This window comes from Pristis pectinata, chromosome 10 (genome assembly GCF_009764475.1).
Source record: "Pristis pectinata isolate sPriPec2 chromosome 10, sPriPec2.1.pri, whole genome shotgun sequence".
In the NCBI taxonomy this organism is placed as follows: Eukaryota; Metazoa; Chordata; class Chondrichthyes; order Rhinopristiformes; family Pristidae; genus Pristis; species Pristis pectinata.
In genome coordinates this window covers 63,466,298-63,593,014 of record NC_067414.1, presented here as the reverse complement: position 1 = coordinate 63,593,014, position 126,717 = coordinate 63,466,298, and the positions used below count along the sequence as shown (strand labels likewise).

At 39.8% G+C, this 126,717-nt stretch overlaps 2 protein-coding genes and 1 non-coding gene across 4 annotated transcripts; 2 read left to right on the top strand and 1 right to left on the bottom strand.

Annotated features, from left to right (window-relative positions):
* Positions 1-19,155: 19,155 nt before the first annotated feature.
* On the bottom strand, positions 19,156-42,395 carry LOC127575492 (growth/differentiation factor 6-A-like). The gene is made up of 3 exons (XM_052025425.1): positions 42,239-42,395; positions 32,485-32,730; positions 19,156-20,057 (listed from the first exon to the last, which is right to left on the bottom strand). The coding sequence occupies exons 1-3, from the start codon at positions 42,393-42,395 to the stop codon at positions 19,156-19,158; spliced, it is 1,305 nt and encodes a 434-aa protein (XP_051881385.1).
* A 10,114-nt stretch (positions 42,396-52,509) lies between these two features.
* On the top strand, positions 52,510-121,711 carry hs1bp3 (HCLS1 binding protein 3). 2 transcript variants are annotated; one of them, XM_052024311.1, is made up of 7 exons: positions 52,510-53,477; positions 55,372-55,537; positions 72,689-72,896; positions 75,392-75,590; positions 112,425-112,570; positions 118,228-118,366; positions 119,778-120,148. In XM_052024311.1, exons 1-7 carry the CDS (start codon positions 53,452-53,454, stop codon positions 120,052-120,054), a joined length of 1,161 nt encoding a protein of 386 aa, XP_051880271.1. In that variant the 5' UTR covers positions 52,510-53,451; the 3' UTR covers positions 120,055-120,148. The 2 variants fall into 2 exon arrangements, with proteins under 2 accessions (XP_051880271.1, XP_051880272.1); XM_052024312.1 differs by lacking the exon at positions 52,510-53,477 and adding an exon at positions 54,372-54,502 and having other exon boundaries at positions 119,778-121,711.
* On the top strand, positions 53,045-53,126 carry trnas-aga (transfer RNA serine (anticodon AGA)). The gene has a single exon. It is a non-coding gene; the product is annotated as a tRNA-Ser (tRNA).
* Positions 121,712-126,717: the final 5,006 nt, after the last annotated feature.

Sequence of the window (126,717 nt, the reverse complement as noted above, 5' to 3'; positions counted from 1 at the left end):
ACTATTCTTTCAGGGATCTTCAGGTGAAGGGCACTAGTCCTACCGAATGCAATGATGATGTAGAAAGGAAGATCCTGCCCACTGAGTTTTTATCTCTCAGGATTTTAAACATTTGGCTGACATTTGAGGCAGATAGGCAATGCTTCTTTAATATTCAGATGCTCTTTGAAATCCATATCCCTGGCCAAGTTTTTAATCATCTCATGAGTATTGTTTTCTCTGGCTAAACATTCATTTCAAATTACTTGCATTTCTGTGAAGGGTTTCTTCTGTGACAATATTGGTATAACAATGAAGATTATTGTTGCATACTTCAACAAAGTTTCTACCTTAAAAAAAGGTTTCATTCTTAATCAATGTTGAGTTAATTGATCTGACTTGATATGGAAGTTAGGGTTCTACCACTGCTCTCTGTAACCCTAGGCTGGGTGTAGATTGGCCAGGGTCTTACTCCCGATTGCTTTCCAGTGACTCCCACCATGAAATTCAGGCACTCGAATGTTAGTTGAGAACAGGATGGGTTCAGCCATGATGGTTCTGATAAAATGGCTCGACCAAAGTAAATGTGAATACTGGTCCATTGGATTGGAGTACCAGATGATGGACATTCAGCTCATCAGTGACAGAAGACAAGGAAAAGAGAAAATAAAGGATATGAAATCTCAGAGGTCAAGAATATATGCTATAGTCTATAAAGCTGCAGTTGATTAGTTCATAGGCATCCAGTTTTTCAGATTGTGCACATTTGTGGCCTATTAAAAGGTTGTGAACATTATTCAGGATGTGTATGAAGTGCAGATGTGCAAACTTCCTAATGTTTGCTTCAAATTGTGGTTTGCCAAACCCACAAAATAATTGCAAACTTTTGGGAAAAGCTAGGGCATGGCAGAAATTTAATGTCATTACTTGTGGTACACATACAGTCACTTTTTTGGCATGGGTGTATTATGGATGATGAAACTTGATCTTGCCTTCTACTACAACTGTACTCCATTGCCCACTGAATACCTCCAGACTCTTACAGTTTTTGTCTTCAATATCTGGCTACCATATAATTTGGAATTAAATGGTTTAGTTCAACATTTACTGAGGTTCTTTTTTCCTGCTCTCAGTTTTGTGCCAAGTTACTTAGCCAAGAAAAATATCCTGCCTTGTTGTGCCTTTGTATTCAACAGGTAATAAGAGTCAGGAATAAATCTTAAAATGAACTAATTCCCTGTGGTGAAGTCACTTTTTATATTATGTTCCCCACTCCTCTTTTCATGTAACACAAATGTTTATTATTTCTCTGGTCAGAGTGTTCTGAAATTACTTAGTTGTACCATCAAAAATACAGCAGCAGATTTTTCTCCAAAGAATTATCTGTGAAGGGTACACTTAAGATCATGTGAATGATTTCCAAAGCCCACCTCTTTCATTCCTCCTTAACTGAGAATGATACCACTGAATTGATTGTCCTTTTGTACCAGGAGATTTACACCTTTAAATCGAACAAGTCGTTGGTATAGCAATGATATACAATTGACCTGTTCTAATCCCCAGAGTAAAAACAGAGTGAAGGTAGGGTCATCCAGCTGGATATTTCGTCTGTCAGAATTAGGCAAATTAATGTAACTGAAGTAATGAACCATGTTTTGTTCTTGGCCAGGATCAGGCCTGGATTGGCCACCTTACATTCTGGTAGATGCCAAAGGGTCCAATGTGCACAAGGGCTGGTGAGCTGGTCTCAGTGAAAAAATAAATGAAACAGCAACTGTAGTCAATGTTAAAGTAACAAACGCTCTGTCCGCTGCTTGTTTTCATTTATTTGTATTTGCTTTGGTTTGTATCCATTATTTATGACATAACTGTTTTGCTAAATCATGAGAAGCCTCATTTTTTGACAACTTCAACTTGGGCTGGAGTTCTTTAAATGCCAGGGTCAAGTTTCAGTCCCAGTCCATCACAGGCTATAGTGCCTTCAATGGAATTCAGTTTTGAGGCAGCTGCAAAATAGGAACACAAGAAAAAGGAGCAGAAGTCAACAATACAACCCCTTGTGCCTGCTCTACCATTCAATAATCATGATTGAGCTGCCTCTTGGTTGCCAGGTCCCCAGAATCCTCAATATCCTAATGGTCCAAAAATCCATCCAGCTCATCTTTGAATATATTTAATGACTATTCATCAGGGGGGATGCAGAGTGATGGCACCTGCAATCCCTGATTCTTAAATTAATGGTGATTCCTTCTACAGAGGCAAACAGGAATTGGAAAAGTGAAATATACATGCTGGTGCAAAATAAAGGAATCCGAATATAGACAATGTGTGAAGTGAGAAAATGTTCCACTCTCCAGAATTGGAATGCCTTCCTTGTTCATCACAAATACTTATAAGACATACAACTATAAAATGTTCATGCCACCCTTATCTGTTATTAAGTGATAATTGCCCAGAACTTGCTGAGTATGTCCCACTGCCCAGACCTGCAGCTGAGCTGTACAAGTGTCTCACAGTCACCTTATCCACCTCTGCCTTCTCTATCTCTCTGAGGAAGAGTTTGTTGATAGCAAGTCCCTACATTTTGTTCAACAGAATCCTGGCAGGGCTTTGTGCAATGTGTTGCAACCACAGAGGTGGGTCAAAAATAGCCACACCCCCAAAACAACTGAGGAAAGAGAACCGCGCGAGAAAATGGCACAAGTGGAAGATCAGCCATGATCTTGAGGAATGAAAAGCAGATTCAAGGGGCCAGGTGTCCTACTCCTGCTCCTAATTCTTATGTTCTTATATGTTTTGAAGCTGCTGAGTATTCCTGAAGTTTAAAAATCGAACAATTAAAAAGATTAAAAATTATTGAAAGCTTTAAAAAAATCCCTTCAATACCCTTAAAGCACTTATAATTTTACAAAAGTTAAAGCAAAACTAAATATATGGAACAAGTGTGACCTATGTTATTCATGCCCTTCTTCCTTGCTGCCATAATATCTCCATTCAAATGAAATGACTAGCAAATATCGGGGCAGGTCTAACCCAATCCAATAGCCATAAGCAACAGGTTCATACTGCTTCAGTGGATTCTGCAAGCAGCATTATGCAGACATAAAGTTCTTGGTGGAGCTCAGTCGATATATTCACAGACTTTCACTGGCCATGCAGAACCCCTGGCACATCTCTGCAAATTCCACACCAGTTATTTTTAAGCAGTCTCAAAAATCAGTGTTTGTATGGATCTTTATTCATTATAAATACATCTGACTACCAAGATATTCTTGTACGTTCTGCCAAACTGACTGATCTTTAAGCAAAGATTTTGATGACCTTACTAAAATTGTCATAACTTACTGCTGTGCAAACTTTCCTTTAAAAATCCAAATATGTCACTCATCCCAACTAGTATATATAATAGGTCAGTCTTGTTTTTGACCTCGCTGTCAATCAATGTGGAAAAGTTTGGAATGGGACTTTCATTTAATCAAAAAATGTTTTGAAACACTATTCAGATACTTTCCTTGATCCAGATGTTATAGTTAAATCTTGACAAATGTGCAATTACTTTGCCAAAATATTGATTATTAATTATATTGAGCAGCAGTCAGCAAGATTAAAGTCTATGCTATAATTGCAGCATTTTTCCATTCAGCTATATTGCATGGTGGGGTTATAATTATTTAACATGATAGTCAAATACTTTAACACATTTATGCCAAATTATTCTATTTTTGTACAGTGATGATAAATAATTATACTTTTTTTTAATTGGTAAGTAATCAGACAAGCTAATTTATACCACATTAATCAGACGAGTTGAGAAAATTCATGAAAGAGAGGTACGTCATAAAACCCTGAGAGCAAAATAGATAAGGGGCTTCTTAAGTCCCCAGAGGACATAGTGGAACTAATTCTTTATACATAAAGAATAAGTGAGTAGTTGCAACTTTATTGAAATCTTTGTCCACTGTACTTAATTTAACTTTATTTTAAGGAAAGTCTTTCAGAAGCACAGATTTTTTGGAGAACTGAACTCCAAAGCTTGTCTTCAGGCTGTCATGACTTCACAATTGGTTGCCAGCCAAAATATATTGGAAAAGGAAAATCAATGGTGCCACCACACCTACTCCCCTATCCCTCCAGTACTGTGTTACAAACATGCTCTGTGCATGTCACAGAACACTCAGCAGCATTCTGGGTTCAAAAATTCATGTGATGAATTCAACCTGATTTAAAAGATGTAGCTTCTGTTCCTGGTGCCACCAAAGTGCATGGAATTAAAGGGAGATCCGGTATTATTAATAATAATGGAAAGGTTCCCATGTCTCTGGTCATGTGTTTCTTCCACCAAAAGGAGGGGTGCAGAATCCAACAAAGGGTTCCAGAGTCAGAGGAGAAGAGCTACCCATCCAATATAGCCCTGGAAATATACATGTCCATCAGTTGCAATAAACTCCTGACAAAAACTATCAGCATCAGCTGACGCCAGACATCTCAAGCCATTGCCTGTCTGTCAAACTCACAACAGACTTAGATTGCAAGTGCATCAGAAGCACTAGGATTTTTTTTAAATTTTGGCCCTGATCCATTTGTGGATGAAGAATAGTATGAATCATCTTGTAGACAAAACTCAAGCATCCTTATCAAACTGCTATTTCTGCCTCTGCCCTGACAATGGATCTGACCTGTGCTGTGAGATATAATGATTAAATTACATATATTGCAATACAGTACATAATTTTGATTTGAATAATTTCAACTATTGTACATTCCATGTAAACAAGCTCCTGGGTATACACATGAAAACTTACAGTATATCCACTTAAGTAGTTAGGATAATGTTGAATTTATTTGGTCCAAATGTTTTGCCTCAGTAACTAAGCTTCTAATAAATCGTTTAATACTAACTTTATCTCAAAGAGGGATTTTTGCATGATATATGTTTACTTAGAGCCAAGTAGTGCTATATTTTTCTTTCATTAAATGCTCAGTACTTACTGTGTCAGATGGATTCTGTTACAAAATTTGTTTGTCTTAATTTGTATTTTCACAAATTTATTCACAAGTTTTAAGCTAACAGCTACAAAATGTTTTGAAGAATCTGGCTGTGTTTAAATTCCAGGTCCCTGATGCTTACCAAAGCAATAATATTGCTAGTGAGTAAATCATCTGATGTGCTCTTGGTTGTATAGACACAGAGGTCAGAACAATTTGAGAAAACAGCATTTTTTTTACCATTCCATGTCTGTAGAAGAAATGTCCATGGCAACAAATTGTGTCTTTATGAACTTATCCTCAAACTTTAATATTGCAAGTCCTTTGATTTGCTACTTTCATGGAAAAATGGAACCCAAAGTGAAGCTAACATTGCAAAATGTATTTAATAAAAACAAATTTCCACCTCTGTAAATTAGTATTTCTACCCATGACCCATTCAGTTCACATTGGTGTGGCTAACTTTTCCTTGCACTGATGCCAAACATGTAACATAGTGATGATGACTTAATAGAAATCAGGTTTTCCACCAACAGCAAAGCTACCTGAAAAAAACTAACTCTAGCATTGACAGTGGCAACATACAATTTGACCTAAATCTGCTTCTGAAACTTCACTAAGGAACTCTGGCATTCTACCATGTTGCCATTCAAGTTTCTAATGATTGGAAAGTATTGCCTATTTTAACAACACTTTTTCTCAGTGATTTCTTGGGCATTTTTTTTGAATAATAGTCACAGATGCTTCGCGAATACTTGAGTGTTGGAAATCCACACACACTTACCACTGCTTGTATGAACCAGTTGTATCTAAAATTGTCAATTTCACATTGGGATCTGTACAAGTCAAAGTATATTGTATCTATGAATGAAGTGGTTTCTAAGCCCATTTATACAGTCCATGCATGCTCCAGGCAAGGCTCTGATCTGGGATCGTTGAACTGGAAATGTAACTGTTGTTGCAGTCCTGGCAGTGTGGGAAGAGAATGCATCTAAAAAAGTTAATACATTGTGTTTTTTTTACTTTGAAACTTCTCACGGGACCCCCCTTTGTTCTTTTTGGCTCTCGAATTGTTCCGGCATAAAAACTGTTACCATGTGTCTTCTTATCCTTCTTCCCAAAGGCTGATGAAGAAAGCTGCAAACTCTCCCTCCCACATAATTAACATTCTTTTCTTTGGATATCTGCCTATTGCAGATGAAAATCCAACGTCAGAAAATGCTGGAAACATTCAGCAGGCCAGGCAGCATCTGTACAAGTTAAAAAAAAGTGATGCTTCTCTTTCCACAGATGCTACTTGACCTGTTGTGTGTTTCCAGCGTTTTCTGTTATTGTTTCAGATGCCCAACATCTGCAGTTTTGTTTTGATTTGTAAGTCCAATATCATCCATCTGGGAAGGCATCATAAATGTTGATATAATGCAGAGGAAGATCTTCACTAAACCATTTTTAATCCTCCTTTTCTAAATTAATTGATTTAGATAAAATTACCTTGGGTCTCCTGACTAAATTTGGGTTACCTGGGTGATCAGATAAGATAAGATTTCTTTATTAGTCACATGTACATCGAAACACGCAGTGAAATGCATCTTTTGTGTAGAGTGTTCTGGGGGCAGCCCACAAGTGTCGCCACACTTCTGGCGCCAACATAGCATGCCCGCAACCTCCTAACCTGTACACCTTTGGAATGTGGGAGGAAACCTGAGCACCTGGAGGAAACCCGCACAGACATGGGGAGAATGTACAAGCTCCTTACAGACAGCGGCTGGAATTGGAACTGGGTCATTAGCGCTGTAATAGTGTCATGCTAACTGCTACACTACCGTGCCTGCATGGTATCTAATGTGGATTAGATCTTCCACATTTAGACATCTCTAACTAGGTATACTTTTTTCCAGGGAATGATTTGTTGTTATACTGTATTACCTTCAGGTTGTTGTTACCTCTGTAATTCACTTTAAGTATCTGTACAATCTAAACAGGATACCTGTGTACAGAAATCCAACACAAATGGCTGCCTTAACAAAATGCCTTAAGATGATATTAGACCTCTTGCATTTGGAATCCAAGTCTACATTGTAAAGGCAGCTCTCATCTGCTCTCAACAAGCCATTTTCCAAATAAACAATTGGACACAGTAACTGCTATTTTCAGTTGTCAGCTGTGTTAGTGAAATATTCAACAACTTAAAAAATTACAGGACATCATTACAAGTATTGTAATATTTCAGACATTGTTTTAATAGTAATTTAAACAACTGCAATTTTTTATTTGTAAAATATTTTATTTGTGTCCCAAACAGCTTAACTGAATATCATTTGAATGCATTGTACACAGCGATTAGTTTGGACTGATGCTATGGAATAATATTTCAAGCTAATATTAAAATAATATTGCTGAACAGAATCACACAGCACAAAAGGACACCATTCTGCCCATTGTGTCTTGAGTGAGTCTTTGAAAGACATTTCTAATTAGTCCATTAGTCCTACTTACCCAATCACACTTTACTCTCAAAGCTCTATAAATTTTCCTTTTTTATCCAATTCTTTTTCAAAGTTGTTACTTTATCTGCATCTACCAGCTATTAAGGCAGTGCATTTGAGATTATGGCAGTTCCCAGTGTAACAAAACTCATCTTGCATCTGACTCAATTGACAGTCTCTTGCATTCCAGATGCTTTGACAGACTTCGAGACATGCACAGCCTCTTGCCCCTGTGTGCACTTCATGCAATTTGTTGCTCTGTCCTAACCTGCATTAAGTTGAAGTGTTTCAATTTATGGATAAATATCTAGGTTTTGTAATGATCATTTTATCAAGAAGTCCACTTATTCGGACTGGACTGCAATATTTTTCTTCATTTTTTCCTTTGCCTGTCAAAATCAAATGAATCTGGAAACGGCAAACTCTATCATGTTCTATAATCTACAACTGAGATTTTTATTGTAACCTCAGGGTGTGCAGCAACAAATGTTTCTAGTTATGTTCTTATGTTCTAAGTCAGGGGTATAATGGAATAATTTTCACTTGCGTAGATGAGAATAATTCCAAAAGAGCTCAAGATCCAGCACATAGCAGCTAACTTGATCACTGGCCCATCCACCATGATGAGCATTCACTCCCTCCACTGCCAATACTCCATAGCTGCACTGTGAATCATCGGCAAAATGAGCTAAAGAAACTCTCCAAAACTTCTCTAATAGCATCTTGCATCTTCCCCCCCCCCCCTACCCCAACCCCCACTTCTTTCGTCTACCACCTGGAAGGAAAAGGAAGAAAATGTACATGACAACATGGAAAATTTCAAAGATCCCTCCAAGAAGTATACCTGGTTCAAATGTCATGGAGTCATACAGCACAGAAACAGGCTCTTTGGCCCACCATATCCATGCCAACCATCAAGTACCTATCTATACTAGCACTTCACCTGTAGCCTACTATGCAATGGTGATTTAAGTGCTCATCCAGATGTTTCTTCAATGTTGTGAGAGAACCTTCCTGCACCACCTTCTCAGGTAGTTCACTCCAGATTGCAAACCATTCTGGGTGAGTTTTTTTCCTCAGATCCCTGCTACCTTTCTTACTCCTCACCTTTAAACTATGTCCTCTGCTCTTAAATACTTCTAACATGGGAAAAAGTTTCTTACTATCTGCCTATCTATTGCCTCTGATAATTTGGCATACCTCTCTCAGGTTCCTCTGTCTGCTCAAAGGAAAACAAATGCAATTTCTCCAGTCTCTCCTAATAACCAACATGCTCCTTCCCAGGCAACATCCTGGTGAATCTCCTCTGCACCCTCTCCAGTGCAATCACATCCTTCCTGTAATGTGGTGACCAGAACTGCACACAGTATTACAGCTATGACTGAATCAATGCTTCATAAAGTCCTACCAAGACTTCCTGCTCTCATACTCTATGTCTTGGCTAATGAAGACAAATATCCCATGTACACAAATTTATGTTGATGAAAGAGCCCACTTACAGGAGTAATTTTTTAAAAAAACTGCAGATGCTGGAAATCTGAAATAAAAGCAGAAAAAGCTGAAAACGCTCAGTCTTCAACCTCAACCATTAACTTTGTTTCCCTTTCCATAAATGTGGCCTGACCTGCTAAGTGTTTCCAGCGTTTTCTGTTTTTAATATAGCCGAGGGAGTAAAACCATTAACGAAAAATTCTTGAAACATTTCTTGTTCTCCACTTGGGAGATGTTTAAAAAAAGTTTGCCGTAAATTTTCAAATTCGTCAAATAAATTTTGTATCTTTCTGGCAGTACAAGGTATTGAAGGCTACTGTGCAAGTGCTGGTGAGTGGGATTAGTATAGCTGGGTACTTGATGGTCGGCAGGAGGTAGCGGGCCGAAGGATCTGTCTGTTGTATGACGCTAGGACAATAATCAGCAGAGAAAGGACATTGTCGTTCTCGTCCAGTAGAATAGGGCTGGGTGCCTAACAACAGAACACTGGCAAACAAGGAAGAATAAATACAAAGGATGAAAGTTTTTCCGGTTGACCTTGTATTTTCATACGACCGACCAACAAGAAGAATATCTTTCAACATGAGTATCTTTTGCAACCTATTCTCGCAGCTTGAATGATTACGTGGGCTACAGTTTTACTCCAGTTATTGAAGTCAGGTATTGTCAAGAGTATAGAATTGTGCTGCCTGTCGTGAATCTTGTAGGACAGAGATCACCATTAGGTGGTACATTTTAAACATGCAAGGAAATGTTTTGATAGCCTCCCCACTGCCAGATTATTCAACTAAAGTGATCTCCAGTATCTAAAGTAGTGACCAAACCGATTGGAATCTCTTTAAATTAATGCAAAACTGGCAACAAATCCCTTTTTTCAGTTTGGGCTAACGGGAAAAGAGAGTTCGTAATTACAAGAAGAATCACTTAATAGCAGCATAGAAGAAATGATTCTTCTCTGAAGTTGTCGACCGGTGGTTTAGTATTCAGTTCGCCACAGATCCTTCTAACTTAAATGTACTTGGAGATCTGCGACCTGCAGTGCTCCGGACAAAGCACTGGAAGGTGGCGTTGGGATGAGTTGCTCTTTTTCTACCCATGGTCCAAATATCCTCGTTCGGTGCCGTAAATTTTGCATGGTTCTATTCTTTCGTACTATTAAAGTGCAACGTCTGATTGCTTTATCACTTTCTCCCTTATCCGCCTTCTTATACTAACCAATCTCCCCTTTTCTCCTGAAACCTCCTGTCTCCCCAGATGAAATAAAGAATCCATCGTTCTACAGGAGAAAAGAAACGGATGAAAATGCTCAAGTGGTTAGTGAGTCACTTCACCAGTGTTGAGGGCCATGAAAAATCTCTGCTTCCCACGGAGGAACTCTTCACCCGCCTTTACTTGAGGAGTGAACAGAATGCAAATTAAAAGAAAACAGTGAACAAGGTGGGAAACAGAATCAGGAAAAACTGAGACAAGTTGGAACAATGTGGCTGGGTAATTCTTGGCAGTTCTGTAAAAGTGTTCCGCCTAGCAGATTTCGCACCACTATCAGCAACAAAACGCACACACTCCAATTCTTCAATTCACTGTTGTTCTTGGTAAGCAAAACGTTTCATTTTTCAGAAGCAAATCGCCAAACCAAAAATACAATAGCTGAAGCTGCAATTGAACTGTAATACCGTGGTTTAATTGCAGAACTGAAAACAGAAAATGAAAGTGGGAAAAAAAAGCAAAATCAAAGTGAAATAAATCTGTGTTTAGAAGTGGAGGAGATAAATTGGCAAATATGAAGAAAAGTGGTTCATACTTGTTCAAGATCGAGGCATAACTTGCGAGAGGTGCTCGTGTTGATCTCTCCTCTGCTGTTCCGTAGCAGCAGATGTAAAATTGTTTTTGTGAAGTACTAATGGGTAAGAGTCTGAGGTTCTCACGTTGGTCTTATCAGCCTCCTCAGAACCTGCAGACCTGGAGTGGAAGTAAGTCAGTCATCCTCGATGCCGAGAGACTGCCAAGAAGAAGACGTGGGTATCCTACAAGTCGGACCTTCAGTTCCTTTGCTCTTTGTTTTCTGAACAATCTTTATCTGCTTATTTGATTCTTTGACTTCAACTTGCTAAACTTTATTAATAATGTTGGCATTTATATGTTGAACACTAATGGGCAAATAATCGATGGTAGCGAATATTGGTGGCGTAATCGCTCAGGGGAAATGGCTCAGGTCGTGGGTTTATCACTAAAGTCACTGCAAGCCCACTGATCTTCTAAGAGGGGCCATTGTCGAAGGTGCAATTTTTTGGTGATAAATTCCAACATTAAATGGTCATGACGTTATTTCAAGGTCAATTTGGCCTTAAGAGTCCAGAGTACTGTCAGAATACTCTTAGAAGTGTATCCAAGTAACGTGTGCGGGTCCCCTAAATGTCAGGTAATGAATAGAAAAGATTTTCCATAAACCACCAGTACGCGAAACAATCGTTACATTGAATAGTGGTTGCTTTATGGTGTAGTTTGTCAGGTAAAAGCACTTTCCGTGTGTTTCCCGGCTTAGTGTGACAGCATGTCCGTAATGTTATATTGAAATTGTATGCAGTATTGATATGTTGGGCAATATTTGCAAACCTGTTCAACAACAGGACAATGAAGCACATAAAGTTGGGAAGGTCAGAAGATGCTGAGGTGATTTCGCTGAATCCTTCAGCTGCCTTCTTCCCGTTTAAGTGTTGCTTTCTTTCTGTGAGACCAGTTGACAGCTTGCATTGCATCAAAGCACTAACCTGCTCCTACAGGATTGACAGCTTGTTCCAGAAGGCGGAAATGTGACTAATCAGTTTACCTGCCGGGACAGGCATTTCACTGAAATTCAGCTGATACCAGAAGGAAGGCTCATTTAAAGGTGCAGCTGATTGATAGAGCTCCGCGGATAAATACGATGCCTGGTTTGGTATTGAATCGCTCGAACCAGAGGCCGGAAGTTTGATCGTTGATCTTGTCATCTTACCAGGGCTGATTTCAGCATCTGTATTGTAAGGGAGGAGTAGCTTCCAAATCACTGCCCGGGTACTGCTCTGGAAAATGCAGGTTTATTATCATTAAGAGAGGCGGGATTGGATGAGGATGCTGCTTGTTCTTAAATAAACCACCAGCATTCATTGAGGTGGTTCTGCGGTCGGGCTCTAGCAGATAATGACAGCATTTGAATTATAACTCTCAGAGTATGCACTTTTCATTCGACCGCGGATTGGACCAGCTATCAGCGCGCAGGATAGGAATAGCCAGCTGGATGGGTTACAGGAACGCCCAGGAATATCTCGGAACATTTCCTTCAGACGGAAGGAAATCAAACAGCTGTGGATCTAACGAGAAGTATTTTACATCCTCCTCAATATGTTTGCATCGTGCGCTTTCAATTGAGCAGGAGCTAACATCAGTCAATTACTACATACGAGATTGCAAACCATTATCACAGTGCTAAGCCAATCTCACAATCAAGATTTCATACCAGGAATTTGTTCTAAGGCACTACTTTTTATATATTTGCATTAATTTATACCTCACTTGTCTTTAAACTAAGATATGTGCCCGTGGTTGAAAATGCTGAGATCTGGCGCAGTCGCCAGAACGCGCCATAGATCATACCACACACATAATCCAGATGCTAAACTGTGCAAGCGTCGATTCATTAAGATAATAAAGAATCTACGCGTTATTTGAAGGTGCTCTCTTTAATTATTAATAAAAAATATTTAATAAAACTTATAGTCTGTACAAAACAATTTTAAGGAGTATTAGAGGAGGTACAGAGTGCTTACTTTCATATACACTACCATATAGTATTTCCAGGAAAATAGATTGCCGTTTACATTTAATTTACAGTTCAATATATACAGTCAATATAAAGCATAGAATACATATAAACAGTGCATTAATATCTGCTGCAGAGTTGTGATATCAGTCTATGCAGGGATCACCAGCTGTCTCAGCTATGGTGATTTGCAATTCCTTTCTCAACTCGAGAAGTGAGTTATCTCAGGCGTAAGTCACGCTGAAGGCTCAAGGGTGGATTGCCAGCAGTGTGGATTATTGGCAGTATAAATAATATCTTCATCATATCTATGCAACCCAGCATGGGGAGTGGGGTGGGAAGAGGGAGATATGAGGTGTGAGAGGTGCGGAGTATCCTGTTGCCGACAGCACCAAGCCTCACGTAACCGTAGAACATACTGTGCACTTTCCACGTAAAGCTATTTATGTTACAATAGCCTGCAACTGACTGATATTTACGAAATTGGGTGTTATTTTATTCATAAGGAACATTTAAAACATCCAAACATGTGTACATACTGTTTCCAAAAGCCTCCCCTCTCCCCCTCCACAACGTCAGATGATTTTAGACAGAATGAGGATGAAAATTCCGCCTAATTTATGTTGAAATGACATCGTGCTTTAGCATGCGGCATAAAGTCGGGTGAAGGCAAAGAACGCTATCTGGAATTATTCAAAACTGTCCAATCATTTTGCCAAGGTTAAAAGGTATAGATGTTATCATGCAGTTGAATTCTGATGGAGGTGTCGTATTGCAATCAGTCAGACCCCCCACGCAAGAAATTCGGTAAGGATGTCAAAGCCCAAGGCATAAGCAGTATTGTGACAGGAAAGAGAGATCGTCCCAACTTGAGAAAACGTATCAATGCGACTTGTGTAAATTCTTATTAGAGTCAATGACAGTTATATAATATGCATCTACCGGAACACGAATATGCTCAACTTTACTTTAAAAAATTCAACCGAAGGTTCTTAATTTGCTACTGTCGGGGCATTTGGACGATTATGAGATTTAAAGTATGTGTAATGGAACGCAGATGGTGCCTTGAAGATGGTGATTTGGATAAATGTAAAGGTCGAAATACCGAGGGGTTTAAAATTTGAACTTAAGCAAAGATGTCAATCGTTCTCATTGACATCCCTGAGGATACGTATCTGTGAAAAGAAGTCATGAGGAAGAAAATTACACATGAATGCATCACGTGCTTTTACCAGATTCACACACTTCGCCCATACAGAAGGAGAAGTGAAGACGTAAAGAAAAAGTTACCCGTCCTGTGTGAGTGGATGACTACACCAAACAGAGCTAGTTTAGGACATCTGCTAGGAACCTTCCGCTCTCCGGTTTTTCCATTTTCCTAAATTTCCAGTGGCACAAAGATCTAGATCCTTCCGATATCTGCCCAGGGGCAGGTCCTAGTTTTGCGCCGAGATATTCACTGCTATTCCGCTTGTGTAGACGGTCCATTGTAAGTTCAACCAGGAACCGTGTGCAGATGCGAATTGTGGATAACATGCGAACTGTTCGTAGGAATGGTATATTGTGCCCTAAACATTTTAAAAACGGAACATTTTACCTAATCGTATTCTTCATACACAATAAGGAAGGGGGCGCCTTTACAGCTGAACACAGCGGTATACATATTTCCTAGTTTGTGAGTTGCTTTTATGAAGGGCTCGTTTTAGGGGAATTTTTTTATTCCCTTGCTTTTCCCAGAATTCTTTCCTTAAGTTAATGTATTGCACATTCAAAATCTCAGTGCCAATAATCCTGGATAATTACAGGCAACCAATAAAACGCCGGTGACCGTTACTGCGTTCAGAAAATTATAAGTAGCCAACAGATATTGGAAACAGGTCTTTATAAAACATAATTCATTAAAAATCGACTGTCATGGTCGTTTTGCGTCTGCAAAGGACGTAAAATCTATTTTATGTCCTGGTATGCGACTGTCACATTTTTAACAACGCTTCCCCAATAAATGTGCGCAGCCGGCGTTTTATTGTACACAACCAGCAACAGTGGAAATTGAAAAATCAGCGAATTCTCTTTAAGGAAGGTGAGCCATGGCTTAAAAATGCCGTAAGCTTTACAACCTTACTTAAGTACCTTTTCCTGTTTTATGGTCCAGCCATCTGTTGCCATTTTAGGCCAAGTTTCAGCGTTGCTTTGAATACACGTTATGTATTTGGGCCAAATGGGAAAGTCTACTGGCCAATAAGCTGGCGAAAGAGTCTAATGGGCACGTTGAAGTTGGTGAGGTCAGTGGGTCGATGGAGTCCTTAGAACCACATGGACAGTGATGTTCAACGGTAAACACAAATTTATAGTGCAATTAGTCTCTTATCGGTTTGCGGCGTATAAATTAGGCACATAAAGTGCCATCATTTTATGGTATCGTTTTTGTTTGAGGCTAAATGATCCAGGTTGAAACGAAATATCCCTCGCTTGAAGTATCTGGATCTGGATCATGAGCCTCCTTAAATTCATCGGATTACAATTCCAGCGTTGCACTGATGCTGAATCGACTGTTCATTATGGCAGCTGAATGTCCGATTCTGCAAACACTCACTGAATTCACACTGGCGCAGGGGGGTGGGGAGGGGTGGGGGGTGTTCCCGCGACGTGTTCTTCCACGTTCAGATGCGCACATGTTGTCAGTTGTCATGGTTTTACATTTCCTTCTTATGATAGTTTAACTGACAGATCGGCTTTACACGATAAAGGGAAGACTGGCCCAAGAAGAGGACGAAATTCTTGTACCGAATACAGAGAATTACCAGGATTTCTCGGGAGCTGTTGATGAAAGATGTCCATTGCTCTTTCTAATTGGCATTATGATCTTTTTCCACATATATCGGAAATCGCTTTATTTGATATATCACTCAAAAGGCAGGGAGCCATGAATGAAGCAATCGTGAGCTGTACTGTTCTCCAAGGAGAACACTCGATCTTCTAAATGGAGCTGACCAACCACATGTGCGTGAATCTGCGAGGTTTGCCTTATGCTAGGAACAGATTGACTAAATAAAGGTTCAAACCTTAAAATTACTGCACGCCAAGGATTTTGCTTTAGAGTTTGAATTGGATTGTGGGTTCCACTGACGCTGTTAGCATGAGTGACATATAGAGCGAGATCTCCAAACATCATTATTATCAAGTTTCGCCCTGTAACCCTCCACTGAAGCAGACATGGCTGGTTTCACCCTGGTGTTCCTCATTGATGAGTTGCCAGTTTTTACTGTTGTGACGATGTAACGTAGCGGACGCGATCTCTCTAGCAGCTGTTACAGCGGCTTGGGAGTAAACATGCAGCACTCTTCCAGCTACACGGGTGTGTTGCCAATGCATGGATGCCGCAGTGTTGGGAGCAAAGAGCGAGAAGGACTTGGCGAGCGTACGAAGAATAGTGCCCGCAGAGGGCATTCGGTGCAAGGGGCCCAGGAAGACGCCTCCAGGGCTACAGCCAGGAGCTACTGACGGGAGGTCTCTGTGGAGACGTGAGTGCAGTCGGTGAACGCCTGTACTTTGCTGTAGCCTTCCATGTAGGCAAGTCCCCGTACCTGCTCTCCTTGCTCCTAATGGCTGAAAAAAAAGTAGATGGAATCTCCTGTCCCTGAGCCTGGAGTTTGAGTGACTTCCCTGATGCACCAATAAGCAGCAAACTATATATAAAAAAGCAAGGATCAGCAGCAGCAGCCTCCAGTGTTCCTGGGGTTAGGAAGAGTGACGTTCACTCTGATCTCCACGGGCAAAGCAATCAAAACACATGAGGTTGTAGTTATGTTGGTAGGCTGTCACTGTACGTACAGTGAATACAGTTCGAATGCGGGTTTCAAGGCAAACAAGGTGAGTAATAGCTGGCCCGAAATGTCTCTGCAGTCAGGGTTTGCATGTTGCACTATTGATGTCATTTGGAGGAATGTTACAGCAACATAAAGTGCGAGGGACAATAAAAAAAATCTTTCTTGAACAAAAAAACGAGGTGGATTTCCCAACGCATGTGAACGTATCCAGAAATATGAGGAAAAAATATGTTTTACTCCGAGAGGGCGATTTTCAGCTGCTCGCCACTGTTATGGAATTAACTGAATGTGTTTTCGGCCCTGACTTTCCTGTTTACTTTCATTCCATTCTACTAACAATTAAATTATTACGTTTGGTTAATTCAGACTGTGTGCCAAATCTTCTGCTATCTGACCTTAAGTTTTATTTTGTAATACCAAATAAACAATGAGGATGTATAATGAAATTGGAAGAAATAAATCAGTTCCTGCCCAAATCAAGTATGCTACAGGTTTACGCAAAGGGTTGGATTATTCATGATCGAAAACTAAATGGATTCTGATAATTCTAAGGAAACTTTGCCATAATTGAACTGCACTTCTCTGGTCTAAAAAATACGCCGCTCTAAAGTCATTTCAAAGCTGTATGTTTCTGGGTACCAGCCAATGTTCCTCCTTCAGGCTCGCCGCCTTGAAAAGATTGCTGGTCATTTGTGTCATTGCATGCTGTGAATTGGATCGGGAAGTGATTCATTGAATGACTTGGAACACGAAGGGAGACTAATAGGCGCGAGGAAAATCAAAATTCTGCAACACTTTGCTTGCACTTATAATGGTGACTAAAATCAAATAGACCACTTGGCACCTTTTGATAAAAAGGTGCTTTTTTATTAATGCTTTTTTGGGGTTTTAAAATTCGCACATCAACCTTCACTTTATAAATACGTGGATAGAGTATAAAATATAAGGTAGTTGTGGTAAATCTTTATAGACCATTGAATAACCTGCAGTTCTGGTGTTGAGTTCAATTGTATGCCCCGCACTGAAGGCTAGCCTTGGCCTTGGAGAGGGTGGAAGGAAACTTAGGAACAGAGATGGCTAGCCATCTGTGGAGAAACAATAGAAACGGTGACTAGTCTTCTTGGAGTAGAGAAAGTTAAGAGGAAATGTTAAAATAATGTTTTATTTTGTAGGGAAAATCCGTTTCCGCCGATGGGAGCTTCGCTAACCAAAGGAAACATATTGAACATATTGACAGAAAAACGAAAGCGATTGTTGAGATCTGGAATGTACTTGATATAAAGGTGGGGAAGCAGATGAAAACTTGCACCAATCCAAAGATGCTACAGATGTGAAACCATAACTGCTGCGTTCGAACAAAACTGTTGTTATGATCAATGGCACACAGTACCCCCTGTACAGAAATGGTTTCTGCGGCCCTGCTCTAACCTGTTTAAAGCGTCGTCATCCCTTTTAAGTTTCCAAGAGGTTTAGGTCCACTTCGTATGCCCTACACAATAACTCGGAATATTCTGTAATTACACGAGTAAAGTAAGATATTCGTATCTTTTGTTAAGAGGGAAATATAAACGTGGAAACGAGATTGACGTTTACAGTCTTTGTTTTGATATTTCTGTCCAAGTCTGAATTGGAAATATGATCATTGAAACATACGGAAGAGGTCATAAATACTTACTTCAAATGGAAGTATTTGGACCAGTAGTTTGCCCTTAACAATGCAAATCTACACTGCTGCCAATTAACGGTGAAATTGATATTGAATGTCCTAATTAGACATTATATGTAAACTGATTTAGAATTGTAGTGGAGTACTTTTCTTTTTAAAGACAACGGATTCGTGTCATTTAAATTGACTCGTACTATTCTATGAACTTTGATGCTATTTTAACAGTCTAATTTTTTCACATTCGTGGAGAGGCGGGTGGAGATGGGGTGAGTGGGGGAGGCGTAATCATCTCTGCTTTTCTCTGTCCTCTGAAGGGTTAATCTGCGATAGGCAGATATGTGATCTTGGCAAGGATAGAGCTGGGTTTTCCTTTCAACGATTACCGTCTAGGCCTTTCGCTTGCAGCTGGCTCACGTTTGTTAGCACATGTTAATAATGATCAAAACCAGATCGGCCGCTCCTTCGTTACAGCAAGGATGCCCCCGCCAGGGCAGTTCGGTGATCAGATTGCAAATAATGAGTGAATGTGCGCGCTAAGTCACGCTACAGAAATAGCAGATGGAACGGATTTTACGTTTAAGTGAACTTCCCAACCTGTCAGCACCCATCGCTGGAGGTTTTGATTTTAAAAAATTGTTAGGCTTCGATCGATGCATTAGGGTCAGTCCTCCGTCTTAATCACAAATTAAGAACATGGGTGTATTTAGTACAGCTCATAATCCAATTCATAAAACGTTGAAGCCTTAGATTGTTGGATCTTTCGCCGATTTGATGGCCTAGGAAGTCGCCATTCCCTGTGGCCAGGGGTGATCCTCCCCACGGCAGCACCTCGCTGAGATGCACTTGAGAATAATGGGGCATTGCTCAACCCGCTGCAGTATTTAGCTTCACATAAGATCAGACTGGAGGGCCGGTGTCAAGGCGCTACCTGCACCCGCACGATTCCACCACCATGTCTTCGTACTGTTTATAAACCACATTGTTGCCGGAGTCGATATACAATATGCTGATGGGGCTGAGTCTGGATGGGACACAGCAGCTGGGCGGCGTGGACTCGGGGTCCATGGAGTTCATCAGCGTTTGTATAATGGCGTGGTTGGTGGGTTCAAGGTGGGATCTGAGCGGGAAGTCGCAGATCCCTTCACAATGGTATGCCTCGTAATCTAAAGGCGCGATGATCCAATCGTCCCAGCCCAACTCCTTGAAATTGACATGAAGAGGTTTCCTGCTGCATCTCGACCTGGCTTTCTTCCCGCTTCCTCTGCTGGACCTGCTGGAGAACGCAGTCCTCCTTTTTCTGCGGCGCTTGACACTGGGTTCGCGGCTAACTTGCAGTGATTCCGACCCACCCAGAGATCTGATCTTCTCTCTGATCTCTCGAAAGAGGTTTTCCCTTTTCTTCGTGTTGCTGAACGCCACCAACAAGGCTTTTTCCTGAGGCTGGAGATCAGAGCGATTGAATCCCAAAAGTCGAGGATCTAAAGCCTTCTGGGAGTAATCGGAAATGATTTCCACATCTAAACACAGTAGGTTAGCAGTGATGTGGCTTTTCATTAATTCCCACACGTCGAACACTTGCCATCTTGACGAATCGACGTCCAATATGTCAACTGTCCTCGAATCGAGTGGTTTCGGTGGGGAATCCCCCCGCTCGGGACAGGAATAAAGTAAAATCCGATACATGCTGCCTCCCAGGGAGAGCGCCGCATGGAGATCTCCGGGCAACTTTCGAAAGATCCTCAGCTCGGCTCCCACAAGCTCCTCCGTGTTTGGCAATTTGGAAATATCAAACAGGTATCTCTGTTTCTTCTCAAGGGGAGCTCCGTCTGAAAAAGAAGACGCGAGAAATTGAAGTTAGAAGCTAGGGAAGAAGGCTAGAGCAAGGGGCAAAGAAAACGCGCTCTGATACAAAACAAAGGATAAATTGAATCGTGAAAGTGACATTGACTCAAAAGTTAAAGGTAGCTGCGCACACTTATACTGCTCCTGCACACATTGTGGTTGTGCACACTTTACTATATGGAGGCACAAGGGACTGCAGATGCTGGAATCTGGAGCAAACAAGAAACAAACTGCTGAAGGAACTCAGTGATTAAAATATGTTGGTGAATCTTCGATAGGAGATGGAAACGGACGGTACGGGGCTGGGGAACTGGAGTCCAGGTGAAGGGTCTCCACCTAAAACGTCGACTATCCATTTCCCTCCACGGGTGCTGCCTGACCCGCTGAGTTCCTTCAGCAGTTTGTTTCTCACTAACTTTACAATTTCTCGTAATTCGTTATTCGGGGATTGCATCTCACTGGCGCACATCCAGTTATTTGCTTTTTCTTTCATTTTGTATGTACTTAGGATAATCTCTGTAATGCTAACGAGCTTAATTTTCTTGTTTCCATTTGTTGATATTTTACTGATTACTTAAAACAGAGACGCCACCCAACTCCCTTTCATTGAGACAGTGGACTGGTTACACTGCAATTTCTACTCTTCCCACTTAACATAGAACATAGAACATTACAGCACAGTACAGGCCCTTCGGCCCACCATGTTGTGCCGACATTTTATCCTACTCTAATATCTACCTAACCCTTCCCTCCCACATAGCCCTCCATTTTTCTATCATCCATATGCCTATCTAAGAGTATCTTAAATGCCCCGAATGTATCTGCGCCCACAACCTCTGTCGGCAGTGCGTTCCACGGACCCATCACATTCTGTGTAAAAGGGTTCCTTATACTTTCCTTCAATCAACTTAAAATTATGCCCCCTCATGTTAGCCATTGTCGCCCTGGGAAAAAGTCTCTGACTGTCCGCTCGATCTATGCCTCTTATCATCTTGTACACCTCTATCAAGTCACCTCTCATTTTTCTTCTCTCCAAAGAGAAAAGCCCTAGTTCACTCAACCTATCTTCAATAAGACATGCTCTCCAATCCAGGCAGCATCCTGGTAAATCTCCTCGGCACCCTCTCTAAAGCTTCCACATCCTTCCTGTAATGAGGCCACCAGAACTGAACACAATATTCCTCGTGTGGTCTAACCAGAGAACTCTATAGAACCACTTCCTAAATGATTCAACATCTTTGTGAGAATTCACCTCAAGATCCTTCCTCGCTATATTCAAATTGCTTCAAAACAATACAAAAATAAAACGCGATTGTACATCTTCACGCTCTTCATACAAGCTGTATTCTGGCTAGACCCTGCCGTGGAGACGTCAAGCCTACCCATGATGATATGTTATACCCATTATACATGTTCATAATGTACAGGGTCTGCAATTAGTACATGTAAAGTTTTTTTTGATTGGACAAGAAAGTTGGAGCTTCGGATAGGCAGAATGAAGCACATAAGTAAAATGCCTGGACATTGAAAATACCTGCTTTGCCCATCACAGCAGCATTCGGCTGAGCCTGGAACTAAGGAGATGTGGCAAAACGAGATCAAACAGAAACCAGTCGATGACTGAAGCCATATTTAACAAAAAGGAACGTGAGTATGGTTGTCAGGGGGTATTCTTTGCAGCCCTAGGATATTGCTGCAGGAATCCTGCAATGAAGTATCCTTCCCCAAACACCTTCAGCGTTTTATCAATGACCTTTCCTTAACCCAAGGTTAAAGCCGGGGTTGTTCACCGGTGATTCCGCAGCACTTGTCTCCATTGTGAATGCGTCCATTAATGAAGCAGCTTCGACAGGAATTGGCTTGCATTCACGCCTGGGTTGACAGTGACAAGTCACATTTGTACTAAGTGGGTTCCTGGTAATGATTATCTCGAACAAGAGAAAGCCCGGCCACATTGACCTTATCTAATTGCTTAGACCCTACCATAAATATCTTTGGAATCCACATTACCAAAACCTTGACGCGGCCTGCCACATCAACAGCCGCGGAGACGAGATTCTTTGAATCGAATTACTTCTGACCTCTCAACATGTCTCCATAATTTCCAAAGCATTAGTCAAGAGCTTTAAGGCATATCCGTCTCTTATCTGATGCCACTTTCGAAAAGCTTGAAACTATCCGGGACACAGCAATTGGTTTGATTGACCCTAGTGTTCACCTCCTCCTTCACATGTGCCCTGTTGGTTTCATTGTGCAGGGTTGACGAGGTACCGCAGTAACTCGTCAGATCATGTTGCCAGTGCTTTCCTTGCTTGTCTTGAAAAGAACTCAAGCAGTAACAGAATGTTATCGATTTCATTGCCATCCACGTCACAGTCCACCGCGACGTGGGCATTTTCTTGCTGTTCCTTCGCAGGCCAGTTTCGGGAACTCGCTGCCTGATAACGTCTGGGAGCCCCTCCAGCAGAAGAATTATTAGAGGTTCATAGACTAGAGGCGAGGCGACTATCTTATCGAAACAGCTAAGCGCGACGAATGGAGTCAAGTTTGTCAATGTTGCATACATTCCTGGAAGAAATATCTTTTAAAAAAAGGATACTTGCCTTTCAAGACCAATGAGTACCAACGTACATCATGTACCCTTAATTATAAACCTGTACACTCTCCTTGAAACGTTTCATTATTATGGTCATCATGCATTGCAATAAATCAATAAAGCTCGGTAAGAGTAAATCAATTAGAAATTCCTATGTGTACAACATATACTTGTTATTATTGTTCTCACTCGTTGTCCCTATTTCCTCTGTTGTTCTGAACGCATTTACTACTTCCTGGTGACAGGTGACAGGTCTCTTCTCCCGAACTCATGCGAGTGATTACTATTCTTGTATGCGCCCTGATCGTGAGTTTGACAGGTATTGGAGAGGTAAGAGGGGTCGGTGAAATCCCACGACTCTCGTCTCCTGCCTTTGTTCCATGTTTCGTGCACACAACTCACACCATTTCCAACATGGAAAACTGGAGAGTAAAGAGTATTTCCCCCCATCCTAAACAAAAATGACCGAAGCAAACGGTGTGGTTATTATTCCGTCGTGGGTCAGCAAGCTTTACACTACCTGCGGAAATGGCCGATATCGTTTTGCCTTCTAGGCTAGTCACCGAGCCACTCCAAATAAGATTTTCTAAATGTTTATGAGATGCGCACAGCTAAAGGGACGCACACATGGATAAATAATCCAAACTTCCTACGGGAACAAATAACTGTTTTTCATAAAAGGAAGGAGTTGTATCATTAATATCGCTGTCTCATAGATTTGCTTTGTTCTGTATGAAGAAGTATCAAATAAATAAAAGTAACGAAATTCAAATATCTCAGCATGAGTTATTGTGGCTAAAATTATTACTTACTTATTCCATTAATAATTAAATTTCGCACCTTATCATTACTGCAACGACTTTGTGATCAATTTACTTTTCAGTATTTTATTCTTCCAGTTGTGGAGAGTCTCGTAGCCAGGATAGTTGTAATTTTAACGCCAAGTTTTAAGAGAGAGAAAAACACAAAGCCCAGTATACCTGGAAATACGGTGTCGGCGTTGAAATGCAATGCTTAGACCTTCGAGAAACAGAGACACTGCATTGGAACAGCCATGATATTCTTGGTCCCTGACAGCATCCAGTTAGCATTGTTATTTATCTAGGTTACTACTATATATTCCAATGACAAATTTAGAGATTTGTGAATAGAAAGGCAGTTGCGGAAGGTAAGTGCAGAAGCGCCAATCAACGATTTAAGACACTTTTCTCAATCATCAGTTGTGCCGAAGGGCCTATCATCTGAAAGCTTGGCCTTGCTTCTTTTCCCGCAGATGCGGCCTAACCTGCTGAGTATTTCCAGCATTTTCTGTCTCTGTTTTAGATTTTCAGCATCTGTAGATTATTTTTAATTTTTTCCATACATTTTATTCCCCGTTGTCATGCAATTTCCAAAACGCAGAAGGCCTCGTTTAACTTGCTTCACTACGAGTAGCTGTCAATCTGTTCCCTGTTATGATCTTACAAGCTGCAAACAGATGAGTTTATACGTTGTTATACTGCTCTGCTGTGGAGTTCTTATGCACTCAGCAACAGCTGTTTCTAAAGCTATAACCGAATTTTTCTTTAAATCTCTCCTCACGAAGTCTCAGCAGAGGAATCGTATTATTATACTGTAACAAACTTCTATTGTGCAGTTATATCATCGACAGTGTCTCATGTTGGTTCCACTCAGAACAAAGCAGAGCACACTTTAACTGCAGTGGGTGAATTTACCGACAGAGACTGCAAGATAATATGGAGATCAGAAAATAATTTCCTTTTGAATTGTCAGTAACTTGAGAAGATATTGGTAAAAGATTGGAGCAGTGCTGGGGATTTTCATTTCCACATGGAACGGTGGGGGTTCTGAACTCACTGCCTGAAAGAATGGTGATGAGAGGAGCCCTCATGAAGTATCAATCGTTCCCGGCCGAGCATTGGAAGATCCGTAACCTGTACGGGACAGCCAGAAAATAGGATTTAATCCCTACAAAAATTCTTTTCTGGGCCGATATGATCACGACGGGCTGAAAAGCCTCCTTCTGTGCCGTGACTTTCTGTGATTCTGTTTGTTCGTGGAATCGCAGCAGAATTGTTTCTTTTTTTTTTGTCCGGGGCGGATACTGTGGCCCCAAACACTCGTTTTCTCCCAAGATTAGAAAATACAATCAGATTACAGAGAGCAGGGAGAAATGTACAGTTTCCACCTTAATGCTGATCTTCCACACCCCTCCTCCTTGAAAGGACGCTGGAAGGAGCAACCCCTTCCAGCAAAGACTGTGGAAAGTACTGTCCGCCTTCATGGTACCTCCGCCATCACAGACAAAGAGATCTGTGTCTGCTATTCTCATGAGTTCTAGGCAATTATCTCAATAGTTTTAAAGTCTGAATTTGTACCAGAACAGGAATTAAATTGCAATAAAACAATGAGTACTGGCAAAAACACAAGATCAGTTAGCGTCTGCCGAAATGTGTGTTTCGAGCGCTGGAGACTGTTTCATCACTTCATTATACCCCGCCGAGACTGAATGGTCGGCTGCAACTTTACCTACTGACTTTGTATTTGATTTTCAGCGCTTAGAACTTTCTCTGGTCATTTTATTGCAGTTATACTGCACCTAGTGCCAAGTCAAACGAGGGTAAGTTAGCAGCTTTGGAGCGTGTGTATACTGGATGCCGATTATGCCTTTATTTCCGAGATTAGTTCCTAGATTTTGTTTATTTCAAAAGCATTGTTCATGATATTTTCGAAAGCCAAATTAACTGCGCGACCTCAACATGCCACAAAGGGCGAGGAACTAAAAATGATTGGGTATTAATGGAGCGTTCATCAGAAGGTAACTAGTAACCAGCTAATACAAATCTCTTCCGGTCACTAACTTGCATTTTTCTAGTTTTCTTTGGGGTGGGGGAGGTGCGCAGTAATATCATTCAGTGAACCACTTAATTTATCAACACACAGATTAATCCGTTTGAATTTGAGATTAAATCCGGTAATTCCTATCACACTCCCTCACTTGGATGCGTGGCAGTTTTAGGGGGACCCTTAAGTATGACGTGGATTCATTCCCGGAGCGCATTGGATATAATATTCACTATGCAAAAGAACCTTGCGATCTAACCAGTTTTAATCAACGCAACATTTTCTCACCAAATTTAACGCTGACATACTAATTGCATGTTAACCTCTTGCCTTCTGGTGAACAAGCATTTGGACCTAGCTCTCTCTGATGATTCAGTTAGATACAAAGGAGATGATCAATTGTGTCCGCTGAATGTAGGAGGTATGATTAGTAAGTTTGCGGATGACACGAAAATGGGTGGTGTGGATAGTCAGGAAAGTTGTCTAAGGTTACAGTAGGATGCAGATCAGATAGAAAGTTGTATGGAGTGTAGGCAGATTAAGTTTAATCTGGATAAACGCGGGCTCATGCATTTTGGGGAGTCAAATAGGGATAGGACATATATAATAAAATGATAGGGTACCAAGGAATATTGATGGACAGAGAGATCTTGGGGTCCAAGTACATAGTTCAGTGGAAGTGGCAATACAGGCGGATAGGGTGTTGAAGAAGACATATGGCGTGTTAGCCTTCCTAGGTCGTGGCATAGAACATAATGTTATGTTCCAACTTTACAAAAGGCTGGTTAGGCCACACTTGGAGTACTGTGTGCAGTTCTGGTCACCACACGACAGGAAGCCTGTGATTGCCCTGGAGAGAGTGCAGAGGAGATTCACCAGGATGTTGTCTAGATTTGAGGACTTTAGTTGTGGGGAGAGATTGGATAGGCTGGACCTGTTTCCCTTGGAGTGAAGAAGGCTGAGGGGTGACCTGATGGGTCGTAAGATTATGAGAGGCATAGATGGGCTAGGTAGTCAAAATATTTTTTCTCATAGTTGGGGTATTAACAACAAAAGGGCATAGGTGAAGAGGAAAGAGTTTTAAAGGGGATATGTGGGGAAAGTATTTTTGTACAGTGGTTGATATCTGTAAAAGGCTTCCAGGGGAGGTTGTAGAAATCAGGTGCAATTTTAACGTTTAAGAGGTATTTAGACAGGCACTTAAATAGGCAAGAAATAGAAGAAAATGGTTGTAGTGCAGGCAAGTGGGATTGGTGTAGAAGGGTAAATTAATCAGCACGGGTGTGATGGGCCGACAGGCCTGTTCCAGTGCTCGTGACTCTATGACTACTCGACTTTTGTGTGAATTAGAATCATAAGCTATGCAGAAAGAGAAAACAAAGTGTTTGAACAAAATCAAACCCCCATTAATATCGATTTATTCACACCATGGGCTGTTCTTTAATTACAATCCCGTCCCTGCCAGGGTCACGTCGGGATTTTCCTCTCGTAAATTCATCTCAGTGATTCATGGCTAGGAGAGTAAAATCAAGTATATTTGCTTTATTTCGCCAATCCGTATAATGCAGGAGCATGCTGCTGGGAAGTGGGGTTTACTAGATCTAAAGTTAAGGTTTACTTTATTTTAAAAACGCATGGCTTAAAATTGCATATTTTTGTAGCCATTTAACAGCTGACGCGTACAAATCTTTGTTAGCCTAATCTGGATCAGAACGATAACTGCTTTGTTAAAACAATCCTGTATTCTGCAGGTATCAGAACCTTTGTAGCAGTATCTGGAAAATAACTCCAGCATGACGATTAGTCCCATTAACTTAGCCTTATTCCTCCTTCTCTCTGCGGTTTTAAAATTACACAGAACATCAAAACCATAATATGATGTCACCAGTAATTTGATATGAAAATAAAACATAGTAATTATTTGTACATTTTTCAAAAGTCTGCCTCCTACAGGTTATTGCCGACTGCCAGCATATGATTGAAATATGAATGCACCAATTGTTCTTTATGTGGGTTTTATTCACCGCCGTTCAACAAACATTAATCACGATCAGTTTTGGGGGAAAGGGGCTGTCAGTTTCGTGTGAATGAATATAACCACTTAAAATAATGCTTCCTTGCACACCACCTTTAAAGACAGCACGCCAGCATCACAGAGTCCTGGAAAAAATACGACACAGAATGGGATTGTTCGGCCCATCATGTCTGTGTCGGTCGAAGTCCCAGTCTAATGGGCCTTCTAGCAAAAGGCCTGTGGTCCCGAGGGTCACGGCTCTTTGACTGCACAGCCAACTGCTGTCTCAGTGTGATGAAGGTTCCTGCTTCTATTACCTTTCGGGCAGTGAGTTCCAGATTCCTAGCACCCTCTGAAATGAAAACATTTTCCCTCATCTTCCAGCTAATCCTGCCGCCAATTATTTAAAACTTAATCCCTTGGTTTTTCACGCTTTGCTCAGGACCTTCCTATTTACTCTGTCTAGGCCCCATATAAGTTTATAAAGTTATACAAGTTATGATAAACTTTATAACTTTATACCCCTTCCCTCCACCTTCTCATGCTGGCTATCTCCCCTCTTTCAGTCCAGGTGAAGGATCTCGACCCGAAACGTCGACAGCGCTTTGTGTGTTGCTCCAGGTTCCAGTATCTGCAGTCTTTTATGTCTCTATTACTTTATAGACCTCAGGTACGTCTTCCCGATCCCCCATTTTCCCAAAGAAAACAACCCTGTTTTATCGAATCATGTCACATGGCTACACGTTTCTGTCAACATCTTCGTAAATCTTTGCATCCTTTCCAATGCAAGCACATCTTCCCTGTTATGTGACCAGAACTACAGCAATCCCCAAGCAGTGGTCTTACTAGTATTGTATGAAGTTCTAGCATAACTTCTTTCTCTTAAAGTCCATGCCTTGACTAATAAAGACAAGAATGCATTGTGCTAAAGGGTTTCCCCTAAAATTGCGAAGCAGTACAGTGATTTTAATGTCAGGTTCAAATAGGTCAATCTCTCTTTTGTTGGTTAATAAGTAAAAGAATTTACTGAAAATTAGTTGTCCCGATCGCTTTGCCGGAGCACAAAGTACGTTTTTGCTGGTGATATGTAAAATAGATGGCTTGTGGGTTGAAGGCACCTGTCCTGGGCTCTGTGTATCCTTATCAGCCGATCCCATTCCTGTTCTGTTTTGGCGCTGAAAAAGCCGGCTTTGTGTCACATACTGCGTTGCAACAGGTTATTTATTGGAAGTCACAATGCCCGATAACCTCTCGTCTGGAATTACATCATCCAGAAGCAGTGTCTGGATTTATTAAATTCCAAGTATTCAGTCTATTTAGAAAATACTTCGGTGGATTACATATATGAACGCTGACCTCCTTCGTCTAGAGAATTTGCTCCCACTTCTTCCAGCATGGCCCGAAATTTCTTAATTTCTTGTAGCGCCATGATCGTATCACTGCGCTGAAGCAGGTCTTCTTGCCCAGAACATTTCAGTCAGTCCTTACCGTTTATCGTTGTTACCTTTTCAAATACATTGCTCGGGTCATAATCATTATAGATTGATTCCCACATCACAACAGATCCTTCCTATTTACTCTGTCTGGGCCCCATATACGTTTATAAAGTTATACAAGTTATGATAAACTTTATAACTTTATACCCCTTCCCTCCATCTTCTCATACTGGCTATCTCTCTTTCTTTCAGTCCAGGTGAAGGATCTCGACCCGAAACGTCGACAGCGCTTTGGGTGTTGCTCCAGATTCCAGCATCTGCAGTCTTTTGTGTCTCTATTACTTAAAAGTCTTCAGGTCTGTCACACTCGGTATGCAGTCGCTTTTAAAAGGTGGTGAATTGACTGGAGTGCACGTTGAGATGCCCCGTGGTCGCCAAAAGGTGCTTTATAAGTAGATGACTTTTTGGTATTTTCAGTACAATCGTATTAAGGTAAATGATGGGTAAGGATGAATTTTAGCATCTGAGCTAATTTGCAGAGAAGTAGTTCAAGTCTACGAATTAAAGCACGTGATTCTGATAGAACAGCGGGCTGCACTTGATGGAATAGGAAGGGCAAACAACATGAATAACCATATGGGAACAACTCTGGAGCGTAGAGATATATGTTCGACGATTTAGTGACTTCGGGCAGGCAAGACTGTAATATTTGTTATTGGGATAACTCCAGTAAGTGTTTGAAAATCCACAATCCATCTTGATGTTAGATCGCAGCTTCCTATCTAAGCGCTTTACAAAGTGTATATGATATGTACCCAGACATACAAAAACCGCAGATTTGATTTACAGCCGAGCTTCTGAATGGTAGCAGATTCTCTGCTTGCATCCGCATCGGAAATGTCAGACGTTCTGGTTGTGCTTTGGCCTCCTGACTACCGAGATCTCCATTCAACTTCAGGCTCAACTTTTCGCCAACATGCAGTACCTCACTTTGATGGAACGAATGATGTTTTGATTTTACACGGTTTAAACGAGTTAGAAGTGACTGAACATTCTTATTGGTGTCATGTTTGACTAACGGATTTTCTGTCTAAGTCCCATCAATGTTTAGATTTGGGAATATCGCCCGCTGTTGTCTATGGCTGGCCCAGTTTAGTGCGCCTTGTGACACCGTTGCTGTTAAAGAGAATGCCATTAGCCAATAATCTGACACGCAAATTAACATTTAGATGAGAGCTTCCTGGCAGAACAAACTAAGTGTGGATTTATACTCGTTTAAGGTTTTGTTTCCATTTTTTAAAAAATTCTTGGACTGACAAGCTGTTTCAACAGCCTCGCTGCTATAATTAAGACGAACAGCACTAAAGCTGCGGTAACAAGCCATTTATCAGGTGGTATATTTTATGCGTTCAGCCTTAAAACTAACCGGGATTATTCCTATTTATTCCCAATCACTAATTTAACCGTATTACCCTAGTGCACGTATTATGACATTTCTATGCATTACTGCATTGAATTATTAGAGTACCTCACCAGGATCATTTCAGTTTTGTGTGGGTTACTTCGTCAAAAAATTGCGTGCAAGGCAACTGTTGTGGTTGTATCTTCTCCTGTCAGGCTCAATGTCATAGATGGTTTTGACAACCTTCGTCCCTGGCATTCGGATGCAGCAATCAATCAAGTCTTTCTTATGACCGTCCAACTCCATCACCCCAAGCAAACCTTTCAACACAACGTTATCCCGGGCTTCCAAACTACTGTGTAATTCTGGTTAAAAATACATACTTAGGCCTTTCAATGTGGATCGAAAGCACCACTTACCTTCCTTTGCTAAAAGCGTGTTGGTAAATTATTTACTCTTTCGAGGAGTTTGTTATCAAAATCCTCAAAGTGTATTGGTCGAGTCCTACTTCAGTGTATTGGAGATATTATTGAGTAGATTACCCCGAACAAGATTTCAGATGGTACTCCAGTGGAGGACATGATTTTGACCGCCACTTCGACGCTAATATTGCTTCAATGTTCTTATGGATCGATTATTTAGCCGTTAAGAAGTTGGAAACCGCGTGTCCACAGAGGGATACAATAAAACAGTATTTCCGTCTGAAATTAGTCAATTTCATTGCTGCATGTTCTAATGGTTCCCCAGCAGAGATTAATAAAACCCAGATGGTACCCAGTTAAACTTCACTTAAATCGGCAATGCACTAGCAGTATTCCTGGCAACAGTAACCAGCCAGCCAAAAGACACAGAACAAAGATAGTGAGGAAAACAAGTGCCTGAGAGCCTCAACACATCAGCAACATCTGTACGCATGTGACTCGAAACGTTAAGTGCCTTTCCTTCCAAATCTCGGGCAGCCATGAAGTTTATTTCCAGCATTTTCAGATTTTATTTAGGTCAATGGAAGTAGCCGCATTTTCATGGGATATATTGGGGGGGGGGGCTCCTTTACATAACCTGACAAAATGATCTCAACATTATCGCGCATCTTGCCCGTTGTTTATTGGTCTTATTACTGAAACAATCATTTTCTTTTCAAAATCATCACTCGTAAGAACGTGTTTTTTACTTGAACCGGGGCCATACCTGATTCGAGCTGCTGCGTGGGGTTTGTGTGATTACGAATATTAAAAGGGAAACGTGTCCTGTTTTCCTTAACATCTACATATGTCCCAAAGGGTCCACTTTTCAGGGGACATCGTAATTTAAACCGGGTTTCAGTTTCTCATCAGGGACTCGCTCGCACACCTATTCAGCAGATAAACACATTGACCGCATCCCGCAACATCTAATATCTTATCTTGCTTAACAGGAGATCAGACACACTACTGGCGCTAAATATTGTGCGGCCCTCATACACGTTCAAATGTATACGTTTGAACGCACGCCCTGTTCAGAGTAGCTATGAGTGAATTCCTTCACCTTTGTCCATACTTTGTTGCCATTTCCAGTCTCTTTATTTGTCCGAGAACATTAATGGAGGCCGGCGGGTCTAACAAACAGAAAACAAACCCCAAGGGACAGGCACTGCGAGATATCTACGGTTCTCCTGCAATTCACATTGCAAATCGCAGCAGACAGCAAGATTCAACAAATTCATTTCTTCAAACGATCGGTTCAGTCGCCAGCTCTGTGGGTTTAATTGCTGAAATACTGCTGCTGTATACATTCTAAGAATTCTTATAGTAATATTGGATCAACTTTTCTTCCTCAAGACATATCACAGCTGTGGCCCGAACACGCAGTCTGCCTGAGATCAGGTTAATCAGTTGATGCATCTCTCTGTCCGGAGTTATAAACTGCATCTAAATACACAGATATGTCGGTAACCCGTGTCTCTGCTTATTTATTTAAGAGAATTAATTAGCACTGGAATGGGAGGCATAATGTTGGCAGAAGAAAGCAATCAGTACTTGTATTTCGCGCCGCACAGCCAGATGCAAGCTACTGTAAAAGCGCATTCCCAGCCAAAGCGGCCAGCTTTCTACAATTAAATGGAATCCCATTTATTACCCACCATTTCCTTGTCCACGAGCTGGTAACAGTGTTGGCACGGGGTCGGCTCGGGCCAGACTGCTGTTCAACCCTTTCCTTTCACACTCGGATAAGGTCCTGTAAAGTGACATCATGTACTCATGCGGCACCACAGTGCCGGTGCGAATGTGCTGGCGCTTGAAGGTCTGATCGTGCTTGCTGTCCAAAGGTGATGAGGAACCAGGACCATCCTGAGAAGTGGGGTCCTGCAGAGATCCCAGTGTAGCAGCTTCAAGGACAAAAAGGAAATCCCAACAGCAGCAAAGGGCACACCACACAAGCGCCGCAGCCTTCGGTATATCCATTCTTGAAGAGCTTTGTGTCCAAGATCGGAAGAGTTTAAGCCAGTGGCTGAACGCACGTTCAGATGGCTTTGCTCACTCACCTTCCCCCCGGATGGCTGACTTGGTTACATTACAGAGAACGCCGCTCAGACTCTCGCACTGCAGCCATCCGCGGAGCAGGGCGCCCCCACTGCGCTTCTGATTGGCTCAAACTTTATCCCAGCAAAACTTTTTAAAAAAAAATATAACTTTTTAACAATTAGGGTCCAGAAAGCATGAGATGTTACATCACGGGGTCAGCGTTATTCCGCAAATGAATTCCGAGTAGTGATGCAATGTCATTCAACATTCTCGCATTGCAATAAATGATCTCCCTTTTGCTTCTTTGTCCCTTATGCTCCGCAGTTTTGGAGACAGGCGAGAGGTTTGGCTGCTGATACGCGACGCACACTGCCGTGTCACGGTCACAGCAAACAGAAGGCAGGTGCTCCGGTGGGTCCCAAAGAATGCAGCAAGACTCGGATGATGCCACGGTTAGACGGCGTTGGATCGCTGCACCAAGATGTGATCTCCAAAATCACCGTTTTATTAGTGCCTTAACGCTCACTTCTTCTTCACAGAGCTTTCCCGCAGAAGTTAGGACTTCGACTTGCCGGGGGGGGGGGGGGTGGGGGGTGGGGTGGGGGTTTGGAGATGAGTATTCTCTCCCACCTCTCTAGTACTTTGTTTTAAACGCCAGGTTTACAAAGCCCTACAGTAAGCTGACGGTGAGGGTGATAAGGGAAATTATCCATGACTGCTGTCCTCAACACACTTGGTGTCTCCTTCAACCATCACATGATTGGGTTAATGTTCCGCATTAATAGCATACGGTCAAGGCAATCCGCGGACGGCAGTGCAAAGCAATCCCGCTACCCGTGAATGTTCCTTCATTTTCTCCCGTAAACTTGCCCAACGGTGTTGTTAGACCGGGGCTAACCTGTGTGTGTCGTGCGGAAAGGGGTTTGCATGCCGCTTTTCCAAATGTGCTTTTGGATTACCCTACAACCTCAAAGATGTGTTTAACTTTTTTTTGTGTGAAATTTGAGAGCTCGTGACTTCACCAGTGTGCGGCTGACATTCGGAAGTCGCGGTTCCCACATTCAATGCGCTTCATCCAGCATTATTCCCAAAATAATGAAGATAAGGTTCGGGTATTTGTAGTACCTTTAACATCAAGTTCCCCATTCCTCCACCACCCCCAACACGCTTGTATTTTTACTTCTGTCATACTACTTACCAACATGTCGTGGACCTTTTTTTTAAGAGGGAGGGTTTCCCATAGGAAGATTAGCGATAGCGAGGAGCCGATCCTTATCATTGTACTGAGATGCAAGAGGAACGGCAGCACATTTTAACATCAGTGCAGAATATAGCCAACGTTTATAAAGCGGTCTTCGCTCCTCTAATAAATATTCAGATCAATTCTAATCAGGTAAGGAATGGTTTTGGATTACGGCTGGGTAAACCTTAACTCATTCGTAGTATTATTCGCTCTATGTTACGTTAAAATAGAGGAGGCGTTTGGGAATAATGTCTATCGTCTGTGAAAACTACTTTTATTTGAGGCTGAACACATTTTTTGGGGGGTTATTCAGCCATTCCTGGGAACATTGTATTGTAAAATTTCCAACCAGCAAGAGACAAATGGATATTGGGGAATGTTACTCTTTGCAGGGAGAAGCGATGAACCACAAAACCATTGAGGTTAAGGGCTTCATTCCACTGAAACAAACAACCTCTTGAGCACAAAGGAAGCGAAGAGAAGGTGAGGTATTTGGGGCTGGTGCAGTTGGCGGTCGGCAGTCTGAAGTCCAAATGCGCGGGGCATTGGAATGCAAGGTGGAAAGTGAAAGGAAACGGGCAAATAAAAGCGCTCATTTTCCCGAATGAAATCCTCTCGCCCACAGCCGCACACCTGTCAGTTCACGCCTTTGCTCCTGTTCCCTTTCGCGTTTAAATCGGGGTTCCTGCTGCTGTGCTCATCCAGTCCGACGCTTTCCAAACAGCAAGAGACAAATGGGTATTACAGTAATATATTGGGCCATAATACTGTCATCGATCCGCACATTTAGCCAATTTACGGCTTGGGGTGCCATGTTATTAACACGCATCGGAGTCAGAGGTTTGAATCTGTTCACGTGGTGCAGGTCTATGAAGGAACCACCAGATACTGTACATAATTTCTGGTTATCTGGGCAGTACCATGAGAACACTGGGACAGTTGAGGTAATCGGCCCGGACAGTTGGTGAGATCAAGAGCATTGACCAACCCAACACCTTTACTCCATAACGATTTAAATAGACTTCAATATCAACTGATTTTCTTTAAGATGTATTAGATATCCAAAACAAAAATACCAGACTAAATCTCCCGGTGTAGGAGCACTAGACGCTTTGTGAATTGTTTGAGAATGGAATACATGTGGCAGCCTAAATAAAAGTATCTTCAAGTGTAGAATTTATAGAAAACATAGGAAATAAGAACAAGAGTGAGCCATTCGGCCCTTCGTGCCGGCTCTGCCATTCAATATAATCCCGCCTGATCACCCTAATTTGGTACCCAGTCCAGTTTTCTCCTAATAACTTTAACCTTTCATCCAGTCGGATGCTGTTCCTTCAGGAGGAAGTGAACACCACGATTAACAGTTTTTCTTAAAAAGATGACGAACACTATTGCGTTATAATTTACAAATCAAACAACGGAGATTCAAAGCAAATGCTAAAATTGCGACCTAATTTTAACCAATCACTTTGATCTCGGCCTTTATTCCTGAAGCTCTATTCGTGCCATAGTGTCCCTGAAACAATGAAATCCAGGGCAGTTAGATCAAGCACATTAGTTATAAAGAATGCATTAATATTATCGATTAGTATTGAAACTTTAACATGTAAATAATTAAGACGGTGGGTCTGAATGTGAAATTGAACAACTGGGCTTCATTGTCTCATTTCAGTTTCATTCCTTCCCAGCATTCAACTCTATGTGAAGAGCGACATCTTCTGTTCCATATTAATAGTACACATAAAACTTTGGACACTTCACGTCCAATGCGTGGAAATTGTCAGGAATATTTCCCCTCGGTTTGGATTGACCAGGAGCTAAAGGTCAGTGAGTAATTACTTAATGTACCGTGCATCCAACCAGGACCTATATTCCTCACTGATTCACTCCTATCTTGCTTCTGCTCAGATTCAGAATACAGATTGAAGCATTGAGGTTCGTCAAAATGTGTTTGTGAAAATCTTCCACTTTGTGCTTTAAATTATATCCATTAATCGGGAGAGTGGAAGATGGATTATAGCTGCCATCAAAATAACGGCAATATCTATGTTCTTGCACAGTTCTCTTCAGTAGCTCATGTTTATATATTGCACTTAATTTCTATCACGTTCTCTCATTCCCTGAATCATAAAAACAAGGACAAAAAAAATGACTTGAATACTTAAAGGAGAACAGGATGGTATCATAAATTGCTACAATGCTACTTAATTCAATTCTTCTAGGTGTTTTTTTTCTGCACGAGTCACAGTCAAATCCATTCTCTAAACGATTCACGATAATCTGCAGAGAGTTGTGGACACCGCTCAGCACATCACAAAAAACAGCCTTCCCTCCATGGACTCCTTTTGCATTTTTTCTACATTTCTTGCTGCCTCAGAAAAGCAGTTAAGATAATCAAAGCCACCTCCCACCCCAGACATTCTCTCTTCTCCCCTCTCCCATAAGGCAGAAGATACAAAGCCTAAATGCACATACCACCAGGCTCAAGGACAGCTTCTATCCCACTATGTCTATTGAACTGACCTCTTGTATGATAGGATGGACTCTTGACCTCACAATCTACCTCGTCATGGCTTTACACTTTATTGTCTACCTGCATTGCACTTTCTCTGTAACTGTAACACTACATTCTGCATTCTGTTATTGATCTTCCCTTATACTACCTCAATGTACCGATGTGGTGAAATGATCCGTATGGATGGCATGCAAAACAAAGTTTTTCACTGTCCCTTGGTATATGTGACTATAATAAACCAATTAATCTTTAATATTCCTCCCTTCCCAGAAACTCTCTCTTCCGCTATAAAATAATTTATAGACTGCATTTCATTATGGTTTGAAGCAGAGAATTCCTCAGTCTATGCCCCCCATGAAAAGATTTATTGTTCTAAACCTCCCTTATAATTGTTTTAGTGACTAGTTTAAATCTATGTTGTCCTGTTAAAGTCACATTGACCAGTGAAAATATTTTATGACTACTACTCTATAATAAGCTTCCCTGATCTTGGAAAAGCCAATCAGTTAACTTGCTCAGCTCCAGTGAATGAGAACAGTAACTTCTTAGTTTTCTCTTAATAATGATCCATTATTTATGACAGCACCTTATTGAACGTATAGTGTACCTTTTACCAGTAGCTACATATCCTTCCAACAGTAGAGTGTCCAAAACTGCAAGCAATACTCAAACTGATACGAGTTGAAGATAACCACCTTCCTATTGTCTTCCATACCATAGAAGATGTGACTATTTGGTGTATACTCAAGGAACACAACAGTGGCAATGGTGTCTGGCCTAATAATCAATTATTAATTTTTGAGCTGTATGCAACTTTTAGGATATTATTTTAGTCTCTGGGTATCAGCAATTCATTAAATATTGAAGCTATGTTATTGTGAAGAAAGAAGTCTAGGATACAATAGCAGAAGAAACAGCCATTGTGATATTCCACCCCCCCACCTCCCCCCAAGTTCACTTGGTATTAACCCATTCTTAACTGGACAAAGTTTCTGCAGAAACTTATTTATATAAAAAGGCAAATGGAAAAGAGGTTCAGAGATTTTTTTTCCTGTTCCTATAGTAACCATGTGTCATTGATGAACAAAACTGAACAATTATATGCCATTGCCAAAGACAGAACTAAATGTTACATTTTGGTGATTTAAAAAAGAATTCTCAAAAGATAGGCCTTCACAATAGAAGAAGATTATAACTAGGGAAGAAAATGAGGTTGAGAAAAAGATGAGACAAGGGGTTATTTGGTCTATTTTTGCTCCTATTTCTTATGTTATTAGATGCTTTTAATTTCGTGTATATGCAGTGAATCTTGCATTCAATGTGTTGCTCTGAGACCGTTTTCCCATGGAATGATAAAAAGGTAATCAAAATAGATCCCTGAAATGCCTGAGACAGCTATTGGGGCTTTTGTTCACCTATTGCTTCAGATCTGCCATCACTTTGTCCTGAATCTTGACATTTTTGTTTCAGGTTTGGATTTCCTTACCAAATGTTGAAATGCTAATGAATTGAGTATTAAGTTTGGTTGACAGTAAGCAATAATGTATTGTCAGGTGCTGTGCTTTGGATGAACCATTATGGCTCTGTGTGTCTGTTTTTGTGGTTAAACTAGATTTTTAAAATCTCATAGCACTATTTCAAGTGGGTTCTATGACCCCCAATTTTTAGACACTTAAGTAACTTCCTTCAGGCTGACAGCATGAAAAGCATGCAGATTATTTCAACAATCAGTGCTCAACGATGATTTGATACCAGCAGCTGTGTGCTGCGAACATTGAGTGCTGAATGTAGCACCAGTAGCAGCCTGGAAGAAAACAGTTGCATAAGATCCAAGGGTGGGAACCTTAACAACCACAGGCAATGTTTTGAGGTCATAGTTGCAGATGCAGTGGACGGTAGATATCAGTCTCAGCTCTTCTGCTGAAAGAAGGTAAATTTAATTTCCTGCACATGCTCTGGTCCTCAACCAGACTCAGTGAACTTCTTCAGAAGCTTCTCCAGTTTTTCCTGCATCCACATTTGGTTCCTCTCATTTTCAGGTATTTATTATTTTCCTCTCTCTCCAATTCCACCATTATTGTTTGTCCCTTTAATCATTATGCCCCATGTTTTTGGAGTTCCACCAATTATACTTCATCTCGTTCCACTGTCCCCCTTTCCCCCCAGCCCCTTCTTTAAAAGGCACTCTATGTCTTTTTGTCCATGTATTGGTCCTGCAGTCTGTACTTACCCTTTTTTTTCTGCAGTGTCCATTCTCCTTCCACTGCCTCTGAAGAGCTTCAATGTAGCTCTGTATTTTTAACATATATTTACCTATTTACTTTAAATGCACTAATGTTTTTAAGCAGACAATTTTCAAGACATTTAATGGAGGAAATTTCCTCATCAGTTCTAACTTTTTGTGTAGCAAAGGATCAGTGTTAACCTCAGCAAAGCTTTTTTTTGTCTCTTCTATGTTTCTTTGCAATTATTGGTTAAACTTTGAGTTTCATTGCAAGATGCTACTAATCAGGCAAAGATGTTAATAATACATCACAACCCATTTATATATTCATAAAATAAAATTATTTAAATTAAACATAACCTAATGCTTTAAAAATGGTTGAAAGATTACATAAAAGCATTTTATCACTCCCAAGGTATCAGGAAAAAGTATCTGAAATATAAAACTCTTGGCAGATGTGGTTATTGCTTGGCAGTCATAAAGAAACAGCTATATTTTCCTTCCCTAAAGGACTATTTAAGCAGGAGGCCGACTGAGTGAGAAACTAACAGAGTAAATTTGTGCAGGCCAGGAGTAAGAGAAGGAGCAGGGAAGAGGTGGTTGGAAGATGGGGTGTGGGATTGTGATCAGTCACTGGATGGTTGTGTTGGGGTTGCAACAAGCTGATGGGAGTTTGGTATCACAGCTGGGCCAGGTTCTTGGTCTCGATTAATACCAGCCGAAAGGAGGCTAGCCCAGCTTTTCTTTTATTTCCAAATATCCTTTACTGAAATATTAAAATTATGTAATACAGAATATTCAAGTCAATGTTTTTACAGCATTATTCCTGTTATTTACCATTTGCACATCAGCAGTTGTCATCCATTTACACCCCTAAATTAAAAGTATGTGGGATCCTGTTATGGATCCCAGCCACTTAGTGTGTTTGACAGAAGGACCTAAACTGCAGCTCTTCCCCATTGAGCCCTGGCAGTGTCTGCACCTGCCTTCAGTGTGTCCTTTAGAGCATAGTCCTGGACTGTGCTAGTTTGCAGCACTTGGTCATGGACATCAGCTTGCACTGGAACACCAGTGAGTTTTGGGCAGGCCACAGGACATCCTTCACTGTGTTGATAGCTTCCTAGAAGCAGATGATATTTGTCTCAGCCTGCATCACAGGGAACAGACTGAGACAATATAACTGTTCTACAACTGTTGAACAAATACTTCCTCAATCACAGACCTTCCTGGAAAAGATGCATTTTCTCAGGAGATGGGAATGGACTCCTAACCAGTGCAGCCATCACATGAGCAATGTGAACTATAGCCGATATTCCAACCGTGAAGTGTGAAGACACAACTGAATTTTTTGTAAGTGGTGTCCAAATGTGAATTATATGCTGTTGAACATCATTGTACATGCCCAGGCACATCCTTGCAGAAGCATGTCATAAACACAAAACCATGCAGCGGGTACCTGACTACTATCTGTGATCAGTTTTCTGGTGACACTCTATTGTGTGATGTAGATAGAAGCTGGTGTAAGTGATAGAATTTCTAGGTCATTGTTTTAGAAACCTGCTCTGAATACATTCTAGAAACGCATTACCTTTAATAACTGAACTCTTCTGGCTTCTCAATCTGTTTGAAAATTAAAATAATCCATTTTATACACTTTGTTTTCACTACATGTTTTTCTGATCTCCATGTTAATGCTTCCCTGGTACATCACTACTGTTCAGGGATCTGCAGACAACTGCCAATGAAGTTTTGCATCCCCTGCTGTTCTATTATTTCACCTGGAGTGTTTCTACCAGTGAGTTTCAACCATGTTGAAAGCCATCCTTCAACTGTTGTGGTTGTCTCTATCAATATTGCTCGATGTCATCTAGATGCCGGCAGTTTCTATAGTCTGGAATATTCAGCTCCCATTCATAAGTTTAACTAGATCTTTGTGATGGTGCCCACATTTTAAAACTGTATTTTCCAACTCATCTATTTTATTACAAACTAGAGGTAATAGAGGTCAGAACTATTATTTGGTTAAGTGTTCCCATCTTGTTTTGTCACTTTTGTTGTTTTCTATGCTAGCTCCATTACTGTACTGGCAATTTAATATGCAAATTTTGATATGGAAAATATGGAAATACTGGAAAATAGTTCACAATGGCACTAGTTATCAGCAAAGCACAGCACCAATATCTGTCCTCGTAAACTCTTCTGGGATACTGCTTTCGTTCATACTTTCTGTGTTCTCTTGACTGTTGTTTGAATTCTGAGATGTGTTTGAAGATGTCCTAATTCCACACAGTTTAATTATCCCTCCATTCTCAATTTACAGCCCTGATGTGCCAATTCACATGACAACTCACAATTATTTTGCTCTGTAATCACCAATGGCAGTTCAGTTATTTTGTTTTTGCCAATCCTATATTCACACCCTGCCTGCACCACATTCTTCCTGCAGATATCTAATCTCACGAAGAGTTGCCCTTGCCCCGCACCTCCCCCCTTCATCTTCTCATTGTTGTGACTATAGAGATTTCATGTGGCTTATCTCTGTTCGCAATTTTTCTGAACTGCAGACAGGCAAAAGGCTGCAGCAGATGCAGTCTGGAGCAAATGATGCAGGGTCACAGCCCGAAACATCTACTATCACTTTGCCTCCGTAGATGCTGCTCGGCCCACTGTATTCCTCCCGCAGCATGTGTTTTGCTGCAAACTGATTGCATTAACAGTTACAGCACAATGGTTAAAGCCACATTATGAAAAAAGTATTTATACTTTGTCTCAGTTCTGTACCTCTCCTCACCCCCAACAATCTTCACTGTACTTAACGAAAGCACCTGCACATGGAGGCTTACATAATTCTTTCAACCTTACCTTCCTTACCAAACATCTAATCATACTTGCAATTACAATGCGACAACTGTCCATGAATAAAAATAAATCAAGAGGGGTTTTTGCTCAATGGCAGTTTCGGTGTTGCATTCGCTAATGATGTGTTGCAAGATCTGAAGCTGCTCTTAAAGGAAAATACCATAAAGCAAATAATATTCTCCCTGTTACTGAGGGTATTGCCTATGAATGGATGGATATTGAAATGATGGGAGCAGTATGGGTAGGTGCTCTCTAGGCACAGGAGACCCAGACCAGTTGGTGAAGAATAGGGGCTATAGGGGTCATGTTATTTGTGCATAGTGGCAATGGAAAACCTCCAGTGCTGTAGCCAGGCACTTCTCATCTGGAGGTGTCCAGGAAGGTCTCTGTGAAATCATGAAAACTGTCCTTGAACATTTGAATTCAGGGGAAGTCTGCAATCCAGGAAAATGCCCATTCTGTTTGTTCCGGTGGGCTGAAGGAAAAGTAGATGAAGCCTTTCTCCTTGAGTCTGTAGTGTTGATGACATACCTTTGCAGCAGATGGCAATGTGGCAGACATCAGCAGCAGGAGTCTGGAATGATCGTACAGCTAGGAGACTGAGAGTGACCATGATCTTGATCTCCACAGGCAGTTTAGTTGAGACACACAAATGAGGTTTCACTTGAGGATGCCGGAGATCAGACATCTGAGTGAGGGTAAAGAACACAAATTGAGCTTTGACCTTTTAAATAGCAACATTTCAGGAGAAACAGGGTTAATGAAACCTGGTTGTTCTGTGAGTAAATAGGAACTGTCAATTTCTAATCAGTGAGGTTGAAAATCTCACTTCAGATGAATTTTGTGTGGCGTTTTTTAGGACACACTTACACTGAACAAAAAGGGTGCTTAGGCAAACAAAAGTCCTGCCAAAAGTCAGGGATTGAATATCCTGATGAGCACCAAGATATGTAGAAATGTGCACAAATTTTCAAATTCAACTGTGCTGAGGTCGAGAGGGTTGAGAGCTTGAAGTTCCTGGGAGTGAACATGACCAACAGGCTGCTCTCGTCAAATCACGTAGATACCACGGCCAAGAAAGCTCACCAGCATCTCTAATTCCTCAGGAGGCTAAAGAAATTTGGCATGTCCTCTTTGACACTCACCAACTTTTATTGATGTACCATAGAAAGCATCCTATTTGGATGCATTACAACTTGGTATGGCAACTGCTCTGCCCAAGACCGCAAGAAACTGCAGAGAGTTGTGAACACAGCCCAGCGCAACATGGAAACCAGCCTCCCCTCCATGGACTCTGTCTTTACCTCTCACTGCCTTGGCGAAGCAGCCAGCATAATCAAAGACTTCACCCACCCGGGTCATTCTCTCTTCTCTCCTCTCCCATCAGGCTGAAGATACGGGAGCCTGAAGGCACATACAATCAAGCTCAAGGACAGCTTCTATTCCCACTGTGATAAGACTATTGAACGGTTCCCTTATACGATGAGATGGACTCTGACCTCACGATCTTCCTTGTGACCTTGCACCTTATTGCACTTTCTCTGTAGCTACGACACTTTACTCTGCACTATTATTGTTTTTGCCTGTACTACATCAATGCACTCTGTACTACCTCAATGCACTCTGTACTAACCCAATGTACTGTGTAATGAATTGATCTGTATGATCGGTATGCAAGACAAGTTTTTCACTGTACAAGTGACAATAATAAACCAATACCAATATTTGAATGATTTTAGATGTTTTAGTTTCTTATATTTTTCAGTATTTTTTGTTTTTTTTTCTGATCAGTTTGTTTATTTTTGTTTTGTAGTTTTGGAATGTTTTTACATGTGTCTGAATGTCCAAAAGGCTAGCAGGGAAAATCGTAACTGTGTCACAGTCAAAAAACATCTGTGGGACAAAAGCTGTTTCGATGGGAGAGGCTTGGAACTAATATTCTTAAAGGGACATTGTCAGAATTGGGAGATGACTTAAGTTAATAAACAAAAAGGAGAGGTAAACAAAACAGGTAAAAAGGGATGGATGTTAAATGGCTTTATATCTGCACAAGGAACACCTGGAATAAAATACAGGATATAGAATGATGTACATTAGTGAGGTATTGATGTTACAGATTTCTTATTATGGGTTCACAGCATGTGGCAAGGGAGTAAATGAACAACAAAAAAATGCTTCACAAGGTTAAACCTACAGAAAGTGGAGAAATTGCACAATTGACAAAGAAAGATACGGACTGTGGAAAGGCTGGATTTGGCAGCAGCAGGAGATTAGTTTCAAACAACAAACAGAACTGAGTAAATAATTTATTAGTCAGCATGCTCTTAAAAAAACAGCAACCAAAGTGAGCAGGCAGAGAGAAGCAGTTTGGGTTGATAAGGATGGTTGGGATCATTGCAATCAAGGGGGATTTCAACATCTCAGAATGCTAAATGGCTGAATAAACACAATTAGTAGCAAAGGATTGAAAATACAAATTCTACTACATCAGAAGTTATGTCAGCAATGCATTTGAGTTTAAATTATTAACCTGGGATACTTGGACCATAACAATTATGATACAGAATAACATAATGTTTACAGCACAGAAATGGTCCATTCAATCCAGCAAATCAATGCTAGTGAATGAAATTCAAAAAAACTGCAGAGAAAGATGAAATGAAAGCAGGAAGTGCTGGAAACACTCAACATTTCAGGCAGCATCTGTGGAAAGAGAAACAGAATTAACATTTCAGGCTGAAGATACTTTATCAATCAAATTAATTTTTGTGAAGTGAAGTAAGCTGTTACTTCTGTCCATTGTATACCTAACTAGCCTTTCCCTAAATTTATATAAATTATTTGCCTCAACCTTGCCATCTCATTACTCTCTGAGTGAACTGCTGAGCACCTTCCTGGATTTATAAGTGGCTCTCTTTATACACTCCTTGTTTTGACATCGCCTTCATATAGTCTTGATTTTGATATCTTTGAAAAAGCCACACCAAAAGTAGATTTATTCAGGCTGATTTTAATCTGCCCACCCATTGGGAACCTCACAGTAACTCAGTTCACTTACTCAACAGAAAGTCACTGAATCCTGTGGCTACAATTTTAATCAAACTTCTGGATAGGAAGTAAAGTTGTTTACCTGGATATGCTACCAGGGTTCAGTGAAGGCAATTTTGCCACATGCGGAATGAATGTATAATTTCTGTTTAAAAATGGATAGAATGGCAAAGCACAAAGCAGAGTTTTAATAAGATAGAAGGAAAATTCTAAAAGAATATGATACATGGAGGCAAAAAAAGAGGGCATAATATGAGTCAGATTAAAGATGACAGAAAAGAGCTAAAAATATATTTCAGGAAAAAAGTGTAATAGAGGATCAAATTACAGAGAGGAACAAATTGGTTCCCTAAAAATTAACTAAAGTTACAGAAGGATGGTCAAAAGACAGCTGGGTCATTGACGGATGAATCTATTAAGAGCTATAATGGGAGCATATGGGGCATATTTTCTTTTAAACATTTTAGTAATTTGCTTTCAAAGAAATTGGGAAAGAAGGATCACAGGCCAGGAACGAGTCTCGCTCGTGTTTGAAAAATGAGTCTCCTTCCGTAGTAAATGTGTCATTCTTGATTCTGTGGTTTGGTGAAGAGGTCTGGGCTCTGATCTCATCCTGTCCTCCAGGCTTCAAAACTTTCCTTGTGTTGGATCGTTCTTCTACTCATAAACACAAATCTGTCTAGTATTTCAATCTAACTCTACCATACCATTGCTCTCAAACTCATGACACATATTGATTTAATGCTTTTTATGTTGATTTCTCTGGATCTAACTGCAATTTTTTTTTGCAATCTTGCTCCTGGTTTTAATTTTTCTTTAAGTCTGCTGTTTCTGATTTTTCTGCTGCCATTCCTCACCTTGTGTTTTTATTTGTGACTCCATGGGTTCCTTGTATCTTTAGCCTTGTTCCTGAAATTAATATTTTACTTTAACTCTGTTCTTATTATTTGTCCTTTTACTGCTGTACCTCCTGCTGTTTGCATTTTTAACTCTTTTTCATGATGCATGAGCTTTTATTAGTTTGGCTGCTGCTGCAACATATTTACAGTTAAAATAAGTAAAACTGTTGCTCTATGTTTTTCTTTTTAATTGTAAATGTGATTTCTTATTAAGTCCTTGTTCCTCTCTTTATCTTTTTTCAAAATATGGATCTCTCTGTTTCTTTTCTATCATACTCTTGCTTGTCACCCTAACAATTTTAAGCCTACTGTTTAAGGCATTGCTTCTTTTTCTGTTTCGTACTTATATTCCTCACATAGACTGTTTCCTAGTCTCTACTGTTGTCTGTAAAATATGACTCTGATTATATATTTTCATTCTAGCTTTAATGTACTACTCTTCTCTAGGTATTTTAACATTTCCACTCCACTAATACATTTTATTTATTGTTTTTCTTATTAACCCTCATTTACTTTGTACTTTCCATACTTCGTTGCAGAAGTCCACATATTGTAAAACCTCCACAGACTTTCCTCCCTTTTACTTATATTGGCTTTGGATTTCCTGGATTGGGTCGGGCATGAGTCATATTTTATTCATTTGCAGGCTTATGACTTTGCTTTTAGGGTTTTGAGAGGGTGCTGGAGATTAAAGGCACTCTGCTCATTGCCATAATACTTTTACATCTGTTTCCTAGTTTGATTCCTCTAGTGGGAAAAGATCTAGGATTCATGTGAGCAGGATGCTCTTCTAGGCAGCTGATTTGTGCATCCCTTTTGATTACAATGCTGAGTGGTGAGGTGACTGAAGAATAATTAGAAACATTACATAACAAATGCTCACAAATTTACCAAAGGCATATTGACTTCAATTCTACCAGGTCAGTTGAATCCTATGATTGTCAGTTCTTCTGCTTCATGGTGAGTTATAGCATGGATTTATGGACATTCAGCTCATGTAGCTTGCTTTACCCCGCTTTTGTCACCTGCTGGAGGAATGCTTAGTGTTAACAGACCTCTTCAGTCTCCAAGTCATCTAATTACAATCTGTCAGGATTCATAGAATGGATGGTAGTAGGGGTAGATTTAAGGGAGCAAGGACTTTGATTCAGAGACCTCTAGTGCAGTATGCATTACAGGATGTGAGATATTTTACATGAGTGCTGCCAAGTTTCATTGCTTCTGTAGCAAGGGAAAAGATGCCATGTATTATTACACAAACTAAGGCTGTAATTACTGGAATTTAAAAGTTAAGGTTGATTTCATTGAAATTTTAAAGATAGTAATGGGAACTGATAGGGAAAGAAACTGTTCCTTCCAGTTGGAAAATCTAAGAGCGAGGGTCCTGAACCAAGAACTAGAGTCTCAGGATTGAAGTTATGAAATATTTCTCCATGCAAGGGTGGTAGAGGTTTGTAACTCCCTTCTTTGAATAGCAGTTAACCTTGGGACAACAGTTAATTTTAAATTGTAGTTTAACAGGTTTTTGTTAACCAAAGGCATTAATGGATATGGGGCAAGGCCAAATATATGATGTCGGTTAGCAGATCAGCCATGATCTCAGTAAATGGCAAAATATCCCTGGGGGACCAAATGATCTATCCTGTCCCTATCTTCATATGTTTCTATGCCAAGGATTATTACTTGCATATTGGGACAAGGAGTATCCTTTTTTTAGCTTAATTAACTGATAACAGATAACAACTTGTGTTTGCTGATCATATCAAGTCATTAAACTTCTTGTCATACTTGGGAAAATGTCATTAGGGTTACTAACATTCTACACACATTAACTCCATAAGAGGGGAACAATCTCCTTCTCCCCTTCCATAAGAGCCATCCTGTTTCATTTGATAGTTTCAGCTCATCTATTCCAATATTCTTTCCCTTCTTTCTCTCAAAGTTTCTTCCCTTAAACACCACCAAGGACATTCCTAGGCTCCTGCTGGTGGAACTGCTGCCTATGTTATGGATGTCACCTGAGTATGAGTTTTCCAACAAGTCAACATCTTCAGATTTCAGCAAATATAAGATAAGATATCTTTATTAGTCACATGTATATCGAAACACACAGTGAAATGCATCTTTTGCATAGAGTTTTCTGCGGGCAGCCCACAAGTGTCGCCACACTTATGGTGCCAACATAGCACAACTCCTAACCTGTAGGTCTTCGGAATGTGGGACGAAACCAGAGCACCCAGAGGAAACCCACGCAGACACAGGGGGAACATACAAACTCCTTACAGACAGCAGCCAGAATTGAGCCTGGGTCACTAGCGCTGTAATAGCATTGTGCTAACCGGCACACTACCATGCCATGTCCTGCTCTGGCACAGTCATATTTCAGCTGGTCCTTGCAATTATCTTCAATGTATTTACCCAGATTTGCTATTTTGTACTTTTATCCAAACCTAGTCACAAAATTTGATTTCACCGTGGCACTATCAAATCCTTTTGATTTAGTAATTTTCCCTTTTAAAATTTGTGGGAACTTTTTGTACTGAACCACCATTAACTTCTCTGCAAATGCTTTCTTGTCCTTCTTCTCTGATATCAGATCTTTAACTGAACCTTTACATTTCACTGATCGAAAGCACTGGTAGACAAATCTAAAATTATTGAAATCTACTCATACATGTGATTTATAGGCACTACCATATGCACATGATTTTTGATTACTTATACAGACATGCATACACTATAGATGCAAATAGCAATTGACATTGATAGCAATTGAGAATAGGCAGCAATACCTTCAGCACGATTATTCTCAACACTGGTGCCCCACAACACCCCAGCCCTCTACTCTGCTCTAACTCCATCTACAAGTTTGCAGATGATACTACCGTAGTGGGCTGTATCTCAAATAACAATGAGTCGGAGTACAGGAAGGAGATAGAGGGCTTAGTGACATGGTGTCATGACAACAACCTTTCCCTCAATGTCAGCAGAACAAAAGAACTAGTCATTGACTTCAGGAAAGGGGACAGTGTACATGCACCTGTCTATATCAACAGTGCTGAGGTTGAGAGGGTTGAGAGCAAGTTCCTAGAAGTGAACATCACCAATAGCCTGTCCTGATCCAACTACGTAGACGCTACGGCCAAGAAAGCTCACCGGCGCCTCTAATTCCTCAGGAGGCTAAAGAAATTTGGCATGTCCCCTTTGACACTCACCAACTTTTATCGACGCACCATAGAAAGCATCTTATCTGGATGCATCTCAACTTGGTATGGCAACTGCTCTGCCCAGGACTGCAAGAAACTACAGAGAGTTGTGGACACAGCCCAGCGCATCATGGAAACCAGCCTCCCCTCCATGGACTCTGTCTATACCTCTCGCTGCCTTGGTGAAGCAACCAGCATAATCAAAGACCCCACTCACCCGAGTCATTCTCTCTTCTCTCCTCTCCCATCAGGCTGAAGATACAGGAGCCTGAAGGCACATACAATCAAGCTCAAGGACAGCTTCTATTCCCACTGTGATAAGACTATTGAACGGTTCCCTTATACGATGAGATGGACCCTTGGCCTCACAATCTACCTTGTTGTGACCTTGCACCTTATTGCCTACCTGCAATGCACTTCCCTGTAGCTGTGACACTTTACTCTGTATTCTGTTATTGTTTTTACCCTGTGCTACCTCAATGCACTCTGTACTAACTCAATGTATCTGCACTGTGTAATGAATTGATCTGTACGAACAATATGCAAGACAAGTTTTTCACTGTACCTTGGTACAAGTGACAATAATAAACCAATACCAATACCATACGTTCGGGTAATAGTTAATTATAAATTGACAGGTTTTTTTGTAAAGACAACATGATTGTCTGAAGACCATCAGTAAACCTATTTCCTAGACCTCTATGTAAAATCAATCTAAACTTTATGTCAGTTTTCCAGAGCTTACATCATTATTGTTACCATTTTTACTTCCATATTTTGTCATTTATTTCTCCTAAGCTGTTCAAACATTTCACTTTCTGATATCTCATGAGGATGATGTCACGCCAGTGACTCAGATCTCCACTTTGGATAAATTCTTATGCTACAATCATTTCTATTTCAGTATTTCCAAAATTGCTATAAGTTTTGCTATTTAAATAAAATTAATAATGTGAAATAAAATATTGCAAACAGGTAGAGTGAGAATGGTTTTAAAACTTTGAGTTTCATTTATTCTGGTGCATGTATTCTCTGCCTGCTATCCTCACTTCTTGAAACTGCGACCCTGACCATTCCCTTTTCTCTCTACGACCTTCTAGAAGATAGCGGAGCTTGAAAGCCCGAACGATCAGACTCAAGAACAGCTTCTTCCCCTCTGCTATCAGACTTCTGAACCAATCACCTCTTTCACATCCCCTTCCCAGCGGTGCTGCCACGTTCTCAAACCCTTAATTCTACCTTTTCCATTATTGTCACTTTAGCATTTCTTTTTGCACTACTATACTTTGCACAATTCCATTGTTTTGCAATTGTCGCTGTATTTATTGTTGTAGCTGTTATTAACATATATACTCTTTACTCTGTGAGCTTCATGCAAGCAAGGAACTTCATTGCACTCTGGCATATTTGACAATAAATTAATCTGAATCTGAACTATATTGGCTTTGATTTTGAGTGTATAATCATATGGGAGGAACAGTCAATATCTGTTGTCAGTTAACTGGCTGCTGTGAATTACTCTTAGTGTAGGTAATCAGCAAAAAAACAATCAAAGAGGAATAGCTGGGCATGTGAGAGAGAATATGTTGCAGGGCAACAGGGAAGTAAAGATCGGGGGAAGAGGGCTATTAAGCTGGTATGTACTGAGAGGTTCAATGGCCTCCTTCTGTGTCACATTTCATGAATATTAAAGTCAAAATGTTAAATTTAAGAATTACATTCAACATACAGCACAGAAGCATCCCACCTAACTAAGAATGTAAGAAGCAGGTACAGTAACAGGCAAGTGGCCTCTTGAACATGCTGCACCATTCAATGAGGTCATGGCTGATCTGATCTTGGCCTCAGCACTTTCCTGCCTGTTCCCTATAATCCTGGAGTCTCCTATTGACTAAATGATTTGTCTTCCTTGGTCTTGAATATATATTCAATGATTCAGCCTCCATACCACTCAAGGGTAGAGGATTCCAAAGATCCACAGCTAGTTTGTGCTGGTATTTATATTCCTCTGAAATTTCCTTCCAGTCCTTTTACCTCATCCCATTCTTTCAGGATACCCTTCTATTCTCTTTCCTCTCACGTACTTGCTTAGGTTCCCATTGAAAATTCCGAATTTGCCTGAACCATTCTCCTTGACTGAGTTTCAAATTCTGACCACACTTTTGAGTGAATTTTCTTCTTAATTCCCAATGGATTTATTTTGAATATATGGCCCACCATTTTGGATTTTCATCTGTATAGCAGTATTCTCTCTGCATCTATCCTTTTTAACCCATTCATCGATTTAAAGACCTCTGTCAGGCCATATATTCTAAATCATTCTCACTCAATGAAACCAATAATTTTAGTTCGGGCACAAACCTTGCAAATCTTTTTTGTTCTTCCTCCAGTGCTTCTATCTTGTTATTTTATGGAGAGCAGAATCTCTAATTGTTAATTAACTGGAGTCCTCTATATTTAACATAACTTCAGTACCTTTGAAATCTGTGCCTTTAGAAATAAAGCCCAGTGCTTCCCTAGTCATCACTATGAGGAGTGAGGATGGGGTGGGATAGGATAATGTAGAGATGCAGAACAAACCTTTCCCTTAAAACAGCTGAAATAAATTTTGACTGCAGGTTAAACCATGCCTTGGCTCAGCTGGTTGTGAAATCTATCAAAAACTATGAATGTTCATGAATGTCACTGACACTCAAATATATCCAAAAACTATTTATCAAACAATAAAATATTTCAAAGCTGATTGCATTTTTATAAAAAAAATCAAACAAATGTGAAGATAATTACTTTATTAAAAGAAAAGCAAAGATAAAATGCTTAAAATCACTTAAGAACAATTACTTCATACATTTTCATAATTAGTAAATGAATTCTCTGTTCAAATGAATGGAGATGTTCCTACTGCAAATTAACACTCTGCTACTGGAATTCAGTCAGAAAACTGTTGGAAAATACTAATAACTTCGGGACTTACACGATTCTGCACAGAGCTGCTGGTATTTCTCTATATAAATTGGAACATTGAATTCTAGCTCAGTTTTAAGGATTATTAATATCTCCATAAATAAAAGACCAACAACCATAATGATTATGGTTCTGTTCTGGATATAAACTGTTAATGCACAGTAGATAAATGTGAATGCACTAATGTGTCTAGTGTGTGTAACGAGAGTGTGATGTTTTTTCCACATGCAGAATAATGAAACTGCCTCTCTCCAATGTAGATACAAAGGTGTCCATTAATAGATGCCATCCTAGTTTATTAAATATTCAGCCATAAGTATCACCCAATTGTATTTGTTGATCTTCAACAGAAGATTCTGCATCATGTTAATACATATGAAACTTATTCCAAATTCTAAGGGTAACAATTTTCTAACATTGTGCATTCCAGTGTAAGTTTGGTCCATTGGGAGCAAATATTAGAAATATGAATCCTACAGTGCGTAAATGGATGGCAATTATGAGATACAAACGATCCTGAATTTTAAATGTATGCTCAGGCAAATTGCTGGAATTCCAAAGTTTGAGTTATCAAGCAACGTTAACTCTGTTTTACCTTTCCAATGATGCCGCCTGACCTGCTAAGTGTTTCCAGCATTTTCAGTTTTTGTTTGAGTTACCATATATTTGATTATTCATTACAAGGATAACTAAGCATGTGTAACACTTACAGGAAAATGACAGGATTAAAAGTTGATATTAAATCACATGTAACCTGATAAATGCATTTATTTTGCTTGTACATGCTTTATAAATTTGGGGTTTAATTAATATACTACTTAAATGCAATTTCTTCTTCCAAAAAACATATTTTGGGAAACGATAACAGTTTTATTCAATTGTAGGGATAATGTTATCTAAAATGATAAGAAATCACTGAAAACACATTTCATAATGTATTAGTACTGTATTGAGCAGGGGTTCTAAAACGTACTGAAATCTTGATAAGAGCGAACATTATAACAAGGGGGAAGTCTCAAAGTTAATCGAAAGAACAATTGAGATAAAATCGAGCAGAGTTGAAGTTATGATTAGGAGCAGTCCTTGCAGCGTCCTAATCCACAAACATGCTAAAGGAGCGGTGAGAAACAGATGCTATTATTTCTAAACACAAATGAAAAAAATGTTGTCCGGCACGCAGAACCAGCGGAAGAACTGTCAGTGGCAAGTATTTTCTTCAAGTAGTCGTGGCCGAGTGGTTAAGGCGATGGACTAGAAATCCATTGGGGTCTCCCCGCGCAGGTTCGAATCCTGCCGACTACGGTTACGTTTTGTTAATTACTGATATATCGCTGAGAATTGACTGCAAATGCATTCCATTAAATGCTGCGTCTTGCCTGTGCCGCGGCCATTAATTAGTGATGTATTTATTTTTGTAATGGATTTCGTGGTTTGCAGCGGCTGGCTGCGGGGTGTTCCGATTTTCCACCCTAGACTGGGTTGGGCTTCGCTGGCCGCTTCCCGTGTCCCGTGACTTGCACAGGCGGCGGAGCAACAGCGTAATTTGTTCCAGGGCCGTTCGGCACCGGCCGTGGGATTCCCCCTCCTCCCTCGGTCTCATCTCCTGTTACTGCAGTTCACGGACAACATGCCCGAGGGCTTGATCACATCCAGGTAGGGGTAATGAGAGGGAAGTGGGAGGCAGTGTTGGTGCAGACGCATCTCCCCCGCCTTCCGCTGGAGTCCGCCCTGCACCGCCGCTCCTCCAGGGGAGAAGCCTCCAGACCCTTCGTTCTCGCCACTTTTTGTAACTGAGCCAGATTGTTGAAGAGACAGACGGTCGATATTGTGAGGCTCTGCGGGATAAAGGATTATGTTTGCCATTTCTTCTTATACTTAACGAACATAAACATATTGTTTTGCTGCTGGACGGCTGCTCCACTGCACAACTCTTCAGCAATACTCTAGTCGTTGAGGCCACAGGATTAACTTGAAAATGTGTTAACGTGAAAATGCCACATTTCTACAGTAGGGGGTGATCTTCTGGGTTTTGTATTGAGACAGCTTTTCTCTCTGTGAGCCTTTACATTGTGAATTTCATGTTGGTGCATGAATAAACTCGAAATTTTAATTAAACTTCTGGGTTGACCCTGAAAAAAAAGGTGTAAGATTCCTTGTCAATCCTATTTTAATCTGACTTTAACATGACATTTAATAACGGTTGTATTGTTGTTCCAAGTCTGTACCTGTGAGAGAATGGGCCTTGACTAAACATCTAGAAGACATAGGCCCTCTATCAACCTGCTCCCACTGTGCAACGCTGCCCTGCAAACAATTAAGGATCACCATGAGGCTGTAGAAAATGGAGATCATTTTCCATATCTTTGGAGCCACCCATCAGTGAAGATAGATACAGACGACAGGATCCACCAGCACTTTCACTGCCAGCCTTGGGCTGACTGAGGAGAAGAATGTTTGGAGACCAAGATCTCAAACCAAGCGTGTAGTCTACCAAACGTCAGTAATCCCTGCCCTCTTAAGTGCATTAGAGATGTGGACAACTTGCAGTATGCACTTTGAAGAACTGGAGAAGTACCCCCTGTACTTTCCCTGCAAAATGCTCTCATTTCATTGGCAAGGTTGGCAAGCCAATGGCAGCATCCTTCCCATGGCAGCTTTACAAGCATCAACCATGTCAGGTGGGTGGACCACGTCATCCTTGTACCTGACATCAGACTCCTGAGATAGGCACTCTTGGACATTTGCAGGAGGTTTCCAGGAGTTAGAGAAAACGCTGTAAGAACATTCTGAAGGTCCCCTTGAAAAATTGCAATATCTTCTCAGACTCATCCGTTGCCTGTGGCTGCTCACAATGGAGCAGAAATATTCAGGAAGGAACTGTGCATGTGGAATATATGATGGAAGCACAGGGAGGCTGTGTGCAAGCAGTAGAAAGAATGCACACCATCTCAAAATGTCCTCCCAGTCACCTTGTCAAGCACCATTTGGCCCACCTATGCTTGAGCCTGTTGATTCTGCATAAGACAGTCCCCACAAAGCTGGAGTAGAAACAAATCATTCTTAACAACACAGCTATTGCCATCGAATAATAATAGAATAGTAGCATCCAGTATGAAACTACCTAAGTCAATGGACAGATTGCACTTTTTTTGAAAAAGGGACTATTAATCTTCAAAAAATAATGTTTTTTTAGTGAAACATTCCTGATGTTTGGGGTAATTTTTCAAAAGAAAGCTATCGGGTACATGACTGATTCTTCACTCACAGGTTATTGCAGTGAATTTGTATATTAAGATAAAACTGTATTTAATGCTACAGTGCCTTCGTCTTTTGGTGTTATATTGGAAGTGTGCTACTTTCAACAACTGCATTGAAGCATACTGTATGCCATTCTATGGTACTAAACAACAGCTCATCCTCCTCCTGAAACTGTCTTGAGCAGTGTCATAGGATAGCTGCACAGTATGATATCAGGAGGCTTTTTAAAGTGATATCCCTACTTGGTTTTGACTATGAATCCTTAAGTGTAACTTTATTTTCATTGTAGAACAATCCAGAATGTGACTACTGGAATAGACCTGTCAGTCCCGAAGTACCAGGAGATCCATGGGAAACTGATGTCTGGCCATGTGGAGTATCAGATTGTTGTCGTCACACATCTGGCCTCCTTCAAGAGCGCAAAGCACAAGGCTAAAGATGTTGTTCAGTTTGTGGTAAGTGAAGAAGAAAAATTCACGGCCCACCTGTTAAGATTTCTGATTTAATTGTGGAATGATCAGGTAGGAAATAAAGCTATTTACAATTCATTTAACGAGAATGAGTTTAAATGGCTCTTACGATACTCGCCCAGATCCTCATAAATGTCATATGAGTAGCCTGACTGTTGTGACACTAGATTGGATAGGTTCACTCAGCTTCCCCACAGCCACTGAATTTGACATTGACTTGTATTTAAGAGCTTAAGAGTTCCTTTGAAATAGTCACAAACTGGTTACTGCTGGATTATTCTTTATAGTGTAAGTGTTTGTACTATGGCAGAGGGAAGGGTAGTGGGAAACTGGCAGGAAAGTGATGCTGAGGCCAAGGTCAGATCAGCCTTATGAAACAACAGAACAGGTCACAATGACACTAGCATCCACCCTTGCTCCTATTTCCTGTGTTCTTAGAATTTGTCATGGAGTCATATAATCTTACAGAACAGAAATATGCCCTTTGGACCTCCATAGCCATGTTGATGATCTATACTAAATTTGGATCCCATAAAACTGAATGTGAGATAGATTTAGGATTGAATGATTGTGAGGGTGGCAAAAATTGTTGCCTTTGTTAATTAAAATAATAATTATTTCCCATTTAAAACATGGTAACTTCAACGTTTTTGCACTGCTCTGAAAGTCAAGGGGCAAGTAAAGGTTATCTCCTTTAGTATAGGAGAAATGGGTCACTGAGCTGTCCTGGAGTGCACCATTTCCTCATTTGTGCCACCTGGTGGATGTATCTGCTCTGTCAGCTGTTGTGTTTGCTTTACTTGCACGATCCCACAGGACAGAATGAGGTTATTGGACACATTCTGCAAGTATATCTTCTTTGAAAGACCAGTACAATTTTTCCCACCACTTCCCTGCTCTGCAGACTTTTCCTTTTTAAAAACAAATGATCTTTTTACAAGGTACTATTAAACCCCTCTCCACCACAACTTAAGTCAGTGCATTTGAAATTGGAACAAAATATTTCTCCCCTCTCCTGTGCAGTTCTTTTGCCTTTTACGGTACAGCAGTGTCCTCTGATTCTCCTGCCACAGGAACCAGTTTCTCTCCAGGCATTTTTTTTGTTGGATCCTTTCAAGATTCTGACCACTTCTACCAAATCTTTTTGTTCCCCTTACAGCAGGGAAAATAATCTCAGATTCAAGTTTGGTTGCATAACTGAAGCTGGTAACTCCCGGTTCCATTCTAGTAAATCACCTTTTCACCCTTTCCAAGTTCTTAAAAACTCATTGGAATGTAGGGTGCTGAAAATTGGTCATGATGTTCTGGATGAATTCATGCCAGTGCTTTTATAAAGGCTTAATTAACTTCCTCGCTTTTGTGAATGGATTTCACATAAGAGGCTTTATGTTGTAGTGTACCCGCTGCTGGAAGGCAGCTTTTGGATTACCTCTTGCTCCATTGTCTGATGGCTACTTTTACTATGCACAACTCATGTCTGCCTGCTACTGACTTGTGGGTGACTTTTATGTTGCTGGGTTGCACCTTGGGAAAACATTTTACATTTTATGCAAAATATTTTAATTCAGTGGGAAGGGAGCAAAGTTCGAGAGTTGTGTATTAGGGAGGTTCACCTTTGCTTCATATATGATGATGCATTAAAATTTTGATTATTTCTTTTTAAATGAGTTTCCAAGTACAATTTGTCCCTGGGTAACAAACACGTTCCATTTTTACAGACATCCATAAGTCATTTTTTTTTCCGTAAGCTGGAAAATACAGAAACATCCATTGATATGGTAATCATACTTCCACAGTATTATAATCAATGGCATCAAAAGCACATAAAACTGATATTAAAGAACTACTACAAAAAGTGGAGAGAGAGAGAGGAATGAACATATGTATGTTCGTTGGACTTTTGAACTTAATAATATTATGGGAGCTTGTTTGTATATATGGGTGTCCATAGGTTGGGCATTCGTAACCTGGAGATGGTCTGTATGAAAGTCGTACAGTAGATAATATTTGCTTCCACTTCCACAAAGTTTTTCTCAAGTACCAGAGGCTTCTCTACATGATCAAAGCCAATAATATTAGGGGAAGTGGAGTGAATGGTCTGAAAGGCTGTGAGCAGAAAATACTAACAGATGAATCTGGATCTGTTTGGAAACAGGATAGCAATCCTGTTCTATATGGTCCATTGTTTGGAACATTGCACTTTCCCATTTATGTCTGTGATTTAAATATGTGTTGAATGAATAATTTTGAAGAATTCAAATGATAAAAACATTGTTCAAGTGATGCTTGGCTTCAGGCATGTCTTAATTTGTTTGTGGTTTAGACTCATTGTTGGGAAATTAAGTTGGAAATTAAGTTGGAAGAGTGCTGTTATGTTTCTGGTCAGGACAAATATTGAACATGCATACAGTCTTCAAACAACAGTGTTAAAAGAATGAAAAGTGTTAAAAGTGGAGAAAGAAAGAGACCTCGGCATTTTGATGTCTCAGTCTTTTAAGGTTGATGAGAATATTGTGAAGGCTGAGATCAATAGATTGCTGGGTATTAGAGGAATCTGGGGTAAAGAAAATAGTGTTGAGGCAAAATATCTTGTTGGATGGTGAAGTAGGCTCAAGGGGCCAAATGGCTTGCTTGTGCTCTAAAGCTGTGCTGTAGATTTTCCCAGTAAATGCAGATAAGATTATTTCTCTATTTTAGAAATGACTAGCCACTTGGGATTTATAATACAGTATCTCCATGTGTCAGTTTTTTTTTTGAGCTGATGAAACACTGATAAAGGATGTTTGTGTTCTTGGGCAATGTCTGCAGTCCTGCTAGCATCTTGGAGCTAAAGCCTGGCTGTGGAGTGCGGAGTGTTGACTGAAGGGAAAAGGCTACCTGGAGAAAGAGCGAGCGCTTGATGAACATGCATTTTCAGATTCATGCAAGCATGGCGAGGGTTACAAAAATGGGGGTGGCTTAGACTATAAAAGGATTTAAACAGGAGGATGACCAAGTTTAAATTGAGACACTTGGTAGGACCGGAATCCAATGTTGGTCAGCAGTAGGTCATTGAGACTTGCTGAGGAAAAATAAAAAGCAAAGGTTCCGAAGATTATGAAGACTGGTCAGGTGATTATTAAAATAGTTGAATCTGCAGGTTACAAGGATATGAGTGTGGATCTTGGCAGCAGATGGGTGGGTGGATGGAAGGTGCCATGGAGGTGGAAGTATACCATCTTTTTGATGGAAAGACTAAGACCTGAAAACTGGTTGGGGTCGTATTGAACATTGGCCCTGCTGGCATTCTGGTTCAATCTGAAGCAGTTGGTTGGTATGCAAATAGAATCGATGGTTAGAATAGGTTTTGTGGTGGGGGCCTAAAACCATAGCTTCAGATTTTTGCAGTGTTCAGAAGAAATTGTGGTTTATCAGAAATAAATGTTTAATAAGCTGTCTGATGTGACAGAGAAAGTGGAAGGTACAGGAAAATGGTGGTGGAATAGAGCAAAATGTGGTCATTATACACGTGGAAGCTAACCCTCTGTGTGTGAATGATGCTGCCAGAGATCAGTCTGAAGTGAAAGGAGCAAAACATTTCACTGGGGCAAGGAGTCCAGATAATGAGGGGGCCATTTCCTTTCCTCATGCTGGACAAAGTACAAGGAGAATAACAACTACTTGTGATTGACGACAATGCTTGAGTAGGAAAAACAAATTGACAACTGACATGCTTGGCCTCTTTTATCATACAAGCCTTTGAATGTTTCAGAATAGAGGAACTTGCAGAACTAGTGGCATGTGCCTTTAATTATGCCACCTCATCTTCTATGATGTGTGTGCCATTGGGCTGTTACTCTTGCTGAAAGCAGTTAAGGACTCATCATTGCTGAATTCTCATTGAAATCAGCCGTCACTGCTATTTCTCTCTTTCTGCTCCTTCCACTTGGAATTAAATACAGTGGTGGGTGGTGGTGTGATCTGTTAGAACAAGATTGATGTGGAAAACCTAAATCAACTTGTATCCCATGATGTTATTTATCCTTTACTCAAAACTTTGCTATCATTTTGATAAAGTGCAAATCAGAAATGTCTCATCTGTCCCAATTCATCATTTTGTTCACGTAATTGTTTTAATGAGTCTGATAAACAATTACTTTGCTTGATCTTTATGCCATGATTCTGAGTACTTAGGGGAGCATCATTTTCACTAGATGCAGGCCTTGAAACTGAGAATTGTCATCAACACATTAACAGTACCGGAAAGGTGAATTGTAGTTGTGCTTAGTGCTCTTTTTGTGGATTTAAAAATTTTTTCAAGATATGTCCACCTTTCACAAGGCTTTTTTTAAAAACTGTGCAACCATGAAGAACAATTACAAAGGTCTGCAGCAGTATTACAATGGCTAATTTTTTAAAATAAAATGCTGTATATCCAAGCATTGGAAGCTTGAATTTCTAATGCTTTATTAAACATCTGTGTATTTGGATAATGTGTCGGGAGAATATAAAGTAAATGATGTTGCTGGTGTATACGTGTCAAAAAGAGATGACTGACTGGAAAAATCTAACCTAGAAGTGGATAAGAAAAGGATATTATCTTGCTTTAGACAGGTAGTTATCCAAAACAGTATATGTTGGTTCAAAATTACATCCCTGCAGCTTCAAGGCATTGTGCTCCATTAGTTTTCTCCTGAGTACTTGGCTTGAAAGGGAATCGAATGTAGGGTTTCTGATGGAGAAAATATAAATTTAATTGGCCATTATGAACTTTACTCCTCTTTTGATTACTAAGCTACTGGTAATAGATTTCTAATGAGCCATGAAGGCAAGGAACTGAGAATCGACTTGTATTACAGGCAAATTGAGCAGGAAGGCGTGTCAGTTCACTTACCAGTCTCAGCTCTTAATGGAGAGATAAGCAAGGTATTTATTTTGTTTATCTTTGAACAGAAGCTGTTTGAGTGTCATTACTTTTAAGGACTTTTTCATACTGTGAGCTTCATGCAAGCAAGGAATTTCATTGCACCATGGTGTATATGACAAACTAATCTAAATTTGAATGATTAACATGAACTGAAAATAGTTTGGTCTGGCCACTAGAGGGCATAAGCTTCTAACAATATATCCTACCCGCAATGCATTGGTGTGCCTTATTAAGTCTATTGGGTTCAGATGCTGATGTAATACTGTTACTCTGTTCCTGTCAAATTATTTTGTTTTGAACTCTTGAGTAATTTTATTAAACAAAGTAAAATGCCTAACTACCTGGCTAGATCATTACATTTTCTAAGCTGACATTCTTGCATCATCTTACTCATTTTAAATTAATTAAATTACAAGAAATTTTTTATTGATTTGCTAAGTCATTATCTGATCAATCCCTGTCCAGATTGTTGACCTGATGCCCAAACTCCATATTACAAAGGGACAAGCTTGATAAGTCAGCAATTTACTTTTGTTCATTCAAAGCCACAATTAAATTCTTTTTGAAGTGCTTCCTGCATTGTCTCAATTGTTTAATTCAAATTGCCAGGTACCTTCATTTTCTTTAACTTAAAAGGTAGAGAACTTAATTTCTAATAACTTTTGCGTGAATTGCAGCTGCCTTATTTTACTTTTAAGTAGCCTATTTTTAAAATTATGCTCCCTTGTTTAAGATTCAGCCATCAGAGTATAAAGTTTCCCTATCTACCCCTTCAGAGCCTTTTTTTTTGTAAATTAACAGATCAAATCATCTGCCCAACTTCTAAAACTCAGGAAATGCAAACCAAATGTATGCAGCTTTTCAAAATTCAACCCTTTAAATCTTGATTCACTCTCCTGCATTTTCCAGTGACTCAGTGTTTGATAGGCTTGACTAAGTTGCAACTGAAATATTTTTCATTGTAACTTCATTTGGGTGTACCCAACCATTCCATCAGTGCTCTTTGATTGCTTTCTGTACCAAAATTTTTGTGTTTTAGTCATAGAAATATCTGGTACAGAAACGGGCCCCTCAGTGCATCAACCATCAACCACCCATTTACACTAATCCTACCCTAAACCTATTATTTTGTTTTCCCTACATTCTTGTCAACTCCTCCCAGATTCCACCAGTCCTCTGCACACTAAGAGCAGAATCTGAATCAGGTTTATTATCACTGACTTGTATGTCATGAAATTTGTTGTTTTGTGGCAGCAGTACAGTGTAAGACACAAAATTGCTATAAATTACAAAATAAATAGTGCAAAAATAAAAGAATAACAAATAGTATTCATGGACCATTCAGAAATCTGATGGTGGAGGGGAAGAAGCTGCACCTAAATTGTTGAGTGTGGGTCTTTAGGCTCGTAACTAACTAATTAACTACACCTTTGGGATGTGGGAGGAAACTGGAGCACCCAGAAGAAACCTGCAGAGTCATGGGGAGAATGTGCAAACTCCACACAGATAGCACCCAAGGTCAGGATTGAACCTGGGTCTCTGGCGCTGTGATGCAGCGGCTGTATTGGCTGTGCTGCTCTGACGGGGAATCTGTTTTGTGTAGGTAAATTTTATTTTTTTTGAATTATCCACAGTTTGAATCCTAACAGTAAAAATGTTTTTTTAGTATGAGACCAAATCAGATACATATTAAAATGTCTACTACTGAATATCAAATAAAAAAGTACGCTATGGTCTTTCCCTTTGTCAAAATGTGACATTGTTGTTGATCTCTTTGTATTACATGTATAAATATTGATATATTAATCTGTATTAATTTGAAAACTAATAAAAAGATTGAAAAAGAAATGTGACATTGTTATTACTTTCTAATTTTAACTACGTACCACTTGTTTAAAAAAAACCTTGTGATTTTTATATTCTATTACCATTGACATTGTGTCTTGAAGGTTAATGATGTTACTATGAGCAATACTGCCAGACGGCATGTATAGTACTCTTAAAAAGAAAGTGCCACATACGTCCTTACTTTTTTTCAACCTGGCTATAGCGGCAGTTCTGAGATAACAATAGGTAATTGGTAGAGCAGTATAAAAATATAAATTTTTATTAACTGTTTATATTTTTATACTGCTCTACCAATTACCTATTGTTATCTCAGAACTGCCGCTATAGCCAGGTTGGAAAAAAAAGTAAGGACGTATGTGGCACTTTCTTTTTAAGAGTACTATATCTATTTCCTTTATAAGTGTGTACAGTTCTGAACATGTCAGTTTCTTGGGTGTGGCATTAAAATAGTCATTGTGTACATTGTGCTCAGTGAGTCTGTCATTAATTGGAGACAGGGCTAAACAATTGCAGTTTACACAGCATGAATCCTTTAGATCCTTTGTTTTCAGCTATTGAATTAAAGTATCCTGGGATGAATAATCTTTATCCCTTTTTAGAGAAAAACAAATTACTTAATCATGTAAAATAAAGCCATATCCTAATGGTACATAGGATTAGAATTTGATTTAATTTCATGTGGGTTATTTTACATAGGGTTAGGATGAGAAAGAGACTGGGGTCTCTTGCAATCCTTGCATTTTACCATTAAAGAAGTATTCCAAATGGACTTCCTTGGGCCCAAAATCGAATGTGGCTAACATTCCAGCACATTGAATTCCATCTGCAAATGTTTTGCCTGCCTACGTTTCTAACTTCCCATTCTCATCTAACCATTGCTTAACTTACTTGCAAATGTTTTTTGCCTTTGTGTTTGCTTTCTGACGTAGTCCAGTCAAACTATGCATGAAATGTAATGAAGTTTTGCAGACTAACATTGCTTGTGCTCTGTTTCCAGATGTATGAAATGAAACTGAGCAAAAGTAAAATAATCCTGTGGTAAATTTAGCAATAAATGTTGAGATTTGTTTGCTTTGTCTGTGCATTAATACAGCAGATTTTCGGGTACCATTATGTAGGACAAAAATAAATTAATGTTGAAAATTTTAACAGACAAAGAACTTTTTTTGCCCAGTAGCTTGATTGCAGTGTGGGGATAATTGGCTCTGAACAAGACTAAAGACTTGATGTACCACTCTGTGCATTACTGGTCTCCATACTACAAGAGGGCATTGCAGTACTGGAATGATGATGTAATTGTCAGTAAGAATTGAAAAAGCTGGGGCTCTTAAAGGAAAGAAATTGATTTTATTTTAAGGTGAAGGTTTTAGAAGTACTGGAGTCCTGAAAGTTGCGCTCATATAGAAAAGATTTTTTTAAAAAAAAGAGTTGAGGTTGAATCACTTTGGAGAGATGAAAACAAGGAACTAATTCCCACATAAGAATGGCTGAAGCAAAGAGCAGCATGAGATTTCATTCAAAGATTAGACGGCTCTGAGAATGAGATGCACTGTAGACCAGTTGGACTTAATGGTATCTTTATTCTGTGGTCCAGGAACCTTTCAGGGAAATAGAGAGAGAATAGAATCTTGAAAGGAAGGATTGGATGGGGTAGTGGTTGTGGGGAAGAGGAGGCAGCAGTAGCATTGCAATTCAGAGTAAGTTAGTGCATGGTATGCTATGTCTGACTGGGGCTGGGGAGGGAGGCAAGTCTGAAGGTACAAGAGGTGGAGAAATAACAAACCCTGACTCTCTGTCTTCTGTCTCCTGGAGTTCAGTTCCTGTGTCCTGGGCACTTGGCCCAAATAACACAAGAAACTTGACCCTGACTCTAGGTCTGAGCAACATCAACATTAAAGGCGCACCAAGTTGTTATCTCAGCAACTCTGTTGGGTGAATATGAGGCACAATGTTTTGTAGATGGAGAGGGTGGAGGTGGGGAATGAGTTGATGGCACATGAACATCAGAAAATACAAGCTAAAATAGAGTGAACAAAAGCTGCGAGAGGGGCCGTACAGTGGAACAGGCTGACTCACTTGATGTGGGAGAAAAAATTGGACCATCGGTGATTCGGACAACAGCAACTTGTGTTTTGTATGGTGCTGCTAATGTAGCAAAGTTTTCCAAGGCAATTTATGGGTGCAAAATCAGATAAAATGTGACTCACTGCCAGCAGCAATTTGACTGATTGACTATCACTAGGTTTTAAGGAGCTTTCAAAGCTGAAATTATATATGATTCCTAAGTGGTTTTAAACAAAAAAAAATGACAGAATGTGACCAACAATTTTAAAATTCTTTCAAATGAAAACTTTTGGGTTTTATGGGGGGTGGGAGGGGGAAATAAAGCACTACAACTATTAGAAATATGATGTAAAACACAAAATGCTGGAAACACTCAACAGATCAGGCATATTGATGGAAAGAAAAACGGAGTTAATATTTCGGGTCAAAGACCCATTGTCAGGACTGGGAAAGAGAGATGAATAAGGTAGTTTTAAATCGCAGAGAAAGGTGGTGGTATCTTTGTATGCTTTGGTTATTTTTATCAAAATTCCTGTTTGACTGAAGCTACAAGTTGCTCCACTTGGAACCAGGTGGCCAAAATCTGCAGCTGTATGAAAGTAGGAATCTGCTCAAAGAAACTATGGTGTTGCCAGTATTAATTCATGAGCGTAATACTTAACATTGAAAAATAAGTCTTGACACAGCATCATCTAGAGGTATAAAGTGCATGGCAGACAACTCCACATCTTCTATAATAAATCATCTCAGACCGATTCCAAAATGGAATATGGAAATCCATGTGCTGTTTAATATAAGAGATAAGATAAAATGTCTTTATTAATCACACGTATATCGAAACACACAGTGAAATGCATCTTTGCATAGTGTGTTTTGGGGGCAGCCCACAAGTGTTGCCATGCTTCCGGCACCAACATAACATGCCCACAACTTCCTAACCCGTACCTCTTTGGAATGTGGGAGGAAACCGGAGCACCTGGAGGAAACCCACACAGTCACGGGGAGAATGTACAAACTCCTCAAAGACAGCAGCCGGAATTGAACCCAGGTCGCTGGTGCTGTAATCATGCTAACCGCTACCCTACCGTGCCTGCCTATGTTCAAATGCTAAATTGAAGACACTTATCTTTCTTTGTCTGTCTTAATCTTGTCTTCCTATTAAATGCCATGTAATTAAAAAATGTCAAAGAAGGAAAGTATTAGAGGATTGAAACATTGCATCTTTATGGAATCCAGGGGTATTATTGGTTTCTGTTTTTTCTGGTGATTTTAAAAAAAAGTTACTAGAACCATGCCTTGAGTACTGCAGCTTCAAATACTGAGCAATAGCTATTTTACACAAATGAAGTGACTTGTGTCAAGAGATGAAATTTGGCAGTTCAGTCAGGTTTGAATATTAAAAGATCCATTGGAAGGGCTTTTTGGATTGATTTTATTTAATTAACAGGTTCAATAAATGAAAAGGGCTGACTTTCGAGTTAACTATTCAGTACTTAATCTCGTCATTTTATTAAGGATTAAATTATTGTGTGAGACAATTGGTTCAGCCTTTGAGAGCTTGGTGGTTGTTGGACAGAGACACCAGTTTTCTACCTCTCTATTTCTTGCTGTGATTTACATTGCATAAAAGACAAATATTCTTTTTGTGGTTATATCTGTTCAATTTATTTCATTCCCTTTTTTAAACTGTGCTTAAAATTACTGCTGGTGGTTTGGATATATTGATAATATATATATTAGATATATATTTACAACCTCAACAAAGAACATTTTGAAATTTATTGTAAATTTCAATTGATTTCTCTTTTGTTGACTTTTCCATATCAATTATTTATTTGTGGGCTCTTAGCTCCTATAATCCAGTTGCATTGTAAAATTTTAAAGGAATGGAAACTGAATGTACTCTTCTTCAGAAACAAGCACAATTTCTTGAATGGCTGGGGTGGGGAAGGGAAGGGACAGGAAGGGTGCATTTGCTTCCAGACCTTAAAAATTTCATAGTGAAACTGGACTATATTAACAAAGAGCGAACAAATGTATATTGGTATGGAAAGTCAACAGTACTAATAATTGCAGTTAAAATGAATAGTGGCAGTGGTTAATGGCTGTCTTACAGACATTGATAGTTTGGTTTCTATCTTGCCTATATTCTACTCTTGTGTGTTGGGCTAGTGGATAAGGTTGTAACTTGTTCGGATGGCAGCTGCATGAAGTATGTGTGCCTGTGTGAATGATTCAGCTTTCTCGTCTCTTGCCCTGTAACCTGTGCAGAATCACCATAGAAATTGCAGCACAGGAAGCAGGCATTAGGCCCAGCAAAACATAGTCCACATGAGCCGCCTCCTACCATGATGCATCTTGCCCACCTATCTTTCTACTTCTTGTAACTCCACCAACATATTCTTTTATTCCCTCATGGCTTTTCCTTGTATTCATCTCTGCAGTTTGCCTAAACCATGTAATTATATTATGCATATACTCCAGGCTTGTATATCGTTTCGTATCAGTGCTCAGTGTGGTCTAACCAAGAAGGCAATTCATCACCACGTTCTGATTGAAAGTGAGAGATGGGCAATAAATGCTGGCCTTGTCAGTAACACCCATATCCTATGTTTGAATAAAAGAAAAACTAGGTTCTGTTCAGTTGCTGGTAAAATTGGTGTATTATTTTAAAAATTAATTTTTCTTGAAGTCAAGAATCTGCTGATTTGTACTTGGCGAAACAGTGTCAGCAAAACATAAAATGTATATATTGAATTTTATTTTGTTACAGTGTTCACGTTTATCAGATTAATAGTTATCATAGAAGATGAATCGAAGGATTGTTCGCTGTAACTGATAAGTGAACATGTTGGACTTTTAACAAAAGATGTCATGGTATGCAGTACAATGCCGTAATGTTAATTGCAGTAATTTGAACTTCTAACAGTTTTCTGTCACATCTGTGTGGCATCCCACCTTGTATTTTAATATTTGCAGTATCTGCTATACAAGGATAGAACAGAGACTATGACTAAATTCTCTTCCATTGTGCCAAATCGAATGATTTGTTCGATTAATCTCTGCCTGTTCTGGCCACTGCTCTTTTAAAGTGCTCACTGCTGGAAATGGATGCCCAGTGGTCATAGGATTAACACATGGTTGTAACAGAAAAGTTAAGAGAACTCTTCAGTGTTGAGGGTTTAAAGCGATGCCATCAGAGGAGGTGGGAATTGAAAGGGTGGGAGGTGAGGTGTGCTTGAGTTAAGACCGGCATGGTGTGGAGGGATTGTTAATGTAGAGTGTTGAATTTGTGCACTGAGTAAATAGTGTCATCAAAAGTCAGTGAGTAAAGGGGTCCTTGAGTTAGCATATCTTGGGTAGGACAGATACAGGAGGAGGAGTAGATACATGAATTGATATTTAGGTAAAGTAGAACTTGAAAATGGCATGGAGATTCAAATTGAACCTTAGTGACCAAAAATATGAGCAGGGCTTTGGCAACAGTGTGTCTGAAGATAAACTAGATTGGGGAGATGGAAGGTGAATGAAGTCGTGGAAATAGAAATCCTGCTACAGCAAAACTCTGAGAATCTGCTGTCAGACTACTTGAAAATCCCAGTGGTTTGGCGTTTGGCTCACTGGGTGATGTTTCCTGTGTTTCCTTGAAACTAACTGGGGCCCTGGATCCTGTGCTCCTGTGTTGGACTATTGATGGGAATAACATCCAATTGTCTGAAAATCTGTGAATCCGGCACCACCAATGCCCTGCATGTGCCGAGTTTTACTGTATTACTCAGGATCTGTTTTCAGCATTAAACAATTCAGAAGGAAACAAGTAGCCAGGGTAGGCTGAGATTACTGAAGTAAACATAACCAGTGTTAGATCTCAGAATAGAACAACATTCAGTCATGGTTTCTTGTGAAATGGATGCTGCACATATTACTGGGTAGGCAATGCAGTTTCAACTACTGCTGTGTCAAAGGCAACGAGGGCACAGTGAACCAATGACAAAATCACATCCTAGGTTAAGGAGGCAAGGTTTAAAAAAATTGCCATTTATTGTCATTTGCCTTATCTAGTGACCTGATGCAGGGACGTTTGCTAATAGTTGGTAGAGGCTATAGCCTCGGCTGCTTGAGTGAAATAGGTTCCAATTTTGATGCTTTCTAGCTTCAATCCAATTACATCAGAGCAAAAAACTGCAGATGTTGAAAATCCAGAATACAAAGGAAATTATGGAAGCACTTAACTTCTGATTGATTAGAGGTCCAACCGGTTGCCTTGCACCACCACTCTCCTTTCCCCAGCTGAACTCATCCTTGCCTGGAACAATTTCTCTTTCAATTCTACTAACTTCCTCCATGTCAGCGGTGTTGCTATGGAACTCGCATGAAGGAATTATGTCATCAGTTTTCTCCCATTATTTCTAAAATCTTCCTCCAAGCTGTTTTATTTTGCTAGACTGATATTAGTTGTAATAATGCCATTCTTCAGGCATTTTACTCTTGGAAACACTCAATGGATCTGAAAGATGAAGTATTGAGAAGTGAGGTAAATGGTGTATGGATGTTGGAGGGAAAAAATTGCACATCTCTTAAGTTATGAGTAAACTAATGCTTTTGGTGCTTAAAACAAATAAAATGCCAATCAACTCTTGACCAAATAAGTGCTCCTTTAAGAATTTGGAGCTTTTGTGCTTCACCCTGATGTTTGCGTGACTGTGTATTTATCTCCTTCTGACATCTTATAAGGATTGCTTTTTGAAGGAGCAGCAACCTGTCTTGCCAACTCCTGAGGAAATTCTCTGAACATTGCACATGCTGTTTTGGCACCTGGCTATGAATATCTACACCCATGCATAAAATTATGTTCATTGTTCTCCGACAACTCGATTTTAGCGGTGAAGGAGTACTTTCATCATTCACTTTTTACCCTCCAGTAACTATGATAATCTGATGTTTAGAAAAGAGTGCAATTTTGTTGAATAATTTATGGATCAAGTGGTAAGTGTGATAATCCATGTGATCAAAACTGCCTTTGAAGTTATGGAAAGCACAAAGGCTTTTAAGTTGCTTTAAATGAATTGTTAAATGAATAGAATACTTTCTCTCTGCTGGGAGAGTTTGGAACAAGAAGCTGTAACTTTAAAATTTAATGCCAGGGCATTGATGTTGGGAAACATTTCTTCACACAGTAGGTAGTGGAAATCTGGAACTCTTATGCTGGAAACAGCTGTGGAGGCTTGTGTATAAATATATAAATTAAGAACAGGAATCAGCCACTCAGCCTTTCAAGTTTGCGCTGCTATTGAATACAGATAAGGTCAATCTGATTTGTAACCTCAACTCAGCATTTTTGCCTTGTCCAAGCAACCTATCACCACCACCTCTGCCCCCCACCCCCACCCCCCCCCCCCACACACACACACACACACACACACACACACACACACACACACACACACACACACACACACACACACACCCCAATATCTATCTGCCTCTGCCTTTAAAAATACTCAACTTCCACTACGTTTTGAGGGACAGACACGTGAAGCTTAAAGAGAAGAAGATTTCACCTCATCTGTCTTAAGTGAGTGCCCCCTTATTTTTAAAGAGTGACCCCTAGTTCTAGATTGTCCCAGTAGAAAATTTTAAAGTTGAGATTGCCAGCTGGTTGTTGGGCAAATTTATCAAAAATCACATTCACATCAGCATGATCTCATTGATAGAACAAAGTTGAGTTGATGATAGTCAAACAAAAAATGTGTGGGCCTGAAACATTATCTCTGTTTCTCTTCCTACAGATGTGGCCTGACCTGCTGAGTATGTTCAGCATTTGCTGTTTTTTTTGTGTGTGTGCTAGATTTCCAGCATTTGCAGGTTTTTTTTTGATTTTTCAAAGAAATATATTTCAAAGTCTTTATTGGATGGAACATATTAAAAATATATTGCAATTGCTCTTGTATAGACCAGGGATGGAATATTCCACCACCTATTCTGCGGCAGGCTTCAGCCCAAGGCTGCCCTTCTCCTTCCACTTAGTGACTTCTTTGTCTTCAACAGCAAATACTGCTATTATTACCTCCTCTTTACTTTGTCCTATTTGGTCTTCCTGTTGATGGGGCAGGCATATTGCTCCTGAAATTCAGTTGTTTTACAGAGCTGATGTTGCAGGCATGTAATTGGATTAATTGAAAAGGCAGTTTTTGCATGGTAGAGAATTGCTAGGGCAGACTTTTCATTTCACGCTGTTTGTATAACTTGTTAAAGCAGCAGTGTAATGTGACCTAATACCGTCTTCATCTAGTTTCAATTCCATCATCTGTCTTTGTGCAAATACATAATCATCTCATTAGTTTTCAAAGAGGGAAATGTCATATCATACTCTTTCCTTTCCCTGTCACCATTGTGAGGAGAAACTACCACCTTCCATTGGAATGAGCTGCTACAAGCTGATGACTACAATTTTTTTTGGTGGATTTGCAAATCCAAGTTTATAGATGACACCAAGTTGGGAGATGTATTTGAGGGGAGGAGAGCAGGAAGTTGCAAAGGAATGTTGATGAGTTGTGAATAATATTGGATTGGGAAAGTGCAAGGTCATCATTTCACGATGTGAGATTGAATGTGTAGGGAAGGAAAGCATTTGAATCATCAGGTCTAATGATTGTTAACAACTTGAGTGCAGAGACACAAAACAGAATGAAATATGGAAGTGATGCTCCATCTGCATGGAACCTTGGTCAGACTTGCCCACAATAATGTGTCCCATTTTCCAGACAGGAATTGAGGAAAGATGTACTGACCATGACGGGATGTAATAGAGATCCAGTAGAATGACATCTGGGCCTGTGGTGTAGAATTTAAAGGAGACACCAGAGACTGGAAAATCTGGAGCAAAGAACTGCTGGAGGAACTTGGTGGGTCATGCAGCATGTGGGAGGGAAAAATATTTTGTCGACGTTTTGGCTCGAAACCCTGCATCAGGTCCAGTTTTTAAAGGACTTGGTTTCTATGGGGTGAAGTATCTACTGTTGTATTTTAAATTAATAAAAGGATACAATAGAATAGATGCATTAAAGTTCCTCTTGGGCTTCCAAATAAAAAGTTGAACTGGGCCAAGCAGAAGTAATCAGAAATGTATTTTCCATGTATGGGATAGTCGAAATCTCAAATTTCATTTCCCCCACCACCCTCCTCAGAACCAAGGATGGTAAGTTAATTTAAAGTTTCAAGACAGGAGTTGACCTTTATTTATAAAACAGTAATGAAGTTGATGGATCGAAGATTAATGAATGGAGCCGGAGGGATGGGTTATGGAGCAGGCAAGTTCTAGTTCTAGAGTAAGTTTGAGGGGCTAAATGATGCACAGAAATGAATGAGTATTAAAGCAGAAAGTTTCAAAATGAGTGCTGAGTGTAATGAGTGTAATGACTGTAATATGTTTTGGAGGAAGGATTGTGAATTGAAATTGCTCTCCAGCAACTTCCCATTTGATTTCTTTTCCAAGTAAGATTAAAAAAAACTAAAATTCACACTCCAGGCCCTTAATCCAGTTAACTGATGGGACTTAAATGATTACTCTTCCTGCTTGGATTTATACTCATTCATTCTTGAACCTTGCTTCAGTCACCTCTCTTGGGTTCTGACCAGCCCAGTCCGTAAAAGTTCCGGTGATCTGAACAATCCATGTGAATTGAAACAGTTACTTTGCACTAGTATGCTCCACAGGTTGTTAAAGATGTTTTGTCCCTGGATGTACAGTGGCTGAATTACTGCCTTCAGAGCACAAATACAGAAGATGTTATTAATAGACTGATTTAAAGTAAGCTCACTTCACAGGATTTAACAAAAATTAGCTACTGTATTTTCAGGGTCATGTAAGCAAAATTAGTTGTTCTACATTCATGATTGAGTAGCTAATATTTCATAAAGTAGATTTTTTTAAAATATCTTGTTTGTGCTTCAGCAATGCAACTGTAACTTGTTCCAGATGAAGGGATCCAAGGAATTTTGGGTTATTTGGAAAATGGTGCAAAAGAGGCCAACATCTCATATTTTGGCAAAAAAAAACAATGAATTATCAGGAATAGATTGTTGTTCAGCTTATTCTCTCCTCATTGGTGAGGATCAATTGCTGTTTCTATATATGGGGGAAGAATTAGATGCCTGGTGGTATCCCAGTCTTTTATAATTATCATAAAGAAAACTTGTCTACCAAACATACTCTTAAGCATAGAACAGTTAATGTATTGTGCCAATTAATTGCTACTGATGTAAGGTGTTGATATTTGAAAAGTAAGTAACTAAGCTTTAAACTTCTTTTCTTTTAGGTATCCAAGAAGTACAGTGACATTGATGAATTGTGGCAGAAGTTGAGCACCCAATACCCAAAGGCAAAAATACCTTCCATGCCGAGGAAAGTTTTATTTGTAGCAGAAACTGATATAAAGGAAAGAAGAGTTATTTTTGATGAAATCTTCAGAAGTATTGCCAAGGACACAGCATTAGCATCGAGTCCTGAATTATTGGAGTTTTTAGGTAATTCTTTGAAATATGGAAAGAAATTTCTGGATGTTTAAAGAAACATTTAAATAAATGCTGGCTGGTGCAAGAATGGAAGAGATTTATCACAATTTTCTCTGGGCTTGACCCATACTCTCCCAGCTACATGGTTAATTGAGATAATCCAACCCTCAAGCAAAATAAAGCCTGGAGAAAGAGAACCAAATTGGGTACAAAACTTGCAGTGCTAAGTTCATTAATGTTTGCATGATTACTAGTCAAATATTATAGATCACGTAGACATCAATAACGGGGCCATCATTTGTTACCTATCTCAAATTCTGCTTGAGAAGGTGGCGGTGAAAATTTGAAAATTGATTGCCTGAAATGCATTGGCCTACAAATTCAGATGCATGGTGCCGCATTATTTTTTATTGGATTACTTGTCTGAAAATGATTTACTTCCAGTGTAGAATGTGATTGCAATCATTTGCAGGTTGAATTGCCCCTCTCTGGAAACTCATTGGGCTGCTTCTGGACTTGATTCACTCTTGTGATGCTGACGGTTTTTCTGTTCATCACACACAGGGTAACATCATTTCCATGAAAAGGCAACAGCTTTATCCTTGCTTGGTGCTGACAACGTGATCCAGATTCTCTTATATCTTTGTAACCTACCTGCTTTTCTTGGGGCAAGTGGGTATGCTTCCACTCCCATCTCCTCTGTTCCAAACAATCAGCCCTACCCTTGCACCAACAGAACCTCTTAACAAACACTTGAATACCACCTAAGTCTCAATCATGTACATCTGATCTTAAAGTTTCCAACCTCTGATTTCAACGTTCAGTCAACATCTTCCCCACCACGCTCCCCCTCCCCCCCCCCCACCCCCCAACTATTCTCTCACTCAGCTAAGATGTATTTTGAAAATGTGCAATGAGTAGTTAGGGTGTGACTTGGAATTTTCATCACTAGGACTAAGTCCAAAACAGGCTGCGCAGTAACCCTTTGGTGTACTTTTTATGGAGCGGATCAATTTCTAGCCCATTGCATGTAAAAGAGTTTTATTTGATTTTCTTTTCAGGCAGGGAGAAGGAGTAGAGAACCGGTTGATAAATATATATGCTTTTGGGAGGAAATCCTTCTGTTGGCATACGTTGTCGTTGGGGAACATAATGCCAATCTTTTTTGGTATGCTTGTATATTTTGCATATGAGATGAAGATCTTTTGAACAAGCTTTTGAATTGCCTTTCGAAACACTGAAAGTAGGGTATCAGAAACCAAAAAAAGGAATTTTTCTATTAAACTTCATTTTATGAAGATTGAATTCTCAGTTTGAACTAACCAAATCAGCTGGATGTTACATTATGATAAAGGCAGGTATGCAACTTGTATGATAATTTTTCAAGTATTTTCAAATATTTTGCGGCAGTATTTTTGGAGAATCAGTTGATGGCTTTAATAGAAAGTCTGGTAGCAGGTTTGCTTCAGTATGATGGCAGCGAATTGGTGTAGGTGATGAGATTGGACTGTCCAGAGATATTGCTATTAGTTGCTGTTGATGGGTTGGCAACTGGGCTGAGACCAGATACATTGAGTCCAGGAATCATTAGAAGATAAATCTGCAAACATTGCTTGGAGCCAGGTGTGTGGCAAGTGTAATTTTTGAGAATTTTTAAAATTAAATATACTGTCTACAGTTTAAAATGGTTTTGTTCTTCTGAGAGGGAAGAATTAAAACCTAGAAATGCTTTTTCTACAGATTAAATTTTAGACTCCAGATTTATAAGTCATGAATTAATCAATGGATAAGTCTACCTCTTATAAATCTGTGGAGTCTGAAACTTGGTCTGTGCTCTTTGCACCTTTGGTGGTGGAATGCTGCAAAGGTGTCAACATCTTTGAATTAGGGAAGATTAAGATCTTCTTGTATTTCTGTTCCTGTCCGACATTGACACTTTACCGCCTTGTGTGATGGATGAAAAGAAAAATAGTGTTATCTTTGTTGTGAGGGTTTACCCTTGTTCTTCTCTGTCCCTCCCTCCTTCCATACGTTACATTTGACTGCTTGGGGTCCTGTCACTCTTGAGAAGAAAGCATGGCGAAGAAATTATGGTAATTTTTGGCATCAATATACATTATCCACAACATCTCATCTACTGAATTAGAATTACGAGAACAAAAAGGTTGGGTTTAGAAATTGGGGAAATCGCAGGAGTCAAAGCTGAATTTTGGGGTTCCATATTTGTGATTATAAAACCATCATCGTCATTGCAGCAGTTTACCTGAAGTCAAGTTGGACAAATGGTTCACACACTGGGTCCTTCCTTGAACATCATACGTGTTCCCTCTTCCCTGCCTGCATGTGTGCATTACAGTTTTACATGAGAGGGATTTATAGTTTCCAGTGTCTTCCAGATAGTATTTTTAAATTTCTAAGTAAAATAAAACAATTTCCAGCCTACTGGTGGCATTTGGTTTTCAGTTTGCTTACTGTAACAAGAGTAACTGATTTTTTTTTGTGTATAGGAGGGAAAACTAAAGAGCTTGGTGATTTGAAATTCAAAACTGGAAGTGCTGCTGATTATTTGCAAGATGATGACGGTGACTCAGGAGATTTCTTCGGTCAAGAAACTTCTAAAGGCACAGAGATATTGAAAGCAACAAAAAACATTCTGCCAAGTACAGAGAAATCTGAAGAAATAACTGATCCTCTGGGTGTTACTAGGTAAGGTGGTTTCTCCCAAACGAGAAGTACTTTGTTTTATTAAGTTAAGCCTCTGTATTATTTGGATGAAGGGCTTTTTTGTGTGTTGAATGTTGATGAGATTTTGTTTCAGCTGTCATTGCAGTACCATAATGATGGAGTAGCAGGTTAGAGTGGGGGACTGAGGCTTTGGCTCAAGAGGTTTCGGTAAATAGAGGGGGAGGCCAGGGTGAGGTTCTGTTAAGTTCTCTTTCTTTATTATTGCTCAGGTAGAGCAGTGGGAATGACACCCAGGGCAATGGTATGCTCCACTTGAATGATGTGGGAAGTCAGGGAGACCTCCAGTGTCCCTGATGACTACACCTGTGAGAGATGCATCCAGCTGCAGCTCCTTACAGACCGTGTTAGGGAGCTGGAGCTGGATGACCTTCGGATCATTCAGGAGACTGAAGGGTTGTTAGACAGGAGTTACAGGGAAGCAGTCACACCCAAGTTGCAGGAGGCAGGTAGCTGGGTGACCATTAGGTGTGGGAAAGGAAATAGGCAGTCATTGCAGGGTACCCTTGTGGCCGTTTCCCTCAACAACAAGTATTTAATTTTAGAAAGTGTTGGGGGTGGGAGCGACCTACCAGGGGTAGGCCACAGCGAACAGGTCTAGTGCACTGAGTCTGGCTCTGTGGCTCAGAAGGGAAGGGGGGAGAAGAGGCAAGTGGTGTTGATAGGGAATTCAGTGGTCAGGGGAGCAGACAGGAGATTCTGTGGACAAGAACGAGAATCTTGGATGGTATGTTGCCTCCCAGGGGCCAGGATCTGTGATATGTCTTGGATCGAGTCCACAGCATTCTTAAGGGGGAGGGTGAGCAGCCAGAAGCCGTGATCCACATCAGTACCAATGACATGGGCAGGAAGGGTGATGAGGTCCTGCAAAGTGAGTTCAGGGAGTTAGGTATTAAGTTAAAAGACAGGACCTCCAGGGTGGTGATCTCAGGATTGCTACCCATGCCATGTGCTAGTGAGGCAAGAAATAGGAAGATGGTGCAGTTTAACACGTGGCTAAGTAGATGGTGCAGCAGGAAGGGCTTCAGGTTTTTAGATCATTGGGCTCTCTTCCAGGGCAGGTGGGATCTGTACAAACGGGACGGTCTGCACCTGAAAGGGGACCAGTATCCTTGCGGGAAGGTTTACTAGTGCTGCTTGGGGTTGGGTGGGGGTGGTGGTTTAAACTAGTGTTGCAGGGGGCTGGGCAGCAAGTGGAGGGGCTGTGGGGAAAGTGGATGTTAAGACTACAAGCAAAGATGGAAACCGAAAGATTGAACATGGTTCTGAGTTGCGTCTATTTCAATGCAAGGAGTATTGTAGGTAAGGCAGATGAACTTAGAGCATGGACCTGTACATGGAATTATGATGTTGTAGTCATTAATGAGACTTGGTTGCAGGAGGGGCAGGACTGGCAGCTCAATGTTCTGGGGTTCTGTTGTTTTAGACGTGATAGAGGGGGTGGTATTAAAGGGGGAGGGGTGGCATTACTCATCAGGGAAAATGTCACAGCAGTACTCAGAGAGAACATACTGGAGGGCTCGACTAGCAAAGCAATTTGGGTGGAACTGAGGAATAAAAAAAGGGATGACCACGTTAATTGGACTATGTTATAGACCTCCTAATAAGTCAGCGGGATTTAGAGGAACAAATTTGTAGACAGATAGCAGACAGTTGTAGGAAATATAAAGTTGTCATAGTAGCTGATTTTAATTTTCCACGTATTGACTAGGACTCCCATACTGTAAAAGGACTGGATGGGATAGAGTTTGTCAAATGTATTCAGGAAAGTTTCCTTAATCAATAAGTAGAGGTTCAAACTGGAGAGGGTGCGGTACTGGATCTCCTCTTGGGGAATGAGACAAGGCAGGTGACAGAAGTGAGTGCAGGGGAACACTTTGGACCTAGTGATCATAATTCCATTAGTTTCAAGATAATTAAGGAGAAGGATAAGATTCTAAACTGGAGGAAGGCCAATTTTGATGGCATCAGAAGTGATCTGACAGATATGCATTGGGATAGTTTGTTTCCCGGCACAGAGATGCTTGGTAAGTGGGAAGCCTTCAAAAGTGAAATATTGAGAGTACAGAATCTGTATGTTCCTGTTAGAATAAAAAGGCAATGCTAACAGGTTTAGGGAACCTTGGTTGTTGAAGGATATTGAGGCCCTGGTAAAGAAAAAGGAGGAGACGCATGTCAGGTATTGGCAGTTAAGATCAAATGAGGTGCTTGTGGAATATAAGAAATGCAAGAGAACACTTAAGAGAGAAATCAGGAGGGCTAAGAGGACATGAGGTTGCTCTGGCAGACAAGGTGAAAGGGTCCTATAGCTATAGGTCAAAAAGATAGCAAGGAACAAAATTGGTCCTCTTGAAGTTCAGCATAGAGCCGAAAGAGATGGGGTAGATCTTAACTGAATTTTTGCATCTGTATTTACTCGAGAGGCAGACACGGAGACTATAGAATTGAGGAAAAAGAGTAGTGAGGTCATGGACTGTATCCGGATTACGGAAAAGGAGGTGCTTGCTGTCTTGAGGCAAATTAAGGTGGATAAATCTCCAGGGCCTGATGAGATGTCCCCTTGGACCTTGTGGGAGGCTAGTGCAGAAATTGCAGGGACCCTGGCAGAGATATTTGAAACGTTCTTAGCCACGGGTATGGTGCCGGAGGACTGGAGGATAGCTTATGTTGTTCTGTTATTTAAGAAAGGTTAAATAGGTTGGGGCTTCATTCCCTGGTGTGCAGGAGAATGAGGGGAGATTTTATAGAGATATATAAAATTATGAGGGGTATAGATAGGGTGAATGCATGCAGGCTTTTTCCCCTCAGGTTGGCTGAGACTAGAAAGGGTGAAAGGTGAAATAGTTAAGGGGAATCCGAGGGGGAACTACTTCACTCAGAGGGTGGTGCGAGTGTGGAAAGAGCTGCCAGCAGAAGTGGTGGATGTGGGTTCACTCGTAACATCTAAGAGAAGTTTGGATAGGTGCATGGATGAGAGCAGTATGGAGGGCTAAGGTGTGGGTGCAGGTAGATGGGATGAGGCAGAAAACTTGGCCAGCATGGACTGGATGTGCCAAAGGGCCTGTTTCTGTGCTGTGGTGCTCTACAACTCTAGCTAGATTTGTGGAGTTTCCTTTCTGCCCTCATCATTTAAAAAAAAATTCTTTCATCTGGTGTGTAAATTAAAATCTGATTGTATATTTGCCATAGCATCAAATGTGAGATCTTAAGAACTGATTGAACTGATAACCTTCTTTTAGAAATGGAAAAGGCACCTTTCTTCCCTTCTGTAACAGATAAATGAGACATTTATCCTGTTAAAACTGTTTACTGAATTATGTTAGTGTTTTCTCACTAATTCTGATGCGACAGTGGAAATGCTGCATGCTTTCATTAACTTCAGAAGATGATCACGATAATTTTCATTATCCAGAACCTCTTAATGTAATGTCCTGAGGTCGGTTACAGGAGCATGGTCAAACGAAATTGAAAATTTAGAAAATGTTGCTTCTGGGAAAATAAACTTGCCTCTAGTTTAACTGTGTAGCTCCCAGTGATTTTGCAAAGTGCAAAGATGTTTGTGGATTTTAATAATTGGGCATTTATTCTCTATTGTTAGAATGGCAGATGTGATGCAAAATTAGAATTCTTGGAATCTTTTCGACTATGACAAGGAACATCATCTCTGGATTGCAGGTCTTCAGTACTACAGTCAGGATGTTGTTTGGTCCTATAACCTTTGCTGTGCCCTGTGCTCTCAGTTGTTTCTTGTTATCATGGGGAGTGAATCAGATTGGCTGCAGACTTTTTTATGATGAGGGAGACCTTAAGGGGAAGCCAAGATTGATCATCTGCATGGCAGTTCTGACTGAACGTGGTCATGAATGCTTCAGTCTTTGAGATTTGCATGCTGGGCCCCATGTCGTTGACGGTGGGGAATTTCATGGCGTCTGCACCTCCTGTTGGCTGTCTAATTGTCCACCACCATTCACTATTAGATGTGGTTGGACTGCAGAGCGTTGATCTGTTCCATTGGTTGTGACATCACGTAAGCTCTATCTATTACATGCCGTTTTTACTGTTTAAGATGAGATTTCTTTATTAGTCACGTGTACATTGAAACACAGTGAAATGCGTAGAGTGTTCTGGGGGAGCCAGCAAGTGTCGCCACGCTTCCAGTGCCGACATAGCATCCCCACAACTTCCTAACCTGGACGTCTTTGTAATGTGGGAGGAAACCAGAGCACCCGGAGGAAACCCACGCAGTCATGGGGAGAACGTACAAACTCCTTACAGACAGTGGCTGGAATTGAACCCGGGTCGCTGGCACTGTAATAGCGTTATGCAAACTGCTACATTAGCAGGCAAGTGCTTCTGAATTACAGCTTCCTCATAATTTTTAGATATGCCTGGCACTGCTCCAATTACTTTAACCCTACCTCCTCTTGTATTTGGCCTCTGTGCTAAGAGGAATAGTTTCTTCCTATTTCTCCAGTCCACTCATAATTTTACATACCTCAGTTAAGTCCCCTCACACTCCTGTACTACCAACTATCCAAACTTTCTCATTGCTAAAACATTTCAGTTATGGCATCCTTTATTTAAAAATAAAGGTTTAAAAATAGTGATGCCTCGCCATATCCACCCTACCAAGATCCCTCAGGATCTTAGATCCAGAAGAAATTGCAGATGCTGGAATCTGGAGCAACAAATAATCTGCTGGAAGAACTCAGGGGGTTGAGCAGCGTCTGTGGGAGGAAAGGAATTGTTGATATTTTGGATCAAAACCCTGCATCAGGACTCAGGATCCTGATGTAGGGTTTCGACCCAAAATGACAACAGTTCTTTTCCTCCCAGAGATGCTGCTCGGCCTGCTGAGTTCTTCCAGCAGATTGCTTGTCCCCCAGAATCTTAAATGTTTCAGATGGGTCACCTCTTGCTCTTCAAAACTTAAGCAGATGCAAGCCCTGCCTGTCCAACTTTTCCTTGTTAGACAATTGGCCCATTCCAGGTATTAGTCTAGTAAACCATCTCTAAATGTTCTAGGAAAAGGCCCATTTATGCTCCTACTGTTTCCTGTTCATTTCGCCAATCTTTTATTTACACCAATGTGTTACCTCCTTCATCATGACCTTTTATTTTCCACCATAACTTTTAATGTGGCACCTTATCAAATTTCTTCTTTAAATGTAAGTTCAGTACATCCAGTGGTTTCACTGCAGATGTTACTGTATCAAAGAAGTCCAATAAATCAGTCCTTTATTCCTCCTTATTTATTGTACATTCCATCACCTTGTTGCAACTTCTCCAATCTACTATCTTGCACTTCACTGGATTCAACTGACCAGACCATCTGTACCTTTCTGCAATCTAAAGCTTTGCCTCTGCATTGAACTGCAAAGCATTAACATGTATTCCAAAAAGCAAGATTCTGAGCCCTGTGAAAACTCGTGAGTCTTTCTGTCACAGGGTCACCTGTCAATCATTATTCTGTGCATCCTGTCACCAAGTCAACTTTAAAACAAATTGCCATACTCCCTCGGATTCCTTGGAGTTTTACTTTGATGACCAGCCTGCCACATGAAACCTAATCAAAAGCCTTGCTAAAGATCCTTGTAGACTACAGTAAATACACTGCCTTTATCAGTGCTTATGATCTGCTCAAAAAGTCCCATTGTTAGTCAGGTGTGACCTTCCCTTGACAAATCTGTGCTGTCTGTCCATAACTAATCTGTGCCTCCACAGTCTCTTTCCTTGCTTCCTTGGACGTATTTTGTTTGGTCCTGGCTATTCATTTTCAGTTGAACCCCTGAATACTTCCTTACAGAATTGTACCCAATATTTCAGGCTCTTTCTCCCTAAGTGCAACTTTGCCATCACCCTCTCCTTTGTGAAGAAAACCACCAAGTATTCACTAAGAAACTACACCTTCTGCCCAACTCTTTACTTAATTGTTCTTATTCTGTTTATGCAGCCATAAAAACACCCTTGGATTTTCTTTCATTTTACTTACCAGTATATATATATATATTTTTTTTTTAGACTCTCTCTTTTCATTCTTAATTTCTCTTTTAATTTTACCCCCATGCTTTCTTTGCCTTTTGTAGGCTTTCTGCATTATTAAGCTGTTGATATCTAATGGAACCTTCCATGTTGTGTCTTGTCTTTTACACACCTTGTCATCCAGAGTGCTCAAGACTTGACAGTCCTACCTTGTTTTAATTATTCTCCGCATCAACTACAAGATAAATCTGCTTACTGTGCTTGAGGCTAGGGATGTAGACAGTGCATTGTGGTTACTAAATTGTATTTCTGACTTGAAGAGGGATGCAAGTTAAACATTGCAGAAAGATATGGCCTCCAGACAACTGGAACCATATCATTATCGCTCTATAAACTGAAAGAGAAGGATTCAGTCCTGGAACCACTTTTCCCTGATGATGTAATTAATAATTAGGTGGTGTATACATGTGACTGCTGCTTTTAGTTCTATAGGGCATGAATTATCTTGCGTCCTGTTTTTCACTGAATAATAAAATCCAACAGCACAGATAGCCACTAGTCAGCCCATTATGCATTATGAAAGGTGTTTAGTTTAATTGTACACAAATCTTTTCATCAAAACTCTGCAAAATTAATCCTCCAAGTTTATGTCCAAATGCCTTTCAAAAGTTGCCATAGAATTGGATTCCAGCAGCCTTTCATGCAGTGCTTAATGTCCATTTGTTTGAGGAGGTTTCTTTTCATTTCCCTTGTTCTTTGTTTGCAAGGCTACATGGACTACTTCTGTTCTCATTTCTTATTTACATCCATCACCAAGAAGAGAGAAACTCAAACACCTCCATCTGTTAGGTCACCCCTTAACCTTGACTTGGGAGACGATCATCTCCAATTTCTCAAACTGCCTCATCCCAGGTATTAACTTGTTAAGCCTGCTCTTTATCCACTGCAGGACCCTGAGGCCTCTCCTAAGATATGATGTGCTTATTGTTCACAGTACACCAACTGAGGCCCAACCAGTTAAAATATAGTCATCAAAAATCTACAGGTACTGAAAATCTAACATAAAAAACAGAAGATATTGAAAACACTCAACAGGTCAGGCAGCATCTATGAAGAAAAAAACAGTTTTAACATTTCAAGTCAAAGATCTTTCAGAGTTCAATAATAATTAAAGTAAGCTTTAACATTACTTTTATTTATTTCAATGCTTCAGTTTAGAAAGTGTGAATTTCCCTAGCTATATAGGTCTAAAGTAGGTGCAAAGTGACCATCGATGCGTGCTTTATGTTTCGGGGTAACTGTAGATTATTTTGGTGTTTCTGTTGTGTTGGCATGCCATCCAGTGCTGCTGAAAGGAACAATTTGTGGTGAAATATATTGTAGCCAAGAAAATCAACAGGTAGAGCAATGTAGTTGCAAGATCATACAGTTAAACAGAGATGGTCTTGGCTTGTATTTCTGCTTGCTAAAAACTTGTTAGTCATGATTGGATTAAGAAGTAAAAGACATTTGTTATGTAGCACTTAACATGGATGTCTAGAACAAGTAGATAACTGGCTTGTTGCAAGCGGTGCTGATTAACTCTTGCATGAGACAAGCGAAGAATCTGATTTGGGATGGCATAGTTTGAAGGGGAGGTCTAAAGAAGTTTGAACATTGGCCAGAAGCTGGTACCTACAATGATTCAGTTGCAGAAACCCAACAGCAGCTGCCAAAGCTTAAGGGTGATTGCAGCACCTTTCAATTGCACCTGGTGGTCTGGATTTCCATTGCTTGTTGCCTTTACCCTGGAAAATGCTGTCTTTCCCAGCAAGATCCAGGATACGGTCTTTTGCCCAGAGGCTCACAGCTCCCAGACCAGTGTAAGGTTTCCCCCAGTGCAGTGGTCAGCTGTGCTAGCAGAAAACTTTGACAGCTAGTGAAATTCCATTAACAGGCTAGTCTGCTGTTTGAATGTTTGGGAACGTCGGGACACTCACTTATATTGAAAGAAAATTTTAAAAAGATAAACCAGTTTGAAGAAAAGGTAAAACCCACATGCTTAACAACAACCAAAAACATTTACACCAACATAATTAAACCAAAGAAAAAGCTTCATTTGCCTGTCCCCAGGCAGTTGATTTCAGTGGCCTGTTGTTGTTCCAGGTTAACCTGGTTTGTGTTCAGTGTGTGGATTTTCAGCCTGAGCTGGGAAATTGTCTGAGGTCTGTGCTGCCCTATTAGACCCTGTGACTTGTCCTTCTGAGAATGATGATCTGAAACTATGCTGCAGTCTCCCCTCTGGAGTAGCCCATTTATGGGCATATCTGTGGCAGATCCACGTGGATCTCAGTGGAAAATTAACTCTTCTGTGTACCGTGAAAGTAGTTCTTTGGATCCTTGTTCTATCTGTTAAAGGCTGAAATTTGCCTCTGAATAATCAATTAGTGGTTGTACTCCTTGGGGACTGGAGGGGGGGGGGGGGGGTGGCGGTGGCTTAAAGAAGATAAGCATGGTGGTTTGGGGATTATGATGATGTGTCTGATGATGATATCTGAACTGAGCTAATTCTCTGTGGGAGGTTTGACAACCAGATATGAGGTTGGAGTACCTAAGAGAATTGGTTGAATAGTCAGCTGTTTCCGAGACCTATTGCTAAATTCTTGCCATTTGTCTCTTTTGTAATGTCAGCGTGCCAATGCTTCCAATTTGTAGCTGGTCCTAAGTGAACAACCAACTCTAAGTGGACCATATTTTGTGCAATTGAGCTGCACCATTTCAGCAATACTTCAACACATTTGGGAAATACTTATACCTTCGCTGTTTTGGTCTTTGCCCTGGGGTAAGTGGGACAGGCCTCATAAGGGAAATGTGCATTGTCCACATTTGATAAACTGAACTGATGCTCCTCTGGATGCCCCTCACGACTTGCTTGGTAGAGTATTATGCTTTGTGCTGGTTTAACATGCATGTTTAAATGCTTAATAGAATACTAACAGCTCACTAAAGTTATTCTGCATTTGAAAGCAAACACATAATGTTGATTTGGTTGTTAACACTTTGCATACACTGTGGCACTTGGAGAAATTGGAAAATATACCCCCTAATAGCAAACTTTTAAAGTCTCTATTACCTTTTTGATTTAACTGAGTTATTAATGGGGCTTGTTTTAATTGCAGTAATGTCTAAAGGTAACTTGATTATTTGCAACTGGCCAGACTTAGTTTTGCAATTCCTTTCAAAACTCTTAGCATGTTTAATCTTCAGTGTCTGGATTTTTCCTCATAAAATTGCATTTATCTGTAATGTTTATAAAGAAGGAGTGCTCTAACTACATAGGGTAATCCTTGGATGCTATTTTGAATATAAATTTATGTTCTCAATGGCAGCTTAAAATCTACTTAAGATTCACTGCGCTGTAAGGATTATCAAATGTCTTTGTACTGTTGGGGTTCAAGAGGTCTATGCTAATTTTTCTAAAAATGATCCTGAGTTATTTCCCAGAGAAGAGGAATCTCAAATTAAGATCTAACTCATCAGTCATTTTCACATGAGTTTACATATTCATTTTATTACAAACTTTTGAACTGAGATAAGAAATGCAGCCACATCAGCATCTGCTTCTTTGTCACGTGATTGGTTTAAAAACCTCTCCAAGGCTGAATGTAGTCCTAAAAGTGGTTTTTAAAAATGTTGTTCTTATCTCTGAAACTGGCATTCAGCTTTGTGGAAGATTTAGGAATTTGGTATTTGTGCAGGCTTTAATGGGAGTTCCAAACTTCTGTATGGCTATGCACGCAAATTGTGGGGAGGCCTTTGTAGAACTGCCAGTTATTTTACACTAATTTCAGGCCAATCCTTCATGTTTTAGTAGATTTTCTGTAAATTTTCTCTCTGCAAAAGCCAGGAGTCTGATCTCTGTCCCTGAAGTGGGGACACTGAAATGCGAGCCTTCAGCTAGATCTTAGTCTTGCTCCATACAAAGTATTCTGACAGGTTGCATCTCAGACTGGTATGGCAGCTGCTCTGCTCTGGACTGACAGAACCTGCAGAGATTGGTAAGCACAGCCCAGTCCATCACAGGCTCATCGCTTCTTCCATCCAGGCCATCTTCACCGTGCGTTGCGTCAGGAAGGCTAATAGTATTGTCAAGGAGCCTGCCATCCTGGCTGTTCCCTTTCCTCTCTCCTACCTTGTAGGAGAAGATACAGGAGCTTGACCAGACTCAAGAACCGCTCCTTCCCCGCTGCTCCTACATTCTTGAACCCTTAATTCTACTTCTCTCGGCTGTTGTCACTTTAGCATTACTTTTTGCACTATTTCAGTTTGCACTAATATGCAGCATTCCTTTGTTTTGCACTTGTCGCTGTATTTGTTGTTGTGTTCATCATTACCATGAATACTGTTTCCACTGCAAGCTTCACGTGAGCAAAGAATTTCATTGCACCCTGGTGTATATGACAATAAACTAATCTGAATCTGGAACAAGAAAGAGTTATAACTTAAAACTGGAAGCCTCTATTAGAAAACCCTTATCTGAATTCTGCCATTCAGATGGCTTTTGGGACAGCTTTGTGACCAGTTTGAAGATGGATCCCCACTTTCCATGTGAAACTCTTGGGCTTCGTATTTTCCCTATTAGTAGCAATGCAAAGTGGGAGATGTGGCATTCACAGAGTAAGAAAATTGAAGTTTCTAGAATTCCTGCTAGGTCAAATTTTATTCAAAATGTGGAGTGAAGTTTTTGTTTTTCAAATACAGTTACATTTATAATGATTTCATTAATTCAGGATTAATTATATTTTTATTAGTTAATTTTATTCCTCCAAGCACTTACTGTCTGAATTAGTTAGACATAATCAGTTAGAAACCAGGCGAAAGGATTTTTTTTCCAAACTAGTTCTTAAGTAATTTGGGTTAAATATAAATGGCTGGAACTTGCCTAAAAGGAAGCACGTTCTGAGTAATCACTTCCCAATCCATCTACCCTCAGTCATCAGCAGTGATGGAAGGTGGCATCAGCAGGGCTCCTTACTAATAACCTGCTTACTGGTGCTGATTCTGGGTTTTGCCAGAACCTGTGGATCCAAACATGGGTCAAAGAGCTGAATTCCAGAAGCTAAATGAGAGTAACTACTGTTGGTGTCAAGGCAGCATTTGACTGAGTGTGGCATCAAGAAAATCTGGTAAATAGGAGCCAAGGAGAAAGTTCTCTACTAGCTGGAGCCAAAGCTTGAACAAAATAAAATAGTTATGGTTGGGGATCATCTCGACCCTGGTCTGTTGATGCAGGTGTTCCCTGTGCACTGTTTGAAGCCCAGCCATCTGCAACTGCTTTATCAATGACCCTCCTACCATCATAAGTGGGGATGTTCATTGATGATTGAACAATGCTCAGTTTCATTCACAAGCACTCTGAAATTGAAGCAGCCCTTGACCACATTAGCAGTTTGAAGAATATTTTTCCAGTAATTTAACAAATAATAAAAGGGACTTGCTTAACTGTGATATCGCAGCAACAAAAGACTTTGGCATATCTTTCGCAATACATAGCAACGTAGACTAGTTTCTATATCAATTATGTGTTGCCAGTCTGCACCTGGAGTATTTTGGCTTATACCTTATAGTACATTGTGTATGGAAATCAGTTGTTATGCAATTGGATCTTATGACTGCATTAGCAATTTGAAGAATACCTTTCCAGTAATCCAATAAGTGCAGGACAATCTTGCATGGGCAAAAGCAGTAACTGAATAATTGTAATATTTTCCAAAGTGATATGGATAAAATATATGCAGAAAAAGTGTTCTAGTTTTTCTTTCCATTTGAAAGAAAGGTGTCTGGGCAGTCTTCTAATCCAACAATTCATGATGTGAATTGACTCCTTTTAAGGTCTTTTCTGTTTAATCAAACAGGGAGTGTCTCATTTATGAAAGTAGTGATTCTTTTATTGACCTGTCCCATCTTGTTCAGTGTTAGCATATTGCATACTAAATCTAAAGGGCATGATAAAAGCAGACAATTGTGAGGCAATCCTGAAAGTGGGTAAGCTAAGATTTATTTCTTTGGACTTGCAACATAAACACATATGAATACATTTTGTAAGTTATGTCAGTTGCATACAAAGCTTAAGGGAGATAAACAAGCACAACTCAATGATTGTGTTAAATTGTACGTATAACAGGTCGTACTGAAAGCCACAAAATCTTAGGAATAATTATGGGGTTATTTAAGACATTAGAATCTTGTATCTACTTATACAACATCTTGAACAATGGAAATTTTGACCCAGGCTGTTTCACAGAAATTTAATGATGATAAAACTTGACACGAAGCCCAAGGACAGGATGTTAAAAGTTTGCTAAAAAGGTTAATTGGTAATTAGTTTATTATTGTCACATGTACCAAGATACAGTTAAAAACTTTGTTTGCATGCCATCCAGGCAGGTCATTCCACACAAGTATGTCAAGGTGGTTCAAAAAGAAAACAATAACAGAATGCAGAGTATAGTGTTACAGTTACAGAGAAAGTACAGTGCGGGTAGACAAATAAGGTGCAAGGGCCATGACAAGGTAGATTGAGAGATCAAGAGTTATCTTTATTGAATAAGAGGTCCATTCACGAGTCTTATAACAGCGGGATAAAAGCTGTCCTTGAGCTTGGTGGTACATGTTTTCAATCTGTTCTCAAGTGTTGGATGAACAGATAAGTTTTAAAGAGATCCTAAAGGAGGAAAGGGATGGCGAGGCAGACAGGTTTGGTGGGGACAACTTCACAGTTTAGGGCCTGTAGGCAAAGCTTCAACTACAGGGAGGTGAGGCTAAGTTTAGGATGCTGAATTCCGACTGTAGGTTTGGAAGAGCTTTATAGGTATAAAGCTGAGGGTATGAAGGCGATTTGAATGCATTGGTGCGGGGGGGTGTGGGGGGGTGTGGGGAGGACAATCTTAAATTTGAAGATTTCACTGGCATTTGGTGAGCAGGAATTGCTGCCAGTTGAGATGAGTTCATGTTTATAGAGAATGGAAAATGGGCATCTGGCAAGAGGACACTGGAAAAATTAAATCTGGAGATAACCAAATAAATGACTAAACTTTGAGTCAGTTTGACACTTTTAAACATATTATTCAAATCATTGGAACTCCAGTGGTAAGAACAAAAGAGCATCCATAATGTTTAGATCTCTTTAAAAAAAAAATAGTTTAACATCAGGGTCTGAGTGTTTTTATTTTGAGGAGTTAGAAAGAGTATTTTCACAATAAATGTATATCTATGTTTTAAACAAAATCTTGATTGCAAGCAGTTCAAATGACTATTATCAGGTGGTGAGGGGAAGAGATGGGTGTGATGACTTTAATTCTCCATCCAGAGCTCCTAGTGTACAGTATCCATACAGAACAGCTTCTGAAGTGAAGCAGTTGGGGCCCACCATTGTCAGTGATTGATCACAGTACATTTTTGACTGGACCTGCCAATATACTTCTCCAGTGATGACAAATGCTACAATTTCTACTCTTCTCCTTTTGCGGATACTCAAGTCAAATTGCTGTTCGCATACCATCAGCCCACTCTATCTGATTTGTCTAAACCTGGTAATTAAAGTAGTGAGACAATGAAATCGCCAGTGCTGGGGAAGTCTAGCCATTAGTGCAGAGGTTATGTGGGTTTGTTAACATTTGGCTCCACTTTGTTTTTTCCATCCACTTCAGTATGAAAATGTTTTATACTGAAGTGGATGGAGAAAACTAAAATGGTTTGTATAGACAGTGAAGGTCACATAAAATTCATAAGGTAGTTCAGAGTTTATTGAGTAAAGCCCTTTATTGATTTCTCACTGTTGAAATGGCTAATGATTTTATCTTTGAGAAGTCTCAGATTCTAACATTTTAATATTGTTCTTTGTTTAAACACAAAATGTAGTTTGAGGCTCTATCATTGCCAACTACCACCTTAATCTTCATTACATAACCTGGATAGCATATCATTTATTTGAATTGCCAAGTCACATGTGCCATTTTTCATTGTAACTCCACGTATACTTTTGGAAATATTAATTGTTAACTTGCGTGTAGGTAAATTAATGGAAACTTACCCTTAAACACAGGAGTATTCCTTCTGTCTTAAGTATAGGGTTCATCACCAATAGAATTGCAGTTATAGTCATATAGCATGGAAGTAGGCCCTTCGGCCCACTGAGTCCATACTGACTATTGAGCACCAAGCTATAATAATCCCATTTTGTTTTCCCCACTTTCCCATCAACTTCCCCTAGATCCTATCTCTCACCTACACAATAGAGACAATTTATTGTGGCCAATTAACTTACCAATCTGCACATCTCTGGGATGGGAGGAAACCCATGCAGTCACAGGTAGAATGTGAAACTCCACATAGGTGATTTTAGCTTTCCACATTGACTGGGACTCCTGTACTGTAAAGGGATTGGATGGGATAGAGTTTGTCAAATGTTCAGGTAAGTTTCCTTAATCAATATGTAGAGGTCCCAACTAGAGAGAGTGCGATACTGGATCTCATCTTGGGGAACGAGACAAGGCAGGTGACAGAAGTGTGTGTAGGGGAACACTTTGGATCGAGTGATCATAATTCCATTAGTTTCAAGATAATTATGGAAAAGGATAGGACTGGTCCTCAGGTTGAGATTCTAAACTGGAATAAGGGCAATTTTGATGGTATCAGAAGGGATCTGGCAGGCATGGATTGGGATAGGCTGTTTTCTGGCAAAGAGATGCTTGGTAAGGGGAGGCTTTCAAAAGTGAAATATTGAGAATACAGAATCTGTATGTTCCTGTTAGAGTAAAAGGCAAGGCTATCACGTTTAGGAGATCTTGATTATCGAGAGATATAGAAGCACTGGTAAAGAAAAAGGAGGTGGCACAGATCAGGCATAGGCAGTTAGGATCAAATGAGGTGCTTGAGGAGTTTAAGAAATGCAAGAGAACACTTAAGAGAGAAATTAGTAGGACAAAAAGAGAACATGAGGTTGCTCTGGCAGATAGGTGAAAGAGAATCCCAAGGGTTTCTATAGCTATATTCAGAGCAAAAGGGCAACAAGGAACAAAATTGGTCCTCTTGAAGATTAGCATGATCATCTATGCATGGAGCTGAAAGAGATGGGGGAGATCTGAAATGAATTTTTTGTATCCGTATTTACTCTGGAGACAGACACTGAGACTATAGAACTGAGGCAAGAGTAGTAAGGTCATGGATTGTATCCGAGTTACAGAAGTGGAGGTGCTGGCTGTCTTGAGGTGAATTTATAAGCAAACACATAGCAGCAGCCATAGCATATTTTTTGGAAATAAACATGTAACAAGTGTTGAACTGCATTCTGTATGGGGTTATGATATTACTGAAAAGAGAGGCTTGCATTTATATAGCATATTCAAAACCTCTGTACTCATCTGCCTGAGTCAGTGAAGTAGATTTGAAGTATGGCCACAGAGTAATATTTGAAATGTGGCAGCTCATTCATGCATAGCAAGCTCCCACAATAATGGCTAGATAATTTAAGTGGTTTTGATTCAGAAATACATATTGACCAGCACACCAGGAATATTTCACTGCTCTTTGAAATGATATTTTGAGATCTTCTGTGTCCATACAAAAAAAAACAGATATGGTCTGAGTTTCATGTGTCCTTCATCTTCAAACCATCTCGTATTGTTCAGTGCTACAATGCAACCAGTCTCAATCCTCGTGTTCAAATTGCAGGTTGGAGCTTAAATACAGAATCTTTTGACACTGTGCTCTGCTAGGGCACTGTTGACTGTCAAGACTGAAAAGTGTGTAATGTAGTCTCAAAAGTAATAAAAACTATTTTTCTTCCAAAATAGGCTTACTTAACACCAAGCACTGACAACTGAAAATGAAAGCTCAGTAAGAATGCCAGATGTACCAGGGCTATCAGCTGGCTCTGCAGAGGTGAAATAATTGTGTTCCAAACACTAAGATATTTCCATGTTATTTCTTGTTGGATGTTTAGGAAGTTCTAGACATATATCCAAGTTTTCTTTATCTCACTTAACAACCACTAGGGTTAACAACTTAACAACCCTACAACAATTGTGATTGTGGCTGTTTTTCCCATAACCTCCCTGGGCCATGGGCAGCTTGCTATGAATCTTTCCATATTGGAATACAAGTTCAGTAAACTCCATTTTTTTTTCAAAACTCATCTAAAGCTCTTCAGTGAATTGTGTAATCACTGCTTGCTTGCTACTTTCTCAGTATTGCAATGTTAAAACATAATTAACTGTTAGAGTGTAAATGACAAAATATGTAAAACTAAATAATGAAGTATTAATGTCAAGAATTTTAAAATGTATTTAAAAGAAACTGGCAGCAGGATGGGCCAAAGGTTGCACATATCAAATTAGTCAAACTGTTTTTAAAAATAAAAGTAACTTTTTGAATTTGAACATAAATGAATGACCAACCAAGCCCACTTTTAAATGTTAGAATAATGTTATGGTTTACAGAAACATCTAAATGTCAGTTGGCATACATGAATGTTAATGATACACATTCCAAATAAATAATCCAAAACTTAAAGATCCCAAAATGAAAAGGGGCAGGAGAATTCTGTAAGTCATTAACAATTGAAGGTAGGAGAACACAAGGACTGTAACACGTGTTGAGATGCATTGAAGTAGATGACTGCAGTGTGCTCTCTGCAACTGAAGTCGAATTTATTTCCATTGTGAAATTCATGCTTCTGTGTTATCACAGATGCTTGGACCTAGAGTAAAAGAACTGGTAGTCTTGTTTGCTTTAAAATGGCAGAAATTCAGGACCTGCCCAAGTAGTTTATTTCCATTTTGCTTTAATAAAATTATGTATAATTTCTGAAAATTATCACCAATTATTGCCCCACTGCTGATTAAGCAGTTTGCCAGCCAAAGAAACCATGAACACTGAGCCTTAACTATCAGTAGCATCTTCTGTTTCCTTGCTGTTCTGTCTATTTCCAATTATAACATCTATTTATGATCACTAAGAGGGACTTTCCAAAGCATTTCCAAAGTGCTTTGATAAATTTAGCCTTGTTAACAAATTGGATTTGAATCTCTTGGAAGAATTAGTTAAAAATATCCTTGCAAGGAAAGCAATATAACTGTATCAGAGCAACAAATGCATACATTTTCCATTGCTTTTTAATTAATCAGGATTGATTAATAAACTGATAATGAGCATATGGATATTAGGCTTGACAATGGAGAATAGTAAAGAATGCTTCAGTATTAAAGCCTTGCTCATTCATTCTACCTTTATTCCTACATATTGAAGAGTTTTTCTTTATTAGTGTGAAGTATTTTCTAATATCCTTGGCTTATGTCACAACAATTTTAATTTTCAAAATTCCTATCTTCACTTTCTATGACATATGGAATTCTCATGTCCCTTTTCATCTTGGGAGCTTTAGATTTCAGATTATTTATTTGAAAAGTTTAGTATTAGCATTCATGCATGCTAGCTGAAATTTTGAAGTTTCTGTAAAGTGTGAATCTGGAAATAGAGAATTAAAGTCAAGGAGGAAGATCTGTGTTTCCTGATGAAAAGGGTTTTGAATTCTGCCATCTGCAGTTAGCAAGGAGTTTTAAACCCAATATTGAGCAGGAAGTAACTGCTTTTTCTATAAACTAAGCTTGTTTTCCTTTCTTGGAAAATACTGGGGATCCTTTCTGGACTCTGAGAAATTATTGAACCATTCAGATGTAGCATATCCTGCTCAACTCTAGTTGGAACTGGGCTGCTGTTACTGGTATTTTGAAACTCCTGTATTTAGAGAATTTTATTTTTCAAAGCCAAAGTTTCAATTCTGGGAACATAAATGTCCATTTCACACTTTCGACCAGTCCAAATGCATTTGTTGTGTTCGGCAGCCATTTACCCTGCAGTTAAAATGCTGATTTGAGCTTGGCTATAAAATGGTTTCATTAGACATTCATGAAAATTTTTTTAGCAAGTAGATGGCCTAGATTATTAGGAAACAAATGCCCCACACAAAATAAAAGCACATTGAGCTATTGCAAAGCAGCCACACTAAGTATAAATGTGTGGTTAAAATTGCTTGCAGACACAGTGGTATCATTTCAATCCTACCTCTGTTTCTGCTTTTTTTTCTCTATTATTTTTGGGCAATATCCAAGTTACGGAAGTGTTTTCAACAGACATTCCCTTTCATTGGGATTGGGCTGGAAGGAAGATTGTTTGTGAACCATTTGAAGTTTACAGCTTAGAAGGAGCTTGTTCAGTCCATGATGTCTGTGCCAGAACTATGTAGGAGCGATCCAGAATTACTTCCCATGCATCATGATTTGTCTGCTTCAAATATTTATTCACTGATCCTTTAAAGACTGTTTTGAACTCTGTTGCACACAACTTTTTTTCTTTAGCAAAGCCTTCCATGCTCCAGTAACACTGACAGCATCTTCCAAAACTGGAACCTATACTTCAAATTCTCCGAATTTACTGTGATGCACTTAATCCCTCTTTAATTGCATCTGCAATATATCAGCCTATTCCACAAATCTATCTTCCCCGAATCTTTCTCTGAATGTTGTTCACCAAATTGCCTGCATTCGTTAATCCTCAATTTACTTTTAAATGTATATACATCCTTGCTCACAAGGATCAAAAAAAAACTTTTTTTTGCTGTGACTTCCACATGGTTTAATAAATTTTCATTTTATTTACTGTGCCAACAGTTTTTCACATTTTAAAATGTCACAATTTAGTTTGCCAGAAGGGTAAAGCTGAGACTGAACATGGATTGTAGGTTATGAGGTTGTAGTGGAACTTGATTGATTTTAGGTAAAGGTAAGAAGTGCAAAAAGCTGTTATTTGAGGGGCTAAAATTTATGAAGTTTAATACAGAGAATAGAATTTTACATGTAAATTTCATTAGATCGGTATATGGAGCTGAGTAAAATAGAGGGCTATGGGTAAGCCTAGTAATTTCTAGGGTAGGGACATGTTCGGCACAGCTTTGTGGGCCGAAGGGCCTGAATTGTGCTGTAGTTGTTCTATGCTTCTATGCCTTATTTTGCTGTTGGTTTTAGAAATAGAAAATATTTGGTGGAAAAGGATGTAGAATAAATGTTGTCATTACATGCTGGCATTGTGGTTAAATCACCAAGTGTTGGTTTATTATCCGTTTCCTATCAATTTTGAAATTTCTGAAATTTACAAGAAACCAGGTTTAAATCTGAGAATAAAGGCAACCCTAGTGGCCCCCTGGATATATACTACTACTGCTCAATGGAGGAACTCTATTATAAAATTTAAAGCAAACGGAGAACAAGATAAACTAGAAATGGAGATAGTCAGATAGGAGGAAGTTATTTTCAAAGTATGGCACATGGTATTGGTTTATTATTGTCACTTGTACTGAGATATAGTGAAGTACTTGCATACCAATCGTACAGATCAATTCATTACACAGTGCATTGAGGTAGTACAGGGTAAAAACAGTAAGAGTGCATAGTAAAGTGTCACAGCTACAGGGAAGTGCATTGCAGGTAGACAATAAGGTGCAAGGTCATAACAAGGTAGATTGTGAGGTTAAGAGTCCATTTCATCATATAAGGGAACCATTCAATAGTCTTATCACAGCGGGGTAGAAGCTGTCCTTGATCCTGGTGGTATGTGCCCTCAGGCTCCTGTATCTTCTGCCTGATGGGAGAGGAGAGAAGAGGGAATGACCTGGGTGGGTGGGGTCTTTGATTATGCTGGCTACTTCACTAAGGCAGTGAGAGTGGCTAAGTTAAGGTGTCAATAAGTGTTATGATGGTCAGAAATGGAGTTAAAGGTACAGCGGCATAGCCAGTAGAGCCCCTGCCTCTCAGCTCCAGTGACCTGGGTTCATTTTGAATTTTTGTGGTGTCCGTGTGGTGATAGCACATCTCTCCCTGTGAACACGTGGGTGCTGCAGTTTCCTCCTGCATCCCAAAGGCAAGCAGGGTACTAAGTTAATTTGCCACTGTAGATTATCCGTTGTGTAGGTAGGTGGTAAAATCTGGGAAGAGTTGATGGGATTATGGGGAACTTGGTTACAAAGGAAAATTAGTGGGGGAATGGGACATCCAATAAATGCTGGCCTTTTTGCAGATACCATGTCCCTTGTAAAGATTCTTTTCAAAAAAAAAAGCTCCCTAAATGTTTTTTCTGCACAATTATGACTAATGTGCAGCATTTTCTGGCTATGATATTGCAGCTTGATGGTCTTTGGGCTGAACTTTCTGAGAGGAGTAACTCCATGATTATGGTCTTACCCAGAGCTGAAAGTGCAGTACATTTTGGTTTAACCAACATGATTTTAATTTCAGTACAGAAAATTAATGGAAATCGTTGAAGGAGTGTTTGCTCATTTAGCTGATAACTATGCTTGACAGCATTTATTTCTCCATTTAATTTTCGTGAAGGTACACGGATGGAGCCATTTGACAGGGTTTTGAGTTTTGCTTTGCTCCTCAGTTATTGAACATTCTATTCTAAGTGAAATGAGGTTTGAAATACAGTTAATGATCATGAAAACTGAAGTGTTGATGTCAAGTTACAGTTTAGCTGTTAAAAGCTGCAAACTCATTGTTGCTAACTCTTTAATAAATGCCACATTGTCATTTGACTGCTCTGTCTCTTGACTTTGGCTTTTGAAAGATCACAAAACATGTAGTATGTCTTGTATTTGGAACAGCTGGCATTGAGCATTATCTGAATGTCATTTTGATTGTATGTTTCTGTCTTCCAATGATTTATTTTTCTTTTGGGTGTATCACCAAAACATTCAATTAGTTTGTTGCTGCTCAGGAAATAATGTAATGAATAAGACACTCTTCAATGAAGTTTACTTTGGTATTGAGTGTTAATAAGGATATTTAATCTGGCTCAAATTAGGGGCCAAAATGGTATTGTGCTATAACGAATAAGCCAAAAGCATTCCTGAACTATTCACCACCTTGTATTTTATAGCCTGAAAGGCTTTTCTCTTTTTAAAGATCTCAATCATAAATACTCTGTTTGTTTTAACTATGATGTATTGCGTTTTATCATTGATGGAAAAAAAAATGTTGCTTTTTAATGTGTCTAGACCAGAGAATTTGGAACAGAGGCACCTGAAGCATTATCGTAATCTCAAAATATTAGTAAGTCTTTATCGAGGAGAGTGATATCACATTGAACCAAATATCTACAGATTCTGAAATGGATGTTATTGAGGCAAATGGAATTCAAAAGACAGTGCTTCATGTTATGGATTATATATTTTTTAAAAAATCAGTTTGTGCATGCCAGTTCTACATGGGCCCAAAAAGTCATAACCTCTACAATATGCAGCATTGACCATCAATTATCACAGTATGTTGTCAGATTAGTATAAGCACAGATTCATTCCTCTGTTATAGTCTTTTCTGGTTGTTTTTGAGCTGTCACATAGAATTTGCTCAAGTGGTTACAGCATATTTCTTTGTCAGTAGAAGCTAATGATGGTCACTCCTTTACGTCCAAATGGTACTGCAACTTCAGAGCAGGAGCAGATGAGTGGTTAAACACAAAAATCCAAATTTCTGCTTCATGGCTGTTAGCTTAGCACAAACAGTATCTCCCAGTCTAATTAACTACTTTAACCCATTGGATGTCTTTAAATGCTGAAATTACTGCAGAAAGTCTTGTCCAATGCAATCTATGCACCTGTTTAATGACAGCATTGGTATTAATTATTGCCGAACATGCTCTACTGACATTGTAAAGTAATTGTAATAAATAGATATCTTTTTAATTGTCATTTGAGATCTTAAATGTTATTTTTCTTTTGCTTTCCCTCTTAATTTCCATATTTGCCTTTCTATATCTGATGTGATGTTGAATTACCAGTTACATTTCCTCCTTTACTTAACCTTTTCCAATATCTCAATCTTTTGGTTGGTTAAGGAGATGCCTAAATGTTTATCCTTGTCACTCGGGTCTCGTGTGCCTTATTCCCCTTTCTGTGGCATTCCCTATTCCTAAGTTTGCAAGGGAATTGCTTTGGGATGTGGTATTGCAGCAATTTATAGCTTACCTTGAGCATAACCCCAAAGTTCACTGGCTACTTAATTTAAAATCTACTTTCTGTATTTATCCAGTAGTTCAGTGGTTCTGAGCAATTTCCGGGAGAGCAATGGTGCAGTACTTGTTTCTGGAGTTTCTAAAGTGATGCATAGTTTGTGTCTGATATCCAGCAACCTGTGACCTAAGGAACTTCAAAGCAAAAGGCACAGTGCAAAAGCAGGGAGGTTGTATTGAACCTTTATAAAAGACTGGTTAGGCCACAGCTGGAGTATTGTGTCCATTTCTGGTCACACTTTTTCAGTAGGTTGTGAAGGTCTGAGAGTAGGTGCAGAAAAGATACAAATTTTGTTGAAATTAGCAGAAAAGTACAAAGGTTTTACAAAAAGCATGCAATCACCAGGATAGACTAGCTGAGCCAAATGGCTTGTTTCTCTGCATTTTATTTTATTCAGTGAATTTCAGTCTGATTTCAAAGGACTCCTCCCAGACAGCTTGCGTTTTTATTTTTAAAAACTGGCATGAGAACTTACCTTTTTGTGGACTAAGTTCAAACAACTGTTAATAAAATTGTGGTAGCTCAGTTATTTTGAACTGGATAAAAGATTGAGATATTTGAAACAGTACAATTTCATCAACTAGTCTGGTGTATGATAATTATAGTGTGCGCTTCTGTGGTGGTAGATCTTAACCAAGCCTCCAGCAATAAATTATGAAGTAAGCTTGGAGATGAAAGACCATGACTGGAGTAAATCGGGAAATGAAAAGGGAAGTAATTAAAGATGTGTTGGATTTAAAATTAAAAGGCGGGCACGTTGTTAAACTGCGCTTTGAAGTTTCACTGGGCTGTATTTTAGAGGGAGGTGATGCACATTTTATTTCTATTTTTCCTCCTTACCAGCCTCCATGCTGTGCAAAGGGGTATCAGATAATCATCCTGGGGCACTTTCCTGCGGGTTTAAGAAAATGAGAGGCTTGGTTAGTTATCTCATTGACCCTGATAATGGTAAATTATACATTTTGTATTCATTCAAGGGATATAGACTTCACAGCTGAGCCAGCATTTAATTGCCCATCCCTAGTTGCCCTTGAGGGGGTGAGATACTGCCTTGAATTGCTGCAATCCTTGAGGTGTGGGTTTACCTTCAATACAGTTAGGGAGTTCCAGGATTCTGACCCAGTGACCATGAAGGAACTGAGATATATCCCCAAGTCAGGATGGTGGGTGGCTTGGAGGGAAACTTCTAGGTAGTGGTGTTTCCATGCTTTTCCTGCCTTTGTCCTTCCTACTTTGGGAGTAAGTTGTTTGATCCTCTAGACTATAGCAGCATGTTTCCCAAGTAGGATTCTTACAGATGTTTACCTTTCATTGAATTGCCAAAAGTAGAAAATTAGACTTCAAGTGGAAAGATACCATTGTATCTAAGCCAGCCTTGCCCAAAGAATAACCTTGGAGAGAAATAATGTTCTGCGGATTCTGTGGATTGGCATATAGAACATACTGCATTTTTCTGCCTTTTTAAGAACAAGACCTTTTGTAAGGATTCTGTACATTCAACTTCAATTAATTTGAAGATCTCAAATTCACTGATTTGATATCTGTAGAGTTAAAATGGCAGTGCAAGATCAGCAGCAGTACGATGGTGGTTAGCTGAGGTAATAGTTCTAGACAGCTGTGTAGAGGTGTTCCCATTACTTCGTAAATGTAGTGACATCCCATTGGAAGAACAGAACTTGTGTCCAAACCAGTCCCCCATAAGAATTCCCTGGGGTACACCTTCAGGCAAGAAATTTTGGAGTAAAAATTAGGCCTAACCCGCACATCTTTGGAGTGTGGGAGGAAACTGGAGCACCCGGAGGGAACCCATGCAGACACAGGGAGAACGTACAAACTCCGTACAAACTCCTTACAAACAGTGGCTGGAATTGAACCCAGGTCACTGGCACTGTAATAGCATGATGCTAACCGCTACACTGAACTTCCAGATTACAAGCTTATGCTTCCTTAAATTAAGAAGCCAACAGCCAGTACAGCTCCATTTCACTTGTGTAAAACCAAGTGTTCCATTTACTTTCCTAATTACTTGTTGCACTTGCATGTTAACTATGTTTCATGTACCAGGGTTCTCCAATACCCTTACACAGCAGTATTCTGAAATAAGGTAAGACATCTTTATTAGTCACATGTACATCAAAAGACACAGCGAAATACATCTTTTGTGTTCTGGGGGCAGCCCGCAAGTGTCGCCAAGCTTCTGGCCCCAATGTAGCATGCCCACAACTTCCTAACCCGCACGTCTTTGGAATGTGGGAGGAAACTGGAGCACCCGGAGGAAACCCACATAATCTATCTACATTTAAATAATTTTCTGCTTTTTTGTCTTTAATTTGGTATATTGTACCTCATCTGTGAAAATTTTTTGGGGGGAAGGGAGGGCAGGTGAGAGTGGTCAGTAGAAGTCCTACCCACAAAACAACTGGAGAAATCTCTGACAGACAGTTAAGCCATGCCCCAGGCTAAAGCCGAGCTTTTGGGAAGGTTTTAAGTTATACGCTTCTGAATGAATTGAGCTTAATTAAATGTTTAAATGTTCTTTATTTTAAAATGGCTAATGTTTAAAACTTTTAACTTTAAAAATTCTTTAATTTCTGAATGATTACTGAAAGTTCCTGAAAACATATAAAACTTTTAATTTATTGTCAAGTTTGATAACTGTCTAGTGGCTGAGCTGCCTGTCATGGATTTTATTCTAGATGTTTGAAGGGTAGGGCTTGGAGTGCTTCCCACCTCTGTATTATGGCATTTACGTTTGCAAGGACCTGCCAGCGTGTTGAGCTCGCCATTAGAGAGAGAACAGAGAGGTTACTGGATGTACCATTTGAAGTGACAAGTCCCCAGGCTACCTTTAAACACATCAGGGCACCGTAACTCCACTACCTTTAGGCTCACTGGGGCCTGTTCCAACCCTCCCTTTAGACTGCATGCAGAGTAAATGTTTGCACTCAAAGAGACATTTGGCTTCGCCTGTTAGATAATCAACAATAGATCCAATCATGAATCTGGGAATTTTCTGTACCCAAGTGTAGTAATAATGTGGGTTGCATTTCCAGTAGAAGTGGTTGAAATAAATAGCATTGATGCATCGAAATGGAAGCTACATAAGAAGCCACCACTTGACCTATCTGTGGCACAGTTTGTGGTTCCCACGTTGCCCTCGTTAGCTACCTCCAAACCACAAAACCAGAGTAGAAGTATGCTGTCCATGACCATGAGGTACTGCCTGAGAATAAGTCGTAAAGAAAATAAAGTAAAACTCCAATAATTCGCTATCCCATTGTTTCTCTCTTCCAATGTCCCTTTGAACTCATTGGGGCCCCATTCCCATGTGCCCTTTAAACTCACTTGGATCACTGGAAAATTTATTATACACTGTGTAACATCTTTTTTAAAAAAGTAAAGTATATTAATACTTTAATAGAATCATACAGCATGGAAATGGGCCAGTTGACTCTACTCGTCCACACAAACCAGTGGACACCCTCCTGTATTAATCCCATTGCTTTGCACTTGGTCCATAGCCTTCTATTCCTAAGCAATTCAAATGGTCATGTGGACACTTATTAAATGCTGTCAGTAGCCCAGCTTCAATCACTGTCTGACAGTGCATTCCAGGTACTTAGCACTCTCTGGGTGAAGAACGTCCCTCCTGTATCCCCTCCCTAAATCTCCTCCCCTATGTCCTTTAGTTTTATCTCCCTATGATATGGGGAAAAGTTTCCTGTTGTCTACCATATCTATACCCCTCATAATTTTATATACCTCAATTATGACCCCTCTTAACCTCCTCTGTTCTGGGGAGAATGTGCTTAGCTTATTCAGTCTCTCCTCTTAACTGAAATGCTCCATGCCAGGCAACACCTGGTGAATATCCTTTGCACCCTCATGTGCTATCACATTTTTCCTATACCTCGGTGACCAGAACTGCAACCAGTACTCTAGCTAAGTTCTGACTGAGGTTTTATAAAGTTGGAGCATAACCTCCCTGCTTCCATATTCATTGTCCCATCTAATAAAGGCCAGTATCCCATATACCTTCCTAACCACCTTCGAGGATCTATAGACTTGTACTCCAGGCTCCCTCTTTTCCTCATACTCCTTAAGACCCTACCATTCCTTGGTGTATGTCCTAGGATCATTTGTGCTCCCAAAATGCATTGCCTCACATTTGTCTGGATTAAACTCCATTTGTTATTTTTAAGCCCATTTCACCAATACATTAAAAACACTCTGGAGGCTAAGATACCTTCCCTGCTATCCACAGCTCTGCCAATCTTTGAGTCATTTGTGAACTTTCTGATCTTTTCTCCCACATCTACATTTAAGTCATTCACGTATATTGCGAACAGCAAGGGTCCCAGCACCAATCCTTGTAGGACATCACTAGTCACAGGAATCCATTTACAGAATCCATTTACAAAAACCATATCCAATAGTCCATCAAATCTGACATTCTGGCACTGCCGAAGTCCTAAGTGTGCCAAATTATCAGAGTTTGTAGTTTGATAGGGATGAAGTAAAGAAAGAGTAGCAGGAGCTGGTGTGGAGACTAAACATTTACATGGATCAGCTGGGTGAACAACCACTCTCTGTACCGTAAATCCATGTAATAATGTGCGTATAGCTAGTTTAATTTAACGATGCCAGGTATAAGCAATGTTGCGGTTCATGGGTGTAGGTCAAAGAGCTACTTTCTCATGTTGAGAATTTCCACAAAACTATAATGGTAAATGGGGTCAGTGTTGACTTTGTAAGACTATTAAAGGAAAACACGTCATGCCTTTTCCTTTTTTTTCAAAAAAAAGGATATGAATAATGTAATTGTTCAGTTCTTAAGTCTTTCTTCCCATGGGCTTATAGGACTAGGGCTGAGTCAGAAGCAGTGTATAAAAAAAAATGAGTTCTGAGTTACTGCTCGTGTTTTGGGAGTGCTGAATCAACACAGCATCATCAAATTTCAACCTTAAAAATATAATTAGTAAATTTGACAGAAACCAGAACTCTGATTTGATGCTGAATTCCAATATTAATCACATCCTTCTACAGTTCTCATGTTAACATTGACATTTATCTGTTCAGCTAAGGATTTTCTCTATTCTAGTTTATTTGCAGAGCTTATGTTATTTTAAAACTCTTAAGATTTCTTATTTACAGAGCATTTCTCTAAAACTTTCCAAAAATCCTTACACAAAACACACAAATATTTGTAAAATATCTGAATAATGGATATGATAGGATGTTACATCACTATTCAGTATAAAGACAGAGAGCAGGAAGCTATAGGCCAGTTAGCCTAACATCTGTCATTAGGAGAGTGCTGGAATCCGTTATTAAGGAGGTAATAGCAGGGTACTTGGAAAATCATAAGACAATCAAGCAAAGTCAGTAAAGTTTTTTGAAAGGGAAATCATGTTCAACAAATTTGCTGGAGTTCTGTAAGGATCGAGAACATGGGGTGAATAAAAGGACCGGTAGATTTAGTGTATCTGGATTTCCAGAACTCATTCAATAAGGTATCATATAAAATGTTACTGCACAAAGTAAGAGCACATGGGTTTGGAGTAATATATTGGCATGGATAGGAGAATGTGCAACTAACAAAAGATTGTGTGTTAGGATAAATGAGTCATCTTTGGATTGGCAATTTGTAGTTAATGAGATACTTCAGGGATCAATGCTGGCACTTCAACTATTTATAAGCCATTTGAAGACACGTGAAGGAACTGAGTGTAGCCAGATTTGCTGCTAGTACAAAAATTGTGGGAATTAGCAAATTGTGAGCACACAAAGAGCCTGAAAAGAGATATGAATAGGTTAAGTGAGTTAAGCAAGAAGTTGACAGATGAAGTATAATATGGAAAAATGTGAGGTTATAAACGTTGGAGGGAAGAATTAAAAGGAAAATTATTATCTAAATGAACTGAGACGACAAAATGTTGTGATACAGGGGGAACTGGGGGTCCTGATATATGACATACATGCATACCCCCTAATATATGCAGGTACATCAAGTAATTAGGAAGGTTATTGGAATGTTGGCCTTTATTGGAAGTAGTATGGATATAAAATCGGGAAATTTTGATGTAACTCTATAGGGTGCTGGTGAGCCTGCAGCTGGAGTACTGCAAATAGTATTGGTCTCCATGTTTAAGGAATGATTGATGGTAGTACAGAGAAGGTTCACTAAGCTGATTCCTGGAGTGAAGTTGTTGATAAAAGGTTGAGCAGATTGGGCCCATGCCCATTGGAGAATAGAAAAATAAGAGGCAATCACGTAAAAACATTAAAGAGTCTGGTGTGAATTGACTGGGAAGATGTTGCGAGGATATTTCTCTTAGCTGGGATTTGTACAAGTAGGAGCGATAGTTTCAGATTAAGGAGTCACCCATTTCAGATAGGGGAGGAATTTCTTCTCTCAAAGGATTGTGGCTCTTTGGAATTCTCCAACCCCAAAAGCTGTGGAGAAGTCATTGAATATGTTCAAGGCAGAGACTGACATATATTGGAACTATAATGTCTTTGGGACAAGAGCAGGAAAGTGGTCTCGGCCTTAGTGAAAGTAAATGTGGGTTTCTAACGAGCAGAAATGGGAGGAATTATAAACAAGAATGAGGAAAGAGCAGAGTCATTAAATGAGTACTTTGTATCGATGTTCATTGAAGAGGACAGTAAAGGCAGTCAGTGCACTCCAACAAATTACCAACCAGTCTCCTCTCGATCATCAGCAAAGCGATGGAAGGTTTCATCGATATTGTTACCAAGTGGCAATTATTCACCAGTAACCTACTTACTGATGCCCAGTTTGGGTTTTGCCAGGACCACTCCACTCCAGGCGTCATCAAAGCCTTGGTCTAAATCTGCATCAAAGTGGCGAGGTCAGACAGGAATTCAGGTAGAAATTTGATGAAGTGTGGCATCAAGGAAACCTGACAAAACAGATGTCAATGGGCATCAAAGGGAATGCACTCCACTGGTGGAATCATACTTGGTTTGAAGTCAGTCATCCCAGCCCCAGGACATAATTGCAGGAGTTCCTCAAGAAAGTGCCTTAGACCCAGCCGTCTTCTGCTGCTTCATCAGTGACCTTCCTTCATCACAAGGTCAGAAGTGGGGATGTTTGCTGATGATCACAGCATGTTCAGTTCCATTTGCCACGCCTCAGCAAATGAATCAGCCCATGCTTGGATGCGGCAGGACCAAGGCAACATTTGGGTATAGGCTGATCAATGGCAGGTAACATTCACTCCATGCAAGTACCAGTCAGTGACCATCTCTAACATCCTGGGATGAGGAGAAAATTTTCTCATGGGTTGTGAATCCTTTAATTCCCTACAGTAAGGAGCCGTGGATGTTCAATTTTTGGATGTTTTCAGGACCAAGATGAACAATAAAGTATTCAATAGTAAGAAAGTTGACGGATAGAGCAATGAGTTGAGCCAATCCTATTGAATGGTAAAGCAGTTTTGTAGTGCCAAATAGCCTCCTGCCGTGATTAATTTTGTTCCTGTCATTCCTGTGGGAGTGTATTTGAGTGGCAAACAGCCGCAGTAGCAGTACCAAGATAGTGAATTTTGGATCTAACCCTGTTCTGCTGTTCTTTGCAGTTTTCTTACAGTTTATTTTTAACTTTTTTTAAAGTGGACTAAATTAAATTAATAATGTGAAGCCTCTCATAATATCTATTATTGTTTATTTTTAACTCCCCAACATATGCAGGCTCATCAATGCACTCCACATAAATCTAATAATATCACTACTCAGAGGCATGTGGTAAAGAAGAAAATATATTTAGCTGAGTTCTCTGCTTGAATTACTATGTTTGCTTGTAAATGCATCAGTGTATAAATAAGTTGTGTAGAAACACTTTTCTTGAAAGTTAAATAGCACCAATTCTGTATAATACAGCATGTAATGAAGTAATAATTTGTGCCAAGCGAAAGCTTAGATTTTAACATTAAAGTTGTATTTATAGCCTAATTCTCAGTTTTGGGGAGTTATTTTCTCCTTTTAAGTTGGTCAATTGGCAGTTTGGCACTGTGCGGCATCAGTTCTGATCCAAAAAATTAAGTCCAGTGAAATATCCCATTTTAGGATATCAAGCTTATAAGAGGATGCATTGATGCTAACTCAAGAATTCTCTGTGCTGGCAGATCTTAAATTTCTTGGTTTAGACAGTCATTAATGTTTGATTTTTTTCAGCTGTAAGTTTACACTGGCTATTAGTCTAGGCCTGTTAAGAATTTGTTACACTTTAGATAGATCTAAGACTAATATTTAAAAGTGTATGCTTTGAAATTCAATTGGATACAGCAATTGAACAGTTACTGGAAATTTGCATTACAAAAACATTGTTAGTAACTATGTAGGAAAAGCAGCCAGATAAACGCATTGCATGATAACCAAAACTACAGTTTGTTGACAAATCCTTCCCATGAATTCAACTATACTTTTTGGTTGCTATTGTTTAACTGTCAATTCCAGTGGCTCAGAAACAAAGCATGATTACTAAGCTGGTTGTCCACTTAATGGATGGTTAAAATGTTTTGATGAGAAGCAAGCAGTGGTGCATTTTTAACACCAGTTAAGTACAGACCTCTGTGCAAGCAATGATCAAATGACTAAACGTGCTTTCTGTGTCAACTGTTGTACACAAAGTACTCGCAACAATCTAGTGTTTAGCATTTTGCAGTTAAAAATTTTTGGAAAATGTTGCAATTTAATAATGTTAAGATCAGCCACCAATAGAATCCATGTGATTTTGCTAGGGTTGAGCCAATTTTCAAATGTTGGTAGTATTATAGTATGCTCTTGCTGTCTATGGGGTAGAGAGAACCTTGATGAAGGGGAGGGGGAATGAGACTTTGAGAGCTACAAATCGTATGTTTGAGTAAAATTACCACTTGTCTGCTTTTGAATCTAAGAGCAGGGAGGTTATGCTGCAACTGCACAGGGTATTGGTGAGGCCACACCTAGAGTACTGCGTGCTGTTCTGATCACCTTACTTGAGGAAGGATATACTGGCTTTGGAGGCGGTGCAGAGGAGGTTCACCAGGTTGATTCCGGAGATGAGGGGGCTTAGCCTATGAGGAGAGATTGAGTTGCTTGGGACTATACTCGCTGGAATTCAGCAGAATGAGAGGGGATCTTATAGAAACATAAACTTACGAAAGGGACAGTACTCAACAATCCGACATTTAGCATTTTGCAGTTAAAATTGTTGGAAAATGTTTCAATTTCATAATGTTAAGATCAGCGACCAATAGTATCCGTGTGATTTTGCTGGGGTTGAGCCAAGATAGAGGCAGGAAGGTTGTTTCTACTGGTAGGTGAGACTAGAACTAGGGAACGTGGCCTCAAGATTTGGGGGAATAGATTTGGGATGGAGATGAGAAGAAACTGCTTTTCTCAGAGGGTACTGAATCTGTGGAATTCTCTGCCCAGGGAAGCAGTGGAGGCTACCTCACTAAATATATTTAAGACACAGTTAGATTTTTGCACAGTAGGGGAATTAAGGGCTTTATGGGGAAAAGGGAATTATGGGGAAAAGGCAGGTCGGTGGAGCTGAGACCACAGCCAGATCAGCCATGATCTTATTGAGTGGCAGAGCAGGCTCAACGGGCCAGATGGCCGACTCCTGCTCCTGTTTCTTATGTTCTTAAATCAGTTGGAGTGATTGATTTGTTGCAAAGTGAAACCCACACCAAGAATCCCCAACTCTAAGTCATGCACTCTGTTTTAAACTTCACAAGTCTGGATGCTCCTCAGTAACATTTTTTTGCTTTTAGCCTGAACATTGTAAAAGATTTTTTGTTTAAAAATTGAATTATTGTTGTATGGATATCAGCTTTTTTAAAGCCACAAGCAGATAAATGACTGATGTTTTAAGTTAGTGTCACCTCCATTTTATCTATACAAAATACAGAAAAAGTTGCAAATGAATTTTATGTCTAAATGAATTTAAGAAATTTGCACAGGATTCCTATTTGCATTATTTTAACAAAATGACTTAATCATGAAAGGGTGACTCATGAATTTCAATCCCTTGTTGACCTGTATTTGTCAAAATTAAGCATAGATGACAAATAATTATTTGACTTTTTTTGGTGACTAATACTAGGACAATAACCAAATCCCCTGGAGAGTAATTATCGAAAGTTACTTATGGGTCTGTGTAAATAACCACTGCACAAAATCATTCCTTTGTATCTTTAAATATTTTTGAGAACAATACTTAATTCTAAATAATCCTTTCACAAATATCCAAATGTACTTTGTACACTGAGTGACCAAAACAAACATTTGTTCTTTGCTTGTATTGCAATGAAGATTAATTTATGTGTAGTGTCAAACAACAAGTTCAAATCTCAATTTGCATACCAGTTTTGCTATCGTTGTGTGACAGGAAACTTTTTACACTATTATTAGTAAGCAATCTTGTTGGTTCCCAAAACTGGCTGCTGGTACCAGGATTAACTGGCCCTGAAAGCTAAGGCATCTGCAGAGTCCTTTAACAATAAGGGTCTTTTCAGTGTCCAGAATGAAAATTTGCTGGAAGTCTAAAAATGATATGAACAGACACTCATTGTTATATTTTGACAGCTGGCCAAATTTTCCAAGAAAAAAATGTCCTCTTCCACATAACATGGCAGAACTTTAAACCAGTAGCAGTGTTTTCTTAACACTTTTTGATGCTTCTGATTTTGTGCAGTAAGTTGATTGCTGAAAGTAGTGTATTGAGACTTCCACAGAAATATCTGAAAAATGGATGTCATGAATTCTTCCAGTTTATTTGCAGAGCTGCAAGCTTTAGTTGATTGCACAGAAAATCCAATTATAATTTTCATTTAAAACAATTAGAGACATAAAGACTCAGGAGCAGGCCTTTCAGCCCACCTAGTGTGTCCTCACTGACCATCAAGCATCCGTCTATCCTAATCCCACTTTTTTTTAATCACATCTCCATCAATTCCCTCCCCCACCACCACAGGTTTTCCTGCCACCCACCGACACACCAGCTGCAATTTACAGTAGTCAATGAATCTACCAACCAGCACACCTTTGACAGCTGGGAGGAACCGGGGCATCCAGAGGAAGCTTTTGTGGTCCAAGGAGAATGTGCGGTCTCCATGCATTCAGCACCAGGGGTCAGGATCGAACCCAAGTCTCTGGAGCTGAGAGTCAGCATCGTTACACACTACATCACTGACACACCCCAAGGGTCATTTGCAAGTTTTTTTAATTGTTAAAATTAAATCAATAATCAATGTTTTGGGTCAATGACCCTTCAATAGAAGTAGTTCTGTTGAAGGGCCATTCACGTTAAGCAGTTCTGATAAAGGGTCATTGATCGGAAATATTTAACACTATTACTCTCTTCGCAGATGCTGCCTGAAATGATGAATATTTCTAGCATTTTGTGTTTTTTATTTTGGATATGTTATGATACAGGGTGGACTGCTTGGTGATTGATGTATTGGACCAGTATCCAGAGGCTTCAATTATTAGTGTGAAGTTATGAGTTTAAATTTCACCACAGCTACTGGAGAATTTAAGTTCAGTAGTTAAATCTGGAATAAAAGGCTAGCATCAATAATAGTGACTGTGGAATTTAGGATTTTGGTTAAGAACCCATCTGCTTTACTAATATCCTCAAGGGAAGGAAATCTGCCATGCAGAAATCCAGACACACAACAATATGGTTGTCTAAACTACAATTTAAAATGGTCCTGTGAATCTCCAAGTTCAAGGGCAATTTGGGATGGGCTATAAATGCTGGGCAATGTGTCCCATAAATAAATACAGTTTTAAAAACAAGAAAATGGCAGGAGATGCTGGGAAGGATGACCTATTACCACAGCGGGAAGACACTCATCAGAGCTGGCTAATGCATTTGTAATGAGTGGACAAGTTTAAATGCTCATAATTAATTTGGCCCCTAAATAGATTAATGTTGTTGGAAGATGTAAAGATCTAAGGAAATGTGTGAGGCTGCCAAAATTTCATAACAGATTCAAGCATCGTCCAAAGCACAGAATGGGGAAAATAATCCCTAAAAATGGCAGGTAGGAAAACCAGAGTCATCTTGAAGAAATGTATGATTGAAAAATCACAGAATGTATTCATAGTAGACTCTGCTGGGACAACAGGTAGCCATAACATGGTGAGGACAGTGGTAGAGCATGATGAGATATCTCTTTGGAGCTGGTATAGTAATCACTGAATCATAGACACTTATGGGACCAAGTGGATGTAACTAGCAGGATACAAGGGAACCAATGGGTGTGGTACCTAAAAAGCATTCAGTAAGATATAACTTGATCAACTTGTGATTTAACTGTACGCCTGGATGATTATATTCCATAAGCTGACAATTCTATTTGATTTTTTTTCTGTTATCTGTAGTTGCCTTTTCTGCTTCCTTGAGTAACTTTGCATTGTTCTAAGATAGGCCTCAGAGTAATCCTGTACTTTTCTTACAAATATGCTTGTTTAAAAGCCATTAGGGAATAGTGTCAGTCAGAAAATAGTAAGATGCTTTCTGGTTGAAGGTGCCAGCTCTATTTTAGACTTGTACATACTGTACTGACAATTTCCTTTTTCATGTGGAAAGCAATTACAGGAAGGAGAGGGAAGGGCCTTTCATGTAATAATGAAACCCAGGATAAGGCAACTTTCTGAAGAGTAAATCCCAATTCTATTCAATTAAAGTAAGATAGTTAACTTTTAATAATGATTCAGTATTTTAGGACTGAAAGACTGGTTGAAATCAAAAGTAGATTGCTTTAATATTTAGAGGGAATTTGTCTGATGCACTTATTGTGACTTTTTAAAATTCATTTATGGTATGTGGGCTTTGCTGACAAAGCCACCATTTATTGTCCATCCCTAAGTGCTCTTGAGAAAGAGATGGTGAGCCACTTTCTTGAGCTCCTGCTGCTGTTCTCCTGTTGAAGGTACTGTAACAGTGATGTTGGGTGAGAAATTCAATGATTAAGTTGCAGTGATGTTGAAGGAACGGAGATTACCAAGTCAGGGTAGTGTGTGATGGAGGGGATTATGCAAGTAGTAGTCTTCCCATGCACCTGTGCCCTTGTTATTTTGGTGGTAAAAGTTGTGAGTGGTGAGGAGAATGCAGTGACTGTCAGTTATATATTGTAAGAATAAATAGTAACTATATTATTAGGCATAAGTAAAATATTTTGCTCTATTTGTACTACATCACTCCCTCAGAGCTCATGGCAGGAGATTGGGAAAATAAACAGACTAGTCTGGAAATATAATTAACAACCAAAGCTCTGGGGAAACAAACAGGAATTAATGCTACCTACTATATGCATAGGTTTCAGAGAAATTCTCTTCTACAGATCACAAGACAAGGGAGCAGAAGCAGGCCATTCGGCCCATCGAGTCTGCTCCAAGGAGAAGGGAAAAAGAAATGGGGAATGGGGAGGAAAAAAAACCTATTCTAATCCCAATTTCCGGCCTTATCCCCATATCCCTTGATACTCTGACTATTTAGATATCTATCTATCTCTTCCTTGAATGCCCCCACTGATCTGGCCTCCACTGCTGTACATGGCAAGGAGTTCCACAAATTCACCACCCTCTGGCTAAAGAAATTTCTCCTCATCTCTGTTTTGAAACTGTACCCTCTAATTCTAAGATTGTGCCCTCTGGTCCTGGACTCACCCACCAAGGGAAGACAGTCTAGCCACATCTACTCTGTCCTTTCCTATCAACATTTTAAATGTCGCTATGACATCCCCTCTCATTCTTCTGTACTCCAGTGAGTACAGTCCAAGAGTCGACAAACGCTCATCATACGTAAGCCCTTTCGTTCCTGGAATCATCCTCGTAAATCTTCTCTGAACCCTACAGAAAATGGTACTGATTAACAATTACCACATTGTTTAAAAAGTGCTTATTCTTTTAATTTCATCCCTTAAATACCTACTGCACCCACCACATTCAGTGGTGGCCAACAGCAAAATATTAGCTTTGAGTTTCAAAAACAAGAGGGCATAGGTTTAAGGAGAGAGGAAGGAGTTTTAAAGGGGACCTGAGGGGCAGTGTTTTACACAGTGGTTAATGTCAGGAATTTGCTGCCAGAGGTGGTGGTGGAATCAGATACAATCACTATGTTTAAGAGACATTTAGACAGGCATTTCAATAGGCAAAGTATAGAAAGCTATAGTCTGGGCAGATGGGATTAGTGTAGATGGACAAAGAGGTTGAAGGGCCGATTTCTGCGCTGAATGGCTCTAAAGAAGTGCAATTTGGGCAGCAACTGTTGGACGTTTTCAATACATCACACATCTGTTCATCGCCTGAAGTATTTGTACCTCTCACTCAGAACTAATTGCAAGTAATGCATTGACCTGTACGAGCAGTATGCAAGACAAGTTTTTCACTGTACCTCGGTACAAGTGACAATAATAAACCAATACCATATGACTGTTGTTTTCACAACCAGATTTCTCCCATTAAAGGAATCAGTGCATCGTTCATGAAGTAACTTGAAAATAGCATTCCATTTCAAAGCAAATGTGATCATGCTTGGAAAGTCTTGTAACTGAGTGTTCACAATTTCACAATGATAGCTAATGAAGTAACTCCTACTTCAGCATTACCATTAGAAGACATTAAAATGATTAATCTTTTTGATGAATCCCTCTATGTGATCTAATTCACTAATGTTATGCATATTTTTTCAGCTATAAAGTGAAGAAGACAGAGTCTTCTCAGCAGAAGATAAAACATAAGTTTACTCTCTTTGAGGAAGTGGATGCTGATGCTGGGCTTTTTGAACCAGTTAAAGGTTCGACCACAACGGCCATAAAGAAATCCTCTTTCAAAGAAGGTGAGTACTGTCTCAGAAGGTAACAATAAGAGTTTTTCTTTCTCTCTGAGATATGAGCAATACTAGCTGACAGTATTTACTGACTATTCCTTGCTGACTGTAGGACAGTAAGGGTTAACCATGTAACAAGGGGCTAAAGTCACGTTGTCCCTATTTGTTGGGACTGCCCCATCCCCATTCCTTAAGACAGTTGAGCAGTTGGACATCTGTGAAGATTACCATTTTCATTGGCTCAAATTACCAGATCTGTTTGACTTAACTTCAGAACTTGCCATGGTGAGGTTTCAACTTGTGATTCATGCTGCTGGTGCTGGAAGAAAGTCATTGAACACTTTTTAATTTCAGAACTAAAATGGATGAGTTCCAAGTAATGCTGATGCCAATTGCATCAATTACAGCTCAGAATTCAAACAAAATGAAAAAGTATCTGTGGTCTCTTCTGCTGAGAATGAAATGAATAGGTTATATTGAGGTCATAAAAATATTGTATTTCATCAAATGAATGTGGTTTGGAAAGGATGCTATCATTATTTTTTGTTTAGTATTTTATTGTGGTTGTCATTCAAGGAAATTTAGTCCTGAATTTCCAATGTGATTATGCTGATTTCCTGTCATAAATTGGCATAGAATAAGCAGAGCCACACTCCCGAGCAAATTAGAAAGAGCTTTTTGCAATCATTTACTCTGATTCTCTAGGGATTTTCTCAGAGATGTAGCAAGAAACCAAGTGAATCCTTGCAGAAGTTGAATATTGCTGTCTGTCCTCATTAATTTAAATTCTCTTTAGTACCCGGTACTCGATAATTAACAATGTTGCAATAATGTATGCATGTTAATTAATTTTCAGTACTTCATGATTTTTATCTCTGGGTTGATTGATTTGTAATGTACAGAAGCAATTGTATTTTGTCGTGGAAATTGATCATATTGCTCCATGCTAGATGGACTTGTTCTCTTTCTCATTCAGAAATCTGTACAGAAGTGTTAAAAGGATGTTAGTTTAAAAGACAGCTGTATAAGTCATGTCCTTTTTAAGTGATGCAGTTTTGATGTTGGAGATTTACTTGCACAAAGACAGAGGAGGGTTTGGGTGGTTTTCAATTTGGGGTTTTGAATATACTTACTATTCTTACATTAATTAATTTCCACATAATCTTTGAAGGTTGCAATGACAATAGTTTTACATTTTGTTGCTGAATGTTAATAAAGTTTTCATAAATATAAATTCCACACCTTTTGCAAAAGCAACCTATTTAAGCTATTCTGCTTTAAGTTACTATCTTAATTTTTTTTGCCAACAGTAGAAGGGGAAAATGTTAGCATGTTAATTATTTTCTTGAACTAATAATCCAGTGGTCGGATCTAATGATCCACTTCTATTAATTCAAATTTTATCACCACAGCTGGGAAATAGAAATCTAGTTAATTAAATAAAGCTATTGTCAGGAATGTTGCCAGTGATAGATGAATATTTAATGAATGTGAACAATATTCAAAATACGCAGCTGCTGCTGATAATCTGAAATCTAAGCAGAGAAGGTTGGAAGTACTTAGCAGGCCATTCAGTATTTGTACAGAGAGAAAGAGTTGACAATTCAAGGCTTTAGGATTGGAAAGAATCAGAAAATTCAACTTTTTGTAAGGAAGTACTTAAACAGAAGTGAAGGAGTGGAGGAAGAAAGAAAGAATGAAAGGGAAGGCCTGCATTGAATAAAATCCAGGAGGAATTTAAGTAGCAAAAGGGTTGATAGTGCAAGACAAAAAGTATTGGTAATGGGGCAAATTTTTTAAGAAGACACAGACAGTGGCCCTGACTGAGCTTGTCCTGCTCCACTTACTGGACTTGCCACCCTTGCTTCTCGTACACCTTTCCTAAATGTAGAGGGCCAAACGTGCTAATCTTCTGTACCCAGCATGGATCTTGTGAGACAAAGCAAGCTTTGGATGATGAATAGGCCTCTAACAAATCTTGAGACCCTATCCACTGAATGACCTGACAAATGCTGGCAACTTGTCAGTTATCAAAGACTTATTAAAGAGAGATATTTATTGGTATTGGTTTATTATTGTCACATGTATTGACATACAGTGGAAAAACTTGGTTTTGTAGGCCATCCAAACATATCATTTCAAAACATAGGTACATTGAGGTAGTACAAGGGAAAGGCAATAACAGAATACAGAAAGAGTTCATCTTTAATGTACAAGAGGTCTGTTCAAGAGTCTTATAATAGTGGGATAGAAGCTGTTCTTGAGCTTGGTGGTGCATGTTTACAAGCTTTTGTATCTTCTGCCTGATGGAAGGGGGAAGAAGAGAGAAAGTCCAGGGCGGGAGGGATCTTTGATTATGTTGGCTGCTTTGCTGAGGCAGTGGATGTGTATATAGTTCATGGAGGAGAGGCTGGTTTTCATAATGGACTGAGCTGTGTTCACAACTCTCTGCAGTTTCTTGCAGTTTTGGGCATAGCAGTTACCATACCAAGCCGTGATGCATCTGGATAGGATGCTTTCAATGGTGCATCAATAAAAATTGATGATGATGATCAATGGGGACGTGCCAAATTTCCTTAGCCTTCTGAGGAAGCAGAGGTGCTGGTGTGATTTCTTGGCCTTAGCATCTAATGGAGTTTAAATAATTTAAGAAAAAAAATTAGCAAATAATTAAAACCACTATAATAAAGTAAACAAAAAAGAAAATTGCACATCCTTTTTCCAGTAAATGGGGTCACTGTAGGCCAGCTGTCCCTAATGTAAAGCTGAGAGCCAGACAGAGTGTCCTCTTTTTTTTCATCAGTGTTTGGCAGCTGGGCCCAATGGTGAGTCCAGTAACAGAGTGACTAGACAATGTGTTGACATTTGACCTCCACCTTGTCTCTAGGACTTCCAGCCTGAACCATGCGTTCGCCAAAGTTGGAGAAATGTTGAGGTGTGAATATCTGATAGCCAGTTGTGAGACAGCAACGTTCAATTCCTGGAGGAACTGTGAAAGGTAGCTGCTGATTTACTGCTGATGCCGACTGTGGCTGAAGAAGTAGGAGCAGTGGTTCTGATCTGGCACTGTTAACCTCATCTTTGAGACTAGAAAGCTGTAAAATTCTTCATCAAAAGATGAGATCCAGTTCCTTGGACCTGAAACTACATTAGTGGAATTTTGAAGATTGATGGGGAAAGGATGGAGAATTTAAAAACATTTTCAGCGACTGTATTCAGCAAAGCAATAGCCCAGCATGCGCAGAGGTGGAGAAAGCGCAGATGTGGCATCTTCTGCCCTTACATGGAAAGGTGTCGGGTGATATGGTGCAGACATTGGGGTCATGGAGCTGTAAAACAAGTTATTGTGGAATGTTATCTTTGTAGAAAGTAATGAGAAAGTGCTTCTTGGTGGAGAGAGCAGAAATGGTGCAACGTATGGAGAAAGGGAATGCTATTGAGGATTTTTTTTGAGGGAGGAGAAGGCCAGAAGTTTTTGAACTTGGCACAAATGGATCGCAGTCCTCCGTGTATGTTGAAAGGGAATCCTTGGTTGAGGAAAACAGAAAGCATTTTAGAAGCACAAACGTGAAGGGTAGCATTATGACCAAGAAGAAGAAACTGATAAAATGGAATAAGGTTCTTGCAGAAAACAGCAGGAATCGATGTTGTCAAATTGCTGTAGGAGTCAGTATACCGATAGCAGATGTTGGTTCATATCTTATCTCTAGAAATGGAGATGGTGAAGCTGAGGAAAGCAGGATCACAGTAGGGTCGTGCGAAAGAGGGGTGGAAATTTGAAGTAGATTTACAGAAGTTTCCAATGTGAGTCTAGAGTAGATGGGGCACCAATAAGTGAGGTCAGAGAAGGTGGGGACCTGAATCAACTGAACCTAAAAATGTTCAAAATATTCCACATAAAAATGGATATATTTTAGACCCACACAGGTCTTTGGTCTAAATGCTTGTGTTCATCTGTCTGAATTTGGTTCAGTAACATTCATCCAATGATATCACTACCATTGTTTGTATAATGATTGCATTTATCACCTTAATTAAGCTTCACTGAAGAACTTGCATTGTAGGCAATGCATGTGGAGAGGGAAACAAAGATAATATTTTGGATCAATGACCTTTCGTCAAAACCTGCCAAGTATTTCAAGCATTTTCTGTTTTTTGTTTCAGACTTCCAGGATCTGCAGTTTTTTGCTTTTCAGATATTGTTTCTTTTTGATTTTTTTTGGCTTATTTTTCTACCACTTTATATATATTCACTTGAATGCAGAACTTCCAGATTCTAATTTCTATGTAAAACAAAGTAACCATTGCAAGAGGTTTTGAGTTCAGGAGCAAGGATGTGTTAATACAGTAATGCAGAAAAGACCACATCTGGAGTATTGGGTACAGTTTTAGGCCTCTTTACCAAAGGGAGGTGTACTTGCCCAAGAGAGAGTGCAGTGAAGATTCACCAGACTGATTCTTGGAACTGTCATATGAGAAGGAATTGGGTCTACTAGGCTTATATTCACCAGAAGAATGAGAGGAAATCTCATTGCAGCATCCAAATTATGACAGGGCTTGACAGGATATATGTAGGATGTTTCCTCTGGCTGGGGTATCCAGAATAAGGGCTAACAGGCTCAAGAAATGGACTGAGAGGAGAAATTTCTTCACTCAGAATGATGAACTTGTGGAATTCTCACAAAAATCACAGAAGCCTGTAGAGCCAATTCGCTGCATATATCTAAGATGGACATAGATTTCTGGACAGAAAATGAATCAGGAGATATGGGGAGAGAGCAGGACCTTGGTATTGAGATGAAGGATCACCTGTGATAGTATTGAATAGCATAGCAGCTGAAATTGCCAAATGGGCTACTCCTGCAACCTTTCCATGTAAATGAATTTCACTTGCATTGCATCCAAAGCAGTAAAAGAAGAAAAGTATACTTTGAAGAGACATTTTGAACAGAAAACAGCAAAACAATCCAATATGTTTAAAGCAAATTATCTGAATTGAATAGATTTTCCTCAGGTTTGATATAATCAGCTTGTGTAGATTGTTTTTTGAATTGGGATTGAATCTGGATTTTTTTTACTGGAGCCTTTTTCACTCTTCGTGTCTAACTGAGCAAAAGTAGTTTTCAAGCTAAATGGAGCGTACATATTTTTTGTTTTTTTTCTTTCTGCATTACCTTAGATTGAAAGCAAATGGATGGCTGTTAATTATCTTTCTTGTATTTAAATACATTTCCCCTCCAGAAATGTAATTCAAGACTATAAGAATTACTACAGCTTCAAAATTCCATTATTTTGAAACTGTTCATTTCTGATGCAAAATCAAATTGTATCAATGTACCTATAAAGTCCTGTTATATTTCACTTTTGTTTCTTAATGTATCTAACTCATAATTGGTTGCCGTTGGTTTGATGTTTTCCAACAGTTAAAGCAAGGTCACTAGCTATGATTTACAGTATGAGTGGGTTAATAATTCACCTTGAACAAACTACACAGTAGATGCTTTGCATGCAACATTGGATTTTGTTTTACAGGAGCTATACATTTGCCTGTTGAAGCTAACCATTATATGGACAGCAAACAGTAAATTCTGGTTATTAACTGAGTTATAATGTGAAAAATGCATATTGTAAAGTGAATAATCTATTAACATTTACTCATTCTGTAGCTGATTTCAGGTTGTTTGAGGACCCAGACTTGGGCGGAACTGTCCAAACCAATGATCCTTTATTACTTCCATCTACCCGTGAGCTTAAAAGCAGTACCATAAATGTAAACCTTGATGAGGACACCGAAGAATTGTTGAGGTAGTTATTTTAATAGTTAATGAAGTGGTCCTTTTGAAGGGAAGTGGACTTTTGTTACAAAAGCTTTGATATTTGCTTTCAGTCACTGTCACAAATTTCTGATCTATCTTAGCTATTCTTGTCCACAGGAGAGGTGGTAGCTCCCACAGTAGTTTCAATACCTTCCCCACATTATACTGCCCAATACCTAAATGCACAAATCTGAAATCAAGGTGTTAGTGTGGAACTGCTGTGATCCAAGGCAATTTCAAGCCTATGCCCAGTCTGAGCAGCTTGTAAAGCACTTGTGTGCACATAAATTGTTGAATTGGCTTTATTTTAGACATCAGGCGATCTGAGATTAATCATTGGAAACAAACATAACTCCGTTTTGATTTATCTACTTAACCATGTGCCTCTTGTAGTATCTCCTTTCTAAGTGACTTCTCACTGCCAAGACTTGTCAAGTGACTTTCAGCTGCCAGCTCCAGACCACTGCTTGCAGAAAAAACATATTGATTGGTTTCCATCATCGATGTCTCTGAAAATTCCAGAAGACACTTGAGGCTAGCTAGATCCTTGAGAGTACCGGACTCCACACTGTGCAGAGGCTCTCTGACTTCACCGGCTGGAATGGTGGAGTTCATGGCTTAAGGTTGCCAAAATCCGAGTCTTATTGGCCAATTTAATCCTGCTGCATTGTAGAGGGAGACCAAGTTTTCCATGTGACAACAAAACCAAGCAAGCTCACAAGAAATTCGGCATTTCCACAGGGTACAATGCATAGGTGTCATTTTAGTGCAAAACGGTGGTCAGAGTGCAATCAAAACGAACCAGTAACTTAAAGAAGGGCGAATAGATAAAGAATGTTGTTTTGTACAGGAAATCTGCTTCCTGCATCCATTGTAACAGCTAATATTGTTTATCTTTCACTATACTAGCATTGATCTCACTACAGCTTCTCTCTCAATCTGCACTTTGGAGTTTCCCCAATTCAACTGAAAGCAAATTAAGCTTAACATTGTAAGACCCATTTTAAAATGTGCAATGATTCTCTTGGGAGGAATAAATGTTACCACTTATGTAAAATAAAACTCATCACAGATGCTAAACTGTATTAAATTTGCTGTTGGTTTACTCTGCATTAACTTTTAGTTTTTGTTGTTAAACATTTATGAAAAACAATGTTCCTGGTCTGTGGAAACCCCAAACACGTGACATTGATTCCTTCTTGAGCAATAATTATATTTTTGTTCATGTGCTTTTGTTCAAGCAGGATGGATTCCAGTTTTGAATGTTTTGCATATTCTTCAGTGTCTCTGATTACATAGATAGCAGTTGCAATTGACATATGCTATAAGACAAAATGCACGTAGTAGACAAAAAATGGTAACATCATTGATTGTATATTTTGTGCTCTTAATATTTCCAGAGTTGAAGATGACTTGGATAAATTACTGAAGTTGAGTGCCAGTAATAAAACAAAACCAGCTGTGCCAGCCAAACCAGCTGTGCCAGCCAAACCAGCTGTGCCAGCCAAGCCAGTTGTGCCCAAGAAGCCTGCCTTCCCCTCTGAAATGAGGAGGAGCAGTCCTGCAGCAGGATCCAGTTCCCCTAAAAGCACAGTGGCTGCCATGAATGAACTGGATATTCTGAAATACATTCAGGAGAATGAGACATCGAGTACTGACACAGTAGATCTGTTTTGAACAAAATCTCTTTCAATAATGTACCGATTGCATTATGGAGTAACCTTGGTAATCTGCATGAACTTAAAATATATAATAAAAGTACTTTCAATGATGGTTTATTGCATTTGTGGACACAAATGAAAGACATTTAAGTGAAAATTGTGATTTTTTAAAATATTTCTCTTTGAGCAAATACCCTTTTTAAATTCTAAAGCCTCCAAATCAAAAGAACAAAAGAGGATATTTTGATTCCTTCACATGGTGAGTAAGCTAACCAGCAAAATGTGTCAGAAAGTCACAATTAATATATTTGGTTTTTTTTCAGTCCACAGACATGGTTGGTGAGTACTGGAAAAATGTAACACTTTTTAAATAGTCCGTAGATGTACTTGGGATACAGAAAAGGGCAGAACTGGATTGTAAATCAAAAGGAAAAAAATTGTGTGGCATGTGTAGGGAATCTCAGGAGTGGAATATTTCATGTATCAAGTTCATCCAATGCTATATCATTATTGCAAGTAGGAATTTCCAAGTGCCATGCGACCTTGGAAATAAACCCCTTTGCACTAGTTCAGATAGGATGATTATACCAGGGCATTTTTACAGTTAACTGCCTTGCTTTCTTACAGGTCATTGGCACTGACATAGAAATGCCAGTTCCTGTATTATTAAATTAATGCCATATACCCCAAAAACATGTGCATATAAGTACTGAACTAAATCAAATTCTGGAGCATCCGTTAAAAGAGAAACACTGTTAGTGATTTAGATTGTAAACCCTTCATCAGTTCTGAAGACTTTTCAACCTGAAGTGCACGTCCTGGTTTTTTTCCAGATTTCCAGCTACTGCAATCTTTTGATTTTCATTAATTAGAGATTTGTTTTCATTTGGTTATTGGATGCAGTTGCATAAATGTGCTTTTTTTGAATCAGTGCTTTTGTATTATTTCCACAAACCAGTTTCTTAAAGTTTGACCACAAATCAAATTCTGCATATGAACTGTACTAGGTATTCTTCCTGCATGGATATCAAGGTTGGAGGCACTTGTGCTTAAAGCAGTATTTTAGTAGGCCTCCACTATTTTCTATGCTGCTTGGTATCAGCTTCAACTCAGAATATGAATCTGAGTAATATTTATAACATTGAAAATCCCAATCTTGGATGAGTTGTGATTTGTGCTCAAGACCAGAATGGTAGCAGCATGCAAACCTCTACATGTGTTTGTTTGCAAGAGCCTATAGCTGAGAGATTTGCCTGAACTTGGACCTCCAGCCATTCTCTTGCATAGTGAAGCTGTGAAGTAAAAATACAGTCAATAAGACAAACAAGATAAAATTTACAATTATCTTTTTGCCTCCATCCCCTAAAATATAGTATCTGCAATTATTATTTCCAACGACTTTGCATACTTCTTCCTACTCAAGTAGCCCTCAAGTTTGCATATTAACAACCTATTTAGCTTTTCACAGCTGTAAGAACTGTGGAAGTGCTGCAATGATCTCAAATGTTCAAGGCTATTCTGTTTAAGATGTCATTGTCTGCAATACTTCATAGTAGGGTGATAAATTGTGACCAGTCTTATTAAAATCCGGAAGTGACAGCATTAGGGAAGAAACATGTTTAAAGCAGAGGATGGTCTTTACTGGTGACACTATATTAAATCACTAAAATGTATTTCTGCCCATTGTGTGTGGTGTTTATTGTAATATAGTTTCATCTAAGATGTCATAACAGAGTAATTCTACAAACTTGGTACAGTAGTGTGAGCATTCCACTTAAAGGTGTTAAGTGTACAGTAATGAAATATTTTTGTAAATGATGGAACTTGGATTCAAGAATTTTGGTTTGAATTGGCAAATAGTTTGCACAGTGTGCAAGTCAGTGTAACAGTGCATCTTATGTTTGGAATTGTAGATCAGTACTGCATGTTTCTTGATGGCTTTGCAAGGTTTGAAAGCAGGAGAGATCCCACTTTTGTTCCAGATCAGGGGAGAAACAAACAGAACAGCCTGCAGGAGGAACTCAGCAGGTCGAGCAATATCTGTGGGATGAAAGGAATTGTCGAGATTTTGGGTTCAAGCCCTGTTGTCCTGATGCAGGATTTCGACCTGAAACATTGACAATTCCTTTTGTCCCACAGATGCTACTCAACACGCTGAGTACCTCCAACAGATTCTTCATTGCTCCAGATTCCAGCATCTGCAGTCTCTTGTCTCCATTGTTTGAGGTCTGAGTCACCTGATCTCAGCCAGATGGCACCAAATGACAGCAAAGAAATTGCAACTGCTCACATCATCTGAGTTGAGGAGGAAAATTTATTGAAATTTCTTCTCTCATTTACATGTTCTCTCACTCACCACTGCCTTTACCATCACTATCTCTCATGTCATACCTTTTCTGTTTGCAAGATTTTTGTAAACTTTTACATATTTTACACTCATTGGGTCATTGGCTCAATAAAATCAAGGTATTCGGATAAGAGGTTATGGATTGATTATAGCTAATCTCAAAGAAAATGAATCTCTTGATCATGACAAATTTTACATATGTAAAGAGATAATCATAGGTAATTTTAGTTTTAAGATATGAAGGTGATGTGTCGTATTGAGCACTGACCTTTCGAACATGATACGGCAACCAAACTGTTGCTATTCCAACTATGAACACAAGTCAGAAGTTACTCAACTAATTTATCACTGAGACTAGCTTTTCTTAAATTCCAGTCTTATTTAATTACCAAAAAAAACCACAAATTGCAAGCTATCTCTTTGCAGTCTTCCCTATTTTGCCATGCATCCCATTCTTCTACAACAAAATACATAGGGTGTAGAAAAAGATTTATTTTAATGAGTCCAAGAATGAGCAATTCTCGTTCTAAGGTTAGAGTGGAGAAGCTGGGATTGTTCTCCTGTGAGCAGAGGTGGAGAGGAGATTTGGTAGAGGTACACAAGATGATGTCTAGTTCAGCTTGGGTCAAAGAAGCTGTTCCCATAAGTACATGGTTTTAAGGAGGAGTGAACACCGATTTAAAATATTGGGCACAAGATAAAAGGGCAATGTGAGTAAAACCATTTTTACTTTCACAGTGATCAATTTACTCCCTGAAAGGATATTGGAAGCCGAATCAGTTGGTACTTTCATAAGGGATTGATATTGGCACTTGAAAAGTTGTGGAGAAGGGAGGAGTGAATGGAACTGAAGGGATTGCTCAACTTTGGAATGGGAACATATTTGATGGGATGAATGGCCATCTTCTGTACTGTAATTATTCTATGGTTCTAATGAGTACTATCTGGCCGTTACAGAAAATGTAGTGACAGGAAATTTCAACTTTATCTGTTTTTTAGTCCAGAGTTCTCTCCTTTCTCCATCAACTGAGGGGCACTGTGCTATGTGGGTAAAGTCATAGATGGTACTGCAATTCTGCATTCACATAAGTATTCATTATGTATGGATATAGCCAGAGATGATCGAAAAACTTTCAAAATTAGTATATTCTGTTGTTTGTCTTCTAGCCATAACAGGACGTGGTTTGAGAATGACTGACTCTCATCAATAGAGGGAGACAGAAACTAGAGCTTTCTATATTGTAGCAGTGCTAGCAGTTTTTTTTATCCAAAATAAACTTTATTCATAATAATAAAAGACAAACTATATACAATAATAAAATAGTGCAAGTCTTTACATTCGTGTACAGATCAATTATTAGAGTTACTTTTTATACAAACCACAGCACCAATGCCACTCATGTGGCTCCCTGGGGTGATACCCCAATCCCATATTTACAATCTTTTAGGGGGCTTCCACACCTTACCCCGCCCCTCCCTCTCCAGTGGCAGAAGAACCCTAAACTGTCATCCTTCCCCACCGAGCCCTTGTGTTGGCTGCACCCAGCTTCAGTGCATCCCTCAGCACGTACTCCTGCAGCCTGGAATGTGCCAGTCGGCAGCATTCCCCTACGGACATCTCGCAGTGCTGGGAGACCAACAAGTTTCGGGCAGACCAAAGGGCATCTTTCACCGAGTTGATGACCTTCCAGCAGCAGTTGATGTCTGTCTATGTGTGTGTCCCTGGGAACAGCCCGTAGATCAGAGGATCCTCTGTTACGCAGCTGCTGGGGATGAACCATGACAAGGATCCTTGCATCTTTCGCCACAACCTCCCCGCAAACCCACAGCCCGCAAAGAGGTGGGCGACCGTCTCGTCCCCAGCACAGCCCTCCTGGGGGCAGCGCACGCTGGGACTGATGTTCCGACCATGCAGGAAGGATCTGACTGGGAGGGCCCCTCTCACTGCCAGTCAGGCGAGGTCTTGGTGCTTGTTGGTGAGTTCTGGCGATGAGGCATTCTGCCAGATGGTCTGGACAGTCTACTCAAGGAACCACCCCACAGTATCCATCAGGTCCTTCTGCATTGTCTGCAGGATGCTCCGTGCTGACCACTGCCTGATGGACTTGTGGTCAGACAGACATATTAAGGATCTGCAGATCCTTCTATGCAAGTCTGTATGACAAAAAGGCCACAGGCAGCACCGCCTCCCAGAACTTCCTGTCCTCTATCATAGAGGTTTTAGATGACAGCAAGTGGGAGAGTCTGGACCAACCACTGACCCTGGAAGAGCTCTGTCCATTTCTTTGATTTGAATAAAACTCCTGGAAGCGACGGCTTACCAGTGGAGTTGTACTCGGCTCTGTGGGATTGGATGGGCCCAGACCTGCTGGAAGTGTACAATGCTATCCTTCTGTCTGGCAGCATGTCAGAATCCATGAGGAAGGGCATCATTACCCTCATCTACAAGCAGAAGTGGGAGAGGTTGGACGTCAGAAATTGGAGCCCCATCTCACTGTTGAATGTGGATTATAAGATCCTGCCCAAGGCCATCGCCAACAGGGTCAAGTCTGCTCTGGGACAAGTGATCCACCTGGACCAAACCTGTGCTGTACCTGGCAGGAAGCTCTTTGACATCCTCGTGCTGCTCAGGGATACCATCACCTACGTGCAGGACAGAGGGGTGGGCACCTGCCTGGTCAGCTTGGACCAGAAGAAGGCCTTCGACAGGATATCACACATGTACATGTTGGACGTGCTCTGCAAAATGGGCTTTGGGGAGGGAATCAGGAATTGGATCCAACTGCTCTACACAGACATCTGTAACACAGTCCAAATCAATGGGTGGGAAGCAAGCAGCTTCCCCATCAAGTCTGGAGTCAGGCAGGGCTGCCCTCTCTCCCCTGTTTTGTTTGCTGTATAGAACCCTTTGCTGAATCCATCAGGAAGGACGAGAGCATCAGAGGGGTGACGTTGCCAGGCAGTGGGGTCACCCAAGTGAAAACCTCTCTGTACATGGACGATGTCACTGTCTTCTGCTCGGATCCAAGGTCAGTTCGCAGATTGATCAGCATCTGCGACCAGTTTGAGTTGGCATCAGGGGCCAGAGACAACTGTGCGAAGAGTGAGGCCATGCTCTTCGGCAAATGGCCTGACCGATCCAACGTCCCCTTCACCGTCAGGCCTGACTATCTGAAGGTGCTGGGGATCTGGTTTGGAGGAGCTGGGGGATGCAACAAAAATTGGTGGGAGCGGATTGGGAAGGTGAAGCAGAAACTGGGACTGTGGGAACAGTGCTTCCTATCGATAACTGGGAAGAACTTGGTCATCAGTTGTGAAGTGCTCTCAGGGCTGCTGTACTTGGCGCAGGTATGGCCTGTTCCTCGCTCCTCCGGCTTGGAAATCACCCGTGCCACCTTCCAGTTCATCTGGGGATCCAAGATGGAGTGGGTCCGATGGGTCACCATGCACAAGTCCCTGGACAATGGGGGTAAAGGTGTCCCCAATGTTGCCCTCATCCTGATGACCACCTTCGTCTGTGGCTGTATCAGGCTGTGCGTGGAACCCAAGTATGTGGGCACGAAGTGTCACTGCGTACCGAGGTTTTACCTGTCCCTGCTGTTGCAAAGGATGGGCCTGGCCCTGTGGCCACACAACGTCCCAGTCAGCTGGAAGTTGCCACACCACCTGTCCTTCGTGGAAAAGTTCTTCCAGACCAACACCTTTGACCAGCAGTGCTAGCAGTTGGCAACAAGAAAGTTTGTGCACCCAGAAAGCATACTTAAGATAAATGGTTAGTTTTGTTAAGGAGACTAGGCTAACAATCCTTTTATTGAACCTGGATTTTTACCCTGTTGCCAGGCTTGGAAAATTTACAGTAAGTCAGCTGCTGGAATAGGTGTTCCAAATGTCTTTCAATTACTTCCAGTTGTTGATAATCAGTGGAGAGGGTTTGGGTTCATGTAAGTTAGGTGTGTGCTGGTCCAATTGTGTTGGGTATCTTGGTGCCAGACAGGTGGTGATGCTTCTCTTCCATGGATGGTTTTTATTGCAACAAAATCTAATATATTTGTTGAACGCAACAAAATCAAATCCAGCTGTCTAAAATCTAACTTTTTCCCCGTTGTAATGAAAGTAAAGATTAAAATATTCCTTAGCTATCCCATAAAACATGTTTATTGACAAGGTTTATTTTAATGAGAACTGTTGTCAGAATGTGAAAGAATACAAAAACTCTCAGAAGGTATTTGGCAGACTTTTCTGTTTGATGTTAACTGTGCTTGGAATACACAACTTGGTATTATCTCAGATGGGTACTCTTCCTGAAATAGTATGACTCTGGGAGAATTAGCA

Excerpts from the sequence above, each read along its gene's own strand:
- hs1bp3 (XM_052024311.1), top strand. The coding sequence starts at position 53,452 with ATGCCCGAGGGCTTGATCACATCCAG. Across the intron at positions 53,478-55,371 it reads GAGGGCTTGATCACATCCAG|AACAATCCAGAATGTGACTA; the intron begins GTAGGGGTAATG and ends TTTTCATTGTAG. Across the intron at positions 75,591-112,424 it reads GATCCTCTGGGTGTTACTAG|CTATAAAGTGAAGAAGACAG; the intron begins GTAAGGTGGTTT and ends ATATTTTTTCAG.
- LOC127575492 (XM_052025425.1), bottom strand. The coding sequence starts at position 42,395 with ATGTCTGATCTCCGGCATCCTCAAGTGAAACCTCATTTGTGTGTCTCA. Across the intron at positions 32,731-42,238 it reads CATTGCCATCTGCTGCAAAG|CTGCTACACTGGGATCTCTG; the intron begins GTATGTCATCAA and ends TTGTCCTTGAAG. Across the intron at positions 20,058-32,484 it reads AGCTCGTGGACAAGGAAATG|ACGGAGCTCCCCTTGAGAAG; the intron begins GTGGGTAATAAA and ends CTTCTTTTTCAG.